This window comes from Meriones unguiculatus, chromosome 2 (assembly GCF_030254825.1).
Source record: "Meriones unguiculatus strain TT.TT164.6M chromosome 2, Bangor_MerUng_6.1, whole genome shotgun sequence".
Lineage (NCBI taxonomy): Eukaryota > Metazoa > Chordata > Mammalia > Rodentia > Muridae > Meriones > Meriones unguiculatus.
This window is the reverse complement of record NC_083350.1, coordinates 44,164,770-44,308,948: the sequence shown is the minus strand read 5'-3', so window position 1 is coordinate 44,308,948 and position 144,179 is coordinate 44,164,770. Positions and strand designations below refer to the sequence as shown.

Here is a 144,179-nt window from a genome sequence, read left to right as displayed (position 1 = left end):
CAAAGCTTGGGGCTAACAATTGACTATAGTATTTGAATGGTAGTATTTTAATGTGTTCCTTCAATGGATTATAGCACAATGCAAGCTTATCCTTCCTTTATCACAGTAACATGCCCATACCATGCTGATGTTTGGGGGTAGTTCATAATGGTTCACATTGACATTAGAGTAAGTCAGAAATATGAATGTCTGTTCCTAAGTGTTTCTATGCTAAGATTCACAATATATGCTCCTCAAGCTCCTTGTAGAAGTAATTTCTTAAGCTGGAAAAGTGATATGTAGGGACATTCAATTGGAAAACTATGTTTCATGTACCTAAAATTCAGGATTTCTAGATGTTTTACATATTAACTAATGTGTTTAATTTACTAACTTGGTTACAAGTATAATTTTCAAGTGCTTTCTGTTTTCTCTAAAGTTACTTCTAACCTGCAGTTCTATTTAAATGCAAAGTTATTATGATCTGAAAGAAAAGTGGAGCTTTTGCTTTTGTGGGTGCTGTAACATCCTTTCAGACTTTTTCTACCTCAATTGTTTCTCGACCATAATAGTGACGTTCACATTTCAATTAGTTTACTATACAACTCCATGTATAGTATAAATGTATGAATGTGCAGGTGGAAGATTTTGAATTCTGCTCTGAAAAGTAGCATACTCGATTGTTTAGTATTTCCTGAATGTGTCTTCTAGGCATTACCATTCTCTGTGGTGACCATTTAACATTTTCTAGACCATTGTTTAACAGGTTTTCCTTTGACATATTTCCTGTAGACTCAGTTACATTACATTTTATTTTCTCATCTTCTCTCTTATTCTTTACCACATTTAGACTGCTGTTTGCAGTTGAAGGTCATGCACAGCCTCTGTTGCATAGTGGGATATATTACATTTCTTCTATAGTTCATCAGCATTTGGATTGTTTCTAGCTTTTTTGATGTCATGAACAATGTACTGTAGACATTTAAAACATGATGCTTAAGTGATCTCATGCACGTATTTGGGATGAGACTGTAACTTGGAATGGGATTATTGGGAAATGGGATCCCTTACAATGGTTTTGACTTCTGCAACTACAAATACATTTCATCTGCTATCACACAATAAAGGGAATCTAAGTCCTTGTCATCTTTTGGGTCTGACTTCTTTCAATTGTAGTATGCTACTGAGATTGATTCAAGTTGCTATAAAAAGTATTAATGCCACAAAGACCTCCCATTCCTGAAGAATGAAATAGAAATGATCTAGCTAGATGAACTGCAAGGCCTTTCTGAGTTCTGGTACGCAGTGAAAATCTCTCTCCATTGTTTTGCAACAATTAAAATGCAGGAATACTGACCTGAATCAGTTGCCATGACACCATAACAATGCCGGGAACGACAGTTTGGATGTGTAAGCCAGTGAGAGCATTGACATTGCATGTCTGGTTGGGGAACATTTTACGCACCTGCATTATGTAAGGTCAGAACCAGTACTCCAGCCTCGCATGCCCTCGCTGACATCTGAGTTATTCCACATCCAGCATTCTTCCTGGGTGACTTGCTAAGTTGGATTACACACATCGCAATTGAAAAAAAAAAAAGATAAACAGGATTAAAATAAAACTATTCAAAACTCCTGCCTACTTTTGTTTGGCAATATGTATCTGTAATGTTTAGGAATAATCTACGGGGACAGGCAGATTGGCATTCAAATTCGGGTTCTTACTTCTTCGCTGTAAGACGATGACCAAGTTAGTGAAATCAACTCTCCATTTCCTCATCTAGAAATGAGATAAGGATAGCCACCTCCCTGGTTATGAATGATTGATAAGGTAATTCTCGTAAAGTGACTGGGGTTCCTGGAACAGGGATCATGCATCGTCCAAGCTGGTCATGAGTACTGTTGTTTCTCATAGAGTCAGCCATCCTATGCTCCTGCAGTTCTCGTTTCTCAAAGACGGTCCATCTCTATCCTAGTCCTGCTTGTTTCACGTTTGGTGGGAAGGGGAAAGGTTGGTGTGAGCACTGAGTAGTGGACAGCCAAACGGTGTTAGACCAATGCTGTGGACCTTGCGCTTGTTTGGAGCTGCTAGCAGGGGAGGGCAGCTACTCGGTAAACCGTTGACGAAAAGCCCTTCCTCCTTTGTTCTGGGAAGGAGGTACTCTTTGACCCACCGAGCGCGCAGCTTCTGCAGGGATGCTCATGCAGCTGGGAGAGGGGAAGAGGATACCCAGCTGCCAGTCAGACCAGCCAGATCATCAATGGGCTGACAGAAGTCGCAGCCAGACCGCCCTCACCTCCAAAACCAATGCTGTGGAGAGGGAACATTCTAGGGAGAATAAAGTGGAGCAATAGCACGCGCAGTATGAACACTGGCCTGGAAACAGAAGCCCTGGATACTTATGAGTTCTCTAGGGATGAGACAGTGCATGGTTTTGAATTTGCCATTAGGAAGAAGCAAAATTAGTTAATACTTTAGAATACAGGTTTTTTTTCTGTTTAACACATATGTTACCACTTAATCTCAATTTTCTCAACAGAAATTTTCTTTCAGGTAGGGCAGTATAGTAAAGAACAAATTAGATTTCAGTGTTTTTTTTGTTATTATTATTATTATTGAGGCAGGGTTTCTTTGTGTAGCCTTGATTGTCCCGGAACACACAGATTTCCACTTCCCTCTGCCCTCCTGAGTACTGGGGTTAAAGGCATGAGCCTACAACACTCGGTTGGGTTCCAGTCTTTTTTTTTAAATAATTTTTATTTTTTTATATTAATCACAGGTTATTTACTTTGTATCCCAGCCGTAGCCCCCTCCTTCATTCCCTCCCAATCCCACCCTCCCTCCCTCATCTCCTCCCTGCCCCTTTCCAAATCCACTGATAGGGGAGGTCCTCCTCCCCTTCCATCTGACCCTAGCTTATCAGGTATCTTCAGGATTGGCTGCAATGTCCTCCTCTGTGGCCTAGCAAGGCCACAGGGAGGGGAAGGGAGGTTAAAGAGCCAGCCATTGAGTTCATGTCAGAAATAGTCCTTGTTCCCCTTATTAGGGCACCCACTTGGATACTGAGCTACCATGGGCTATATTCTAGCAGGGGTCCTAGGTTATATCTATACATGGTCCTTGGTTGGAGAAACAGTCTCATAGAGGACCCCTGTGCCCTGATATATTTGGTCCTTGTGGAGCTCCCATCCTCTCCAGGGTTGCAGTCTTAATGTTGTTGTTAAGAATATGCATGAGAGCTCAGGAAATGTCTTTCTTTTCTTTTCTTTTTTCTTTCCCAACGGACTTCTGAGTTGGTTAACTAAGAACATTTTAAATAGCGTCCGACCCAGAATAATCCATTAACAAGTGCTAAGTAGTATTTGTAGAGTAGACATAATGGTATTTACATCTTCAGGCTGTTGGGAATATTCAGATAAGATGAGATAGCCTAAGCGGCTGGGACAGATCCTCAAGTCACCTCACATGATACTGCTAAACATTGTGACTTATGAAAATAGAGTTTGGAAGATAAAGTTATAAGATAATGTGAGGAAAAGTCAAGTTATCCAGTACTGATCTAAGAGGTCATCATTTCTTAAATGAAAGAATAAGAAAACATAAATGGGAGATGCTGAAATTACAAAATCTACAATGTCAAAGAATGCTATTACTTTCTACTTTGCAACAGAGAAAATCAAATGGAAATTCTCAAATCGGACAATAAAAGTATAAAAATGATTTCCAACATGTACAAGTTTACCCACCAGTAGTGGAGGTGGGTTCCATGGAGGGAACTTTCTGGTACTTTCTCAGAAAATTGGAAATAGTACTACATCAAGACCCAGCTATACCACCTGTGGGCATGTATCTGAAATATGGTCAACCATACAACAAGAATATTTGCTCAACTCTGTTCATAGCGGCTTTATTCTTAATAGCCAGAATGTGGAAAAAACCTAGATGTCCCTCAACTGAAGACTGTTTAAAGAAACTGTGGAACATTACACAACGGAATACTATTCAGCTATTAAAAACAAGGAAGTCATGAAATTTGCAGGCAAATGGATGGAACTAGAAAAGATCATTCTGAGGTAACCCAGAAGGAGAAAGACACACATGGTATGTGCTCACTTATGCATGGATATTAGCCATAGGATAAACATACTAAAATTTACAGACCTAAAGAATCTGAACAACAAGGAGGACTCTAGGGACAATGCTCTTTTCTCATTCAGAAGGTCAAACAGGATAGATACTGGAAGCAGTAGAAGACAAGGAACAGGACAGGAGCCAACTCATAGGTTCCTCTGAAAGATTCTACCCAGCAGGAGAGCAAAGCAATGCAGAGATTCAACAGCTAAGCTTCGGGCAGAGCACAGGGAGTCTTATTAAAGAAGGGGGAGATAGCAATACAAGGAAGGGACAGGAGCTCCACAAGGAGAGGAACAGAACCAAAAGTTCTGGCCTGGGCGTAGGTGACTGTAGAGACTGATACATCAACCAAAGACAGTGCATGGAGGGAACCTAGACCCCTGCTCAGTTGTAGCCCATGGGCAGCTCAGTCTCCACGTGGGATTCCCTCGTAAGGGGAAGAGTGACAGTCTCTGAAGTAAACTTGGCTGCCTTTGATCACCCCCTCCCAGCCACAGAGGAAGAGGATAGAAGTAAACTTATTCATAAAAAAAGACTTAATATGGTGATTGCTCTCCAGAGGTAGGAAGATCACAATGCACTAGAAAATTACTAGGGCTTGGAGATCAAGAAAAGAGAGTCTGATTTAGATTTGTTGTAAATAGAAGTCTCCAATAAACTAACTGACATGTTAAACTATGTATAATGGGATGGAACTAGGCATTCAAAAGAACCCCATGTTTTCTGGGCACCTTACAGAAGATGCTGAAATGGAAACGGCTCTGCATGTTGGAACAGTGTTAATGTCTCTAGACCACAATAAATAAGGCTTTGAGACAGCACAATGTGGTATTGGGAGGATTCATGAGAAGCAGCTATAGTTAGGATCTAATTCCACATGTCAGGTTTAATGGAAAATAAGTAATTAAAAGGCCATAAAGGATGACTGGAATACTCTACAGTATATTTTTTATGATTAGTAATCTCATTCTATTATGTGAAAAATAGCTTGATAACAGTATGTAAATAGAATCGAGGTAACTAAGGAAAAGGCCAGAACATCATGAGTAGGCAAGACGGAAGTATCTTTCTTTGGTGGGTTGGGTAGCAGTGGAAAGTTTCATGGGATTTTGTAGACAAAGAATTTATAGGATTTATTGGAAGAGTAAATGTTAGAAATCAGATAGCAGTTCTAAGATATTGGGCTGGGAAATTGAATTGCAGCTGTAGCCACTTCCTAGGATAGGCTAAAGTGATGGAGGTTGGGATTGGAGAGTTAAGGAGCCCCAGCCTAAACATCCATAGCGCTGTAATTTTATGAGTAATTTTTAATAGCACACCTAAGATAATATTTTATTTGATATAAAATGCTGCAATGGCACTCATTTTTATTTCATTGGTATGAAGAAAAATTATTAGATTGGGATTACCTTATTTAAAATGTCTGCTGAAGTTGAACAGCTGAACAGACATTCTTGAACATCAATGTGCACATGTCCAAGACAGATATGACATAGTTCACAATCTAATTAATCAGAAGAAAATTAAAACCGAGATCACAACAACAAATCATTTTACTCACTTAGAATGCCTATTATCACAAGGATCAAGAAATATTACCTAAAAATGTTAAGACCTTAAATACTGTCATCAGTGCATCAAAGAAAGGGTGGAATTCTCATAAATTAGTGCAATCATTATGGAAAACAGCATGAAATTTCTTCAAAAAATAGAGAAATGTAACTGTTATACAGCAATCAACGTTGTGGTGTACATCCAAGAAAATGAAATTATTATATTGAAAAGACTATTTTATATTTACCAAACCACTATTTTGAAGAAGCAAGACTGTAGAATCAATCTAAATGACCACTGGTAGAAAATTAGACAAAGAAAATGTGCTAAATTCATGTGATGGGATACCATTCAGCCATGAAATAATTCTGTTATTTACAAAAACATGGATAGAACCAGAAGACAGTAGATTAAGAGAACCTTTTTAAATATAAAAAGACACATTTTTTTCACTTGTATGAGAAAACCAAAGTTGATCTCAAAGAAGTACAAAATAGCACAGCGGTTAGCAGAATTTTGGAAAGTGCTGGGAGCGAAGGGATGGTGAAGTGATAGTGGAAATGCTGTAGGAAAGGTTTTGGAAAGCACATAGGAAGGCGAAAATTAGTGGAAGGAAATGTAGTTATATACAGAGTAATTTCTAATGTTTTATAGCACAATAAACTGACTCTAATTGATATCAATTGGTTTAATATTTCAAAAAATAGATGTTCATAATGTTAAACAATGTCTGGCTCCAGGGAGATGGCACCGTGCATAAATTTCTTAGCCTTCCACCTTCCCGATGGTGAGTGCTCTCTGTCACGAACAACTCCACATTTGGCTAAGGCCGAGGATCTGGCTTGCTTCCATGTATGTGGACCTATCTGCATTGCCCACGTGGCACGCCTGGGTTGGCTACCCAGAGGTTATTTAAACTGTGGGCTGGCTTTCCCCAGGGTCCGAGGATTGTTCAATGTTCCTGAATAAACTGCATTGAAAAATAAATAAATAAATAAATTTCTTACTTCAAAATCATAAGGACAGAGAAATTTAAGCATGTGGGAGTTGAATGGAACAAAAGATTCACAATATCTAATACCCACTGAGACCTTAATACAGCAGAAACAGCCATAATGTGTATAGATTAGTCTATTTAATTTTAATTTGTTTAATCATGAGATAGCAGCTTTAAAATTTTATGAGCAATAGAAAATAAGAAGTAATATAACTTGCCTACATTTACAGATGCAGAACTTTGAGGAACTGGGAAATACTTCTCATCCACATGGTCATCATCAACAAGACACATGAGTTTTTCCTGAAAAGAAAAAAAAAAGGAAACAGTATGGGCCTGTATTTGTGGTCCAACCACCTAGCATAGTAGTAGTTATGAGAAAATACATATACTCTATATATTACAATGTCTTGCTCAAGGATGATATGGTTATGACTTGGTTGAAGTCTTTCCCTCTCACAGATGAAACAAGGCTAAGTCAAACTCATAGGATCCCATAAGCATGCAGAGCCAATGACTGGATTTGAAGTTTGCCTGTGCTTAGCTTCAAAATGCCAAGTTTTTTGTTTTTGTTTTTTTTTTTATTTGTTTGTTTGTTTTTTATCAGTGGCAAATAGGGGAGATACACAGCCAGTGTCAAGGTAAAGGTTTGATTTGCATGTATACCAATGATCACATTATATGTATGGGCTTTGAAAAACAGAGAGAGAGAAAAAAAAATCTTGGCTAAGGAAAGTTACTTGAAGATAATCTGAAGGAAAGAAAGGATGTGAGAACTGGTAGACAGACATGAAGGAACGCTGTGAAATGTTTTCCCCTGGACATAACATGGCTGTTGCACAGATGGAATTGTTACCTACACAAGATCATATGTACATGATGAAGCCAGTTTAAGTTTCCTTAGTTTCTTTGGCAGGAGGGAAGAGGGGCTCCCAAAGCCATACTCTAGCTGAGATGCTATTAAAAGTTGATGGTTGCTAAGGAGGGGCAGTCACTTTTCTTTGGGGAGTGGCTGCTGGTAGGTTGTCCATCCTCCCCATGGATGATCCCATATCCATACTCACATAGACATTGTGAATTGGACTCAGTGGGTGGGTGGATTATGAACAAGAATAGGAGATATAATGTTAGGAGGGAGATGTGTTGGAGGAGACAATGAGGAAGTTGGAAGGAAGGGAGGTAAATATGATCAAAATGTAGTATATGTATGTGTATTATGAAAATTTCTATACTTCTTCAAGTATAGAAACAGCACAGTGCTTTTAATTTTAAAATAAAATCACAAAATAAAACATTTAAAAAATAACTAGGAACATATATTATTTGTTGAGTAATACTAATCTTTTTTTTATTATGATTAGTTACCTTTTATTAACTCTGTATCCTAGCTGTATCCTGCTCCCTCATCTCTTCCTTGCCCCTTTCCAAGTCCACTGATAGGGAGGATCTCCTCCCCTTTCATCTGACCCTGTTTTATCAGGTATCTTCGGGACTGGCTGCAAAGTCCTCCTCTGTGGCCTAGCAGGGCTGCTCCTCCCTTGTGGGGTGGGGAGGTCAAAGAGCCTGCCATTGAGTTCCTGTCGAAAATAGTCCTTGTTCTCTTTACGAGGGAAACCCACTTGGTTACTGAGCTACCATGGGATACATCCAAGCAGAGGTTCTAGGTTATATTTATACATGGTTCTTGGTTGGAGAAACAGTCTCATATAAGACCCCTGTGCCCAGATATATTTGGTCCTTGTGGAGTTCCTATCCTCTCCACGTCATACTAACTCTCCCTTCTTTCATATGATTCCCTGCACTCTGCCGAAGGTTTGGTTATGAGTCTTAGTATCTGCTTTGAAACCCTCCTCCATTGCTGGTGGGAATGTAAACTGGTAAAACCACTTTGGAAATCAATCTGGAGCTTTCTCAGATAATTAGCAATAGTGCTTCCTCAAGACCCAGCTATACCACTCCTAGGCATATATCCAAAAGTTGCTCAAGTACACAACAAGGAAATCTGCTCAACCATGTTTGTAGCAGCTTTATTTGTAATATCCAGAACCTGGAAACAACCCAGATGTCCATCAACAGAGGAATGGCTACAGAAATTGTGGTATTTTTACACAATGGAATACTACTCAGCAATCAAAAACGAGGAAATCATGAAATTTGCAGGCAAATGGTGGGATCTAGAAAAGATCATTCTGAGTGAAGTATCCCAGAAGAAGAAAGACAAACAGGGTATATACTCACTTATATAGATCTGTAAGATAGTATAAACATAATAAAATCTATATACCTAAAGAAGATAAACAAGAAAGAAGACCTGGGGTAAGATGATCAATCCTCACTTAGAAAGACAAATGGGATGGGTATTGGACGTAGGAGAAAACAAGTAACAGGATAGGAGCTTACCATAGAGTAATACTAATCTTAAGAATATTCATGTTTTACCTTATGAATACAATTACCCTAAAATCCTGTAATAGTGGAGTTGGTACTTTCATGGCTGATGGATGTTGGCTACAGGATCCAGTCCCTGAGCTGTAGTTTTAAAGCTTTTCCTTTGTTTTAGTGCTTTACTATTACAGGAATGTAGTTTGAAAACACTTGAAATTGAGAATGGCAGAGGTAGGCAGGGCAATGAGTCACCCCCAAGAAAAAAGACTCCAGTCCCAGTTCACAGGAGAGTACGAAGAAATGTGTACTCTTCATAATTGATCTTTTCAGTTTTTTTTCTTTTTAAATTTCACTTTATCTCTTTAAAAATAAGACCACAAATCATTCATTATAAAATTTTCTGTATTTACTAACTTAAACCCATTTGTATGTTTTATATATGTTTATGAGAGTGGTGTTGTGTGGGGTTATGTGAAATGTGGTATATGTTTCTGTGTGTGCATATGTTCTATGTGTGGAAATGGTGTAGAAGTATGATGTGAATATGGCAAATAAATGTGCTTGTTAACTGCTTAGAGATGAAATTATATAAACAGAATTTACAGCTTCAGTCCAGTCTTGAGATATAGAAGAAATTTAAGTGAGATGTGGTAAGAAAATGAATATTGAGGTAAAAGTAATTAACGCTTAGGAAGGCAATGGAATGGAGAATAATTGTTGTTTGGCCTTCACTATAAAATTTCCTGGAGATTTTATCTTGAACTGAACTAACAGCTAAATGCAATGCTTAATGTACTTTAGAGTGTCTGATTTTGACATCAGTAATAAAGATGTTTTTTTCTACATGAGACATAAAATAGACATAATTTTTAACTCATTCTAAGAAAACTAAAATTTCAACTAAAAAACTTTGGAGACATGAAGAATGGGTTTTTTCTTATCATTGGTTATTCATTAGTCATTGTAGCTAGATAAACTTGTAAGATATAGATTACGTGTTGTTTAAAGGTACAACTAGGAAAAGAACTCATTTCACTTCATAACTTCATAACTAAAATTATATGTTAAGGGGATAATCAGAAGTTTCAAGAGAATGTCAGAGTGTGGTCCTTGAAGCCAGATGGACAGAATGGCCTCTTATAACAGACGGACATGTGCTTCCTTTCTGTTTTAAGGCAGTAGGCAAATTGTTTGATTGTTATTGCAATCCTATAATATAACAAAATGATGGGGTAAACTACTGTAACACTCAGATTTTACACCCATAGAATCCAGGGCAAAGAAAGAATAATTGCTAAAATCTAGCTTTTAAAAATAATATAGTCAATGCTTAATTCTAAATGCACTTGTTTCCAGACTGCGTTTTCTCAGCGTCTCTCTGTACCCTTTCTCTATGTCATTGTCTCCTTAGAAAGCTATTAAATGAGTAGACTGTGCCATCTTCACGTAGCTGTTTATATCCGGAGGCTTTGGCTTGAGGTAGCAGCTGTCTGATTTGGTTGCTTGTTTAGAAAAAGCTGTGGTGGAAACAAATGATTAAATGAACTTAAGTACATGTGGGTACTTCTGCATAGAACAGCATCCTCTAACTCTTTAAAGGCAACCTGTAGGAGGAATCATATCTTGCAATCCCCTTAAAATTTTGTCTCAGAGACTTTTGCTGCTAGTAAGGGTAATTTTACTTGGTTTTTAAACTGTATAGGTGGGGTCAGAAGGAAAGGGAAAAAATCTTTTATTAAATATGGATTTGCCAATTTGGAGCCGATTTTCATTTCTCTTTAATTCTCTCTTGGTTTCATGATAACATTTCCATTATTTGTCCTTATTCTAAAATCAAGCACCTGGCTAGAGAAGGTGGCTTTAAAGTGCGGACCCTTCCCGCTGCATTGTAATCTGTGTACAACTTCACATAAGATGAGGTCTGCCTTGTTTCTTACAAAATGGGAACCCTATTGCATTTCTCATCTATTGCATAGAAAGAAAAAAAAATAAAGTGGTGAATTATTGTTAAATTTGCGGGGTAAAAGGGATCCTATTGTTTTCTGTTTGTGATGGATGACCTTGAGTCCTTCGGTTACCTTTCAGGTTGCTTCCTCTGAAGCAGAGAGCGATGAATTCCAGCACTGGCCACCTTTAGAGTGGAGCTTCTTACCTTGATTATTCTAATAGGAACTCCCTTGCAGACATACCCACAAGTTAGTGTTCGAGAGGACTCTAGATCCTGTCAGGTCAAGAGGCAATAGCAAGCTTATAAATTTAAATCTCAGTGCAAGTATGATGACACGGCCTTGTGGTCCATCTCTCTAAGCTTGAGGTCTAACCCACTTTGTGCTTTTATGATTTGGAGTACATTAATTCACTCCTTGGGGTCTAAGTTTCCTTTGTGAGGCAACATGTGGAACTAAGACAAAAGAGCCCAGGGAAGGGTTGATACATTTCACACAACGGAAGAGTATTCAGTCGTCAAAGAAGGAGCTCCTGCTACGACATGACATAAATGAAGTTGGAGAACACTATAGTAAGTGAAATAAACTAATCATGGACAAACACAACTCAACTTCGTTTACATGAAGTCTGTAGAGGAAAACAATGCATAGACAAAAAAAAAAAAAAAAGAAAAGAAAACAGAAAAACAATGTTTCCAGGTCCAAGACAAGGGGAAGTGGAGATTACTGTTTACTTGGGGTAAAGTTCTAGTCCAAAGATGACGTTATAGACTCTCCTATATAAATATGCTTATGAAGAATGTGTGTGTATCTTGGGGTTGACTCCAAGGTTGTATATAAAATAAGTTAGTGCCCTATCTTTGAGCTCCAGAGTCAACTCCTGGTTAAGCAACTCAAAACTTTAAAATTTGATTTTCTTCCAATTTCATTCATATATCTTGGCCCACTGCCAACAAAATTTTTTTTATGTAGTTTCATTTCGATTCCAAGTTTATTTTGTAAACTTTTAGACAACTTTTAATGACATGTCAATATTGACTATATAAAATCAATAACTTTTCATTAATTATGTTTTTTTTAACTTATCCCTTTACATTTCAATTTAGCATCCAAAATGTGGTTGCATTCAACAAATATTCAAAGTAGAAAAGGTAACTAAGATACTTACTTAAATAAAATATATTTAAACATTGAACCTCCGCAGGTCTTTTGTAAAGAAGAGGTTAGATATTGGCAAAGTGGAAGAGACATGACAAAACAGGTCAAGTTCAGAGCAGAATCTAGGTGTGGTGTCATTTTTGGACACAGTACATTTTTGAATTATGTAGCCTTTTTCATCCATCTTTCTAGGATTAAACTAAACCCTGTAATATCACTTTTCCATAAAATATTGCCACCCATTAACTTCACCTACATATTCAGAGAGAAAGCCAAAGGTATTTTATCTTGTAAGGCATTTGCCAAATTTCACTTTTCCCGAACGTCCATTTTTCCTCTCTCAGCTGACTGTGTATATTTGTCTGCGGAATTTTCCACTTGATTTTATCTCCCTGCAGTTACGAACTTGTGTTTGAAGATGACCAGTGCTGGGAATACGGTTTATCTATCTTCTTGCACCACAAGTTTCCCCGAAGACAAGATTCCTGATCCACAGAGCTGTGATTTATTTTCAGTTTGTCTGAACCAATGAATAAATAAGCAGTTTTGTTAGAAATTCAAGATGATGAGAGAGGTCTCTTTTAGACATGAAGGAAGGCAGCACATCGGACAACATGATCCACAGGAAAAGATTCAATTCTCTACTAAATGAAAAATGGGGCAAGTTCAAACATGCTTCAGAGTGCATAAGATCCAGCGACTCCATCGGTGCCCACAGTTGGCACCACTGAGATTTCCACACTAGTTTGATGTTACCTTTCATTCTTTCCATTGATAAGTTATTTCACCAGCAAATAGGGTTACACTTTTTTTATTGATACCATCATGCTTGAAGTTCAGGAACAGACCGTAAAAAATTACTGTTTGGAATATAAGAGGGAGAAAGCATGAGATGGAAGGGGTTAAGAAAGAATAGTGGAAATGTGGGGATAAGAAAAAATACATTATATACATATATACAAATGCAAAAATGAAGCTCTTTACTTCATACGATTAACATAAAAAGAAGAAAACATAGAAAACAGCCTTGGAGGTGCTATTTACAGAGCTGGTGGGAAACAACGGGGAGGGCTAAAAATGACAAGTTAAATCCTCTCTACATATCTTGAAAGCCATCTTTTCTCTAGCTGTAGTGGGTTACTGGCTGCTGGCACCAGTAATGGTGCACCCCACACACAGTAGATTGAAACTGATGTTTCAAGTCATAGTAAGACACTGGACAAAATAATTCATTCCATAATCATTTAGTTTGAAGTAGTCAGCCTGGAAATCATATACAGTATAGCATTATACTGTAACATTTTACAGAGCAGGTTGTAATTATATATTTAGGACCAGTAAATAGAGACTATGAATGAATCTAAGACTGAGCAAGGGGAGTGGGGTACATGGAAACAGTTGGAGAGGAAAGTGGAAAATGATGTAATTATGTTTTAATTTCAAAATTTAAGTAATTAAAACATTAAAAATATATATTAACTCCTCTGGTAAGTATCATACCCCCCTTTGAATATCATAGTAAGGTTTCTTGTAATATAATGATGGTATAGTTTCCAAGACAATTACTGATTCTTTAAAGCTAATTCTGGTTGAAAAGCACACGGCCTGGCTTCTGAGTCCCTCCACTGACCCTTTGAACTGCGTAATTCCTTGCTGAGCATCTGCCTTATTCGCTGTAGAATACTTAGCCTCTCAGGACATTTTCCTTCAGATCCTATAACACTTCCCTAGGCACAACAAACAAAATATCTGCAGACATTGCCAAATGTCTTTTAGAGGCAGAAAGGTCTCCCCATCGGAGCTGCTGGAAACAGTAAAGGCAATAAACACTTACACTTTTAATCCACTAACAACTTTAGTAACCTAGAGCCAAACTTTTCATTAAGTGATATGCACGGGATTATATTCTCTGGAATATGAAATGATGGAATTACAACCAGTCCCTAAACCACCCAGGGCCTGGAGAGTGACTTAGCAAGCATTCGAGGGCCCTGGATGCTCTTTGCAGAGACAGAGGTTCTATTCCCGGCACCCGCAGGGAAACTGAGAACATCTGTAACTCTGGTTTCAAGGTACCTGATGCCCTCTTCTGGCCTCTCAGGTCACCAAGTGCTCATCCACCAGTGTGCAGGGGTGCATTCAGACAGAAACATCCACCCAGGGCAAATGAAAAAAAAAAAAAAAAAAACCTTTAAAGAAAATTAAAAAATAACACACACACTGGATTGGGACCTGGGGAAGCTGGGACCTGTGGCCCCTGCTGGTTTTTATCCATTTGTCCTTGAATCAGCATCTTCCACCTGGCTGTGACTTGGAAAAAGAAAAGGGATTTTCAATATGTTCAAATATACTACCAGTTTTAAGTCCTGTTTATAAAGGTATGGTTCTTTGGGCAATAAACGTTTAGACAATGTATGTTGAAGAGGGTCTAATAATGTTCTTTCTTAGCCAAGTCTAACCTCAATAGCTCTCTCTCTCTCTCTCTCTCTCTCTCTCTCTCCCTCTTTCTCTCTCTCTCTCTCTCTCTCTCTCTCTCTCTCTCTCTCTCTCTCTCTCTCTCTTCTCTCTCTCTCTGATACATAAAGGTCTTCCTGAACCATCCAGACTCCAGACTCATTAATGAGAAATATAGAAAAGGTGTGATCTGGCAAAGGTACTAAAATAATGCTGACATTTCCCCTGGAAAGGAAGGAGGGGTTCGGACTACGCTGGTTCCCTAAAGTTTTTTTTTGTTTTGGGGGGGGGGGGCGGTAAGTTAAGTGAGCGACGGCTCTAGCATGAGGCCCTGTGGGAACTCCAGTCCTCAGACCTCTGCACTTGCTTCTCCTCCCAGAAAACGGATGTCAGAGGACACTCAGCATTTCCGCCATAAATAGGATGTCACTGCGTCATTGCATCAGCACTCTAAAATGAGAGATTACTCTTCCTCCCAAGATTGTTTTCCACACACCAGCTAATTAGGCAACATGACAGCAGGGTGGAGCGATACTGGTCGTCTCCACACCCACAGTGGATTTGGCCTGGTGCCGCTGCAAACCACCCTCAGCTCAGAGCAGGGCCATTTTCTGCAGCCACGCCCAGGCAGCAGCACATTGTATTTTTAAGGGCTCATTTTAATTTAAAAATGTGTATATTAGTTCATCTAGATCCAAAAAAAGAAAGCAACAGTTCTTTCTTGCCTCTAACGAAAACCTCTCATTACCTTTTCCCCTTTTTCTTTTTTCCTTTTTCTTTCTTTCTTTCTTTCTTTCTTTCTTTTTTTCTTTCTTTTTCTCTCTCTTTTCTTTCTCCTTCCTTCCTTCCTTCCTTCCTTCCTTCCTTCCTTCCTTCCTTCCTTCCTTCCTTCCTTCCTTCCTTCCTTTCTTTCTTTCTTTCTTTCTTTCTTTCTTTCTTTCTTTCTCCCTTGTTTTTCAACTTAAACTGGCCTTGCAGAGTATACCAGGTCATAAAAGGAACACATAAAAATCAAACCAAAGTTCAATTTGGACTAATATAGTCCTTGGGATAGTAGGACTTGGGATGGCAGCTAACTTTAAGTCATCCCAAAGAGGACTTTTACTTATATTTTTTTATTAGATAGTAATGACAAAACTGGTATGTAGGTAAGAGAATATTTTAATAAAAAATATGGCTTGAGATCTATAAATAAACATACCTAAAGATCATATGCCACTAGCAGGGACCTGTTTTCATTTCATATCTCTCCTCTCTGTCTCTCTGTCTCTGTCTCTGTCTCTGTCTCTGTCTCTGTCTCTGTCTCTCCTTTTCTTATGTAAAGAAAAGAAGTCGTCAGTTAATTCAATATATAACCAGTACTATTGTGTTCTGGATACTATGCTTCTGAAAGCAGTATGTCCATTATAGTCACTGGTAGTCGCAAAACCAGATTAATTTATCTAACTTCTCTTTGTCTCTTTTTTTCCGTTTCTAAGGTGCCTTACCTCATGAGTAATCCAGGAATTAATTCTGTGCTGACAGACTCACTTCAGCCACTAGGGAAGGCAAGAACACAAAAATCAGACTTCCCAATATCACACCAGTTCGATTTTGACTGCCTCCATGACATTTCTTGTGTCTTAACTGAGAACAACAGGAAAGGATATTTTCCTCCAGCTTGAGAACTCAACATTTTACTTGTTAAACAAGTGGAAATGTTTGAACATTTCAGAGCTTAGAGTGAGCTGTTTTTCACAGACCAAATGACCTGTCAGGCTATTCAGCCATGTGTGACTGTTGTTCATTGAAAGTGACCCAGTTCCCAGCAAAGGTTTCGTCATCTGGAAGGCAATAAGCTGTCCAAGGGAAGGCGCATTGGTGAACAAACGATTCCAGTGCTCTGCCTATGAATTTGCTTGGTTAAAATCAGGTACTATTCTTGGTCCTTCCCATGTTATAGTCTTCAAAGAGACCTAGAAGAAGATTTACCCATTTTGATCTCAATGTAGCATCAGCAAGCAGGCTTCTAATAACACCTAAAGCTGACCATGTCCCATGCTTCCAAATATCACCTAAAGACCTCACATGTCCAAGCTCTCCTAATCCTCGAGACAATCACCATTAACAATTCTCAGTTTAATTATGACAAAACAAACTGACATGGAGACTTTAAGTAAATTATCCAGTGCTCACATGACAAAGAAGTTCATATCTAAACACAGCATTACTCCAGAGCTCAAAGCTTCAGTTATGAATTACAGTTCCTACTGGCTCTCAAGTGGACATAAGCAGTAGCCCGTGCTAATAATGTCAACTGCTATAACTTTTTCATACCATTGTCCCAATGTGCTTAGCAATTTTGCCAGGTGGAAATTATTTAATCATGGTTCACTGAGATAAAGATGTTTGCAAAGCAGCATTTACAAAAGGTCATTCATCTTATATGTATAGGTTGGAGAACCCATCTTTATCAGGCATTGAAGAACATATTAGCAGAAGGTGATTCAGGAAATCTGAAAATGCTCTATTTTGGAAAACTGGAGTGAAATATAGCTGTCGTTATATGTCTCTATCTCCTTCTCTGTCACATCTACAATCATCAATCATCTGTATGCCTACTTAACTATCTACATAATTATCTAGTATAAAATCAAATAATGCTACCTAATTTCTCTGTCTGCAATATCTATGTATGTATTTATATTTATCTATCAATTGCCTGTCGATTGCCTCTATCTCTCATATATTTATAATATTTGCTATCCACATGTAATATCTATCATCTGTCTAGCTTTCTAGCTATATAGCTATCTGTCTATATATCTCTAGCTCTCTCTCTCTGGAGAATCCTGACTAATCCTGAGGAAGGAGAGCTCAATACATTTAAATATCTTATGAAACATCCCAAATATCTGCTTTCTTTAAAAAAAAAAAAAACCTTTCTGGTCTCAAAAATAATATTCATGTCATATAAAAATCTGACTAGACAAAATTAGAAAGAGAAACATGAAATAGAGAAGAAAATACAGCAACCAGAGATAAGAAATCTTAAGATCATTAGAAAGGAAGGAATTCATTTCTATCTACCTTAGTATATAATATGTTAGCTCTTTGAAAACAGTCTAATAGTGAATGTACTTTTTCCCCATGGTCCACATTGTTAAGCAGCTTTTTATGAAAGCAGATTTTGCATTTGGGCTGAGTTGTGGCATAACTGCTTATGTAACCAGCCCTGCAATCCAGATGCACGGTATTTCCATCACTGTGGATATTCCCAAGGGTCTTCCTCCTCTGGCCTCCTGTATGATGATCACTGACCTAATTATTTTCTCTAAATTATCTTCATTTTGAACTGTCACATGAATAGAATCATGCAGCATTTTATGCCTTGCTTCTTACAGAATAATGTTACTGAGGTTCATCCATGTTTGGTAGTTTTGGCATTTCCTCTTTGTTCTTCAGCAGCAATCCATTTCCAGGTTGCATTATTGTTTATCCATTTATCGCTTTACTAAACACTAACATTTCCAGGTTTTCGTGATAATGAATGATGTTATGGTAAGTAGTTTTTATATGTTTTATAAGGGAACATTTACACTCATCTTGGTTAAATATCCTAATAGTTAAGTCCTATTTGTAGTACAATACAATTTGATGCAGCTTATCTGGATACTTGGTGTCATGTCATTTGAGGCATAGATTTATTAAGGATACACACATTGCCAAATTTTCATTAGCTTTAGCATCACATTCTGTCTGTATGGTGTTATCCATCCTCTGTCCATCACATTAACTTCTGAAAACCACTAGCGATTCTATGTCTACAATTTTATGACTTTGAGGATGTTACATAAGTTAAAACACAATATAAGAACATTTAGAGGAAAATCCCTTCTACTTGGAATGAGGCCATTGAGCTATTTATGAGTTGATACACATTCCTATAATATTTAGTGTTAATGGTTATTTCTAACATTTTTGTCCTTGCTAACAACACTAAGTCTTCCTTAGAATTTATTCTTGTAGAAATAAAGTCCCTGTTTTCATTCTCATGTATCTATTTCTGTTGAAACAGACCACACAGTCTTTCATAGCTTTTCTGTGCACATTGTTCTTGGGTCTTTGTGTGAGCTGTTCTTCTGCTTAAACATCATTCATACCATACCCTCGTATGTTCAAGTATTTTTAAGCCTCAAGGCCAATTTCAAAGGCCACATCTGTCAAAATAACCACTGGTCATTGCTTTGTTATAAATTAAACAACCACTGTTCATTGCTTTGTCATAAATTATATATATACATATATATATATATATATAGGTTATGCTTACTTATACTTAATTTATTCATTTACTATGTTCTATTGAATCAGTTATTTTCTGATATAGGTGTTATCTTAATGATATTTTATAGGTTGCTACATTCTCTTGATCAGAACATTTTGTTGCTGTTTATTCTCTCTCTGCCTTCCGTAGGCATTGTGCTACTATTTCTTTTGAACTTGAGTATTCTTACTTGGAGGCAGGGTAGAGACTCATAAGACTCAAGGATCTAATGAAGCACAGAACCTCTAAAAATTAGAAGCTTCTTAAGCCCCAATGTTACAAAAACAGTAAACTTGCTAAAAGACACTGGACCTTCCGCAGTGGAGTTGCCTACAAGATGGGCAGGGAGCTGGAGAGGTACAGACTTTGTGAATCACCACCCCTGCTGAGGTAGGCCTTTCTAGTGGTACAGCTATCTGTGAGTCACACATATTCCTGTAAGAAACCCCTCACTCGGGCTCCTGTAAGTAACTCAGTGAACCCACTGACCCAGCAAGCTAGGCTTGGTTGGAATTGTTTCTTTGGTTTGTCATAGGTTCATCATCTGATGTAAACCCATGTTTGTTCACCTCTCCTGGGGAAAATGCACATGTATGCAAGGCTCTCAGGTTCCGGTTAATGAAATTTAGCACACTGCCTCTACTGCCTATACACTGCCTATGGATATTGACTTACATTTTTGATTAGGATAAATCTTTATAGAGAAGAGGAAAACGTTAAGTCCCAAATATCTACACTGATTGAATTCTTGTTTTTCTTTTGTTTGTTTGTTTGTTTTCCCAAGAAAACAAGACTTTATTGAAGTTTGACTCTAGGAGCTGGGGAGATGGCTCAGTTATTAAGAACACCGGGTACTCTTCCATAGAACCTTGGTTCAATTAATTCTCTGTTCCTACAAGGCAGCTCACAACTCCAGTTCCAGGGAATCTGAGGCTTTTCATCTGGATTCCACAGGCACTGCAAGCACATGCTGCACATGCATACTGACAAGAGGTTTATTTTTATTTTTATTTTTATTTTTTTTATTTTTTAACAGTTACATTTTATTAACTCTGTATCCCAGCCGTGTCCCGATCCCTCATTCCCTCCCAGTCCCTCCCTCCCTCCCTCATCTCCACCATGCCCCTTTCCAAGTCCACTGATAGGGGGGACCTCCTCCCCATTCATCTGATCCTGTTTTATCAGGTATCTTCAGGACTGGCTGCAAAGCCCTCCTCTGTGGCCTAACAGGACTGCTCCTCCCTTCGGGGGTGGGGAGGCCAAAGAGCCAGTCATTGAGTTCCTGTTAGAAATAGTCCTTGTTCCCCTCACTTTGGGAAACCAATTGGTTACTGAGCTACCACAGGCTACATCTGAGCGGAGGTTCTAGGTTATATCCATACATGGTCCTTGGTTGAATGTCAGTCTCAGAAAAGACCCTGTGCCCAGATATATTTGGTCCTTGTGGAGCTCCTATCCTTTCCCCATCAGACTAACTCCCCTTCTTTCTTATGATTCCCTGTACTCTGCCAAAGGTTTGGTCATGAGTCTTTGCTTTGAAAACACTGCTAGTTAGAGTCTTTCAGATGCGCTCAGTAGACTCCTGTCATACGTTCAATGCACATCCCATCTGTCTTTCTAAACGAGGATTGATCATCTTACCCCATGTCCGCTCTATTGATTATCTTTTTTAGGTGTATAAATTTCATTATGTTTATCATATCTTATAGGTCTATATAAGTGAGTATATCCCATGTTTGTCTTTCTCCTTCTGGGATATTTCACTCAGAATGATCTTTTCTAGATCCCACCATTTGCCTGCAAATTTCATGATTTCCTCGTTTTTGATTGTTGAGTAGTATTCCATTGTATAAAAATACCACAGTTTCTGTACCCATTCCTCCGTTGATGGACATCTGGGTTGTTTCCAGGTTCTGGCTATTACAAATAGAGCTGCTATAAACATGGTTGAGCAAGTATCCCTTTTGTGTACTTGAACAAACTTTGGGTATATACCTAGCAGTGGTATAGCTGGGTCTTGAGGAAGCACTATTCCTAATTGTCTTAGAAAGCGCCAGATAGCTTTCCAGAGTGGTTGTACCAGTTTACATTCCCACCAGCAGTGGAGGAGGGTTCCCCTTTCTCCACAACCTCTCCAGCATGTGTTATCGCTTGAGTTTTTCATCTTGGCCATTCTGATGGGTGCAAGGTGATATCTCAGGGTCGTTTTGATTTGCATTTCCCTGATGGCTAATGAGGATGAGCATTTCTTTAAGTGTTTTTCTGCCATTCAATATTCCTCTGTGGAGCCTCTGAAAGCCTCTGCCCTTCAGACTATCAAAGCAGATGCTGAGCCTGATGGGCAACTGTTGGGCAGAGTGAATGGACTTTTAGGTAAGAACTGGGAAATTGTAAGAGCTGGAGAGGACAGGGTCTCCACATGGAGAGCAACAGAACAAGAAAATTTGAACATAGGGAACTTCCCAGAGACTCATACTCCAACCAAGGACTATTCATGGAGATAACCTAGAACCCCCGCACAGATGTAGCCCAGGGCAGTTCAGAGTCCAATTGGGTTACATAGTAATGTGAAGAGGGACTGCCTCTGACATACTCTGATTGGCCTGCTCTTTGATCACCTCCCTCTGGGGGGGGGGGGAGCAGCCTTACCAGGCCACAGTAGAGGACAATACAGCCACTTTTGATGTGAACTGACAGACTAAGATCAGAAAGGAGAGGAGAACCTCCCCTATTAGTGGACTTGGGGAGTGGCATGCAAGCAGAGGGAGGAGGGAGGGTGGGATTGGGATGGGAGGAGGGAGGGGCTTATGGGGGGATGCAGAATGAATAAAGTGTAATTGATGAAAAATTTAAGAAAAAAGGGGAAAAAATAATTTAAGAACCTTAAATGACTTTCAAAATTGGAGGAAAACATGGAGTTAGTCAATTGGCATGGAGCACGTCTCACCCCTGGGGGCAATGGTCTCCTGAACCTACTCAGACCTCGGACACAACCACTGCTAGTTCTAGAACTGACGCAGGATGTTCCAACGAGGGGTTAAGGCTTCTCATAATATTTCCTATAAGCCCACACCTGTTTGTCTATATCCCCCATTTTTATTTATTATTAGCCAGATAGAGCCAAGTAATTGTGGTAATGATACTTGCTTTTTTGCCCAATGCTGGAATGCTAGTAAAGTTAGGTATGCCCTGGTTACTCGCATGCCTCACTGGGTGCCTATGCCCATTGATGCCCCTCACTCTATGACTCTTTTCAGACAGAAAAGGGATCTTGGAACTACAGCACCATTGTTACTACCATCTCATTGACGGCTGTTGGAGCTACCACCAGGGCATTAGCCATGAGTCATACTGGGCAGACTGCTCAGACCCTGAATAATCATTGAGCCAATGTAGCTCATGCCTTAGTTGTACATAAAGGAATTAATGCTCAACTAAAAGGAAGCTTGATGGTGTTCAATCAGAGGATTGACCTCTTGCAGGAGCAAATTGATACCCTATGGCAAATCGCTCAACCTGGCTGTCAATGAAAGTATGCTGGACTTTGTGTCACTAGCATACAACATGAGAATTTTTCCTGCGCTGCAAATCTGTCTAAACAATTGTCGAGCTATATTTTAGGTAATTGGACTGGAGAATTCGATACTACGATGGAGCAGCTGAGAGTGGCCATTGTCACAGTAAATTCTACCGGAGTGGACGCAGGACTAGCCACAGGATTATCAACATGGATTGCTGCAGCCATGAATCATCTGAAGGAATGGGCAGGCATGGGAGTGTTAGCAGGCCTTCTGGTGTTGGTCTCCTTGGTTTGCCTGTGGTATATATGCAAGATTAGAGTCTCACAACAGTGTGATGCAGCCATGATCATTCAGGCCTTTACAGCCATTGAAGCAGGACATTCTCCCCAAGCATGGTTGGATACCATAAAAAGCTAAAATGATACGCTCAGGATGCGAGGCTAAGCACTGCACTCAGGGTCAGCCGCTTTGGACCCAGAGAAGAGCATGTCTGATTGCATGCAGGTTGATGCCCCAGGTCCCGCCTCTGAGAAAAAGGTATTGGACGGGTCTGATGCTCTTTGGGTGGATGACACCTAAATGAACATCTGTACAAAGTCCCAATTTATTTCTAATATCAGAGATCAGACCTCTACTCTTGCCTGATGCGTCTAAAACAAAAAGGGGGAACTGTAGAGAGCTGCGGAATGCCACGCCTTAAAGATGGAGTTGGTTTCTGCCTTCCACCTTCCCGATGGTGAGTGCTCTCTGTCACGAACAACTCCACATTTGGCTAAGGCCGAGGATCTGGCTTGCTTCCATGTATGTGGACCTATCTGCATTGCCCCCGTGGCATGCCTGGGTTGGCTACCCAGAGGCTATTTAAGCTGTGGGCTGGCTTTCCCCGGGGTCCGAGGATTGTTCAATGTTCCTGAATAAACTGCATTGAAAAAAAAAAATATTCCTCTGTGGAGAATTCTCTGTTTAGCTCTGTTCCCCATTTTTTAATTGGATTACTTGGTTTGCTGCTTTTCAGCTTCTTTAGTTCTTTGTATATACTGGATATTAGTCCTCCTGACAAGAGGTTTAACTGTGGTTGGTTGAGACAACTCAAGGGGCATGACAACCCCAGGACTGGTGCCTGGAGAATCTAGACCTTCATTTTGCCCTGCCTGGGCCTTATGCCAGCCACACCTGCAGCTCAAATAGGGCTATTTTGGCTATCTTAGCCTATTGTCTAGACAAAGAGGACTAGGGGAACATGTAATAGAGTGTTTGCTTACCATTGAGGGCTAGTCCATCTTAGAGATCACTGTGGCCTACAGGCATAGTGCTAAAGAAATAGTTAAGCTATCTGCCAATCCACAGGCAGATTGTCTGTGGATCCACAGGCAGATTGTCAATGGCTAGCCACAGAACTCGGAATGGCCAATCCTCGCTATCCATTGCATTATCCCACACACACACGAAGTCCAACTAATGTTTGCACGGTAAACTCAAGCGTGGCCTGTGAGTGGATCTGTGAATGGAGCTCCCAGGCGTGAACATCATTTTTCTTCTGGTAAATTTTTATGCAAATATTTATAGTTTAAATTGACTTATTCTGATAGTGGCTCAGTTAGTGGCTGCTTATTTACATGGTCCACAACTGTGCACTGTTTTTCTGCTGTCTCCAAAGAAAGAAACAGCCTGGCTGAGGTGGACACCTGCTTGTACTTCCAGTCAGAGTTTCCCTAGACATTGGTTTCTTTCAACATTGCCAGGTCCCAGCCTTTCTTCTTCGGGGTAAACATGGAATGAAACCATCATTTTATTCTGCTGGATAATAAGGAATTTCAATTTATTTTTTATTTTAATTGGTAAAATTCTAGATTTAAGTGAATTAGGAACAGATACCATGAAATTTGTTTATATGTTACTTGACAATCATTTTTTTAATTCTTATTTTTATTAATTACACTTTATTCACTTTGTATCCCCCCATAAACCTCTCCCTCCTCCCCTCCCTATCCCATCCTCCCTCCCCCTTCTTCATGCATGCCCTTCCCCAAGTCCACTGAGAGGGGAGGTCCTCCTCTCCTTCCTTTGATCTTAGTCTATCAGATCTCATCAGGAGTGGCTGCATTGTCATCTTCTGTGGCCTGGTAATGCTGCTTCCCCCTCAGGGGGAGGAAATTAAAGAGCAGGCCAATCAGCTCTTGTCAGAGACAGTCCCTGTTCCTATTACAATGGAACCCACTTGGATACTGAACTGCCATGGGCTACATCTGTGCAGGGGTTTTAGGTTATCTCCATGCATAGTCCTTGGTTGGAATAGCAGTCTCAGGAAAGACCCCTGTGCTCAGATTTTTTTTTTGTTCTGTTGCTCTCCTTGTGGAGTTCCTGTCCTCTCCAGATCTTACTATTTCCCACTTCTTACATAAGATTCCATGCACTCTGCCCAACAGTTGGCTATAAGTCTCAACATCTGTTTTGATATTCTGCAGGGCAGAGCCTTTCAGAGGCCCTCTGTGACAGGTTTCTAGCTTGTTTCCTATTTTCTCCTTATTCTGATGTCCATCCTCTTTGCCTTTCAGGATGGGGATTGAGCATTTTAGTCAGGGTCTTCTCTCCTGATTAGTTTCTTTAGATGTCCAGATTTTAGTAGGTTTATCCTACATTACATGTCTATATGCGTGAGTATATACCATGTGTGTCTTTCTGCTTCTGGGACAGCTCACTCAGGATGATCCTTTCCAGGTCCCACCATTTACCTGCAAATTTCATGATTTCCTTATTTTTCATTGCTGAGTGCGACAATCATTTTAATCTCACCAAATAAGCAATAGTAAACAAACTTTTGTCCACATCTCTGTCATTAGGTGCAAGGCCTTTAGATTTCAAATGTTTTCTGTTTGGGTTGATCTTTGTCTTCAGGACAATGTTTTTTTTTTTTTTTTGGTCCTGGTAGTATTATTTGTTTTGAAGTCATTTTGCCTAATGTAAGTATAGCCACCCAAGTTTTATTTTGACTAATGTCAGCATCATGTAACTTGACCTGTTATTCACATTCAACCTGGTTGTATTTTTGTGTTTAGTGTATACTCCCAGCAAGCAGCAAATGGTAATTCCTGCTTTTTAAATGGGATCTGACAATAGCCATAAGTTAATGTATGCTTGCATATGTGACATATTGTTGTATACTACTCTAAATAAATATTTACTCCTAATTTACATATCACCATAAAAATAACTACTTATTATATGGATTGTTGATAATAAGAGACTACCAGTTTATTGTTTACATGTTTTCAATTTGTTCCATCTTTTTTTTTTTTTAATCTCTTTCAAAGATAAAGAAAAGTTCTGCAAAATGCCATCTTCTCAGCACGACACAGCCATTGCAGTCAAGAACTCAGGAGGGTTGGTAATGCCTAAACTGGGTTTGCATAAGAATGGGTCCCTCTGTAGTCAGCTGTGAATGGAGGAAGGGCTCAGGCCTTTCACCCCTCACTGCTGCACTGTTTGCAACTAATAGAGTCAGAGAAGGGGGAGACATTGCTTTCACTTGTGTGCGCACTGATGACCCCTCTTCAAATCTAGCTTACACATGTGGCCCTGCTTAAACTAAATGAGATACAAAACAAACCAAGAGTTATGACTCTAGTAAAGATGACAGGGGTCAGCGTGGGTGTGGGGTGGGGTAGGGGAGTTGATAGGAATGGGAGGAGAGATAATAGAAAGTATGTAGTGAGAGAATAATTGGTAATTGGAATAGTTTATCTCATGTATGAACAACAAAACTAATAAAAATGGCACATCTCATAGACATTGTAAATGCAGCTGTGCTTGATAACACATACATGAGCCAACTAGACATCTTTGTTACTGTCTTAACTGATCATAGAACAGTTATTTTGAAATTCATTAACACATCTTTCCCAAGTTTTAAGTAACAACAGTGTTCTGTTTCATTTTTCTTTCCATTAGATGAATCACAAACTTTAGTGTAGTGTCCTGTCTGTTTGTTTACTGGCTATAAATTGTTATCTCTACTTGTTACTACTACTTTTAAATAGTTAATTCACTAAAAAATACATTAATATAAGAATTTCTTATATTTTACCCATGCAGTTTTCCTTTCTAGCATTTTTCCTCTCCTTTGTGGACATTCATATTTCTATATGGTATACATTTTCTTCTGTCTGGAAACCTCAACATTTCTTTTACTGCAGATTTTCAGCAACTAATATATTCTTTTCACTCCCCTATGTTAACTTTTCCAAATGTTTTTATTTAACCTTCACATTCAGAGACAATCTTTTTCTGGTGGCTTATTCTTGCTACAGGCTAGGCTACTTTTCAGCACGGTCTGTGTAGCTGGCCTTAGGTTTTTCCTCCACACCCTGCAGCTAGAAAATACTCTCAAGCCATATGGCTGGAACAGTATTAGGACACAATTTTGTTTATCCTGTCACTTGGGGATTTCTGATCTTCATTTTAAGAGACTACTATGTGCACTTTTGATAACTGTAGTCTACCTTTTATCCCCTTTGTTTTATCTATTTATTTTTGTTGTTGTTCTTTCTCCTATCTCTTTAATACCTACAGGGAGGGGAGGCAGGGACAAGGTATATAATTCTAAGATGAGACTCATCTTTGGTACTGAACAGGACAAAAATCTGTAGGTGAAGGTATCATGGGCAATAATAATGCTTTTGCTGTCACTTGTCAAAATGCCTTGCAAACATTTTTGTGCCCATAGGTTATTGTGTCTGTTAATGCTGGTCATGGAGAGAAAATTCTTATTTACAGTAGGCGGTGTGCATTACAGAAACTCATAACTAGAAGTTGCTGAGAATAAGCAATTATAATGTGTCAGGGTAGCCTAGTATCTTGCGATAAGATGAAGAAAATGATCATCCCTTAACATCACATTTTTCAAACCCAAGGCAACATGAAGAAATAACAGAGAGAATGTAAGAGCTAGAAAGTAGTGAGTGTGTGGTGTATTCATGTGTTCCAAACTGAAATATTTTCTCTCAGAGGGCAAAGGATGACTTCTGGAGCTCAGGAAGCTCAAAAAACTTAGAGAGTTGAAGACTGGTAAGCCTCTCTCCAAAGTTTCTTCAGCAGCGAACCTTTGTTGCAGTAGAAGGGAATCTTCACTGCAGTTACCTCTGACCCCAGTGATGTATCAGCCGTGAGCTGTGACCCATGCTGAGGCAGGCTCTTCAGCCACCTAGAACTTCTTGGGTCTTCCCCGCTCCTGTAAGAAACCCACGTTCCTCCAAGCAACCAAAATAAACGCATCAGTTCACCAAACAAGACTTGAGCAGAATGATTTCTTCAGTCTGCTGTTGCCTTTAAGGTTTTCTTTTTGTAACTTTTAAAAACTCTCCCTAGAAGGAGTTCTGTAACACCTAGTATCTTTGAATGCATCCGACCGTTCTGTTGAATACGACAGAGCACAAATACATACCAGAATAAGACTTCAAAGCCTTGAGATCTGCGGCAGCTCTACTAGTTATTGCTCACAAGTTGTAGGCCAATCACTCAGTCATACTGATCTTTAACCTTCTTAACCTTGACATGGAAATGGTTACCCTATTATGAGGATGAAATAAACACATAGGACCTGACTTGTAATGGCTTACCTCATGGTTTTTCAACTTTGGAGTAGTTGGAAAATGCAACACATTCAGTAGAAATCAAATTTTGGATTTCAAATATTTATGGTTTTACAGGTCAGCCAGATGTCATAGTAAACTCCTTGGAGATGGTGAGCAACAAGGCACAGCTTCCAACTGAGAGATCATATCAGAAATGCTACCTCACACTGCATTGCTTTGCTAGACTATGGTGTTCAGTATATCACGAGCATTAAATGTGTTTTTGACGTGGTCATTTCAATTTGTTATACTTTATTAAAATATAGCCCTACCCTTTTGAAGAACCTTTATATAAAATATGACTTTCTGCATGTACATATTATATACATACATACATCTGACATTTATATGGTTTAATAAGTCACAAATGTTACAAATTTTAAAATTGTAGAAATACAGGATCTTGTTTTTAAATCCTTTTTGGTTATAGAGGATTATTGAAAAATAGTGTAGGTAGCTACACACTCTAAACAATTTGTTATTCTTTTTCTCAGTAAATGGGAATAAAAAACACAATTATGAGAAAAATTGCACAGTCTTGTATAAAATATTTTATCTTCATTATATAAATGTATGAAATGGTCAAATAATTAAAAAAAATAGAAAATAACTATTTTGTTCAATAAGTTATTCCATGAACACATATTGCTTAATATGTGTTTCTTCTTTGTATCTGTATTTTATGAACACATATTGCTTAATATGTGTTCATAAAATGCACACATACTAGACAAACACAATAAACTGGTGAATGTTATTAATTTTAGTAACTATAAAGACTAATTAAATGATCTACTATACATTTTTATTACTTTTCTTTGGGGAAATACTTTCTGTTTTCCTTGGATAAAAAGGAAAAACATGTATATTTTACATTTTAGACTGGTGCTAGATCTTCCATTCCAAAGCTGTTTAAAGTTGGCAAATACACTGCCTCAATATAGAATGCTTAGGCCAGAAATATTTTAATTACTTTCTAGAAAATGGTTTCTACAGTCATGCTGTTTTACAGTAGAGATTTAATAACGAAAGATAGTAACATCACACAGGAGGAATCATTTCAACTAATCAAACCCAGTTTGTGAAAATAATGTTTGTGTTTAATTATAAATTTTCCTAAGCATTTTAGATAACTAAGTAGTGGTATGATGAGGGACAAGATACAAGTATAAGATTATGTAAACAGAAAAAAAATGAGAGAGATGGGGGAGAGAAAGCATGAAGAGGAGGAGGACAAGGAAATTACAAGTATAAAGCTTTAGCTCCTATTATTATTTAAGAAATAGTTCACTCCTGTCAACCAATATTTTTCAGAAAAAAAAATGTCTACTTTTCAGTGTTCAAGCTCATTTTTGCATCTCCTACACACGGCTCACTCTATCTACAAATGATGGTTTACATGAATTAATCCTCCTAATTCTTAGCATGGCTGAATTTAAGATAACCTATTGGTTCAGGAAGAAAACAATTGTATTGGTAGATTATAGTCTTAAAGAAGGGTTTGAACAAATTAGCAATAGAATTATTCATATAGAATAATCAAAAGAATTTCACAACCATGGCTTCAAGCTATTCTGAGTTTAAATGGTTGAATGCACAGATTGTTTCTATCATAGGTTATATCATCCTCTTCATACTTCTTAGTGATAACTTACACCACACAACACCTCTCTTTAAAATTTTTGCGGTAGCTACTATGAACTTCCTTCATTTTACTTGCAGTGTAATAGTTTCTTCTTTGTATCTGCTTAGAATGCTGATCCTTCCCTTTAGTTGGTTTTCAACGACTCATAGGAGTTTGCTCTTGAAAATATTGAGAATAGTGGGAAGAAGAGGTACCTCTTAGGGGCACCCTTGTTGCTCTTGCAGAGGACTTGGGTGTGGTTCCCAGAACCCATAAGGTAAAATGCAGCACCACCATCTGTAGCTTGTTTACAGAGGATCTGACATTGAGGGCACCGGGTACATATTTGGTGCACATATGCACATTCACGCAAAATGATCACACACGTAAGAGCTGTATATTAAAAAGAATTTAATGTGTACAATTCGATGTGGAATCCCTTCATTTTCACAAGTAAAACTTTTGTACTACACAACAGCATCTCAATAACTTCATAAAAGTTCCCTTGTAGATTCAGTGAGACAATGACTTATTTTCCCGTTTCTTCCACTAACGTATCTGTGATCTCTTAGAAGTCGGGAAGCGCTTTGCATTGTTCTTAAGTTTAACGTTGGGGTTTTGCGGGAGGCCAGGCTAACACAGGCATTTAGTGAATGTTTGTGCTATTCATGAGAAGAATCAAATGCTTCCTGGAACTTAAGGGATAGAATGTCTTGCATGTTTGAGGCCTTGAAGTTCAATCCTTAGTTCTATCAAAACAAATAAATGAAATAATATAAATATATAAAAACATTGTGGAATTGTGTCTGTCTTGAGTCTGCACAAGTCTTATGCAAGTTGTCACAACTACAGAACTCAAATGTGCATTTGTCCTGTTGTGTCTAGAAGACAATGTTTCCTTATAGTCATCCACTGCCTCTGATGAATCTAAGGAAATATACTCTTTCTGCCTCATCTTCTCATAGATCTCCAACCCTTGAAAAGAGGGGGTATCATATTACGTGGATGCTGAGAACTGAAAACAGGGCCTCTGAAAGAGGAGCAAGTACTCTTATTTTCTGAACTGTATCTCCAGCCCTCCTTTAAAAATATTTTATTGTATTTATTATTTATTTATTTATGTTTATTTTATTTTTAAGACTATAATTTAATTGCTCCTTTCCTTTTCCTTCCTCATATATCCTTTTTTGCTCTTTCAAATTGATGACATTTTTTTCATCAATCATATATAAATTTAAAAACTTTATTGTGCATGTGTGGTATGTATGTGTATTGCTGAGTATATAAACACAACCTGCTCAGTCTGTATCATGTCACTCGTGTGCATCAACCAATTCATTTTAAATCACTTAGTTATGTGTCATATCATTTCATGTGTCTATTCATATCATATCCACTGAGTTAGGTTAGGTCTGACCATTAGGTATTTGATAACTAGTAGATATGCTCTTCCCTGGAGCAGACTATTTCTCCTGATTTCAGCATTTCTTAGTTTCCTGTACTTGTTTGTGTAGGAGTGAGGTTTGAGATTTCTCTAATCCACTTTAGCATGTCTATTGGCATCCCTCTTGTTCAGCTCATGTTTGGGTGTTTATATTGATGAGACTTTATGGGTGTCAATTCTGACATTCCTAAGAGACACAACCTCACAGCAAGCACCCTGTTCCTCCGATTATTACAATTTTTCTGTCCCTCTTCCCTGTCATGCTGCTGAGCCTTAGGTACACTAATGAATTAAAGAAGTATAAGTAGGGACTGAGACCCACTTTTTTGGGGTTTCTTACATTTTTGAGGCTCAGGTTTAATCCTCTGCACTGCAAAAAATAACTATAATAGTGAGAAGTCTCCTGGCTGAAATGTGGGTTTTGGTTCAGAGGCAGCATCCATGCCTGATTCCTAGCATCAGGACCAAGGAAGTTCTCAGCCAAGACATGGTATCTTCCACTGTCAACAAATGCCCAGCTCTGTATCTGTGAGGCTGTTCCACAGCTTCATAACAGTACAAAGGACAAGCAGCTGGTGTAAAACTTAACTTCCCACTGTGCACGTGCTTGTAGTTTTGTATACTCTGTGTACACAGGTTTGCTCTTAGCCTTACATCCGAGTTTGTGGTGGTTTGTGGTGTTTTTCCCTCCTCTGTGAATGTCTGTTGTCTGTCATTGGTTCAGCTTTCTTCTTCATGTAAGGGCACCAAGGGCACCATTAAGGTTTTTTTACAGCCTACTCTAAGGGCTTCACTTTAACCTAATTTTAAGACCCTACGGTATAGTGCTTCAACATGTGATTTAAAACTGGGTGAGCAGCTGGTGCTCGCTGGGAGCTCTCCAATCTTCCTAACGTTGTTTGTGACCGTGTTTTCATTCTTGCTGATGACACACACAAAAACCACGGACATAAAATACGCAATTTTCTCTAACTACACTTCACTACATGTATAGTGTTTCAGAATTAATGTGTTACATTTTGTGGTTGTTGTTTGTCTTAAGGAGGATAGCTCCACAAACCTTCGTGTCCGGTTTGTTGAAATAAATTCTAGGAATCATTGGAATTCATGAAATTTTCACATGGTAAACACCGAGTGGATGTCAAACAATAGTAACCACAGGGAGAGGATGGATGTTGTATTTAAGAGCAGCGCCTTGAAAACCGCACGTGTATACTTAATGCATTTAAAAATTAGACGCTAAGTCTCTCCTGTTTTCTTAACCCTAATCTAAGAAAAGCAATAATTACACCTATAAATAGCAGTCTATATATTCACTAAACAAACAACGCAATTCTCTTTCTATTCTTAGATACAAACAGATTCTTATCTCTTTCATCCTTAGTCTTTCCAGGTAAACAGAAAGGAATCTCAAAGAGGGAGTGAAGTGGATTGTTAATTAAGTATTCTGTGATAAGAAGTTCAGCAAAGGCTGTCTTCTAGTTTGTGTCTTTCCCAAAGAAGCATGGAAACATAAAACAGATAGAAAAAACAATAGCATTATAGGATATAGAAATTAAGAAGTAAGAAACCAAGTACTTTATTTTATCTTCTAAGTCCTATGAGGAAATTTTGATACTTCCCAACCAAAAAGTTTTTGAGTCCCAAGAAACCCATAAAAAATTGAGAATACTGTTCTTCAAAAAATGGAACTCATACGAACACTGTCAAGAAAGCCAAGAACCTCTCATGAGATAAGTTGTGGGCCCTAGAAAAGAGCCTACTATTTTTTTTTCTGCTTGATGTATATAGCATTAAAACAATTCCTGATGATTTATAACTATACCCATATGTTAGTGCATTGATCAGCCCTAATTAGAGAACCTTCCCCTCCCCCAAGTGGGCAACAATTAATGAAGAGGGCCACAACTGGACAGTTTGCAAAGAATAAGAGACTTCGAATGTTCACACATAAATAAGATGTCTATATCACACCACACCCTTAATGCTCAGGGATCTATGTAAAAGACAGGGTACAAAGAACAATGTTTTCTAGACACAAAAGGGTAAATAAATGCACATATGAACTCAGAGAGATTGTGACAGCATGCACAAGGCCTGCGCAAATTCAAGCCAGACAGAATCCCAGCTTGGAAGAGGGGAGAGAGATAGCATTCCCACCCCTATCTCAATAACTGTTCGCATTTGGTAGCTGTTGGAAGAAGGAAGGTCAACTTTGATTGGCAGTGAGACAAGAGGTATATGGCCCACACTCCAGGGCAGGCCACATGCCTAGAAGTAATTAGACTAAATGAGTTTCAAAAACAGATAGAGAGATGGGGTGGCAGGGCTGAGGGTAGGTGGGTGATGAGGTGGGTAGGAGGAGGGAGGGAGGAGTTGGGGAAGGAATGAATATAAGCAAAATACATTGTATCAAATTCTCAAAGAATCAATAAAGACATCATTTTTAAAACATGGAAGATAGGAAGTGGGAAAGATTGCATAACGGTGTGCAGGTACCTGTCACCTAACTCACCACTGATAATTGCTAGTAAATTTTGTTATGCATATTTTACCACAAAAATATGCATACCAGACATTATTAGTCTAGCCCATCTTAAATGTGCTCAGAGCTCTTCCATTACAGTACTATGGAAAAACTAATCTGATGACAAGCCTATTTGAAAATGAAGCAGTATCTCCAGTAGTGTATTAAGTAACGTACCAAAAGTAAAAGCCAAATGGTTGCAAGATTATAGTCTGTTTTACAGTTGAAAACTGCAAGTAAAAACTCAAGTTGAGGGACAACCTTTGAACTTGTTTTTTGTTTGTTTGTTTGGCTTGGTTTGGTTTCATTTGGTTTGGTTTGGTTTGTTTGGTTTTTTTTGGCCTACTTGGCAGATGCTTATACTCACATGAAAAAGTACCTTAATTGAGAGAGTGTTGATGAGCAAGTCTCTGGGGCTGTTTTCTTGATTAATGATTCATGGGCACTGTGGACAGTGCCATCCTTTGGCAGGTGGTCCAGGTTTATATATAGAAGCAGGCTGAAGCTTTGGACAGAAAATCAGCAAGCAGCATTCTTTCATGGCATCTGCTTAGTTCCTCCTTCCACATTCCAACCCTGACTTTCCTTCACAGTGCTCAGTGATGGAGCATGGGAGCTGAATAAACTCTTCCTGTCCAAGTTGATTTTGATGTTGCTATGTTTTCTCATAGCAACAGAAAGCAAACCAAGATTGTAATTTTCATCATTATTGTTTATTTTATTATTAAGACATGATATTGTGTGTGTGCATATGTTTTTGTGAAAAGAGAGAGAGAATTATAGAGAATTAATAACAACAACAAAAAAATCTAACCAACCGAGTATTAGATGGAAGACCATTGTGAAAGCTGGGGAGTTTTAAGAGATCATAGCTATTAATTAACCACTAAAACCATCAAGGGGGCCCAACGCATAGAAAAAGAGAAAACTAACTTTGGTGTTTAGAAATATCCTTTTTACTCAGGGCCATTGCTGGTCTATAAAAATGCTGCTTAGTCTGCTCCTTTATCTCTCCTTGTCAGTAGCTGTTGTGTTCAGATTTGAGTCTGGCTGACAAAGGAACAGGATTGGAGAGTTCATAGCTTTTAGGACCCAATCCTTTTCCTTTCTAGAAAGAGGAAATAGTTGTATGTCTTTGATGAGTAAACTGAATGTTCAGAAAACAAGGATGAAATCTGAGGAATATTTTCTGGTAGCCTGGCAGTGATCTCATCCCAGCTTCAGTTTCATCCCTTTCAATTTAATAACTGTGTTTAGAAGAAACCAGGAGTGATTGGCAGAGCATGTGATTAATGACCTCCAGAATTGCAAGGTTCCTGAAGTGAACTGGAGAGAAAGCCCTTTTGGCATGGGCAGCTAATGGGATCTTTCAATATTTGGGGAACAGGGTGTTCTCCCCTCCTGGGAGTGGAGGCTCTGGCTGTCAGTGAGGAGCACTTTGCCAGAAGGGAGGAATCCGCCTCTTCATGTTTCCTCATAGCAGAGATTCCTCAAGGAGACACTCACTGTTGGCTCCTTTGTTCCTCCCCGGCTCTACATCCTCCCCTGGGAATAGTATTCATCTGGTCTGGTGTCGGGATCACCCGAGCATTTTACACAGTCACTGATTCAATTGTACTAACTTGCTTACCAGCAGACACAGAAGGTTTCATGTGGTCTGACTGGGCAGGTACAAGAGAAATTATATTAGTATGTGTCCATCAAGATGTAAAATGATTTGACAGGAACAAGGATGCTTATGAACACAATTATGAAAAGAAAACGAGGCTTTTGATTTTAACTTCCCTTTGGAATGCAGATGCTCAGTTAACTTGTAACTGTTGTTGAGGTCCAGGTTTGAGCGAGTTGACTTTAATAACGTAGGTTCTTGACAACCTACGCTATCTAGTCCAAGTGTGCTGCTAGGAGACCAGCTACCACTGGCTGCAAAGCTCACCGTGTATTCTTGGTATTGTTAAACACAGTTCAGTTCTATGCACACACCACAGTGTGTGCCTATTTACTCGGCTTTGCATGTTAGGAAACAGTCTCAGAGGAACGAAGCCACTTGCCCAAGGCAGCAGAGCATTCGGTGAGTCAAGTTTTGGACTCGGAGAGATCTTGTTCCAAAGCTGGTGCGTTTCCATTACGCCGTAGTCACACCGACAGGAATAGAAACGGGCCGCCTGACTCCCTGCCCTGTTTTCCTGGGTTTTCTAACCCGCGGAGGTTATACGGAGACCTTGCTCCCAGGGTCACTGCTCTTGCTCAACACCGGAAATGTGATAAAACTACTACAAAGTTAGTCGGCAATGGTTGTTTTCTAAGTAATGAATTATTTCATGAGAGAAAAATGGAGAAAAATCTGACTTCAGATTTTGCTGGTGCCGATATTATAAAAAGGTCTTTGATTTCAGGATCCCTTTTTTCTCTATTAGGTATGGACCCTGAGAATTTCTAAAACCAAAATATTTGGTTCTGGCTTCAGTTACTTTTTTAAATGTCTTTTAGCTAGGAGACCTAAGCCCACTGTGAAAGACATACATAATGTACTGCTTGTAGAATACAACAAACAAGCAGACAAAAACATCCTAGAAAAAAATCATATTTCATACATTTTAATCTTTAATAACTTATTATTTTCCTTGCAGAAAGGCCGAGTAATAAAAGAATAAATTTAATTTAGCAGTGTAATTTGGATATTATGGACTATGGAAAGTTCAGTCTTGAATCTCTAATGTTTAGGAGGAGTGTGGCATTTGGTCAGGATAAAACAGTCTTTTGACTGAGAAGTATTTTCGTGGGTCTGGGCAAGGATGCAGTTCAGCATCTCTCAGATGTTAGACTAGTGCTTCAGCACTGGACCACATCTGCAGCCCTAAGGGAAGTCTTTATAGTTAGGTAGAAGACATTTTCACAAAGTTCCTGCTCTCACCCACAAGTGTGCAGTGAAAAGAACGCCAGCTCTGTAGTCACTGTGTGGGAGGGAAATCTTACACTTCAGAATATCTATGGGTGGAATTAGTGGGAACCCCAGGTTCTCTCATCATACACAACGTTTTCCAGAGAAAATCTACTTTTTTTTTTCTGATGGGCAAGACAACCAATTTGTCTACTTTTCCCTTCTCCTCTCACTTCTGAAGGGAGGTCAGTTAGAGAGAGGCAGGTCTAACTAGGAGATAGCATAGCTAGTATTACAGAGGAGCCCACACAGGATAGAAATGATCAATGTGAGGCAGGGTCCTCTCTTCAGCCTTCTGGGGACGCGTATCGCGAAAATAGATCATTGTTTTAGAAGTAGACATTACTGTTTAAACCTGAGCAGTAATCATGGCTGGTCAGGATATCAAAAGATGGAAACTCAATGGTGTCCTCTAAGGAGGCCAGTGTGAGCCTGAACAACTGGTTCTGCCTATGTGTCACCAGCACATATAAAAGTGAGCTGTGCCTCACGAGTTCAGTCTTAAAGCACCAGCTGAGCAATGCTCAGAGCAAACCTGTAACCGACTTACATCATCTTCAGCATGAAGATAGCCACGGTGGTGCCAATGCTTCTGACCCTGGCTCTCTATCTCACACAAGGTGAGCAATCTGCATACAACTCAAGTTTCTTGCCTCACATCTCAGAGCCTGGGGGACTTTTCTCACCCAACTCCACTTAGAAAATGTGTGTGTGTGTGTGTGTGTGTGTGTGTGTGTGTGTATCTTGAACCATCTTTAAAAACAGGAAGGGGTTGGAGAACAATTGAGTTTTTATTTTTAAGAGGCCCTCTTGATAATTTTATACTAATTCTGCAAAGTCAATAGATTAGTCTGTATAGTCCTTCACTAAGCATCCAGTTTTTCCTACTTATAAGATGCTTAAAACTGGCCGGTATTTAATACATGTGTTTTGATAATATATGTACAAATGAATACTAAAATAAATTAATGTAGTATGAAATAAATTATATTAACTGTTTTAAAACAATATTGCCTTATATGTAATTTTATCTTAAAATTCTTAAATGTCTAAAATATCTTAAAAATGAATTTAAAATATTGTTCCTGAAGGATAAAGTACTTTTGTGAGAACTAGAAAATAAATTTTCTAATTTGTGTTTGACTGCTAAGGCCACCTTTCTCTGACAAGTGCATTTTAAAATACAAAACCTCAGATATAAAGCTGTTGAGATCATTATACACAAATGATGTCTAGTTGCCTAAAATAAATATATAGTTAAAAATGTAGGTATTAGAGAGAAATTTAATGAGAGTACAATAGCCTGTGACTTTAATTAATCTTAATTTCAGACAAATCTCTGGTATTTGCATCTGTAATGAGGAAGTAGAATCATCAGAATTCAGAAAATGAAATTATATATATATATATATACATATACATATATAAAATTTCAGCTTCATATTATCTGAGTGTTTTAAGTTATATTCAGTTAGCATGATGTATTTGGCATATGCACTATGCTATCATCTATCAAGGGAGAATGACATGTTTTATTTTGCAATGAGTTTTTGGGGAGGTAGATGGTCTAGTAGGGGTAGAAAACATGTTAGTGTTATTTCACAAAGTAAATTCAACCTCCTAAGTGATTGGGCCTTTGTGACCATCTCCTGGTACACTGCTTTCACTTGATTTGCCACCGTAAATCTTAATACATTCACGATAATTTGTGGTTTTAAAATACATTGTCAGTAAAGCAATAAGTTCCCTTCATGAAGTGAATCATGTCTAATTTATTATATAGTTTACATTCTCGTAACTTTGGTTTTTGCATTTCTATCCCAGATGCCGCCAGTGGGAAAGAAAATCAGGTCAGTTTTGCTTCTTCTCATTGAACTCATTCCAAGTTCCCTAAAGAAAAGTGATTTGTGGCCAACACCTTCGTGTTAATAACACAGAGAGCATACTGACAGGCACTAATAGCTTCTGTTAAAAACAGAGAAGCAAGTCCCTATGGATCAAATATAATTGTTTCTCTCTCTGTCTTTCCCTCTTTTTCTCTCAACATTGCTGAAATAGTGCCTTAAACCACCATAGAGAAATATAAAATCAACTATGCTAATCAAAATTACTATTGTTCCACTAAGCAGCTAAAAGCCAGGATACAACAAAATATTTTCTGGTAATTGTCATACAAAGAAAGATCTGTCTGTAGATAGTCCATAGTCAATGCACACACATGCATACATGTGCATGCACAATTAAATAAACATTTATTTAATAGCAATTATATTTCTAACCTTCTTTTGAAGTGCCAGACTGTTCTAAAGTAAACAAAAGGATATCAACCCGTAGTGCTCTGAAACGTTATTTTTGTAGCAGTAAACAAAGGAATTAGTAGATAAATTTCATAACTATATGGCACATTAATAATAGTGCTAAGAAGAAAAAGAGTAATATGCAGAATATTGCAGGAACTAAAGTTTGTCTCCACTTCTAAATGGGATAAGCACACAGAGTTTTCTCTATGAGAAAGCATGGGAAGAAGGATCAAAAACCAAGAGAGATCTTGACACTTTATAGCAGCTCATGTAGAAGCAACTGTGAGGGCTGAGCCCTAGATGCAGGATGGTATTCAGCTAACTGTGATAGGCCTGGTATTGAGAAAAAAAATCTTCTTGTATAGAAACACATTTTATATCTACTTGGAAGATAATTGAAAAGGCCATGTCTTTGTCATGTACATATTTTATTTTATCCACAAGCACTCTGCATTACACTACTGTATCATTTAAATCAATATTGCATGTGTAGAAAACTTTGATACATTTCTCAAAGGCCATGAACATTAAATAAATGAATAAATGAAGCAGCTTTTTTACACCAAACTTCTTTAAAATATGATTAAAGTATTTTCTTATTGTATCTTACTGTAACTGTTTTTCTAAAGAAATATTGTTATATAAATATTACAAAGTATTTTGCTTGTGGCTTGTATTATTTGACCCAATTTTGGCTAATAAATGAGAATTCAAGAGAATATGGTAGCATCTTAATTTTAGAGAACTGGGCACATGATGAAATCCCAGAGCACAGGCAGTGTTTGAAAATTTTGCACTGATTTTTTTTTCATATCATTAAATTTTATTGTACTTAAAACTTTTTTCTTGAAAAACAGGTTGTGTTTTTGAACTGGAACTTTTAAGGAATTACACATAATCGTGAGATTTAGGAGTTCAACTGTGACGTTATAGAATCTAATCAAAACTGAATTGATGCTGTCCTTTTATGATTTAACTATTAAAACGATTTAGTTTCATTCTACTATTATCATGACTCTTTTTTTTTGTAAACATATTGTCCAATATCTACCTCACAAGAGTTATGTTTTTATTGAAAAAAATCTAGCCTTTCTGTTAGAAGTAAGGCTCTGCCGAAGCATTTACATTAGCCAATCTAGATAGTAAGTTTCTCTATTGGCAAAACCATCTAAGAACCAGACACCAGATCTCCAGGTGGCCAGCTGATAGTTTGTTACCATAAATTGCTACTTCTTCTCTCTGAGAGATCACTGGACAGTGATAATAATCAAAGATGTTTTAGCAGTTCACTCTCAGCAAAATTTCCTGACAATGGCCTGGTCACTGATACCTTTTTTTACTTCTCACTAATCATTCTGTACGTAGTTCCAGCTTCCAGACATATATAAGAAGGTGGATTAAATACAATGATACTCATTGGTCTCTATGAGCTACCCAGACTAGCATCTTTCCACTATTTGGCTAATGGATTATAGTATTAAATTTAACAGATATCTATAAAGAATGATTGTTGACAGGCTGAATTATTACATAGGTTCTTTTTTGTTTTTGTTTTTCCTTTTTTTTTTTTTTTTTTTTGAGAGTCCATACACTCCTATGATCAGTTTTTTGGGGAGAGGTGTGTTTGATAGTTTGAACAAAAGAGATTATTACCTATCAACTGATCTAAGCACCAGAACTAGGATTTTTTTTTTTTTTTTCAAAATCAAAAGAAAGCATCAACCTTGGATTTGGCTGGGCTGATCTAAGGGTCTACTAAGCTTTCTCAGTTGGTAGTGAAGGTAGCATTTTGAATCTCTGCTCACTTCCACAGACATGGACTGTTGCCCTTCAGATATACTTCAGTCCCAAACAAAGGCAGAGTGACACAGAGAGCAAATCTAGAAGATCATAACGTGTTTGAGGATGTTGCACAGACAAAAGTAATACTCGAGACTGTGCCAAACGGTAAACTGGGATTCCAAGTGTCTTGGTCTGTCCTAAGCCTTGGGGAAAAGAACCCTGAATCTTTAGTTCCATTAGTTCTGAAGCAAATCAGCCTCTGATATGAGGCCAATGGTGTGCCAAAGGTTCTGGGATTTGTCTAGAGAATTAATCATTATACAAACTTGTTTTCCTAATATGAAGGAGCACTTTGTAAACATTAATAACTGCTAATATTGCTATGAGAAATGAAATATACATTTCAGAGTACATGGTAGGACCTCTTAGCAGTGTCCAGTGCTCATACACATATCTACCTACTTCCAGTTCTCTAGCAATCCTCTCTCATTCTAGTAGCTGTTACTATTGTTTCACTATGTGCTGGTATTCAATGTATGAGCTTAGTGTATTGTTATTATTTTTGTAGTAGTAGTTGTTACATCCACTGTCACCACAACAATAGTAATAAAGGAAGAGCTTTTACTTATTAAATGTTTATGACGTGTCAAGGATTCTTTGAGGTCACTAGTGTCACCCTGGAAGATCACTAAGGAACATTTGTCTCCATACTCTTTTCTGTTTAATCAACTGTTAGATAAATGATTATCAAGTTGAGCTTACTGTCTCTAACAGTAAAGCTGGAGCCATGATTTTTGTGTTGTTTGAGCTGTTGTTGACTGAATAGTTTCTTTACATGGGCATAGTGCTATTGAACAAAGTTGTTTGAGGAAATGCTTAAATGATACAACTATATCTTTTGCAGGACTCATGCACTGAATTTCGAGCATTGATGAAAAATGGGAAACTTTTGTGTTCCCATGGCAAGAAACATTCTGAAATCCTCAATGACATTGCTTTCCAAAATAAATGCATGTCGTGCAAAATGATACTGTGAGTAAAATACTTTTGCTTCTGCAGGTTCAAATGACCAACTAGTCTCTGAAATAATGAGGGTATGGTGGTCCATTTTAATTTCCTCTTTCAATGCAATTTTTTTAAAACCTAAAAAAGTAAATATACACTGTAGAGAGCTGCGGAATGCTATGCCTTAAAGGTGGAGCTGGTTTCTGCCTTCCACCTTCCCGATGGTGAGTGCTCTCTGTCAATTCCGCATTTGGCTAAGGCTGAGGATCTGGCTTGCTTCCATGTATGTGGACCTATCTGCATTGCCCATGTGGCATGCCTGGGTTGGCTACCCAGAGGCTATTTAAGCTGTGGGCTGGCTTGACCCAGGGTCCGAGGATTGTTCAAGGTTCCTGAATAAACTGCATTGAAAAAAAAAACAATGATATGAAACCGATTGTTATAAACACATGTAACGCAGTTACATTAAATGAAAACGCCTTCTTCAAACTGTTTATAGAAATGTATTATTGTTGTGTGTGAGTGCATGACAGTGTGGGTGCCCATGCCACAGTGGGTGTATAGGTGGCAGAGGAGAACTTTGTGAAGCAGGTTCTCTCCTTCCACCTTTCCATGGGTTCCAGGGGTTCAGGTTATCAGACTTGTAGGGCAGTGCATTTACTCACAGAGCCACCTTGCTGGACACCTCTTAGGACCATAGTTGAAAATGTGCATCTCTTCTAGAAAGAATAAAGGTAAGCAGGGGAAGGTTGTTATGAGGATTTTCGTTAAAACTTTTCTCTCTGTGTTAAGAACTAATCAGCAGAGAGAGGGATGGGAGGGAGGGGATAGAGAGACAGAGAGAGAGAGAGAGAGAGAGAGAGAGAGAGGTCTTTACAAGTAGAAATTTTGAAAGAATGTATTCTGGTTTTCATGTTAAAAAGGTGATTTGAAATTCGTTAGGAAATTCCAGAGAGTCTTGATTGGTTCAGGAAACCCCACAATAAAATTTTTTAATTCTCTGAAAAAAAAAGTAAATATACATGCTGAGCAGGCCATTGTGACACCTTCTATCAGATAAAACTTGATCATTGCCACCAACTTAGATTTTAATGGGATTTCCAATGCCTTTCATGGAGCCTCATGCTAGTATCTTAACCAGCCCTTTTGTCTTGTGGGGGTGTGGTTCCACGTTGCACTTTCTGCTTCTAAGATTAAAACAAAACAAAACAAAACAAAAACTTATGAAAGTTAAATTCCATGGTCCTGTTAAGACTTGACTCAGCTGTAGATGAGAGGCAAAGAAGATTCCCCAAGAAGTAACCAGACTTGCCTGGTGGCTTGCCAGACAGTAGAAAGATTTATGCAGAACGCACTTAGACTCTTGGGGTGCAGGGGGAGAATCTGCTGGGATTACACAAGGGTGCGGTAGACTAGAGATCTGACTGCAGCTTTCACTGCCGTGCTCAGAAAGAATTAGTATACTGGAAATTTACCAGGCTGTTGCTCAATGCTTCAGCAATGATACAATATTCTTAACTTGAGTTCTTTCTCTTCAGTGGCAAGCAGGATGCAGTAGAAGGTTTGATTTATCAGTTTTAAATTCTCAAAACAGAGCATTACAGTTATTTTTCAGGATTCTTTTTGGGTATTTTTCCTAGTGTCAGGGATTGAACCTAGGGCTTCCTGGATACTAGGCAAGGACTGTACCACTGAAACACAACTGTAGACCTCTAATATATTTTTTAACAGGGACCCCTCTTCAATTTCTGAGTATTACCAAGACTCCAGTACTGTTACCACTGTTACCAAATGGCTTACCCACTTAAGACAATTATCCTTTTAATTGGTTTTTCAAAAGTCAAGATGGTATATGTCAAGGTTTTAATGTGACATATTCAATAACATTGATATAACAAAGCATTGTAAGTGTGCTTTACTTCTACTGATGAGACTGAAGAATGAAGAAAATTGGCAGGACAGGACTTAGGGTGAGGGGAGAATATGAGGTGGAGTGATGTTTTCTCATTCACTTGAAATCAGCATGAGAACCAGGTAATGTTTGATTTACAACAAAGATTCATTCTTGGCATATACGTGAAGCCAAAGCTATGAATAGAATAATATTATTGAGAAATAATTTTAAACAGGAGTAAAGGTCTGTAAGACAGAACAAGATAGTTTATTACTAGAGTCTCTTGTTAAATTGTTATTATTTTCTTTTTGTAACTGTGTCATAAAATAGTTGGCTTAGCTGGGAAGAGGGGGATTATAGACTGCTAGATAGTAACTTTCCCACTGATAATGGACTGTCTAATTCAGTGTAAATAGTCTTTTAAATGTTGCAAATGACACAGACAGAGTTTAGATTGGCAAGATAGTCTTCTTGCTGCAGGAAGTATTTGATGTCTGATATGTCTAAACACCAAGTTTCTTGCCTCTTCTAGTCCATATTTGAGAGTTTTTCCCCACATTGTGTGGATAGCTGAACGATCTTGCTCATCAGTAAAGGCTCTATTTTTCACTCTGGCATGTCAAAGTAGGCTCAAGAAAACAAAATGAACTCTACCATGTAAGTTTTTATTCCTAAAAGTTGGCAAGCAGTTCTAACTTCAAATTATATTATTGCTTCCTCTTGCTCAGGGAATTAGAAGCAACGTTCAAGAAGAGGGCAAGGCATTTGTCAAGAGCCACCAGGGCCACTGTCCCAGCAAAGGTGAGACTATCTGGAGTCAACCAATTATGTTTGCTTCGGAGATGATGCTGGACTCTATTTAGAATTATCTGTTTGTTTCCTAATTATGTGTTGTGAAGCCAACCACTTAGAAGGGTGGGAATGTGGCTTAGTCCAGGGGTGGGCTAAGTATCTGGTACAGCATGTCCACAGGCCCAACCCATGACCCATCTCTGAAAACACTGTCAGGTGCCGAGAGGTGGAGCAAGTCAGGTGGGTGAGCTTTCTGGGACTGTTTCTCTCCCCTCCTGTTTGTCCAGTTCCTGTAAGAACATTTCTTGGAAGATAGAGATAATGCCATTTTTCAGAACTCTTACTGTCTATGCAATTTGGGCAATCTGTATCCCTGGGTGTCACTAGCCATGGTGTTTAACCATATATGGGCAGGCATTAGATCATTCTCTTTACTTTATCTTTTTCTGCTTTATTCCTTCTGATTTCTCTTGTATAACACCTGGAATGTTCATGTTGAGATTCAAGTTAACATTTTGCATGAGTTAGGTGTCCAGTGGTTAAAAGAAAAACAACTCATAAAATAATAGGGGGGAAAACAGACAATGAATGGATAAGGAGCATCACACAACCTTTCACTAGATCACTATATTTTATTACTTTAAAAAATCCAAAAATAAAATTTAAAAATATTACAAAATTAAAATAAAAACATTTCCATATAAACGAAAATGTCTGTTACAAAAAAAAAATCTCACAATTGTAGCTGACAGAACTTTGGCTGTTACCACAAACCTGCCGACCACATCACCTCCAGATCCCCTATGCTATGTCCTCTTTAGCTTCTTCGTTCTCTTCCTCCTCCTTTGACCCTGATGTATAATTAAAATGATCAGTCAAGGTAGACACACCCTAATTACTCCTAGCATCCATGGTCTAGCTCTGCTACCATCTATCTTGGCAGTGCAGCCCAGGAATGTCTGAGAACTTCAGCCTCCGCCATAAACATAGTTGACTAAATTCTTCTCCTGGGCTCAGTCAGTCTCACTTTTAAAGCAATACCAGGTCAGCCACTCAACCTGCCAATACCTGCAAATCCTTTGTTCATAATTAAAGGGACTACCGTTTAAGCTAGGAAGACTGGGAGGGTTTGGTTGTTACTTTGAAATCCAAGTTTCTCTTCTGAGACAAGGCCACTCTGCAAGAGCCTTTCTTGTTCCTTTTGTCTCCTTAGTTAAACCTCCAATGTCAATTAACAGTGTTCAAAAATATAAAACACAAGTAAATGAAATATATATATATTCACATATGAGCCACATAGATTTGCATACAAATATAAAAACTACTGCTACCTGTATGTTTACATCTGTAACATGAAATTTGCTAAATTTTAAGTGGTAATCTTAAGATTATAAAATGATGGAATTCTGTCTGCAATGTTAATTCTCTTAGCTTGATGATTAGGCTTGCAAATAACAGCTTCTTGCATTTTCATAGCAGACATATCAGCCACTACAAATCATATAAAGTAAGATTTCAAAATTTAATTCAATTGAAGAAAGAGAAAGAGAAGCAAATATAAACTTTAGGGAATGATAACAACCATTCATCTCTGTAGCACATTGTATACTATGTAGAGTTTTTAAAATATGAATGGTGAAAATGAAGACTATGAGTTTAATGTATAGGGAAAAATAAAATGTTCTTGTGTGTATACTGTTGTTCATTCTGGCTCAAAAATAATTGAAGTAGTTAGTTAAAATTAATTCAAAAATACCTAAACAATCATGTTAAAACTATAAAGGAAATAATAAGAAACAAACTTAATTTCACTACAAATAAATTATTTCTAAAAAAAATCTTTAAAATTTTTTAAAAATAAAGATTTTGGTATTTGGAGAATTAGCTGACAATATAAATAGATTATGAAAGCAAATTAATTCTTGACTTATACAGGAATAAAAATAATGGAAAAAAAGGAGAAAACTGCATCAAAACTTGAAAGACTTAGAGTCTTTCTGGGACAAGAGATGTAAGATAGCAATGCCAGACAAAAACAAAAAAGAAAAGAAAAGAAAAGAAAAGAAAAGAAAAGAAAAGAAAAGAAAAGAAAAGAAAAGAAAAGAAAAGAAAAGAAAAGAAAGAAATATTCTTGGAAGCACTGTGACCTCCAATGTCTCATGAAAAGTCCTCTGACTTTCACATGTATACCTGCGTTTACACACACATACACACACATCATATAACATCTCAGACATACATCACATCTGAAACACAGAAAATTAATAATAATTAAACACACAAATAACATTCAAGCCAGATGTAAGTCAACTAAAGGACTTGAATCAGAAGGGACTCAGAGGGGCTGGAGAGATGGCTCAGTGGTTCTATTCCCCAAACCCAGTGGTTCACAACATTTGTAACTTCATTTCCAGGGGATCCAATATTCTCTTTTGGTTCTGTGGGTACCATTCATCCACATGATGCACAGATAAACATGCAGGCAAAACATTGATTCACATACAATAAAATAAACTACCTTCCAAAAAGTAGAAAGGCAATCAAAGGAAAGTCCAGGCACAGGAGAATCTATGGGGTACTAATAGAAAAAAAATGCCCCAGTCTTCCACAGTCTCTCAGAAAAGAAAGGACCATTTTCCACCTCATTCTACAAGGTCAACATTATTTTTAAAAATATTCAAAAGAAACAATTATTAACAGGAAGCTACTGACATGTTAAATGAAAATCAGGAAATCCTAACAAAATTGCATCAAGTGTAATCCACAAGCTTAGAAAGATTACAACCACCAGCAAGACGAAGCTAGTAAACACTGAAAGTTCACTTTACAGTAACAAAAAACTATTAGCTAGTCTAGCATACCATAGTGATAGGCTATAAGACAAAACCACATAATAGACATTGAAAGAGGGTTAGCAAAATCCAGCAGCTGAGAAAATAACTGTGTAAATAAAGGTTTACCGATGGAGAACAACTATAAAAAATGTTGGCACCATGATAGGGATCAAAGAATAAATACTTTGTCCTTACAATTAAAGAGAGAAAAGAGTGGTTTATTCTTAATATTTTAATCAACATTGAGCTGGAACTTCTAGTCACTGTTAGACAAATTTATTTAAAGAAATACACAGTTGTCAAAGAAAAAAACGTATCTGTAATTGCAGAATTGTGGTATGATAATATATGCATGTAAATTACAAAGTTCCCAAGGGGGAAAAACTGTTAGAACTAGTGAGTGTGTGTAGAATTGAATTGATGTACAGGCTTATTTATAAAACCCAACTCTACTTACATTCATTAGCAATAAATAATTCAAGAAATAAATAAATTAATTTAATTAATTGTAACATAAAATGTGTAAAGAGAAGTGTGTGGCTTATACTACAAAACATTGCAAAAAGAAATGGAAGATTTAAACAGAGTCGTGTATTAGGTGGACTCAGGAACTATGGGGCTCTACAAGACTATAATAAAGCTTAAAACCCTACTGTCTAGGGACCACATAGTCACCCTGGCATTGCAGCTTAGGACTATATTCACATGTTTGTAGTGATACCGAGATAAACAAACTTACTGCACTGCCGGCCATGTAAAGGTGAAATGGATGCAACTGTGCTCACTGCACAATCGTTGCTGAATGTTGCTAGTTTACATATTTAATATGCTTTACTTTTCATATTTATTCCAGAAGCAAGTCTACTTACAAAAGCAGTTTAATATGAAAGAGTGGCATGTGTCACAAGCCACACACTCATACATTTAATTCATTGTGTCTCTTGATTATATCATTTTATTTGCTTGTTTTTTTGCGTGTGTTTTTTCTTTTATTGAATTTTTTACATTTTTTTTTACAGTTTATTCACTTTGTATCCCAGCTATAGCCCCCTCCCTTATTCCCTCCCAACCCCATCCTCCCTCCCTCATCTCCTTCCATGCCCCTCTCCAAGTCCACTGATAGGGGAGATCTTCCTCTTCCATCTGACCCTAGCTTATCAGATCTCATCAGGACTTGATGCATTGTCCTCCTCTGTGACCTAGCAAGGCTGTTCCCCTCTCAGGCAGAGGTGGTCAAAAGAGCCACCAACTGAGTTCACGTCAGAGACAGTCCCTGTTCCCATTACTAGGGAACCCACTTGGATACTGAGCTGCCATGGGCTATATCTGAGCAGAGGTTCTAGGTTATCTCTATGAATGGTCCTTGGTTGGAGTATCAGTCTCAGAAAAGACTTCTGGGCTCAGATTTTTGTTGTTGTTGTTCTGTTACTCTCCTTGTGGAGCTCCTATCCCCTCCAGGTCTTTCTCTCTTCCTCTTCTTTCATAAGATTCCCTGCATTCTGCCCAAAGTTGGTTATGAGTCTCAGCATCTGCTTTGATACACTGCTGGGTAGTCTTTCAGAGGCCTTCTGTGATAGCTTCCTGTCCTGTTCCATTTTCTCCTTCTTCCAATGTCCATCCCATTTGTCTTTCTGAGTGAGGATAGATCAACTTACTTAGGGTCCTCCCTCTTGCTTAGCTTCTTTAGGTGTGCAGATTTTAGTATGTTTATCCTATACTATATATATGTGTGTGTGTATGTTATGGTTTAGCATAGGTGAGTAGTCAGCCATGCTATCTAAGCTTGTGAGATTACACTCTCCAATGATTTTACAATGATAAAATCATCCAAATGATGTATTTCTCAACACATGACCCCATAATTAAATGATACATGGCTATGATCCAATCATATAAAAGGATTAGATCATTTAATACATAAGTTCAAACTGAACTATAAATCTATAGTGTCAAACACCGCAAGATTTGTCAATATCATAGAATGGGACTTTGAATCTATGTCTTTATTATAAAATGATACATTAAACGTAAATTCATGGTTAGGGGGATGGAATGTGCATAGTTAAGAAGGAACATAGGTTTCTCCCTCTCCTTTTGTTAACCCACTTTTTATTTCACGCATACATATACCACAGACCCCTATAAACGTAATCCTTGGAAGCACAAAGTCAGACATGTATGGACATGCATAGAAATATTTTACAATTGCTTTTAATAGTTTAAAATTCAGATCAATTCAAGACATAACTGTCCAGAGGTGAGCTGATAAACAATTAAACTATATGCACGAAGTGGAGTATAAGTTGATAATGATAAACACTGTACAGCAGGCAGTTTTACAACACAAATGAATATAAAAAACAATTTGCAAAGTTAAAGGAGATAGAATCAAACAATAATATTTAAGATTCTGTTTGTAGGGAATTTTCAGAAATGGCAAATTTAGTCAAAAAGTGGTTCTGCTGTTGCCCAAAGTGGGATCCAAGTGACAGGATTATATTACAATATAACCCTAATACATATATAATGGGCCTAGAAATCCTGAGGTAGAAAAATATTTCCAAACTGGATTCTGATGATATTTTACAATTCTGTAGATTTATTTAAAAATTGTGTTATATAGTTGAGTGAATTTTATGACATATAAATAATACCTCAATAAAATTATATATATATATATATTAGAGTAACTTGTAAATTATTGATACACAAAGTTTTATACTACTTGAGAAAACATGATTGTAAAACTATTTAGACTTAGTCATTGTATGGATATTTTCATGGCTTAATGTCAATTAGAAAATATTTATTTATATATTCATGTTTTTATTGCATCATTGTATTTGATATTTGTGTAGTCATACATGTAATTGGTTTTTCATATGTATTAGCATTTAGATTTGATATGCCTTCATTATATTTATATCTGAATTTTTTATAGTTATTGCCTATTATAGTTCAATATTTTTCTCTCTTTTAGCGTTCATGCTAGAAATACCAACTCCTCATTAATGTTCTTTATTGTTTATATCTTTCATGGCATGCATATTTTATCTCTGTTCTTGTTTAATTTAATGTTTTGTTTTCTGACAATTATATCAGTTGTTATTTTCTAAAACTTGTAAGTTACCATATGAAATGATATATTTTCAAACATATATGACATTTTATTTTGTTCTTATCCTTTCCCTAATAGTGGTTCCCATGAAACCTTCACTTGCTTTTTATTCTTTTTTTAATTTAAATTATTTTTTATAATTTATTCACTTTACATCTCCCTTCCTCATCTCCTCCTGGTCCCACTCTCCCTCCCTCTTCCCCCTATTCTCCTCCCCTGTTTATGTCTCAGAAACTGGGGAGTTTTCCCCTACCCTCTCACCCCAGACTATGAAGTCTCATTAGGACTGCTTGTGTCCTCCTCCTCTGTGCTCTGGCAATGATCCCCCGCCAGGGAAAAGTGATCAAAGAGCTGGCAATAGAGTTCATGTCTGAGACAACCCCTGCTCCCCTTACTAGGGAACCCAGGTGAAGACTGAGCTGTGTATTGGCTACATCTGAGCAGAAGGTCTAGGTCCCCGTCAAGCATGGTAGTTGGTTAGTGCATTAGTCTTTGTAGGCCACCATGGGTCCAGATTTGTTGGTTCTGTTGGAGTTCTTCTTTTGGAGTTCTTGACCCTCTTGGCCCTCCTACTCCCCCTACTCTTTCCTATGACTCCCTCGCTCTGCCCAGTGTTTGGCTGGGAGTCTCAGCATCTGCTTCAATGCCCTGCTGGGTGGAGTCTTTAAGAGAATGTGTATGGTAGGCTCCATCCTGTTCCCTCTCTTCAACTGCTTTCATGTCTATTCTATTTGCATCCTCCCTAGGGTCCTCCTTGTTATTTAACCTCATTAGGTTTGTGTATTGTAGTATGTTTATCTTGTATTAAATGGCTAATATCCTCTTAGAACTGAGTGAATTCCATGTGTGTCTTTCTGCAACCTTCACTTTCTATTTTTTATGCCATGTGTACCGTCATCGTATTACATATGAATAATTGTTATACTTTTTGTAGTTTCCTTTTCCATCCTTTATACTGTCTTAATCATTTCCCACATCTACTTTCAGCTTTCATCACACCCAGAGATATACAGATTAAGACAAACACACACAGACAAACACAGATACACACAATATACAGAGACACACACACACAAACACAGACACATATACACAGGCAGACATACACATAGACACACTTATACACACAGAGACACATACAAAAACACACAAAAATGCACACATACATACATGTGCATGGAGAGATATACACAGGCACACACAGACAGAAACACATATAAACACAGAAATATACACAGATATATACATACATAGATACATATATATACATACATACACATGCACACAGACACACACACTCACACACACATAGCACTTAACATAATGGTGCCCAGTTGCATTCTTTTTTTCTGAAAATGTGATTATTTCATTCTTACAGCTTAATAAAATTCCATTGCGCTTACGTTACACATTTCTTTACCCCGTTCATCTGTCGATGAACATCTCGGATGATTCCATTTCTTAACTTTTGTGAATTGTACCACAACAACCATGGCTGCACAAGCACATCCATCGTTTGCCGAGCTGGAGTATTTCAGGCATATGAGCAGGAAGAGTGACAGCCGTGTCTCTGCGGTACCCTACTTTTAGTTTTAAGAGAAACCTGCAGTATGACCTCCATAATAGTTGTATCAATTTACATTCCACAAGGAATGTGAATAAGTTCCTCCGACTCTGCTGGCATCTGTCGACAGACAAGTGTGTATAAAATATCAGTGACTGGCGGTCTCAGGATTCTTGCCTCAGGCATTTCACTTTGCCATTATTAACTAAATAGTCTATAATACCCTCTAGTTAAGTAATATAGTACTTCATTAATTTACTGTTTGTTAACATAGTGCTTCATCATTTACTACTATAGTAATATAGCAGTTCATTATTTTAGCTTCATAAAGTGTTCCTATATTAGGTTTAAACTTTAATGAAATTTGGTTAGAAAACATAGACTGTGTTTAGGAATTCTTGCCACTTCTTCGCAATCTAATGTAGAATTAATTTTGATAATTTCTTATTATGTTACATAAGTTAGCAACATTTGTTTTGTTTCTGATATATTCTGGGGGAGAGATAAACACTTTACTTGCATTGAATATTCATGTTTTGATTATCACTGTTCACAATACCTATGACTTCTCTCTAGTTTGTCACTCCCGCAAATGCCAACTTCTTTTGGCACTGGCTTTTGCCACTGACAAGATCAGTAAAAAACCTATTATTTTGCCTAATGTATCTTTGACACTTAGGCCCTCTAGTTCCTCTTGTAACCTCGGAACATTACACTCTGGCAGACCATTGGAAAGCAAAGAGGCTATGGAGAAAGTTAGGCACATCTGCGAAGACATTGAATATGAAGCAGCACTCACAGAACATTATGGATAAATCTTCCCCAAACTGGATTTTTTTCCCCCACTTATACCATTTCCTGCAGATTTTATGTGGGACGGGGGAATTGAAAACCTGTCTCCATTGGGGCCATTCTTAGACTTTTTGCTTTATTTGACTTCCTCTGACATCTTTTGCCTTACTGATCTTTTGCTTGTTTGTTTTGACTTTTGTTTCTGTGACGTTTCAAAAGTGAAGACTTTTGTTTTCACGTTTTTTCCTGTTTCTTGGAAATGTTTGTTTGTTTGTTTGTTTCTTATTTTTTCTTCCTTTTTTGAAATTGAGATAAAAGAACTTAATGTTGGGTGATTAAGGAAGTGGAAGGAATAGGAAGAAATTAGAAGAGGAGGAAAAATTTCAAAATATATGAAAAATTTTCAATAAAATATCTTACTATGGAGTTTAGAAAAAATTATTCACTTAAGTATTAAATTGTGAAATCATACTTTGGTTAAATTATCTGAAAAATTACAAACTTTTTTCTGGACAAATTTTAATTTGAAATGTTAGTTTTATCTTTGGTCCACATGTAGAGATAACGTTAATTGACTTCTGGACCATACAAAATATGTATATATTCATATCAATGTTAAGGTTGGCTACCTTCTCTCCTGTAACAATTGTTAATAGATAGCAACCTTGTAACAAATTATGTTATGAAATTGGTTTTTGTATTTAATTTTGTATATGTGTACACAGTAAAATCATTAAAGAGGGTTCTATTAACAAAAAAGATACATAGTCTTCTTAAAAAAAACCTACAAGACTAATCATTTTATTTTTCTTAATAAATAGTTCTTAGTCTTTCATAAAGTTTATTGTTCTAGTTATTGCTTTATCTAAAGTTATCACAGATGGTGAATTCTTTGGGAGACTGGGGCTTGTGTTAGATGAGTATGCACACATTTCTCTTCTCCTAATCCTGCTTTATAAATTATCTAATTCATCACTAATAGTACATGCAGACTGCAGCCTACTTTCCAAGTGTGAAGATTGTTGCATCAGCTGGGAACAGTGGTGCATGACTGTAGTCCCAGCACTCCGGGAGGCAGACTCTGTGGATCTCTGTGAGTTCGAGGCCAACCTCGTCTACAAAGGGAGTCCAGGACAGCCTTGTCTCAAAAAAACCTTGTCTCAAAACACAAACTAACAAAAAGATTGTTATATCTATTCTCTGCCTATTCTCCTATTTCCTTGAATTTTTTTCTTACTTTAATTTTAAATATTTGTATACTTTATTTACTTTTATATCTTTATATCTTTTTATTTACCTAATTTTGCAAAAGAAACCGTGAAATTGATTTGTGTGTTTAATTTTATAATAGATCTTCTAATGAAGCAGTCTACCAGAAAAACTCTTTTTAAAATTTTATTTTTTTTATTGAACTCAGTTTATAAATATATATTTGTATAATGCATTTGGGGTCCTTTCACCTCTACCCATAATCACCTCCACTTCCTCACATCCCTGTACTTTTGCTGTTTAGTGACCCACTGAGCTTAGCCATAGTAACCTTGTTTTTAATTTTCCCTGAGATCATTATGTGGTTTGACATTACTTTTAAATGACTCATTCACTGTGTTTCTTACTTTGTGGATTTATTCATTTACCTTCTCTGTTACTTCTGCTACAGTACAACTTGCTTTTGTCATCTTCTTAATTAATATTTTCGGTTTTTAAAATTGTTTTCAAATTAGTTTATTGTTTTCAATTTTCCACTGGAGGTCATATAAATGTAAAATACTCACCTTTGGTGTTATTATCATTGCCCTGAATCTAAAATCCATACATTTGAATATTTACAATGATAGCTAATATTCGTCTCTATTGCTGATCTTCTTTCACATTGTAAATGTTTTTCAGTTTATATTCTGAAAATATGCTATATCCCACAAATTTGAGATTAATAACATTTTATCTTTCTGTTGTTACAGCTGTTTCTTTCATTTTTCATAGAATCTATGAATTTTCCTTACTTATCCAGACATTTGTACTTCTACATCTTTCTCTTATTTTGTGAAATCAGTATTCTTTGTTTTCTTTTTTTAATTTAATTTTTATTTTTATATTAGTTACAGTTTATTAACTTTGTATCCCAGATGTAGCCCCCTCCATCATTCCCTCCCAATCGCATCCTCCCTCCCTCATCTCCTCCCTGCCCCTCTCTAAGTCCACTGATAGAGGAGGTCCTCCTCCCCTTCCATCTGACCCTAGCTTATCAGGTCTCCTCAGGACTGGCTGCAATGTCCTCCTCTGTGGCCTAGCAAGGCAGTTCCTCCCTTGGGAGGGGGAGGAGGGGCAGGGAGGAGAAAGTCAAAGAGACAGCCACTGAGTTCATGTCAGAGACAGTCCCTCCCTCTTCCCTTTACTAGGGTGCCCACTTGGAGACTGAGCTGCCATGGGCTACATATGAGCAGGGGTTCTAGGTTATCTCCATGCATGGTCCTTGGTTGGAGAAACAGTCTCAGAAAAGACCCTTGTGCCCAGATATATTTGGTCCTTGTGGAGCTCCTATCCTCTCCAGGTCATACTAACTCCCCCTTCTTTCATATGATTCCCTGCACTCTGCCCAAGGTTTGGTTATGAATCTCAGCATCTGCTTTGATACACTGCTAGGTAGAGTCTTTCAGAGGCCCTCTGGGGTAGGTTCCTGTCCTGTTACTTGTTTTCTCCTACTTTGCCTGTCCATCCCATTTGTATTTCTAAGTGAGGAATGATCATCTTACTCTGGGTCCTCTTTCTTGTTTATCTTCTTTAGGTGCACATATTTTAGTATGTTTATCCTTTCTTATAGGTCTAAATAAGTGAGTATATACTGTGTGTGTGTCTTTCTACTCCTGAGATATCTCACTCAGGATGATCTTTTCTAGATCCCACCATTTGCCTGAAAATTTCATGATTTCCTTGTTTTTAATTGCTGAGTAGTATTCCATTATGTAAAAGTACCACAATTTCTGTATTTATTCCTTCGTTTATGGACATCTGGGTTGTTTACAGGTTCTGGCTATTATGAATAAAGCTGCTCTAAACATGGTTGAGCAAATGTCCTTGCTGTGTACTTGAACATCTTTTGGTATATGCCTAGGAGTAGTATAGCTGGATCTTGAGGAAGTACTATTCCTAATTGTCTGAGAAAGCTCCAGATTGATTTCCAAAGTGGTTGTACAAGTTTACATTCCCACCACCAATGGAAAATGGTTCTCCCTTCTCCACAACCTCTCCAGCATGTGTTGTCACTTTTGATCTTAGCCATTCTGATGGGTGTAAGGTGAAATCTCAGGGTCATTTTCATTTGCATCTCTCTGATGGCTAAGGACTTTGAGCATTTCTTTAAGTGTTTCTCTGCCGTTCTATATTCTGCTACAGACAATTCTCTATTTAGCTCTGTACCCCATTTTTTTAATTGGATTGCTTGATTTGTTGCTTTTTAACTTCTTTAGTTCTTTATATATTCTGGATATCAGCCCTCTGTTAGATATAGGGTTGGTGAAGCTCCTTTCCCAGTCTGTAGGCTGTCGTTTTGTTCTCACAACAGTGTCTTTTGCTTTACAGAAGCTTTTCAGTTTCATGAGGTCCCATTTATTGATTGTTGACCTTAGAACCTGTGCTGTTGATGGTCTGTTCAGGAAGTTGTCTCCTGTGTCAATGAGTTCTATTCTTTGCTTTCGTTTGGCTTCTATGTTTTAAAGTTTCCCTTGCTATCACCTTTTAAGAGGTTCCTTTTACCTGAACTCCTACTTCAAAATTCATTATGTTTGACATATCTCACTTTTATTCTTTATATTGATCTATTTGTTACTATTTAAATCTTTTCTGAGTGTAAATGTTCTATTATATATTGTTGTTTCTGTATGAATTCTATTATCCTGTTTAATATTTAAAGTATCTTTTATTTTTCAGAAGGATACTCGCACTTTTGAGAAATTATTCTTCTCTTCATCCTGACAGTTTCCACTTCAGTTGATTCATGGTTTTCAGTCGATAGCATTTCTTTGATGTTGTTTTAGTTCTAAGATATGTACATATTTTAAATGTTAAATTCCACAGCAGCCCTGGCTTGTTTTCCTCCTACAAGGAGCTAACTCATGTTCAAGATTAAGCTTCTGGTGAATGGATTGCTTGGACGAGGAATATGGGCAAGAGCTGAACGTTCTGGAACTTAGTCCAGCTTTACTACCTGTTTTCCAGGTCAGGATCCATCTGTGAGCTCTTAATTGTCAGCAGTAGGAAGAGGTGTTTTCTGTAGGTTGTGATTCACCATCCTTGGAGTCTGGAGGGCAAGAAGGTGGAGCAGCAAATGCCTGCACCTGTTCCGTCACCTCCCAGCTGGCCTTTTGATTCACTCTGTCATCCCCCAGCCAACACCTGTGTGACCTAGAATGCTGCCCTTGGTCTTTGAGGTGAAGGCCAATGGCCGCGATTGTTCTCTTTGATCTGCAATTTTTTATGGATGTTTCTGCGCCTTCTAAAAAATGCCATCTTAGAGAAAGACAGCAGCTCCCTGCTCTTCCTTTTTTACAGCCACACTTTCTTTCTCCTGCTGCTTGAAAGCATGATTCAGGTACCACAAATCTTTCAGCTTTTCAGTTCTTTACTAAAGTCTGTGATGGTTGGATACTTCTCACTACTGTCATTTCACCATGACCGTCTTCTATGCAGCAAGATGATTCTGGCATATTGACAGCTTAGTGAAGTGTATTATAAGGGTGTTGCAGCAGTTGGTTTTTTTCTGCTACACTTACCGTGATCTAAGACTTGCTTATGTTGTGGTCTCCCCGTTAGCACCAGGACCCTTTAGAGCAGTATTCTAGTTCTGTTTGCAATGCAATATCATAAAACGTTAGACTACCCAAGTCTTATAAATGTGTAATGAATCTTCAGAAATAAACGAACAAGTAAGCAAACGAAATAACACACACATTACTGCATTCTGTAACTTCAAAAATGCATGGTGCAGTGAATGGGACTGTGGCGTAGTTTTCCTGAGCACTTTAATGTTTTTTTCCCTCTGGGACAGTTCTCCAATTTAATTCTCTGAGTGATAAGTTCACTATGTAGTTACATATGTTCTACATTTTTATGTTTGTGATGCATGTAAGTGATTTTATGTAAGTGATTACTGGCATACATCATATGCTCCATATACACTATTGAAATATTTTAAACACACCACTGAAATATTTGAAAGGCAGCAAAATTTGATTTCCAATGTGATATTGACAGCAGTGGGCTCTTGTTAAATGTGTTTGGTTTTAGATGGAAGTTAAGCTCAAATTACACTATATATTCTTTGTTAGCTTATGTCACAATGGTTATTGCTAAATCGTGTTTCACAATTATTTCTTTGATCCTTACCATGAATGTGGAATGTGGGCTGGGTGTGAATTCCCATTTTTCATGTGAAGAAAGTGAGGTTCAAAGAGGCAAAGTGAGTGGGTAGCAGGTCCAAGGTTGGAGCACGTGTCTTTAGTTCCTGCCAGGTCGTTTTCTCACTACACAAGTTTGTCCTTAGACTTATGTCATACTACATATGACAGCGATGACCTGGACATTACTGCCATAATCCTTGAAAGATATTTAGTTCTCTTGCCCTGGTTGTCAATAGAGAAAACATGATTTTATGTGCACTGATGTTTTGACTGCATGAATACCTGTGTGAACAAGAATCCAACAGACTTAACAGACAGTGGTGATCTGCCGTGTGGATGCTGGGTATTGAACCCAGGTCCCTGAAAGAGCAGCCAGTGCTCTTAACCACAAAGCCATCTCTCCACCTGACAAAGCATTTTATCTCTTTCTTATTAATTAAGTTGTTTGTTCATTTGTTTCAATTTATTCACTTTGTAGTCCAGCAGTAGCCCCCTACCTTGTCTCCTCCCAGTTCCACTCACAGTACCTCTTCTCCCCTCCATGCCCCTTCCCTATCCACTGATAGGGGAGGACCTCCTCCCCTTCTATCTGACCCTAGCCTATCAGGTGGCTGCATCATCTTCCTCTGTGGTCTGACTAGGCTGCACCCCCCAGAGGAAAGTGATCAAAGAGCCAGCCACTGAGTTCATATCAGAGACAGCCCCTGATCCCCTTATTAGGGAACCCACTTGTAAATGGAGCAGCCTATGGGCTTCCTCTGAGCAGCAGGTCTAGTTCCTTTCCATGTATAATCCTTGGTTGGAGTATCAGTCTCTGCAGGCCCCCATCCCCGGGGCCCAGGTTTTTTGGTTCTGTTGTTCTCCTTGTGGAGCTCCTGTCCCCTCCAGGTCTGTCCGTCTCCCTCTTCTTCCATAAGGTTTCCTGCACTCTGCCCAAAGTTTCGCTATGAGACACAAAACATGTTGTGTTCAGACTGTTTTAATTACTACACCTACATTACTAACTTAGATATCCCTGTGGAATCAGCGGTGGGCAAAATTAAAGCCACTCTGTAAGTGAGAACATTTCAGTATAGAGAGGTTAAATTACCCACTCAAATCACAGTGTTAACAGAAAAATTAGGAACCTGGAAATCTGGTTAAGCACTCTCCTAATGAACCATAATGAAACATTTCCTATAGTTCATAATTTACAGAGTGTTTCTATGTCTGTTATCTGCTGGAGCTTATTATCAGTCTATGGTGACTACAGGCAGAATTTGGCTGACATTGTGTGCTTAGTTTCATTAAGGAAAGCTTGGCTTATCTCACCCAGACAGCAGGTGGCTGAACTCATACCAAAATCTTTTCTTTTCAAATCTAACTCCATCTCTGCCTTCAGAACACACTTCATTGTCCTTCATTTGATTTTTATTAGCTCACCAATCCCTACCTTTATTGTTTCTACAGTGAGTTATAATCTGGGTTTGAAATACTAAGCTACTTATTTTTCTTAAGGGGTATTCTGTTTTTTTTTTTTCAACATTCTTGGATTATATCTCTTGCAGTTGAATTGTGAGGCTCTCAAACAAGGAGGAAAAGATGGAGATTCCATCTGTGCCTCCGATGCTTCTGCCGTCTGTGGCACAGATGGGAGAACATACCGCAGCAGATGTGAGCTGTGTGCTGAGAATGAGTGAGTATTCTATAAAGCAGACATGGCGTTTGCACGAGGAAATGATGGGTTTTCCCTCTAGTATTTATAATTCATTTGCTGTGAGTTACAACTGAGTGCACTGCTTCTCTTCCTACTCTTTGGGGGAAATGTACATAGAGTGTCATCATCACGGTCAAAGATGATTTAAGGAAATTAAAATATTATATAATATATATATAATAGTATATAATATGTAAATGTAAATTTGAGTATTGACCCTCTTGGCCAAAGAGATATTACATCTCACTGGCCTCCCCGTACCCTGTGTTTTTCCTCTTCTCTCAGTGCTTGTTCTGGTTATTAACTTTCTTTTTTTTTTTTAATTAATTTTTTTTTAATTTTTCATCAATTACACTTTATTCATTCTGCATCCCCCCATAAGCCCCTCCCTCCTCCCATCCCAATCCCACCCTCCCTCCTCCCTCTGCTTGCATGCCACTCCCCAAGTCCACTAATAGGGGAGGTTCTCCTCTCCTTTCTGATCTTAGTCTGTCAGTTCACATCAAAAGTGGCTGTATTGTCCTCTACTGTGGCCTGGTAAGGCTGCTCCCCCCCCCCAGAGGGAGGTGATCAAAGAGCAGGCCAATCAGATTATGTCAGAGGCAGTCCCTCTTCACATTACTATGTAACCCAATTGGACTCTGAACTGCCCTGGGCTACACCTGTGCAGGGGTTCTGGGTTATCTCCATGAATAGTCCTTGGTTGGAGTATGAGTCTCTGGGAAGTTCCCTATGTTCAAATTTTCTTGTTCTGTTGCTCTCCTTGTGGAGACCCTGTCCTCTCCAGCTCTTACTATTTCCCAGTTCTCACCTAAAATTCCGTTCACTCTGCCCAACAGTTGCCCATCAGGCTCAGCATCTGCTTTGATAGTCTGAAGGGCAGAGGCTTTCAGAGGCCCTCTGTGGTAGGTTCCTAGGTTGTTTCCTGTTTTCTTCTTCTTCTGATGTCCATCCTCTTTGCCTTTCTGGATGGGGATTGGACGTTTTAGTTAGGGTCCTCTCTCTTGCTTAGTTTCTTTAGATGCACAGGTTTTAGTGGGTTTGTCCTATGTTGTATGTCTATATGAGTGAGTATATACCATTAACTTTCTTATAACAACAAGAATCACACCTGCTTTGCAGCCTCTGCTTATGATCTCCAACGTGAATGAACTGCACTTTTGTTTCCAGAAACACAATAGCCAATGTTTGAACTTTTTTTTTAGATTCTTCTCTCATGCAATACATCCCAACTACAGTTTCCTTTCTCTCCACTCCTCGTAACTTTCCCTCCCCCACACCCTGCTTCTCCCTCAGATTCACTACCTGTCCGCTTGCTCTTTAGAAAAGAGCAAGTCTCCAAGAGATGACAGCTAAGCAGGACAAAACAATATACAAGAAGAAAAGACAAACATCCCTCATACAAAGTCAGAACAAGGCAACTCAATAGGAGGGAAAGAGTTTCAAGGGAAGGAAAAAGAGTCAGAGATCTACCAGCCCCCACTGTTAGGAGTTCCACAAAAACACCAAGCTAACAGCCACAACGTATATGTAGAGGACCTGGTGCAGAGCCATGCAGGCCCTGTGCTTTCAGTTTGAGTTTCCATGAGCCCATGTGAGCCCATGCTTAATCGATTTGCTGGGTCTTGTTCTCCTGAAGTGCTTAACCTCCTTTGACTCCTTCAGTATTTCCTTCCCTTCTTCCGCAGGGTTCTCCAATCTCGAAGAGGAAGGATTAGATGGAATCAATTCACATTCTCTCTTTCTCTCTCTCTCTCTCTCTCTCTCTCTCTCTCTCTCTCTGCATAGTGTCTGGCTGTGGGTCTCTGCCCACTTCTCATGTGCTGCCAGTAGAAGCCTTTTTGATGATGACTGGCACTGATCATTTTTGAGTATATCAGAATATTACTAGATGTCATTTCATTAACTTTTTTTTTTAGAACACTCATGATTGGTTCTTAGGTCTCTGAGGTATCCACCTTTTGGATCTTGGCCATTCAGGCAGTGTAGGACCTTGGTGCCCTCTTGTGGAGTGGACCTCAAAGTTAAATCAGACATTGCTTGGCCAGTCCCACAAGTTCTATGCCACCATTGCCCCAGGGCATCTTTCAGTCAGGATAGATTGATAGATTGTAGGTGGAGGGTTTTGTGGCTGGGTTGGTATCTGGGTTTCTCTTTCTGTAGTCTGCAGAGTACCATCTCATGCCAAATAGATTAGAATGTAGGGGTGAAGGTTCCAAGCCCACACCAGCTCGACCTCTCTGTGTTCAATGAGCTGAATGTAAGTTGTCCTCAGTAACGGGTCAGTTTTCAGAGTGTGAACTTCTGCTCTAGCATCAGCCTGGGTTGTTCGGGGGTCTCCACTGGGCCTTGTTTTGTCTGTTCTTCTAATACAGGTCAAACTTTGCAGTTAGCCTTTCTGATCTATTCATGACTGTATTTCAGACTGTTCTCAGCAGAATGAATGAATGAATGAATATAAAAAAAATAGAAAACCCAGGTCCAGTGAGGTAGCCACCAGGCACCCACTTCTTATACCTCAGACTAAGTGAGAAAGAAAGGAAGAAAGAATAATGCAGTAGCATTTTAAAATAGAAAACTAAACAGGCAGAGAAAGAACATCTATAGTTTCTAAGGCATGCATTTTATACTGTTTTAAACACAGTGGGCGCTTAATTCTGTATCATAATTAAGAACTAATAGTTTAAAATTCTAAATCTCCAATTCATGTGATATATTCTCCCAGAATATCATTTGACTATGTGGTTCATTGCTCTGACTTCTAGAAGACTCCACATAATACTCCAGGCTACTTTCTGTCAGCTTATAGATCTTGAAAATCTGTTTCTTCTACTAGTCTTCCATTCTTAGTTTTGTTCTGAGCTTTGTTTTTATTGTTATACACATGCTGAGTTATAAGCTGCTTCTGTACAAAGTAGAAATTGCTTTGCATTCATGTCCTGCTTTGCATTTGACATGTATATTGTGTTCAATATTCTTTAAAGTTCTATCAGATCAAACAAAGTTAATCATAAGAGTTTATGTACTTTTCCTGAACGATAAAATATAATGTTAGCATGGAAGAATATTTTATTGAAAAAAATAGATAAATTAGTGTTGAACATTTTATAAAAATTAACAATTGCAACCTCAAACAACGAAGTTATTGGAAAAGTGCTAAACATCTACTCTACACCTGAAACTTAGCCCTCCAACGTGGCTCCATCTCTTTGTTATTATTTAAAGTTGTAAACAGGGTCTTTCGCCATGCAAGCTGAATAAAGCAATAAGGTAGAACATTGTTTTCAGGTACAGAAACAATTAGAATACAACGAAAAGTTTTTCAGGAAGGAGAATTCTCTCACATTAATTTCTATGTCAATGAACTTTTTGATTTCAGGAAAAGCGAGAACCAAGTTGGCATAAAAAGTGAAGGGGAATGTGACAGCAGCACTCTAGAGAAGGTAAGAGCGGCTGCCAGCGTGGGGAATTCTGCTGGAGTATAAAACAGTCGCTATCCACATTCTTAATGCGGTGGCCCTTTACTACAGTTCCTCACGTTGTGGTGACCTGCAACTGTAAATTTAGTTCATTGCTATAGCTATAGCTAGAATTTTGCTACTGTTATGGATTGTAATGTAAATATCTGATATGCAGGATATCTAAAATGTTTCCCCAAAAGGGATCATGACCCACAGGTTGAGATCCACTGAGTAAAGGCAAACAAAAAGACAAAAATATGTGGTGTTCCTCCTCCTCCTCCTTAAGCTGGAATGCTTGGAAAGAGTAATAATCTGACTTTACTATAATTCTGTATCCTTTCTGATGACATAGAAAAAGCAGCCACGTTCTTAACACCAAATCTGTTTACTTTGATACTAAGACCATTAGGCTCTATTTCTGCTATTAAAAAAACAAAAAACAAAAAACAAAAAACAAAAAAAAACTAAAGAAATTGCTTGAAAAGTGAAAGGGCACTAGAGGTCAATCACTACATCAGAGTTGGAACCTCAGTTTGAGCAAGCACTGTTAGGAAGCCTTGAACAAATCACTTAAGGAAATGAGATTTATACTAAGCTGTTATTTTCTAAGATTCTGTGAGCTGTTGATGTTGGGGAAAGAGAAAGCATCATTCATATCACACTTCATTTTCTAGTTGAACACCATTCCTCATTTTCATGGTTTTTGCGAGCCTCCACCAAAGATTTTAGCACAGGCTGTTTTAAGGATCTCTTTGTCTACATCACCTAAGACATTTTTGAACACACTGAGAGCAAAGGCAGCGATGGATTTGAGTTCTAGCATAATTGTAACTATTTTTTTTGAATACGCACATGAAGAAGTAAACAATTCTATACTTAAACATGAGCTACACAGCCTCTCAAAGCTCCTTCTACACGACCAACACTTTCTCAGAGTGTTGTTGAAAGCATCCAGTCATACTATTGTGGGCCATATTCCCTTCCCTCTTCTTTCTCTCTTCTTCCCCCTGCTTTAGGATGTGTGCAGTGATTTTCGGGCCTATGTGCAAGATGGAAGACTGGGATGTACAAGGGAAAACGATCCAATCCGTGGTCCTGATGGGAGGACCCATGGCAATAGGTGTGCCATGTGTGCTGAGCTCTTGTAAGTAGCATCCCTAGATGGACTTATGACATGATCCTCATTTCCTGCCCCGAGAGCCCTAGAGTTTTACAGTCCTTCTCATGAAGGATGTGAACTTTTGTCGTTGTAATGTGAGATAAGTCTAGTTATGATATGGGCTTTTTCTTCACTTTACTACAATATTTCTATGATAAAAAAAAATTGAACCTGCCTTTAACAATGTACAATGCTTCAAAAAGACATACTGGGCTTTATAATATAATCCTTTAAGACTTGGGGGCATGGGCTGGAGCAGATAGAGGAAGAATTGACTAAAACATACTTTCCTTAAAATTCTGTAATGATATCTAATGCCGTATATGCTAATTAACAAAATAAAGACAGACTTTGGAAGCACGTAAGCACTGGATAGTGAAAACTGGTCGTTTGACATGCAGTGCTTTCATTGGGTGCCTAGGGACCTCCCCCACCCTGAGTAATATCTAATTTTAAATAGTAGCATAAAGTGGTAACAATAATTATGAGGATTAATGAAGATAATGTGGTGTCTGGACCATTCTTACTGTAGAAGTGTCCTTGAAAGGGAGGACTATTGGCTTCATGTCTCCCTGAGTGCTTGGCATGGCACTTTCTTACCAAGGAGGCGTGAGTCTTCAATGTTCAAATGGCCCTGAGCTCTGTGGCTTTTCTGCTGTATTTATTCATTATTTTATGTCCTGGCAGAAGAGGAGAATCTGAATTTTCTATATTTATTTCCTGCAGGATGAGCCTGGCACACAAAGAGGAGGTTACAGTTGGGTCATAGATGAGGTTCAGAAGCTCGGTTCGATTTTATCTTTTAGGAATAACCCTGCTTTGACATGAAGACAAGCCAATATCTCACACAGTCTAAAAGGTTGCAGAGAAGGGTGTGCATGGCAATACCCGAAAGGCTCAGCTGAGTTTCACCCTTGTCATAGCATTGTTTCAAGGCTCTTGGTTCTGCCTGTTAGAGGGATTTTTTTCCTGGCAATCTTCTGTTTGTCACTCAAGGTGGCACACCCACCTGGCTCTGCCGAACAAAGCTTCTAATTGACTGGCGGTGAGTCAGTTTCACACCCTTCCTTATCTTTGGCAATTTTTTGGTCTCTAGCATTCAGGACAGGGAAGTGCTTGTCTATTGTGAGTGAACTGGTCTCAACAGGTTGTGGTAAACGATAGGCGAGTGTCTGGTCCTTAGAACAGGGTAGACACTGTAAATATGACTGAGCCACATGGACTCTGCTTCCTTGACAGTTTAAAAGAAGCTCGAGAAAATGCCACACGAGACAGAGAAAACAGAATTCGGAGAGACGCTGAGAAGGTAGGTGTTTCACTGCCACAGTGTAGGAGTTGGGCCTATAACCATGGACAAAATCACACCTGCACCTTTGAAGGAGCACAATGATGTCATTGTCCCACTCTATACATGGGTTTCATATTAGTTAAACTTCCTCAAATATACTAGTCCTAGTAGTTATCAGCAGGGTCATTTGAACTACCTTTCCCATCTAAGATTTAAAATATACCATTCCTACCCTTGATTTTATTCCCTCACAAAAGAAAGAGGAAAAGAAATTTCATACACCCAGAATTCTGTTGGTCTCTTTTCCTTTTATTCATTTTTTTTCAGGTTAGCATACAAAGAAATGGTTTCATGGTGGTATCTCCATTCATATGTGCAATTATGTTTTGTTTCTGGTCATTCTGCCCATTTCTGTCAGCCTCTCTTTCACATGGAGAAACCAGTTTGCTTTGAATCCATTTTTAAAACTTAAGGCATAGTACAAATTAAACAGGAAAATTTCCAAATAATTCAGGCTCTTAAGTAGTTCAGATTTACTCTAAAATTCTGTTGGTAAAACTGGAGTTATTCACTTTTCCACATAGCTACTTTATTCAGTAAAGTCTATTCTTAATAAAATCCTTGTTTCTTTTTAAGTGAAGTTCTCAAATTTTGAGGCAGTAGCTTAAAATACTCTTAAAATTAAGGTTTGTCTATATTTTATGTTATAAAATTTCAATTAATTGCAAAAATTCTTTCTTGTATTGAAGTAAGCAATGAAGCCTTGGCTTCTTAAAGCACTAGGGTTTTTAAACCTTTCTTTCAATGAGAATGAGAACAGTGATCTAGCTGAATGGCTGTTGTTAGGAAGCAAAGACACCTGGATTTTGGTCTTCATCCTGCCATGCTGTGGGTTTTGAGAGTGAGCAAAACATCTCTCTGGGCCTCAATTTTTCTGTCAGAAAATAAGGACACTATAAAAGACCTCAAAGTTACCTTCTTGTTGTGTTGTTTTCACCTCCAACACTTTTGCACTAATACAGACACACAGATTGTGAACTGTAAGACGACCACTTTCTTATGGGAGAGAAAGATCCACTTTTTGTTAATCAAGAGTTCACTTTCCCCCTTAACAAATCTACATAATGAAGCAAAATTCCCCCACACTAAACTGAGTATTCTGAGCTTAGACATGGAGAAACAAAATACCCAGGACCCTCCATGAGCCATTCAACACCAACCAAGGACGGAAAACAATGCCTCTTGTGGGGTTTGTATATTTCAGCCTGACACTCTGGGCTAGCAAGAGTGTCAGTAAGCCCCAAGCACTCTAACTTCTTCCTCTTGGTGACCAGGGCCATTAGGCACCACTGGATTGAACAGGGCTGCTTCTCAGTAATGGCTCAAAGTGTGCCTTGTAATTAACCTGTCAGTGGGTTGCTCACAAAAGTGCTTCTTCAGAATCTTCTTGGATGAATCATAAGTTATAAACTGAAATTATCACTGTTGCTGTTCTGAAAATCATGGAGCATTGATTTTATGACCATGTTATGATTATCAGGTGTTTGCTTTCTACTTCTCATTCCAAGTGTGTTACCCAGAGAGTGGAGTACATGCCGACTCCTCCTCTGAAAACTAGTATTTGAACTTCAAATACACATCAAAATACTAACCTAGAAAAGTCTCACTGTACAAAAGGTAACAGCAAGGTTCCAAAGGTCCTGTGGCTTTGTGAGGGTCGTCCACTGAGTAGAGCCACAGCGTGGTGGCCACGATCTCCTGACTCCTGCTCCAAAGATTCAGGTCACACAGTTGGTGGTGGTTTTTATAGATTAGGCAGCAGTAAAACAATGTATGCTTGTTCATATAGTGGCTCTCAAGCCTAGTAGTGTATGTGTGTGCGCACGTGTGCGCGTGTGCGTGAAGTTTATTTTTTACCAAGTACTAGAATTCCGAAAGTCCAGAACCAAATTGTCAAGAAATCTGGAACCAAATCTGTTTTGAATATTTTTTGTTCAGAATTTCTAGATAAGTATAGTTGGCATAGGTCAGGGTAAAGGGAGCTACATTCACTCTCCCCGAGGTTCTTCACCTACAGGGTCAGAAATGAATATGGCCAAAGAACAGAGTACATACAATATCCAAATAACAACTTGCTCCTGTCCCTTTGTAAATGAGATTAAACTGATCTATATCAAGTAGCATTAAAACAAATATTTCCATAAGTTCAATATTTTCATTCTGTTGAGATTATGTGGTAATATCACAAAAGACCTTCCCCCCCCCCAGAGTATTTGAAAAATAAGAACTACTTTTGGTTTTAGGAAATGCTTGCTAAGCCTTACTGTTTCCTCAGCTCTTTTCCTTCAACAAATAAAGCACAGAGATGCTAAGAGTACCAAGTAAAGTGTTAAAAGAGACTCATACTCCAACCAAGGACTATTCATGGAGATAACCTAGAATCCCTGCACAGATGTAGCCTAGGGCAGTTCAGAGTCCAATTGGGTTACATAGTAATGTGAAGAGGGACTGCCTCTGACATAATCTGAGTGGCCTGCTCTTTGATCACCTCCCTCTGGGGGGGAGCAGCCTTACCAGGCCATAGTAGAGGACAATGCAGCCACTTTTGATGAGAACTGACAGACTAAGATCAGAAAGGAGAGGAGAACCTCCCCTATTAGTGGACTTGGGGAGTGGCATGCAAGCAGAGGGAGGAGGGTGGGTGGGATTGGGAGGGGAGGAGGGAGGGGCTTATGGGGGGATGCAGAATGAATAAAGTGTAATTGATGAAAAAAAAAAAACAAAAAAAAATAATGAGTGTTTGGCTAATTCTCATTTAGACAGTGTTTATGTTTACCATCACTCCCCAGTTTGTCATTCTGTGATTGTAAATCTATTATGCAAAATGTCAAGATTAAAGGCCAGAAAATGACAAATGCCATTGCTTGGTTCCTTCACCCCCAAAGGAACTTTGCAAGGAATATGAAAACCAAGTGAGGAGTGGAAGGCTCTTTTGTACCCGGGAAAGTGACCCAGTTCGTGGCCCTGATGGCAAGATGCATGGGAACAAGTGTGCCCTGTGTGCTGAGATCTTGTGAGTAAAATTCAGCCACTCGTCAGGTCACTGAGAAGGTGGAGGTGCTCGCTGAGGGCCGGGTGAGGCAGAAGTGAGTGAAGCTTGTGCTGCCGCTGTGACAGATTTGGCCCGATTTGTGTCCTCCTAAAACAGTAAGCCCAGCTAGTAAATGATAAGTGCCTGCATCTGAGCACAGCTAAGCTCTATCCAGTTGGAAAGCAGGCTTATGACTCCTCCTGTAACACTTGTGAGGCCTATCTATGCCTTTGTGACCTTTTAATGAACTAGTCATAGGTCAAAAGGAGGAAAGGCTTTTATCTTCAGTAATTAACTAATTGTGGCAGGGTTGGTAGGGCATGCTAAAGTTTCTTTACATTCTTGTTATCATCTAGCAATATAAGTCACAGAAAAAGGCTGAGCACATGACCCAATCAGAAAGGCCTCACTATCTTGTCAGATGCTTCAAGTTATGGACTTGCTGCTTTTTTTTTTTTTTTTTTTTTTTTTGAGATGAGTCATACTCTGTAGCCCAGGTTAGGCTGTAACTTATTATCTAGCTCAGAATACTTTCAAACTTGTGGCTAACCTCCAGCCTTAGCCTCCAAAATGCTGGACTTAACAGTGTAAGTAATCACATTGAACTGAATTCCACAAACTTTCTTATTCTACTGCAAGCATCTCTGGGTCTCAGTCAGATAATGCTCCCTTTTCTTGTAGATTGTAAGACTTCTTGGATAAAGCCTTCTATGTCCTAGTTAAAAATCAATCTTCACAATCCTTAGTTATGGGCCTTGATTACCGTCATCACAATAGGCAATTATAATTATTTCTATGATCATTAGTTGGCTATTATTGTTGTCTTCAAGGCTATAAATTTTAAGAGAATAGGTTTGTGTTGTTTTGTAATGTCCTACCAGGCTGAGTGCAATGTTGGGCCCCAAAGTGCATACTAACTGAATGGTGAGTGAATGAATAAATTTGTACATTCGGAAGACCCTGCTTTTCTTAAGCTTAAATCTACCAGAGAAGTAACACACATATCTGTGTACGTATACTTACATACTTCAGAACAGAATAAAACTTGAATAGAAAACCTGAATGGAAAAGAAAGTTCAACAATAACAACACTGACAGGTATTAAGCTTTTTTTCTATTTAGAGTCTGGAATGTCTCCTTTAAAAAAGCATGATTTGAAATAAGGAGATTTAAAAGACAGAAAGATGGGAAGATATTTATGCACCTAAGTATATACTTGTGTTATACATAGACAGTGAAGGGGCCTTCGTAGGAATATGAGGTCCCTTAAAAGCATCAGGAAAACATATGTGGTCCATCTGTGCTTAATGAGTACTGTGAAGATTCAAAACACATCTCCTCATTATTTTCTCTCTAGCATGAAACGTTTCACAGAAGAAAAAAGTAAAGCAGAGATAAAGCAGAAAGATGCTGAAGAAAGGGCTAAAGCTAAAATGGAAATTAAGGTGAGGATTGGCTAACCAATCTGTCTATGACTTCCATGCATTGAGATGTGTGTGAGTATTGCACTTCAGAACACATTTTCTTTATTATTATTATTATTATTATTATTATTATTATTATTATTGTCACTTTATTCACTTTGATTCCCAGTTGTAGCCCCCTCCCTCATCTCCTTCTGGTCTCACCCTCCCTTCCTCTTCCTCCCTTATCACTCTTCCCTATTCCACTGACAGGGGGAGTCCTCCTCCTACTGTCTGACCCTAGCCTATCAGGTTTCATCAGAACTGTCTGGATCCTCTTGCTCTGTGGCCTAGTAATTCCATCCCACCAGGGGGAGGTGATCAAAGAGCAGGCAACCAAGTTCATGGCAGTGACTGTCCCTGCTCCCCTTACTAGGGAGCCCACATGAAGACTGGCCTATTTCTGAGCAGGGGGTCTAGGTTCTCTCTATGCGCACATGGTTATGCATGGTCATTGGTTGATACATCAGTCTTTGCAGTCTCCCCTGGGCTCTGCTGTTCTTTGGCTTTGTTGGTCTCCTGTGTGGCTCCTGTCCCTCCAGGTCCTTTTATATCCCTTTTCTTCCAAAAGAACCCCTGCACTCTGTCCAAAGTTTGGCTGTGAGTCTCTATATCTGCTTCTATCCCCTGCTGGGTGGAGGTTTTTTTTTTTTTTTTTTTTTTTTTTTTGAGCTCTATGGTAGGCTCCAGGCCTGTTTCCTCTCTTAAAGAATGCATTTTCAGTATGATTAATATTATCCTCAATGCTGAAAGTTTGATTATACACATAGAACAAAATTATAATGCTAAAATTTCTGAATACGTTAGGAGGAAAGTACTGTCATATTAGTGAATTAATTCCATATTCTTAAATCTATCTGTTCTGGATAGTTTTATGTGAAAGTGACACAACTGAGAGACATCTGGGGAAAGGGAACCTCAACCAAGAAAATGCCCCCACCAAACTGGCTGTGGGAAAGCTTGTGGGGCGTCTTCTGGTTTGATGTGAAGAGGCTCCGCTCTCTGTAGATGGTGCTTCCCTTGGGCTTGTAGTTTTGGGCAGCTCAGAAAGTAGTCTGAGGAAGCTATGAGGTACTACCTAGTAAGCAGTACTCCTCCAGGGCTTTGCTTCAGATCCTGCCTCCAGGTTCCTGCTGAGAACCCCTGCTCTGACTTCCTTCAATGGTGGCATGTGGCCTGGGAGTTGTAAACCGAAATAAATCCTTTACTTCTCAGGTTGCTTTCGGTCACCGTGTATTATCACAAGAGAAATGCTCACTAAGACAGTCGCAATCCTTCTTAATCCAATTTTTGCAATTTTATTCTTTTCTGTGATGCATGTATGAATTGCAGTTCTACAAAGCAACACTAAGATGCCATCCATCTCTGTGTAACTAACGGCTTACCTTAATTTTCACCTTTCATTTCACTTTTTTTTTCTTTGTTCTTATTTTTATTTTTTAGTTGAAAATAGCTTTTTCCATATAATATATTCTTTTTTTATTATTTTTTTAATTTTTCATCAATTACACTTCATTCATTCTGCATCCCCCCATAAGCCCCTCCCTCCTCCCCTCCCAATCCCACCCTCCCTCCTCCCTCTGCATGCATGCCACTCCCCAAGTCTACTAATAGGGGAGGTTCTCCTCTCCTTTCTGATCTTAGTCTATCAGTTCACATCAAAAGTGGCTGCATTGTCCTCTACTATGGCCTGGTAAGGCTGCTCCCCCCCAGGGGGAGGTGATCAAAGAGCAGGCCACTCAGATTATGTCAGAGGCAGTCCCTCTTCACATTACTATGTAACCCAATTGGACTCTGAACTGCCATGGGCTACATCTGTGCAGGGATTCTGGGTTATCTCTATGAATAGTCCTTGGTTATAGAACCTACCACAGAGGGCCTCTGAAAGCCTCTGCCCTACAGACTATCAAAGCAGATGCTGAGCTTGATGGGCAACTGTTGGGCAGAATGAATGGAATTTTAGGTAAGAACTGGGAAATAGTAAGAGCTGGAGAGGACAGGGTCTCCACAAGGAGAGCAACAGAACAAGAAAATTTGAACACAGGGAACTTCCCAGAGACTCATTTCACTCTTAATCCAAGATTACCAAATGCTTCTAACATCCACATTTAAATGACATTCACATTTTAAATCATTTATGATCTCTCCATACAGCCCTCTTTCCTACCCTTACTCCCTCTCTCCTTTATTATAATCTAACTAATTTCATTAAATTTAATCTACATTCATCCAAATCATCCAGTGACCTGGTTGTCAGTGATGAAGATTTGATTCAGTTATTCTTTACTGTAAATATTTATTGTGCTCTCATTTCATAAATATAAAGCTTTAACTCTGCTCACTATTTACATATTGTAACTGGTTTTCAAGGCCACCTTTTCTTAACCACTTTCAAAACCTTTCTATCTTTACCCAACTAATTCTTAAACTGCCAAATTTATTGAAATGTTAGATTATCTCAAAAATATATGCTACTCACTGCCTCTATGGCAGTGACAATGGTAATTTCTTTTGGAGGACTTTATCATTGGATTTTCCTGAATATATCCTCAGAATAGAAATAAATCAAAATTTCTTGGAACTTTTATGAATAATTCCTTTCTTTGTACTAGTATGTATTTAATTCAGACCCAGCTACACTCTTTAAATTTGTATATGACAATTACTTATTCTTCCTACTTGTCTAGGAAAGATAACTAAAACATTTTCATATAGATATCTAGGAATATACTTTTTGAATATGTATAATTATGAATATACTTATTACATATAAATATTACAAAGATAGAATTATAATGTCTTAATAGTTTTAACTCTTTAAAGCATTGTTTTCCCCGTTAATTCATCTTGTCCAGTTTTATTGATAAGCAATGCTAATTGTGACAGATGAAGAACATAGTCTTGAACCTGAAATACCTCACTTTTCTTATTCAGAAACGCTGTAGTGAATTCCAAGATCGTGCAAAGAATGGAACGCTTTTCTGTACCAGAGAAAACGATCCTATTCGTGGTCCAGATGGAAAAACACATGGCAACTTGTGTTCCATGTGCCAAGCTTTCTTGTGAGTATGGAGCTTTGCAGTGTCAGGGAAAGAAGACACTTACACATGACCTAAGAGGACCAGCTTTGCATCATGGCAGAAACTGACTCAAAATGAGCAAAGTGGTTGAATAAGCTACAGGGACAGCATGAATAGTACAGAGCTAGGGTTCGATGCTTTCAACCGCTTGCTTTAAGATGCTCTGTTTTCTATGACTTTCTATTTCTTAAATCTGGTTACAAAACAAACCTGAATAAATATTTGGAGTTCCATGCTTGAAGCATGTAGGCATCTCTAACATAGTTAGGGTCTAGCACTAGGAATGAACTGAGTTAAGTTGCCCACAACCAAACACACTATATTCAACCACAGGCACCTATAAAATTACCTTAAATGGTACTTTAAATGCTATCAGAAAGTTAGAGTTAAGTCCTATCCTTCACAATTTAGAATAATGTAAGTAATATTTTGCTGACCTCAAATTATTTGACTATATTTATAATAGTAAAATATTTAACTTTTTTTATTGATAACCATATATGTTTAAAAAACCATCCATTCACTGTAGATAGAATATACTTTTGTTTAAGCACATGTGTGTTCTTTTAGTGTATCGCTGTATGGAATCATTGGGTTATATTAAATCTGTCTCACTTTCATCTTTTAGCTAAAACAGTCATGCATGAGCACAATATTTAATGTAAATGAAAACGAAAGGTACACGATATAGGAGGTAGGCCAGAAACATGGGCACACATCGGTGCATTCCAGTCTTAGAGCAGAGCTGAGGCACTTCTGCCCCTCATCTTCCCTGGCTATTAAGATGTGTCAGTGTCTTCTGTAATGCTGGATTTGTTTATACTAGCCACAGGATTATCAACATGGATTGCTGCAGCCATGAATCATCTGAAGGAATGGGCAGGCATGGGAGCGTTAGCAGGCCTTCTGGTGTTGGTCTCCTTGGTTTGCCTGTGGTATATATGCAAGATTAGAGTCTCACAACAGTGTGATGCAGCCATGATCATTCAGGCCTTTACAGCCATTGAAGCAGGACATTCTCCCCAAGCATGGTTGGATACCATAAAAAGCTAAAATGTTACGCTCAGGATGCGAGGCTAAGCACTGCACTCAGAGTCATCCGCTTTGGACCCAGAGAAGAGCATGTCTGATTGCATGCAGGTTGATGCCCCAGGTCCCGCCTCTGAGAAAAAGGTATCAGACGGGTCTGATGCTCTTTGGGTGGATGACACCTAAATGAACATCGGTACAAAGTCCCAATTTATTTCTAATATCAGAGATCAGACCTCTACTCTTGCCTGATGCGTCTAAAACAAAAGGGGGGAACTGTAGAGAGCTGCGGAATGCTATGCCTTAAAGATGGAGCTGGTTTCTGCCTTCCACCTTCCTGATGGTGAGTGCTCTCTGTCACGAACAATTCCACATTTGTCTAAGGCTGAGGATCTGGCTTGCTTCCATGTATGTGGACCTATCTGCATTGCCCACGTGGCATGCCTGGGTTGGCTACCCAGAGGCTATTTAAGCTGTGGGCTGGCTTTCCCCAGGGTCCGAGGATTGTTCAAGGTCCCTGAATAAACTGCATTGAAAAAAAGAAAAAAGAAAAAAAAAAGATGTGTCAGTGTATTTTCTTAAGTCTTTTTCAGCCTCTAGGTATGAGGTCACCATGATTCCAGTTTTGAAACTTCATTGGTGAATATTAGTCTTCTTTTTCTCATCACAAACAGAAAGATAATTAATAGAAAACAAGTTTACAGACCTACTACTGTCATCTTTCTTTTGATGGGAGAAACTCTGAAGATATTATAAAACCATAGACTATTAGAAGCAGTTTTCTTATTTCTTGTCATTGCGTAGTGATAAAGGGGCAAATCCTTCATCCTCAGGCTGAGAATGAAGAAGAGATGAGCAATGTGCAGAAATCAGTGGATCCTTTTATTTTTTTTAATTCAGCAAAACAGAAGCCGAAGAAAAGAAGAAGACTCAGGATGGAACCAGAAACAGAAGAGGATCTGAAAAGTCAGAAACATATGCCGTGAGTGAGAGCCACTTTTAACCCTGTTTGCCACTGTAACTGATACATTTGCGAGAGCCTGGCAGACAGTTATGATCCTTCAGTCTGGAATAATATTGAAACAAACACTATATGCAACTGATGCATTCTGTTAAGAGACAAACCATGTAAAACATACAATGGGGGAAGGTGAGCTTTGCTCCTAGTTTTGGCCAAAAGGCTTCAGTCTTTGCAAACCACTTCCCAGGGAATCTCTCCACGTACTCTCTTTGTGATGGATTCTTGAAACTTCACACTGGAGTTGATTAAAAAACAAGATTTCTGCCCAAAGTTTGTCTATGAGTCTCAACCTCTGATTCGATACCTTGATCAGTAGTCTTTCAGAGGTCATCTGTGGTAGGCTCCTGTTCCCTTTCTTCTCCAGTTTCCAATGTCTATCCCATTTGTCCTTCTGAATGAGGATTGAGCATCTTCCCTAGGGTCTTTCTTGTTGTTTAGCTTCATTAGAAGTATAGATTTTGGTATGTTTATCCTATATTATATGGCTAATATCTGCTTATGAGTGAGTATATACCATGAGTGTCTTTCTTTGGGCAGAGTACAGGTAATCTTATGGAAGAAAAGGGAGCTAGAGCTAGAAAGACCTGGAGGGGACAGGAGTTCCAAAGGAGCCAAAAACAAAAACAAAAACAAAAATCAAAAAACAAAAAACATGAGTCCTGGGTGGCCTGCAGGTACTGATACCCCAACCAAGGACAATGCATGGAGAGGACCTAAAACCCTGGCTCTGATGTAGCCCCTATTAGACTCAGTCTCCAAGTGGGTTCCCTAATAAGGGAAGCAGGGGCTTTCTCTGACATGAACTCAGTGACAGACTCTCTGATCACCTCCCCCTGGGGGTGGGGGAGGTGCAGCCTTGCCAGGCCACCAAGAAAGAAAATGCAGCCAGTCCTGATGAGACCTGATAGGCTAGGGTCAGATAGAAGGAGAGGAGGACCTCCCCTATCAGTGGGCTAGGGGAAGGGCATAGGGGAAGAAGAGGGAGGGAAGGAGGGTTTGGGAGGAGGTGAGGGAGAGGGACACAGCTGAGATTTAAATTAAATAAATTGTAATAAATAATAATAATAAAAAATTAAAAAACCAAGATTTCATAAAAGGATGAATTAAAAGAAAGTTTAGCATTTACTTGTGAGTGTGTGTGTGTGTGTGTGTGTGTGTGTGGTACATGCATACATGTGCCTGTGTATGTGTGGGTGCATAGGTACCCAGGAGCACACATGGAGTACATGGAGGGTGGTGGTCAGAGGGCAATGTGGAAGAGTTGGTTCTCATTCTCCCTTGTGGGTTATGGCCATTGAACTCAGGTCATCAGGCTTGGTGACAATTGTTTTACCTACTTAAACTCTCTCAAGTCAAAAAGCGTGATTTGTAAGTCTGAAATATTGTTATACTCATTTCGAGACTTGCATGTCTTATTATCTCCTATTGTTTTGATGATGGAAGTCTCCTACTTTTTTCCTCTAGATTGTTTTTTCCCTCACACTATCATTGAGCTAATGAGGAAACTACCTATGTAATGTTGTCTTCTTAGAACACACAGGCTGGGGCTGGGGAGGTTACTCACAGGAAGAGCTGCGCATGCCAAACTTGGCTCCTTGAGTTCAATCACTGAAACTCACTTTTAAAAAAGGAAAGCTGGATGTGGCCCCTTGCAATCGGAGTGGCATGGGGAGACAGGAGTCTGCCTGGAAGCTCATTTACCAGCTGGCCTAGAGTACATAGTGATGCCACAGCAGGGTAAAAGAACCTTGCCTGAGCAGGGTAGAAGGAAGGCAAGAAACAACTCCTGAGAGTTTCCTCTGACTTCTATGATGTATGCCTTGAGACCTTCACACGCACACACAGACACACAGACACACACACACACACACACACACACACACACACAGAAGGCTCATCAATAACAGGATATATCTAAATATACTCCTCTCCCTACTTAAATACTCTCACTTGTTTTCCAGTTTTATCACTTGCCAATTTTTATACTTTTTTCAAAGTTTGGAACTATTCTAGGTCAAGCCGCTACATATCCTAAAACGAGAGAGACTATTAAGAAATAAACATCCACATTTCAATGACGTTTATGATCTGACCAACCATGTTCATTGCCTCCAACTTTCTTCTCATTGATCATACAGAAGCTATGTGATGGATATCGCAAGGTCAGGAGGAATGGACAACTATATTGCACCAGAGAGAATGACCCTATCAGGGGCCCCGATGGAAAAATCCATGGCAACACATGCTCCATGTGCCAGGCTTTCTTGTGAGTCTAGCAGGGGCCTATGGACTTGTGAAGAGTCTGGGGCTGGGAAACTATCATGGGGAGATTTGGTGTGGGGGAGGGGCTCTCTTTAAGTAGAGATAACAATCTATTTTCTTCTAGGAATCTCTCAGCTTTGAAAGTCACATCTAACTTGTTAAAGACAAACAACAACAAAACAAACTGAGAGCTTTCCGATTATGGTTATCATGCTAGACTGCCCAGGAAACACACGAAAAAGTGATACTAGCATGAGGAATTTACAAAAATCCGAATTGTAGTAAGCAGCGGAACAGTGGTTTTGTCAGTGGCTGGGGTGGTGGAAGGTACAAGGTGTGAATGAGGGGATGCTCGGTGCCCACAGCTGCAGTTGGGCGAGCAAAGCTCCTCTTTCCTACCATGTACTTGAGAGAATGAAGCCATTCTCCTTCATTCACTAAAAAGAAAGCAAATGACAAGCTTGATGCGCAGGGCCTCTGGGTTCCCCGAGAACACTCAAAACATCAGACAACGAGATCATGTGTGTAAAAGATCTTTCCTAAAGGAATAATATTTGTTTCTTCATAGTCTCTCTCTCTCTCACCTTTTCTCATAGTATTCAAGAAGACAAAGCAAGAGCAAAGGTTAAGAGAGAAGCCGCGAAGGTAATTTTCTCAGAGCTACTATTGCAGCGCCCTCTCTGTTTGGCTGCACAATGCATGATGGTCTAGCTGTCTCACTAACATGCGTGTCTGCTGTCTAAACTGCATGCCTGATGGACACTTTTAACGCTGATAGACGTTCTAGCCCAGCTTCTCAGGAGGCTTATTTGAGCCTGGGTGTTAAAGACCAGCCTGAGTAACAAGCAGACCAGTGGCTAGGGGGGGAAGTGGGAGAGAGAAAGAGTATGTGTGTGTGTGGAGAGAGCTTTTAATGCAAAAATGATCATGATTAGATGCCTCCAACTTTATTTCATTATTGTTCACATTTTGAGGCTCATTTAGTGAGAAATCAGAATCCACTCTTTGTAAGGGATTTTTCCGTGCATTTGGCTTTTATTAGGTTTAGTTTGTTAGACAGATTATTAGGCCTTAAGATGTGCTGTTTATAAAATTAATTTACCTCTTCTACACCTTTAAAGCACGTCCAACCGACAGAACAAGATTCCAGTCATTCTAACTTAACAATACTACTGTGTGTTATCATATCTGTCAAGGGAAGCACTAACTTTCTTAATCCAAGTTACCATTATTATTTAATCTTGACTTTCCAATCACTCTTAGTCCATGTCCTTGATTTCTCAATTTCACTAATTTATATATCAGAAAGACAAACATGTCTATATGTAAACAACAGAGTATTTACACTCAGTAACAATTTACAAAATTCACCCAATGTGTATTTTGAACATCCTTGAATGTACAAACTTAGTCATTATTTGGGGGAAAGTCGACATGTTTAGAAGCTTACCTTTAAACTGACTCATTTAAAAAAAAATCACTGTTTTGTTAGGTGGAACCATCTTTTCATTGGTAATTTTGATCTGAGATTGGGCTATAGATTGTATCTGATTAGGCATTGAGCCCCGTCACTCTCACTACACTTTTTGTGCTTCTCTGCGTCACTTCCACGCCCCGACGAGGATCCCCTCCTGAGGATATTTCAAGAGCCCCAGACATCAGCCTTCTTTTCTCCCACTTAGACAAACACTGATTGTTTATTATGTGGATATGTTCTGTCCCTTTCTTTCTCAGGATACTAACCACAAACCATAGCTCAGCAATAACCTCAGCTCCTCTGGGAAGGCTTCTTCCTGAGGCTGACTGAACTTCCTCCCCTGTGACCTTTCATAGGTTTTATGTGCTGCAAACTGCAGTACAACAAAAGCACAGATGTATCTATTGGTTGCAACCTAAATGTTCTGTCTTATTCTGAAACCCAATTATAAAGATCCTCAGTGATGACCCAGGTTTATACTTCTGCTACAAGTGCCATGATCATCCCAAACTCTTTTTCTTATTTAAAACTATGATTTTCTTAATTCTTGAGAATTTCATATAGTATGCAATGAAATGTGATCTTACCCATCCTATTTCTCCCTCTACCATCCTTTTCATGCTGCCTAACACATCCTCCTTGAAGCTTTATGTCTTTCCTTTTGCTTTTCTGATTACCCACTAAATCCGATTAGAGCTGCCAATGTATATGTGAGTATGGGGCCATTCACGGGAACATGGGACTTTGAGTGGCTAGATCATCAAAGAAGAATGATTATTTCTCCTTCGTGAACTAAGCACTACCAGTAACTGCTCCTTAGTAAGGGTGGAGCCTAGAGGAAATCTTGCTCAACTATACTGGAATTCTGGCTTGATGTATCCTATGCAGGCCAACACAGCTGCTATAAGTTCACAGATGATGGTCATAGCAAATCCAGCAGTTTCACAGTAGTCCTTCCTATTCTCCAAGAAGGACTACTTAGGACTACTACTTTCATCTCCTATTTAGTGGTATGCTCCAAGAATTGGCAGGGAGGAAGTTAATTGATGAAGATGTTCTATTTAGGGCTGAACATCAGTCTCTTATTGTAGACACTGACCAATTATGCATGCCTATTGGAAAAAGAAGCTTCTATTACCGAGGCTGAAGTCAGCTTGAGTGTAAAGGTATAACCATAAGTATTTACAGGCCAGTCTGACAACATGGCCATATACTGAAACAACAAAAGCAGTTTCTACCCAGGTCCTGTTATTTCCTTAGCTGTAGGCTTTTGACCAGGATTATAGCACCAGACATAAACGTTTTTCCTGTTGATTAAGCTTCGAGTCCAATCAGAAAGGAGTAAGCTCCTCCTTGACAGTTGCTCCACTGTTGCTTCAATGGGTCTTAGTTTGCCTACCAGGTGGGAATCCTAGCAAATGATTTTAGTGCTCAGTAAGATGACTTATGTTTTTTTTTTCTCCAACAGCTTAGATAGCATCCTCTGACATGCTATCTGATATGGAGGGAAGTTTCCAGGTCACCTTGAGACTCATTTTCTATTTCCTGTAAAGTATACAGTAACTTTTACAAGAATCTTGCCATGTAATTGTGGCAAATAGCCTGTAATGTTTTGGAGACTTCCAGGGCTTTTATAACCAATAACCTACAGAGAGGTATCCCATGCTTTGTACCGTAATTTTTATTTAATAATGGAAAGAACATTTTACTTTATCCATTCAGGTTAATCCTAGTCCAGTTATTTTTTGTAAAATGCTGTGTTTTGAAATTAGCTTAGTGGTTTCCTCTTTTTATTTTTTCTTTAATCAATTTATTTATTTCTTTATTACAATTTATTCACTTGGTATCCCCACTATAGCCCCCTCCCTCCTTTCTTCCTAGTCCTCCTAACCCTTCTTCTTCTCCCCTTATGCCCTTTCCCTAGTCCCCTGAAAGGTTAGCACCTCTTCCCCTCTACCTGACCTTAGCCTATCGAATCTCATCATATGGCTTTTCACACAACTTTCCTTGGATTTATCCCTCCCCCTACTCCCTGGTTTGCTGTATACACTTGCCCTTTCCTTACAAAGCTTTTTCACCATCACTACTTAACCTCTCTCCTTCTGCTTTACCTACAATCCACTGTTTCTTTCCCTCAGTTGTACTCCTGACAAAGGCCCCTTTTGTTTACCTGCTTTCTTTTTTGATCTAACTTAATTATACATGTGAAACAATATGTTTGAAGCTATGAACCGCATATGAAAGATGACATGCAGAATTTGTCTTTCAGGCCCCAAGTTGACCTCATTCAGTATAATTTTTTTTTTTCCATACCATCATTCACCCTCGTGGTTTCACTTTTCTTTACAGCTGAGTAAATAATTGTTCATATGAGCTCTTGATAAGAACTTTGTTCTTCATGATTTATTGCAACATTATCATTTCTCTCTAAAATTCTCTTGAATCACCGAACATTATTTATTTCTCATAGTAAGGAAAGATACACCAACTTAAGATGCATCTTTTTCGTTTTCCAGGAAATGTGCAGTGAGTTCCGGGACCAAGCAAAGAATGGAATGCTCATGTGCACCAGGGAAAATGACCCTGTTGTTGGCCCAGATGGAAAAACACATGCAAATAAGTGTGCCATGTGTGCCAGTGTGTTGTGAGTATGCGCCCTCATGTCTTTGCCTTCCAAGATGCACCGTGGATTGTATGCTAGAAAAATCTTAAAAGTAGATGGACATAATATTAAGCAATATTGAATAACAAGGTGAAGTCATTTTCTGTTCACATATCCTTCTGTCTTCTAATTATGTCATGGTTAGACTCAGCACTACATGTTTATAGTACTGGACTGTCTTAATTTACAACAAAGAGAAAGTACAAGTCTCAGGTTGGATCTGGTGCTTTCTTTTTCCTTGCTCCACCTCTGATAGTCCATGATTCTGTGAATTTATTCAGATACCGTTTATTAAAAAAAAAAATCTGTGTGAGTAACTGTGGGGCCAGTGTACAGGACTGCTAAAATACCTGACCAATTAGTAGACTAGAGAACACTGTATTTTTTCTTTTTAGGATATCCTGACTCTCTGCCAGCAAAAGGCATGCCTTAGTAAGTGGAGAGTGAAGCTCCTAAGAGACAAGCTCATGAACTTCAATGTACAATAACTTTTGTCTGTCAAGCAGTCCAGGCCTTCTAGGACATTGTTTGGCTGAGTGTTGTGGGTGAAGCTGTTGCCAGAGTTCTCTCATGTGGGACAATATAGAAGGTGTCCTGTTCCAGTCGTGATCTCAGCCCATTAAGATTCAGCAGCTTCCTCTTGAGGTTGATCATAAAACTAATCTCTTCCTGAGAGTCACCACACAATAATGTTGAAAGTTTATTTACAAATTAGAACCTAGAATTTTGTACCGCATCCATCTGCTTCCCTTATCTTCAAAGAATATTTATATAAAATACAAAGTTATCAATTATCTCTGTCTTCACAGATTGTTCCATCCTTAACTATATGTTTATAATTCATTTTGAAAAGAAACTTAGAGTAAATAGATCAATAGAATAAATAATGGCCTAAGATTCATGAAATAACCGTGTTGTTTCATTGATGGTGATGATTAGATATGGTGAATGATAACAATTTTCTACTGGTATGTTATATATCATAGAAAATGACAAGAGAAGGGGGTAGGCTTGCTGGTCCACCTTTAATCTTAGAACTTTGGAGGCCAGAGCAGGAAGGTAATAAGTTTAAGGCCAGCCTAGGCTATATGGCAAGACATTTTCTCAAAACAACAACAAAAACAAAAAACAAAGCAAAACCTAGAATATTTGACTTTTGATGGACCTTATAAAACTCACTGTTCAGTCTTATTGGGCTACCATGGCTACTACTAAATATTGAACTGTAATGTAATTAACTCTGTAAAAATATTTGAATTGTTATTTGACAGTGAAGAATTGTTTCTGTTATGGTGAGTCCATCAACTGGCTTAGCATCATTCCTTGTTAGCATCAATAATATCATTGTTACTTGGGAGAAAAGGTTTCATGATTGAGATTTTAAATTAAGATAATCATGGCTTTTTAAAAATTTATTTATTTTTTTTATTAATTACCGTTTATTCACTTTGTATCCCAACTGTAACTCCCTTCCTCAGCCCCTCCCAATTCCACTCTCCCTCCCTCTTCTACACCCATGCCCCTTCCCCAGTCCACTGATAGGGGAGGTCCTCCTCCCCTTCCATCTGATCCTAGTCTATCAGGTCTCATCAGGAGTGGCTGCACTGTCTTCCTCTGTGGCCCGGTAAGGCTGCTCCTCTCTCACGGGGAGATGATCAAAGATCAGTCCACTGAGTTCATGACAGAGACAGTCCTTGTTCCCATTACTAGGGAACCCTCTTGGACTCTGAGCTTCCATGGGCTACATCTGTGCAGGGGCTCTAGGTTATCTCCATGTATGGTCCTTGGTTGGAGTATCAGTCTCAGAAAAGATCCCTGTGCTCAGATTTTTTTGGCCCTCCTTGTGGAACTCCTGTCCCCTCCAGATCTTTTAGTCTCCCACTTCTTTCATAAGATTTCACGCATTCTGCCCAAAGTTTGGCTATGAGTCCCAGCCCCAGCTTTCATACCCTTCACGGTAGAGTCTTTCAGAGTTCCTTTGTGGTAGGCTCCTGTCCTGTTCCCTATTTTCTCCCTCTTCTGATGTCCATTCCATTTGCCTTTCTAAATGAGAATTGATCATCTTATCCAGGGTCTTCCTTCTTGATTAGCTTCTTAAAGGTGTATAGATTGTAGTATGATTATCCTACATTATATGTCTAATATCCACTTATATATGAGTATATACTATGTGTGTCTTTCTGTATCCATTCTTCAACTGAGGGACATCTGGGTTATTTCCAGCTTCTGGCTATTACAAATAAAGCTGCTATGCACATGGCTGAGTAAATGTCCTTGTTGTATACTTGAGCATCTTTTGGATATATGCCTAGGAGTGGTACAGCTGGATCTTTTGGTATCACTATTCCTAATACATTAATGGCTTACAAAAGAAAACATTATGTGCAGAGGGTCTTACACATTAATAAAAATGTGTTCTTTTGTCATTGTTATTACTTTATGAGAAGTGTAATGAAGCCTTTATTTGCATGTTGTCCAAAATAATCACACCTCTTAGGACAAATCCTTTTTGTTCTGAAAAGTTTTAGTATTTATTTTCATCATCCTCATCATTTTTTGTGTGTGTGTGTGCCACCTGCACATATAGAGCCCAAAAGACAACTTTCTGGAGTTACTTCTTTTCTTCCATGATGGGTTCCAGGAATTGAATTCAGGTCATCAGGCTTGCACAAAAAAACACTTTTACATGCTAAGCCATCTCTCTGATCTAATGTCTAGAAGACTTCTGATATTTGGTTTGGGGACATTCTATTTCTTCTGGAAACATATCAGAGTAATTGAAAAACTGAGCTGAGTTTGTGTCTTCTATTGCAGCCTAGTAGAAGAGGAAGAGAAAAAAGCTGACAAAAGAGAGAATGAGATGGTTGAGACTGGAAAGACGAGGAGAGAAGCAATACAGGTATCCGTTCCAGGTCATCGGGCACGCACATGCGCAGTCATCATTCTCTTTAGGCCAAATCACCAGTTTCAGCATCCTTAAGGGCTTTGCCAAGTGGAAACATACGTTTGAATCCTCATGTCTAAAAAAATTGTCTTCCATATTATATTTACTTATCCTTATCTCATTTTCTGATGTTCTACACGTTGGACTTCAAGCTTTCATATACTCCTTTGCTGTAGTTTTTCCTTACTTGAACTATCTCCTTCGTGTGTGTGTGGTGGTGGTGGTGGCAGTAGCTCTCTCTCTCTCTCTGAGTGTGTGTGTTGTGGCATGTATTTGAGTATATAAGTGTATATGTGTGTACAGGTGTGTTCGTGCATGCATGCGTAGCTGGATGCCTCCATATGAGTGTACAGGTGTGCATCTCCTGTAGGGGGAAGTGGAGCCAGAGCAGGAAAGTTATCACTTCCGTACCCACTGTTCTTTGACAGGGTCCTTAACAGTCCCGGAAGCTTTCCCTTTAAGCCAGGTGGGCTAGCCGGACACAAGATCCTGGGGATTGGCCTGTCTCTCTTCCTCCAATGCTGGAGTTACAGGCTTACCCAGACATACCTAGAATTTTATGTGAGAGCTACGGATTAAAAGCAGCCATTATTCTGCGTACTATAAGCTTCTTTACCCATCAAAGACACTATCTTATTATTCCTTTTGTCTCTCGTAGTTACCATGCCAAAATAATGATTAAGTTGAATATTTTCTAATCATTTTAATAGTGGCAATCTTATGTTCCAAATAATGTGTTCCGTAAGCCCGTGAACAGAGTATCGGCTAAAGCTGATATCTGGCATCACTTTGTGCTATTTTGTTGCTCGACATCACAGTTTTCAAAGGGAGTGAGGTGGGGAAGTTTTGCAGTATTTAGTGATCTGGCTCTCAAATCCTCCTTCGTTTGACAGGAACTATGTAGCAAATACCGTCCCCAGGTAAGAAATGGTCGACTTTCCTGCACCAGAAAGAGAGAACCCACTGAGGGCCTGGATGGGAAGATCCATGAAAACACCTGTGCCATGTGTGAGGCCTTCTTGTGAGTACGGCTGCAGCCACTATGGCGAGTGTCAGATGTGGGGTAACATTGTCCTGTTGCTCCACGCCATTGACAATGAAGCCTGCCTTTCTTTGTGCTTAGTTTGGGGATCTCTTACCATGAAGCCACACACTGACAGGCACTCTCTCCCTACTGCTTCAGTGTCATGAAAGATATGTAAATTATTGTCACGTTAGGATTATGTGCTAAAACCAGATCTCCCAGAGTTGATGACAGAAAAGTGCTGTATCTTGATTTCTCTATGTTTATAGGTCACTGCCATTACTAAAGCAAAGTAGATTCATTAGATAATAACAAGTTGAAATTTTGTTAATACTTAATCATTTTTTCTAGTTGCTTTCTGGGAGGAAAGACAAGCCTTTAGGGGTCGAAAAATAGTGGAATATATGTTTGCTGGTTTGTGGTGGCATTTATGTTTTAATTTTTCAAGCAATGCTAAAAGGAAGAACAGCAACATAAACCTATAGAGATGTAGAAGTAATAAGATATTCTATCTGAGATTTATTTTTCTCTTTAAGATGCTATGCATTGGTGCTAGAAATAATTCTTTCCCACCTCTCTCTTGTAGCCAGCAAGAAGCAAAGGAAAATGAAGCTGGTTTCATCGCAAAGGTTAAAAGAGAAGTTAAGGTAGTTATCCTGGGATGCTTAAACCACATGGAAAGATCAAGCTTTGCCATTTTGCTGTAAACATCACACATAGAATAACTGAAGACCCTGGCTGGGAGGAAACTTGGATGTTATATAGTCCAAAGTTTAACAAGACTTTTTTTTTCTAATTGTATATTTAAATTAGCTTACTAAGGAGTAGGTTTCCATTAAGACTTTAATCATACATCCTTAGTTATAATTAGCCATCTTGGCACCAAGTCCTGTTCTTAATAGCCAGAGATTTTATATATATATATATATATATTGTATGTGTGTGTGTGTGAGTGTGTGTGTCCATGGAGCCTCTGCCACTACTACCAACTCTGCAGTCGTGGCTATAAATCAGCCACAAAATTACCAACACATTTGTGTGTCTATATTCTCTTGTATCTTTATTCACAAATATCAGGGTCATGGGCAACAGGTGACCAGATTTTGATCACGGTACACAGCTTCATATGTGCTTCATTCTCAGACTGTGTAATGAAAGTTTAAACCTAGAGAGAAGGGAGAATTTTATTACAAAATTAGTGTTTTATTGGTATTAACATCCATATTCCAAAGCTCTTATAGGGGAAAAATGCAAGGAAAGAAAGAAAGAAAACAGAACAGAATAGAATTAATTTTTTCAATTTTATTTTTTATATTAATTAGTTTATTCGTTTTGTACCCCCAGCTGTATCCCCCTCCCTAATTCCCTCCCAATCCCACCCTTTCTCCTTCAACTCCTCAGAATAGAATTTAAATGTAAAGGTCCTGACCCCCAAACCCAGCATTCCTTCTAAAACTCTCTTTTTCTGATTGTCACCTATGGGAAGACACTTTAAAAATGCAGCATCCCTAAAAAATTATTTTTTGGTGGTTCAGAATGACTAACTCAAGGTAACTGATTACAGTCTATCGTAGTTTCTCTGCACCCATCAAAGGCCATGAGCACTAAAATCAAACCTCTGAAGAACCACTGAGTTGTGAGCCTGTAGGATCACTTGCTGAAGACTGAATTGCAAGCAACCGTGAATCTGAATTTTAAAAAAATACCTTCTTGGGGAAAAAGAAAAAAAAATATTACTTTTGTTTTTCCTTTCTCTATTAAAATGTCCCCTATCCTTTTTGTGATTTACAGGAATTTGTAAATCTTGTAATAGTTTTGTGTTTCAGTTAATAAAAAAAAGTTACTTAAGCATATAAACAAGCAAACAAAAACATTTGTTATGCATAAAACACATTAAGTTTCCAATGTCTTCAAGAGAAAGTCCTTCAGTGTAATGAAGTTTGCTCTTTCATATTGGCTTCAGCAGGCAAGATTTATTGCCTGTATTGTTTCTAATTATGATTAGTCAAGGGATCTGGTAGTGAATAGTGAAAAAGAGAAGAGTTTTATGGGAAATATATTCTCTTATTATTATTGAATTTTAACTTGAGATAAGAATGTTAGGAGAAATACAAAATCACTTGTCATCAGTAATTAACCCTATGATATTAAATGATTTGTTTATACAATTACTTTATATTTTAGAGCTAGCATCTGTTGAACATGATCTAGATGTTAATCACTAAGCATTTACAAATATTGACTGCATATTGACCATTATTTAAATCATGAAGGATATTCTTACATCCATTTTATAGATGAGGAAATTTGACCAAAGAGTGGCAAGAATCCTCATTTAAGCTTTCTTGGTAGAACACTGGAATTCTAACACCATGATGTAGCCATATACAGAGTAGTGCTTGCCAGGCAACACTTGGGCTGCCATTCTACATTCCCCGGGAAAAGAAGAGACTCAAGCGTAACAGATCATGTTGAAATCATGTGACAAACAGAAAGCCTGCAGTGTCTGCGCATACAGGCCCTTGAGAAAGACTATGGAGAGGCATAGGAGATTCAGCTTTCCTAAGATGCAGTTGTGGGTACTTTGGAATTCTGTTCCAGTCTAAGTTTGTCCTGACTTGCCACTGTTTTCTCAGCTAGGAACGTGTCACATCAGTCAAGCGACATCTCTGTAGATGTGGCCTTTAAGGATACCAAAGAGACACTTGTAGAATAGAGGTGGGAATTCGCCGAATTCCAGTTACCTTCTCCAGCCTCAGCAGAAAGTCCCTGCTGACTTGATTAGAGGCTCAAGTAGAACGAACCTGAAAGGTGAAGGCCCAGCTGGCAGGCCCAATGAGACACGGAGAATCACTACAAGGAAACAGCTGACCTGCAGGGTTGAAACATGGAGTCATTTCCAGATGAGAACCTACAGGCGACTCCTTGTCTTATATAGTCCTTCCAAGGTGGTTGAGCAGATAGCAGATTGTGTCTATCCACTGAGCCAGAAGTGGAGGTTACCAAATAAGTTATTTTAGTAAATTCACTTGAACAGTTGTTGAGGTGAAAAGGGAAAGCATTTTTCCAAATATTAGAAGGAATATAATTTAGAAGAAGAAAAATATTCTGACTTTTCTGAAGGACATAAAATACTTTATTTTTGTATACTGGTCTCAATGAACATACTCATATTTTATTAGTTTAGGAAAATAGGCCTTAAATGTAGGAATCTTATAAAATTTGTTAGGTTTTTTTTCTCCCAATACCCCCAAAGTAGCTCTGTAGCTAAGTCGTTGGAACTATCTGGTAGAAATTTCATTTGGGGATGAACCATCTGGAAGTTAATGAAATAGCTTCAGTTCTCACTAGAAATTGTTAAATATTCTTCTTATGTGTTATGTAAAAGGGATGGAGAGAATATGGATGACAGATAAACACTGACATTTTCTTCAAAACACAAAACTGTTTGAGTTTATGATATGCATGCTGTCTTTATTGTGTTATGAAAGAACAGAGATTGTGTCCAGTGCTCAGAAAATGCATTCTAAAGGCAGTGAGATGCTCAGGCAGTAAAAGCGCTTGCCACTAAGCCTGGCTATGAGTCCAGTGTCAAGGATCTACATGGTGGAAAGGGAGAGCTGACTCCTGTAAGGTGCCCTTTAATCTTCACTCATGAGTCATGGTACACGGACGCACACATACTTATAGAGGAAAGAAATACAAGTAAAACATACAAAGGACTATGCAGTTTATTAAGAGAATCTTATCTGCATGTGGATTCAGAGCTCAGTTTCAAAGCCAATAAACCAAAAAGCCTTCTATATGTCCACGGTTCTTGGTAGGAATCGCATGCTAAATTCGCCAGAGGTGGGGAAAATACTTCGATCATTTTTCCTCTCCCAGAAAGTGCTGAATAAGAAGCCAACAAAGTGATATCAAAGAAAATATTTAGAGCCTTGCAATTCTCTTCTTTTAGGTCGACTGCAGTGAGTTCCTGAGCCTTTTAAAAGGTGGAGAACTTTTCTGCACACGAGAAAATGACCCTGTGCGTGGCCCGGATGGCAAGACCCATGGCAACAAATGTGCCATGTGCAAGGCTGTCTTGTGAGTATGAGTCACACGGCGAGCGCAGTTCCCACCTTGAGTCGGCGAACCAGTAGAGCAACCAGCATGCAGACTACACATGAGACACACGTGTGTTGCATTTGCCACTGAGAGTCAGGAGAGTGTGAGAGGCGGCAAGCACGCTGACTGCACAGACGTAACATTGTGAGATACACAAACGCAGCAGCTACTGTGAGAAAAGTGAGACAGGCAAGCAGATATCTTCTACGCTTCATCTTAGACTTCCGATTAGGAAGAAAATGCACGAGCCTTATTGGTCACTGTGTACTGTATTTTTGGAAATATCATATTCCAGGAAATAAACATAAGTAAGGCCTCTCAAAAAAATTCAGGGTTTCTTAACATCTTTGCCACTCACAAACCCTTTTCACTGAGAAAGATTGATTGCACCTCTGGATCTGTAAAGTAAATACACAAATCAAACCTTACAACTATCATAAAGAACTTCAGATAAAATAATTATTTACAATATATTTAATTAGAGAAAATCAAATGAATGGGTGGTGTTGTTCAGTTGTAAATTTAGAATTAAATCTTGGCTGAATATCTTATAGTACAGGACACAAACCATCTTAAAAATGTTTTCAAAGTTGATTAATATTTTGATGTTATAGCATCAATGCTGAAAATGCAGTTTTGCTTAAATATGTACTATTAAATGCTAGAAGTATGGTTGAAGTCATTTCAGGAATTGTTGAACATTCTATTCTAATCTGAAGTCAAATTTTATTTGAAAATTGTTTTATGAAATGTAAGTCAGCAACTCATGGAGTAATTTCTGCACTCAAACATTCTAATATAATGCCATCAAAAGCTGAACTAGTTTGCTCCATCTGTACTGAAGAATGATGGTAGGAGATAATTGAAAGTCTTTAGTTCTCACAGTTAAGTCATTGTGTGCCTGTAGAAACACAAAACTTTCAATGCATGAAGAAACAGAAGCACTTCAGTTCATAACCTATACTAGTTTTGAACCTGAGCTGAGCTACTAGTCAATTTTCTATGGCACTGAGTGGCTGACACCACACACAGTGAAAAGTGTACATATTGTATGTTCAAAACAAATGCTGCACTGAAGTTCCATGATGCAATATGGTCAATTATGGGGACTCACTGTCTGTTTCATTGGGAATTAATTTTTGATCACCACACATTCAGAAACCTTTAATATTGCCAAGTGTTTTTTTTTTTTATAACACCCTCATTCACTCACTTGAGCCCTATGGGGTGCAAATGGTCCACTTGCTGTTGTCTGGATATAAGGTAATGAGATGAAAGGAGGGAGTCTTTGGAAAAGCTGTGCTTGTAACTTGCTGTGGTACATCAGTGAAGGGGCAGCTAATAGAAAACTTTAGGTGGAAATAGACCTGGGTCTTATTATTTGGGTATACAACTGGCAGGGCCATGTGAGAGAAGACCAGAACTGCATGAAGTCTAAATTAAGAAAGCTGTAGTATGTAAGAAACCAACACCTGGAACTTGGGAACTTTACCAACGTTCAGCATCAAACCAAAGTGTTTTGATGTCATTTCTACAGAATGACATCAGATGTCATTTCTTCAGAAATGTTTCAGTTAGGAAAGGAAATGGTAGAAATATGATTTATTGAGGAAAATGCAAACAGCAGTGATCAATAGAAGAAAAAGGGAAGCAGAGAGTCTAGTATTCTGAATGCTACTGGTGTGAGGGCGTTGGTAGGTTGTCAATATTCAGTGAAGGACCGGACTGCTAGAAGAAGAAAGAAGACACAAGTCCAGGTGAAGGCAGGTGATGACAGAGAAATGTTTTTTTAATTCTTTATTAATTACACTTTATTCACTTTGTATCACCCCATAAGCCCTTCCCTCCTCCCCTTCCAATCCTACCCTCCTTCCCCCTTCTTCACACATTGCCCCTCCCCAAGTCTACTGCTAGGGGAGATCTTCTTTTCCTTCCTTCTGATCCTAGTCAATTAGGTCTCATCAGGAGTGGCTGCAGTGTCTTCTTCTGGGGCCTGGTAATTCTGCTTCCCTCTCAGGGGGAGGTAATTAAAGAGCAGGCCAATCAGTTCATGTCAGAGACAGTCCCTATTCCTATTACAATGGAACCCACTTGGATACTGAACAATAAAAAACAAGGAAATCATGAAATTTTCAGGTAAATGGTGGGATCTGGAAAAGATCATCCTGAGTGAGCTATCCCAGAAGCAGAAAGATGCACACGGTATATACTCATTCATATAGACATATAATATAGGATAAACCTACTAAAATCTGTACACCTAAAGAAACTAATCAAGAGGGAGGACACTTGCTAAAATGCTCAATTCCTATCCAGAAAGGCAAAGAGGATGGACATCAGAAGAAGGAGAAAAGAGGGAACAAGTCAGGAGCCTGACAGAGAGGACCTCTGAAAGGCTCTACCCTGCAGACTATCAATGCAGATGCTGAGACTTATGGGCAACCTTTGGGCAGAGTGCAGGGAATCTTATGAAAGAAGTGGGAAACAGTAAAATCTGGAGAGGCCAGGAACTCCACAAGGAGAGCAACAGAACCAAAAAATCTGAGCACAGGGGTCTTTCCTGAGACTGATACTCCAACCAAGGACTATTCATGGAGATAACCTAAGACCCCTGCACAGATGTAGCCCATGACGAGAAATGTTAACGGGCCACAGCTATGCAAACTCGGAGAAGGAATGGAGTTGAAGGTGATGACAGTGTTTTGATTTTGAAAAGCAAAAATTTTAGGAGGAAGATCATGCTTGTTTAAAAAAATGGTTAATTTTGAGTCCTTTTGAACATGGAAAAAATAAATAAATAAAATTCAAGGTCCTGAGCACACATTTTAGGAAACACTGATTAGCTGGTAATTAGGCATATGTTGTTTTTCTCTAAGTATGATGGAAACCTTGCCAAACATAGGACTCCACATGATCCATCTAGGATATTTTCAGAGAAGAGGGTCTATAAGATATGTTAAATAAGCACTAATAAATTCCATTTAGATTCAAATGAGGTATTTGATAAGTTCATAGAAATATGTTCTTCCTCTGGTAAGCTAGTATTCCTTCTGCTTTCTACCTTGTAGTGAGAAAGAAAATGAAGAAAGAAAGAAAAAAGAAGGGGAAAATCAGAGAATCACTTCAGGGCACAGTTCCAGCGGAGGGCGCCAGAAGACTAAGGTGAGAGTTAGCCCTGACTTCCACAGAGTGGGCTGAACTCGCTGCCAGGGCACAAGGTAAAGGGAAACACAGGGAGTGCCGAGACCAAACAAGTCCTTGAAGAACACAGTCTTCCACCTCAGCCTATAGAGTAAGTCATTAGCATTTTTTCCCGCTGCCCTGGGACTCTGGGTTCTTTAGGTGCGGCAATAGTTAAAGATAGTGAACCCAGTCTCCTGACTCTTTGTTAGTATGCTAGTCCTTGGGACAATATTCATTCTCATTGGCATCTTCACTTTCTTTCAGTTTTTTATTATTGTGAATGAGGCTAAATCATTGAATTATCTTCTCTACTCTTCAAGGCAGAATAGTATGAGAAAACAGAACAGACTATGAGGTCTCTACACTCGGGCCCTTACCATATGGACTTGTAAACCTTTGAATGAATCACCTCAGTGCTTTTATCGCAAAGTTTTCTTAAAGAAAGAGAGGAAAATAATTTAGGTATGGTGAGCACATCTGGGACACTTTACAGCCTCAGGATGACACTATTGCATGAGATACAGCACCATTTCACAAGCTTTCTTCCACCCATTCACTTCTTCATGGCCCTGGGGAGATGAAGGTCATCTCTTTGTTCCCAAGGACTTTCACTGAGGCATTACACATCTGAGCAGGCAGAGATGTAGATGTGGTCTTTGGTATACAGTTTTCTGTCCCTCGCACTGTGCTAACAGACTTTAGCCACTTAATAATTTCCCTGGTTATATGTTTAAACAACAACAAAAGCTCTGAGCACTGTCCCTTTGTAATTAGAATATGGATGATTCTAGCCCCTCCCCTTTTCTCTGTGGACAGCAGCTCTAGGTGATATTTGCAAGGGTGAAAGGAAAGAATCTTTCCGATGCTGACCTCTTCATGAACTTGGTAATAATACAATATTAACTATGTGGCTGGCTTTCTTCTCCCTTTTCAGGATGAATGCAGTCAATATTGGGAAAGCATGAAAAAAGGAGAACTCAGCTGTACTCGGGAGAGTGACCCTGTGCGTGGTGCTGACGGGAAACCATACAACAATAAATGTGTCATGTGCAAAGAACTCCTGTAAGTCCTTTTCATAACAAGTGTCTGAAAGACAGCCATGCATTTCCCCTGAATTAATGGCTTTTCTCCTTTTCTGTGGCCCCCTCTATGAAAGTTCTTTTTATTAATCTCAATACTCTTTTTTCCCCCTTCTATTTCCTAAAGAACATAAGTCCAAGGGGAGCATTTAATCAAGTGGCTGATTCTCCTTTGTTTGCTACTGTAATTCTGTCACCTCTAAATGTCATCATGATGGGAAGTTATTTATTGCCTTGACCTATTGAGATTTAATGATGGCTGTTTGGAATAGCTGACCAGTGTTTAAGAGAGCTGGCTCAATGTCAGGTATATGAAACACACTTAACTACAGAAACAGGAGTTGTTGCATCTATTTATTTTCCCTTCTTGAATGGTAGTAGAGTATTTCATGGCAGAGTTCAGCCACTTTGATTCCTCATGTGAGGGACAGTCACACAATTATTGCTAGTCCCATCTATAAACTAAGATAGTCCTAGGTGACCATGAACTTGTATGGATGTTTTTGGTTGTGGCATTCAAGTGTTACATGATTAGGTAATATGAAGTGTCCACCTCCCACCCATAAAGTATAATTCATGTAGTCTTCACTTTTCTGAAGGCTATGTGATGAACTCTTGTTCAATTGTTAACATTCTACAAATGAGAAAAATGAAACTGGCTTTCTTAGAGGTCTCTTGAAGAATGAACTTGAGGGTTCTTCTGTACACAGTTGAGTTCAATCTGTATTATTATCATACCTAACGTGTACTATACATTGTGGGTGGGAGACCTGGAGCTGGCTGGCCAGTGGCCCTCATTAGATGCTCCTGTCTCTACCTCTCCATTGCTGGGATAATAAGCATCTGCTTTTGATACGGACACTGGGTATATGAACTCTGGTCCTCATGTATGTGAGGCAAACAATTAATCAACTGATCTATCTCCCCAGGCAATTACTAGAGGTTTCTGACTGGAGGTATGACTAGCATCAGAATTTCACCATGCTGTAGCATTACAGGCACCCTCTATTTTTAATGATTAACTTGGTTAAAAATATGACTTGAGTTTGTTTGAATTTGCTATTTCTTTATCTTTGCTATTTCTTTATCTACTTGGGGTCCACTTTAAGAAATAATATTATAATCTCAAAATTATGGGCCACCGCTCTAGTAATGTGAACTGAGACTGGAGACGAGGTTGGATACTAATTGTGAAGACTATAGTGAGATGATTTGATAATGCATTTTTCTGGTGACTGGGCTTCTTTTCCTGAAATCTTGGTAATGTGGCTCTCAAAGAGTAGAGACACTCATCATGAAAGAGAACTTTTAGAACACATGCCCCCAGGCCCTCTCATCTTGCATTTGTGCCCACAAGATGACTATCCACCCTTTCTCTCATAGGCAGAGAGAAATGGATGAAAAAAATAAAAATTCCGCCTCAAGATCAAATGGGACTGCATCAGCAAAAAAGGTAAGTTGTTGCTGAGGTTCAGACAGGGCTTTCTGCTTTAAGCCATAGAAAGCTGCCCGTGTGGATATCAGTGTCCTTTTAGGATATCAGAGCTAACACCGGATCTTATATTGCTGCTACTAACTTTCTACAGACACTGGGTCACAGTTATCTCCCTACATTCTTGAAGTTCAGACTTTTTAAATGACCCCACTAAAACCAAGGTATTGGTTTAGTTGTGTTCCTCTGTGGAAGCTCTGGATCGGGTGTTTCTTTGCTGTCTCCAACATCCAGGAACCACCTGCCTTCATTGGTTTGTGGCCACTTTTCATCCAGCATGCTTACTCCAGCCTGACTTTCTGTGCTACTGAAACTAATTCCTCTGCCTGAGCCCAAACCCTTGTGATTACAATGATTCTCTCCAATGCTCCCTAGTAATGGCCCCACTTCAAGTACAACTGATGGGCACTCTTAATTCTGCATTTAGCCATAACTGAAGAGCAATATATTTACCTACCCCAGAACTTAAGACACGAACGTCCTTATGTCACAGTCCTGCCAACCTCAGTAAGGTTAAGTGGCTGTCAGACTTTTGAATGGAAATCTTCTGATTTTCAAACCCTATAAAATACCAGATAAGCACAGCATTTCTGATCATCTTTCCTTATTTATCTTCAGGATGTATGTGATCAGTTTAGAAGCCAAATGAAAAACGGGAAACTCCTGTGCACACGGGAAAGCGACCCTACTCGGGGTCCAGATGGCAAGACTCATGGCAATAAGTGTGCCATGTGCAAGGAAAAGCTGTAAGTGCCTTAGGAAACAGGGGCTCTGCTGGGGGTCCAGATCGTATCATAATCACATAGCAACAGCTTGCACAGAATAACCACTGTTTTAGAAGTGAGTCCTGTAACTAATGAGGTAGATTTTCCATGTTAGTAGAAATGTCTCTTCCGATCCTTTCTCTCAGGGAAAAAGAGGCCGCTGAAAAGAAAAAGAAAGAGGATGAAGACAAGAGAAACGCGGGGACAAACAAGAGCGATAAGGAGGTAATATGTCAGGCGTGTTACTACATGAAGCTGGGGGGGTATGCTCTGGAGAGAAGGGGGATGGCTTGAGAGCTGGCATGAAATTATCTTTCAGAAAATGAGCTTTGTTAAGAGAGATGCACCATGAGAGCCACAGTTAGAGCACAGTGACACAGGACAATATTGAGGGATGATGTGTCGCATCAGAGGTATCAGAACTGTGAGGAGGGAGAACATCATACACCTTCTAGAAAACAATAAGAAAGTTGGCTTAGGAAGAAAAAGCTACATTGGATAGCATGAGAGAGATACCCGACTGAGGGAAGAATCAAGAAAGAGATCACGAGAGCCAGAGAGGTAGAGAGCTCTAGGGGCTGGGGAGCCTGCCTATAGCACAAAGCCAGCTCCAGAAGAGGCTTCCAAGTTTCCAGCTGAATGTGGATAAGAGCACGTGTGTGCAAGTTCTGGTCGTATGCATAGGAGACAGGATGCAGAAATAAAGAAGCACATTTTTTACACATTTATTTTGATTCCACAAGAGATAAAGACTGGAGTAGCCCTGGCAGAAAAGGGAAGGTAGAGAGCAGAGCTAGCAGAGGAGGTGTGGTCTGAATCCTTAAGGTTGGGCTCTCATCTCTTAGACTCTAAGACATAGAGTGATGATTGTTTTAAAGCCACAGTCCCACCCAAAGGCTCATTGTAAAGAGAATTCATTTAACTAATATTTTTGAAATACACATTCTCTCTCAATCATGGGGCTATGAATATAAACAAATATATATCTGTCTCAAGAGCATAGCCTGTCACTCTATACCCCCAAACAACTTTAATGCAACTACAGGACCTGCTGCAGCTATCAAAGTGTTATGACCTATCCACTCAGTGAATTCCATTTGACGTTTCAATCAGCAATTTGGCCCTGGGAAGGGACTGGGCTTGGGAGTGAGGGAGGAAAAGGAAAGCAACAAAAATTACAATCAAGAAAAATTACAATCAAGTAAATTTGGAGCGTGCATGGTAACTTTCCAGACGTTGCTTGACTGCCACCTAGTGTTCAGTTTGGGCTTTATAAATAGTGCTCACCTTTTCCAAAGCCCAGCGCAGGAATGAATATCCACCTAGCACATCTCCACTATCTATGAAACCCAGTTAGAAAGGCAAAATTGTAATTCTCCATGTATATGAAATACTACTTTCGCGTGTGTAGAAAGAGGCCTATAGATTTCTTCATATCTGAAAATCAAAATAAGATTTGAAAACTCATCTAAACAGTTAAAAAAATCTATATTATGATTTTGTCTAGTTTTACAGCTAAGAAAAGCTCAAGAGGCAGAAACTGCACACAGCAATATGTAGATCGGGAAATAAAAATCCTGAAAGCTGTTATTCCTGTGTACACACGCAGTGCTGAGAGCACCCAGGAAAGAACTCTAGCTGCTTCTGAAAATGATGTTTGTGAGACACTTAATACAGTGGTCAGATGGTCAAGTCCAGAGTCAATTTTAAGAATTCAGTGAATAGAAGATTGTCCTTTGTAGGTGAAAATAAGTAGCTCCACTCTAAGTCACTATTAGTATTTTCAAGATACTAAAACCTTGGCTCCAAAGATATCTTTGGAGTTAAAGGAAGCTCAGTATAAAATATGGGATCAGGTTCCATGACCTCATTTTACAGTTGATTTTGACAGAAATATTTCAGCTCAATTTTTCTTATAAATTGGTGTATTTTTCCTCTGTCATGTAAAAGTGAAGAAGTGAAAATTAGAAATTGCTTTCTCAGTAGGGTCCTGGTCCCAAATCCACTATTTACTTTGATTATTTAGTATTTTTTAATTAAAGTTTTATTTTTATATTAATTACAGTTTATTTGCTTTGTATCCCAGCTGTATCCTCCTCCCTCATTCCCTCCCAATCCCATCCTTTCTTCCTCATCTCCTCCCATCCTCCTTCCCATCCGTCTGACCTTAGCTTATCCAGTCTCATCAGGAGTGGCTGCAATGTCCTTCTCTGTGGCCTGGCAATTCTGCTCCCCCCTTGGGGGGTGGTGAAAGAACCAACCACTGAGTTCATGTCAGAGACAGTCCCTGTTCCCCTACTTGGATAATGAGCTGCCATGGGCTACATCTAAGCAGGGTTCTAGGTTATATCCATGAATGGTCTTTGGCTGGAGTATCAGTCTCAGAGAAGGCCGCTGTGCCCAGATATTTTTGTTCTGTGCTCTCCTTGTGGAGCTTCTGTCCTCCCCAGGTCTTACTAACTCCCACTTCTTTTCTGAGCATTGTCCAAAATGTGAAATGAGGATAATGGCTGCACATCATGTGAGCTGACATGTACTGCACATGATAGAAAATATTTTTACGATGAGATAATTAGGGCAGGCTAGCTCAAAAGGTAATGGTATTTGTCCTCACTCCGGAAATTCTGAGTTCAATCCCTGGAATCCGTGTAGTGGAATGAGACAGCCAATTTCATAACAAGTCCTCTGACTCTGCATATGTACCACGATATGTGTGCCCTCATGTGTACACACACACACACACACACACACACACACACACACACACACACAAAACCAATAAAAATAAAACTATCATTGAGGAACAGAGCTGTGAGTTTATCCTTAAATATCTTGCCAGGTGAATATTTTCAGGTCATTCTGTACTTTTGGTTTCATTTGTTTCTTTGCTTGCTTTTTTGTTTTGTTTTGTTTTGTTTTGTTTTGTTTTGTTTTTCAAGACAGGGTTTCTCTGTGTAGTCCTGGCTCTCTTGGAACCCACTGTGTAGACCAGGCTAGCCTTGAATTCACAGAGACCCCCTAGCCCCTGCCCCCTCAGTGCTGGGATTAAAGGCGTGCACCGCCACTGCTCAGCTTCAGTCTGTAATTTTGAACTAGACTTTTTTACATGTGGAATAATGAGTACAGTTAAAGACAGGCAGATTTGGGACACAGTTTTGCAGAAAATTTGTACAAGTGAGATGAGCTGTTTTAGGCAGCAAGAGAATTCCACTGGAGAAGACAGATTGAACAAAGTACATTTAAATCACAGTCCATCTCTGAAATCTCATTTTCTCTATTTTCCTCAAAGTATTATGACTCCGTGTCTAATCACCATGGTGCTGTCAGGTGGTAAATGTGTAAGGCAGGCTGAATGCTTCTTCCTAACTTTCCTGCTGCTTTCTGGTGATAAATGTTGGGCTGTAGTAGTAATACCTGTGTGCCTGTTCTCTTGTCAGGACCAATGCCATGAGTTCCGGAGCATGCAGTTAGATGGAAGGCTGATCTGCACCAGAGAAAATGATCCCATTCGAGGCCCAGATGGCAAGACGCATGTTAACAAGTGTGCCATGTGTCAGACCATTTTGTAAGTGGAGAGGCTTATCGGTGACTTTGATAAATCCTGCTTGTTCTCCAGAAAAGAATTTCTGCCATTTAGAAACATGACATTTGTGTTCATGCGTTATAAATAAATACATCTTCTTTTGTGAAGAGTACAGTTAGTTTTCAAAGCACCCAAATGAGAAATTATCCTTCTCGATGAAAAGAAGCCTAATTGCACCTGAAACTCCTAAGGTGGGAAATAACTGTGATACATTTAGGAGTCAGTATCTTACAAAACAAACAAACAAACAAACAAACAAAAAACCTTAGGCACTGTGTATTTCACAGACCTGGAGTTCATCTTGTATGTGAATGAACTATAACACCATACATACAGTTTTGGTGGAGAGTCGAAGATACAGCATTTTCTAAGCTGTTGGTAAACTTTGAAGTATTATAACTATGTGAAGAACAAACAAAAATCTTAGTTTAAATAGAATGGAGCTGTAAATGTTTAAAAAAAAGAGAGAGAGAGAGAAAGGAAGCTATTGTCCAGATAAGAGAGTAAAATAAGCATATTCTCTTATGAGGCAACCACCCCTTAGAATCCTTTGATTTTGGATAAGAGTAAAACAACAGAATCTGTAAATGTTGAGTAAATTGCCACAACATAATATGAAAATCCAGCCATCTGAGACCACCGAAAAAAAATGTATGTCTAGATGTTTTTAAGGCTTGAGACAGTAATGTTAGATTTATTAATGTTTAATATTAGAAAACTGCTTGGTTAAAGATAATTCCATATAATCTTAGAAATATTACTGTATTGTTTTTTTTAATTCCACAGTGAGAGAGAAGCTAGCGAAAGAAAAATGAGAGATGAAGAAAACTCACATTCCCAGCCTGCAAATGAGGAAAAGGTTGTGTTTTAACAGAGACCAAAATATTGGCCTTACCACTCACCCTCAGAATTTTACCTTTCTGTGTAATCTTTAAATAAGAAAGATACTAACATTTTACTCAAAATTTTTATTTTGACAACAATCTCACTTTCTGTCATACAAGATATATCAACACACACACATATATGTAGCCATATACGTATATATGGCAGAGCTAATCCTTTAAGAGGATTCTGCTATAGTGTATGTCAATTATAGTCTTCCTGTTTTAGCAGAACTGTGGATTGGAAAGCCAGGGGACACAGCTTTCTTTCACCTCAACTGCATGCTTTTCTTTGACACTTTCAATGCAAAAATAGGCTTTAGGTAGCTTGATGATGTTGGCTTTAAATGATTCATCTGACATCTCAAGCCTTCTGGTCAACTTGTCTGTGATGTCTTCTGTTTTCTCCAGATGATTTTTCTCGGCATCTATGAATCAATGGTATGGTATCGATGTATTATAATACTTTTGTCTCTTTGCTTCTCAAGATTAGAAAGAAGTATCTTCATTGGGTCATTTCACAGTGACCGTCACAGTCTTAGCACAGAGTTCTCTGAGATTCCCTTTGGCTTAAAAGTGTGAAAATGAGAGAGGAGGGATGGTGGATGGGTGAAATAGGTGGAGGTGAGGAGTGTCTATCAAGTCATTTCTTATGCTTCCCTACCTTTCACTACTAGTGTGGAGAAGTTCACAAGCCAGCAGAAGATGCAAAGCCCAGGCAGGCCAGGAATTCCTTGCCCTCTGCTGCTGGGGGCAGTGAAGTGAGTACCAGCCCTGAGTCACAAGATGTCTCCTACAGCGGAGTCAGAGAAAAGCGCCCATCCATTGACAAAGGAAAAGCCCATGCTCACCTCCTCTTTCTCATTTTGTAGGATGAGTGCAGTGAGTTTCGAAATCTTATGAGAAACGGCAAGCTTTTCTGTGACCCAGGGCGTGGTGCTGATGAAGTCTTCTACCTGAAGAAGTGCCAGATGTGCAGCGGTTTCCTGTGAGTACACATTGCTGACTGAATAATGTGACATGCTCCTGAGTCCAAGTAAATTTTTAAAAAATATGGCCAAACCAAAGACCACAAGTTAAGACCACTTGATGCAGCAGAAAGAGTGCTTGGGTTCGGAGACAGGAAATGAAGGTATGTGTTCTTACCAGGGTACTCATTCCAAATCCCGGATCCAAAAACTAGGGTGAGAGCCAAAAGCAAAGTCATTAAAAGATAGTAAGCTTTGTACCTTATGATACATTAAACAGGGAACTCAAAGGCTGAATGATTTGACTGATGAGTGAACACATTTTAAGATGAGTGGACATTGCGATAATGAAAAGCACTCATGAAGACAACAATGTGCCTTAGTTTTTCATAGAGAATGTTCTTTGAGGTAGGGAGGGATTATCTGTGTCACTCAATATTAGTCACCTTTGTGTGTTTTTTAAACTTCTCTTTGTGGTCATATCCAGAATGATGTGCAATGTTCTCTCATCTTTTCCTAGGACTGTCTATCTTTCTATGAGAAGTTACAGAGGTTAATAATTGTGAAAATTCTTTTTAAATATTATCTTTTTTTTCTTCTAGTGAAAAAGAAGCTTTGGAAAGGTCAGGGCTTCAAGAAACACCGTCACAAGTTACGTCTATCAAAGAAGAGAATGGTCCAGAGTTTTCTACTGCCTCTCTGGTAAGAAGCTTCTCCCTGGGATTTCTCAGGCTGTTCTTTGTCTTTTAGGGGTTAGGGAGCCTGGCTGTAGCTCAAAGCCAGCCGCAGGGGGAGGCATCAGAGTTGTTTGCTTGGAGTGACACATTGAGAGCATTTGTTTACAAATCTCTGCCATATGCTTAGGAGGGATTGTGGCAGTAATAAAGAAGCACTTTTTTTTTTTTTTTTTACATATTTCTTTTGCTATCAGAGAAGATAAAGAGCAGAGTAGCTCTGGAGGAGGTAGAGACCAGAGCTAGCAGGGAAAGTATGGCCTAATTCTTTCAGACTGGAATCTCATCTCTTAGAGTGATCAGTATCTTACTGTGGCAGGCCCACACAAAAGTTCATTGTGAAGGGAATTCATTCTTTAAAAGTGAATATTGTTTCTAGCATGACTATTACTCCAGAACCCTTCCTAGAACCATGTCCCAGTTTACTAAACCCCCTATTGTTACTCTTCCCTCCTGCTTCATTCTTGGTTTCTTTTTGCATACTAAAACTCTCTGGCTAAAAGAAGCCAATGCAAGAAGTTATGTCCACCTAATATGATGTGAAATAATATGTGCATTTGAAAAATGTATATCACAGCCCTATTTTTAGTCATCAACTCAGATGAGATTAGGAAAACCAAAGGTTCTCCAATCCCATAAGCCCCCTTTAAAGTTCTTAAGCAACTCTGTTCTCTACCTTACCTGTACAGGATGCTGATATGTGCAAACACTACCGAATATTGCCCAGGATGGGTTATCTTTGCCCAAAGAATTTACAGCCTGTCTGTGGAGATGATGGCCGAACATATGCCAACCCTTGTTTGCTCTGTCATGAAAATCTGTGAGTATCCGCACTGCACCATCTTATCCTTCAATGTGGAGATTTCCAGCTGTAATGTTGCCTATAGTCACACACTGAAACTAACTACATCTATTTAAATTATCTATTAATTGCCAGCCCCAAATCCAAAATGTGTGAGTTAATCTCTCTTATGTTTAAAACAAAACTATAGAACAGTGTCCCTTTAATATAATTGTATGTTTCCATTACTTTATACTGTAGAGTAGTAGAAGAAAAGAGTAGTGATGAGACCATAATGATTGAATAATATCTCTATAAGCCTGTGCAGGCTCCAGTAGATTCATGGGAATGTGGCCATCATCTATATGTAAAATAGGAGGATAAAGCAGTTCAGAACCAACAGGCTTATGGTGTCTGTACCACCTACAATGTCACCAATATCTATAATGACTGAAAGACAGTTGTTGGTTTCCTATCCTCTCTAAGCCTTCCTCTTGATGGAACTCATGCTGTACAAAAGAAAATATACTAGGATAAATTGCATATATGATGTCTGTTCTCTTTATTACTGTCTGTATATCTTGGGCAATTATCTCATCCCTTGGAGTCTCAGTGACTTTTATATGAAAGCATTAGTTAAGTACAAAGAGCTATTTAATTTTTTCATTGATTGTTTTGGCTTTATGCAGTTTCTTCTCAAATAGTGATTTTGCAGTAACTTCTTTTTGTCCCTTGTACACATCACTCAGTTTCTCCCAGACTCCCTGTAACAAATTTTCCTTGGAAGTATGGTAGCAATGCTTCATAATTAAAAGTGTGAACTGTTAACTGTGTTCTTACATGCCTTTGAACTTGTAGCTACAGCATGGTGACAAAGTATTTTCCCATTTCATCATCAAGTTTTCATAACTTGATGTAAATTCATGTTATTGTTTTAAGAGATGAGTGATAGATGAGAGGTGGGATCCACCTTTACAACTTTTTTTTAAGTGAAAGGTCATAAAATTTCTCAAATATTATTTCAAGCTCTAGAAATAAACCTGGATTATTGTATTTTATTCTATTATCTATCCCTAAAGTTACATTATAGATACCTGATATAGTCAAACTCTCTGGGATCTAATTTCCCCATCTCCAGAAAAAGTCACGTGGGCTGGTGAGATGGTTCAGCAGGTGAGGAAGTTGGCTTTTCTTGCCTTTCTACCTAAATTCAATCCCCAGAATCCACAGTGAAAGCAGCGAGTTGGTTCCTAAAAGTTGTCCTCTGACATCTACATTTGTGACATGATACATGAGTGCTAGTGTTCATACACACAGTCATGGACACATACACACACACTCACACAGAGACACACACACACACATATGCACACACACTCTCTCTTTCTAAATGAAATTAAAATTTGTGAAAGATTTTTGTATTAAAAGCTAGTGACTCTATCTTAGTTGAAATGTGATGAAATATGCTCAGAGCTACAAGATAATTTCTGAGCAGAACAAAGACTAAGCCTAGATCACACTAACCGGAAAATGGCTCAGTGAATATGCTACACTGTTACACTAATTTCAGTTAGCTTTAGCACTCCGATATTACCCGCATTTGTAATATTTCTCATTGTATCTGAGTATTTTCCCACCATTGAAACATCTCTTCTTTTCTAGGATGCGTCAGACTAATACGCACATACGTAGTCAAGGGGAGTGTGAAGAGAGCAGCAACCCGGAAGCAGTCCCGGCCAGCCCACCCACATCTGTGAGCTCACTGAAACTTTGGGGTTAAAGTGGTAGTTACTACGGGTCCTGTCTCGATTCTCCTGCACTGGGAAATGGAAACTTGTCTGGCCATGAAAGTTCACATTAGTAGGTCATATGACTCCAGAACTGGCCACATTATTACCAGGGTGATTAAGTAGTCATTGAAGCATGTGATAATAAGCATATACCAATTACAAGATGAGATGGAGGCCAGGCCAAAAGAGACAGGTACTAACAGCCGGGTTAAAACAACTTCTTTGTAATACTCAAGTCTTTGCATATTACAAATAAATTTAATTTTCCTCAGTGCTAAAAGGATGGCTTAATATTTAAATACCTAACTAGAGATTTAAACATGCATTATTTTCTTTGGAATTCTCTCTGGTGACTCTATCTGAAGTCCCTATCCCAGGCTAGATGACATAGAAATGATAACATAGAAACTTCTGGATGAAAATAAGTTAAACATGGGTTTGATTTCTAGTTTTTGATGTTTTTCATCTAGGATATTTCCATTCACATACATACTCATTTTTCATTTTTTTAAAATTTTAAAAAATTATTATCATTTATTACAATTTATTCACTTTTTATCCTGGCTGTGTCCCCCTCCCTCATCTCCTCCCAATCCCACCCTCCTTCCCTCTTCTCCCCCATGCCTCTCCCCTAGTCCACTGATAGGTAAGGTCTTCCTCCCCTTCTATTTGACTCTAGCCTATCAGGTCTCATCAGGACTGGCTGCATTCTTTCTCTGTGGCCTGGCAAGGCTGCAACCCCCAGGGGGAGGTGATCAGAGAGCCTCTCATTGAGTTTATGCCAGAGAAAGCCCCTTGCTCCCCTTATTAGGGAACCCACTTGGAGACTGAGTCTATGGGCTACATCTGAGCTGGGGTTTTAGGTCCTCTTCATGCATTGTCCTTGGTTGAAATATCAGCTACTCCAGGGCCCCCAGGGCTCAGTTTTATTGGCTCTGTTGCTTCTTGTGGAGCTCCTGTCCCCTTCAGGTCTTTCTATCTTCCCCTTCTTTCTTAAGATTCCTTGCACTTTGCCCAAAGTTTGGGTATGAGCCTCAGCCTCTGCTTCAAAACCTCAATGAGTAGAGTCTTTCAATGGCCATCTGTGATAGGCTCCTGTCCTGTTCCCTGTCTTCTCCTGCATCCAATGTCTATTGCATTTATCCTTCTGAATGAGGACTGAGCATCTTCCTTAGGGTCTTCATTGTTGTTTTGCTTCTTTAGAAGTATAGATTTTAATATGTCTATACTATATTATGTGGTTAATATTCACTTATGAGTGAGTATATACCATGCATGTCTTTCTGCTTCTGGGTTTCTCATAGTATAGCAATGAAATTTTTTTAGTTTGTTTATTTATTTACTTATTTATTTATACAGTATTCTTCCTGCAAACCAGAAGAGGGCACCAGATCTCATTATAGATGGTTGTGAGCTGCTGGGAATTGAACTCAGGACCTACTCAGGACCTTTGGAAGAACAGACAGTGCTCTTAAACTCTAAGCCATCTCTCCAGGCCCTCCAATGAATTATTAAAAATATTCTGTATATACTGACTTTAGAATATTTGTCATAGTGTCGAAAATTAATGGCATCTCTCATTATTATTAATTATTAATTATTCTTATTTGTATCAAATCAAAGAAAGAATTTAAGAAAACTTCTAAAGTATGAACTTATAAAAAAACAAGCGTGGACACAGTTACTATTTAATTTGAATAATAAATTAGTTTAACTAATTGTATTTTGAGAAAATTATCCACATCTAGTAACTATTATTGGAATACTGATATTTACTAGAAATATTAGTTACTTTACTCCATTATGATGTCACAAAAACTTACACAATAACAAAATTGATAAGCATTCCACTTGATTTACAAATCTTAATCAAGCCTTGTGGCATCGGAAAATACAGTTGGAAGATTTCTGGCGTCAGATCAAGAGTGGTTGGATCAACGTAGTTTGCTAGAGCTGGAACCTTCCATCTCCTTTCCGTGTGAACTTGCAACTAGTTCAGTGACTCTACGCCTATCTACACCCAGAAGAAAAAGGATTTAGGAAATACTAATCCACTACCGTTTGCTATTTTATTGCATACAAGTTGTCAGTGGCTTACTTCTTACTTCTTGGAAGAATACACTCTCCTCCCTCCTCACAATCTCACTTAAATACATATCTGAGGACAAAGCCATCCCAGTAATTTTCTCGAAGCTCAATTTAATAAAAATGAATAGCCTTGGACCACACTTTCCTGTAATCCTCATTCTGTATAGGTGACTTGAAAAAAAAGCTATTTCATGTGAAACTTACCCGTAGTTAAGTTTCCAAACTAGATTTCTTTAAGTCGTGAAGGGGTTGAGTCAGATGCATGACCTAACCTGAGAATTTGGAAAGTCACTAAATTCTGAAACACAATATTCTTATCTGGGAGCTGCTGCTAAGGCCAGTGTTGATTTCCCTGAGGGAACACACAGCCAATAGCAGAGTTAAGCCATGCTGGTTTTGTGTCTGCCTCAATATTTGGTGCACAGCAGGTGCTCTGGTAATAATCATCACGTTGTACAGAACATGAGCATGATTTGATGTTGCTATGTGGTGGCACAGCTAATGCATTGTTTTGTGTTATGACCATATCCTTGTAGTTTCAGTGAGTTCTGGCATTCAATGTTTCCATCTTCTTTTCCAGGAAAAATGATGCAATGATTGGTGAAAGTCACAAGGAAAAAGCTATGCCTCAATTCTGAACCGCCTGCCTTCACCATCTGTGTATATAAAGAATTCTTCAAACTCATCTTTTTACTATAGAAAGTAACGCAGAGCTGTTGGTATTGGACTCACTGGTTTTCAGTCTTTCCATCTCTCTCCTTCTAGGCTCAGTGATCTGAGGGTGTGGAGATCTCCACCCAGTCTACGCTCTGGAAATCTGATCGCAATGTTGTCTGTCCAACTGCCTGTTTAATAAAAGTAGAAACTCAGCAGAACATCCTTTTGGGGATTTGTTTCTCACGCTAGGTGACAGGAGCATCTTTTTAAGTAGGAGCTGAATATATGGTACACTTTGTCTTGCTGCCCTGGTAAGCCAGCTGCTGCCATTGTTAGAGAGGTGGAGCAATATGGGCTCCCAGGCAGCCAATATGTATGTGGAACTACCTGCCACCATATCAGACTCCTTTCCCAGTGCCTGTATTTCCATAAATACTATATCTACATTACATAAATTATATAACTGACACAATCCATTAATTTCTCATATCTAATTACTTACCTCTTGATAATTGCTTTTTTAATTTTTGAAAGTATACCATGGTTTTCTACCTACAGTCTGGAAAAGAGTAAAGAAATGTATCCACAATATATGTAAATATCTAGGGTGACAATCTCCAACAACTAGGTAAAATTAATTTTAATTCTTTTATCCAGCCCAATGTATCACTCACTAATTCAACTAACATAAATGTTTTATGTAATACCTTTGATAATGATGTGTATTTCCCACTATCATTACCTCTAGTTTATACCAATCATGTTTCAAGCGTTCGTTGGCCACATGTGGCTGGAGGTGGCTGTCTTGGCCAATGCAGCTGTGCCATGCAATAACAGACATGGGAAAGTTTGGAAGGAATGCACTATTAATTAGGGATGGCATGAAACAACTTGTGGCTTCAGGCTTTCTGCTGAAACTCTACTATTCTCAGAATCTAGTCCCTGGTGTTCTGTGGTCTTGGTAGGTATCAGATTTGCTCCAAGATTCTAGGCTGAAGAAGACCGAACTGCAGAAAACGCAGACAACCTGCATCTCTCCAGCCACCCTCAGCTACAGGAAAAATATGTCCAGAGCGGGACTGACCTATTTACATCTAGGAAGCTAATTTTGTATTTTCTCTCTGTCTTTTGTTTTTATAAATAAATATCCACATATAGGGTTTTATGATTGTTTTCCTTTGTAACTGAATGAAACAGTCATTTTCCATGGCTGTATTTTGAATGATCAATAACCATTTGTTAAGCATTGTTGGGACCATTTTTCTGGTAATTCTGGTATGAACAAGAGAGATTCAGAGATTATCTGTGGTGTCTCCTCCTTGCTCATATGGAGGAAATCTGGAAATGTTTTCATGAGCTTTTGAGATACATATTTATCATGTCATTTTTAATATTTTGTTGATGGCTAATCAAGAAACCCTTTATATTCTATATTAACTAAAATATGCATGAAAACTCTTTGATTTAACTAACCCTTTATATTCATCATGAAACTTTGTTTCATGTTAAAATTCATTAAGAATCATGTATGAAAATACATTTGGCAGTATCTGAGACACACATGAATTTAGCCTCTAAACTTAAATCTTAACCACCAACATGCCTCATTATGAATGAAAGTGATCCAGATTGCTAAGAGAAAAGAAACAAAGGCACAAATCCAAAACACTCTGTTCCCAAGCTTTAATAAACAAACAAACAAATAAGTAACCTCCAACCTGTATTTACAGCAGTGGAAAGTGAGCTGAGTTCGGGCTGTGGGCCCTGGAATACGCTGATCCACAAGTGGACAAGTACCTCTGCCTTACTCTCTGTTTGCAGCCTCTCCGCCCCTCCATTCCATTTAATATGGAGGAGATCCGAGATTCTTTGTAATCTGTAACAGGAAACAATAGAATACAACACTTACAAATACTTGACATTTGCTTGAAACTGATAGAAGCAGTTGTGAGGCCTTGGATGTGTACCCTGTGGTGGTGAAGTGTTTTGTGAACTCTGCTGGCTCTTTCAGAACCCACAGGCTGAGGCACACACATCTTGAACGGCCAGGCTCTAAAAACCCGATATAGCAAATCCTTATTTTTTGAACTATGTAACAACGATAATTTTTGTTGTTGTTCTTTCTGTTATGAGACCTTCAGTTGCCTTTGACCACGGGAACTCATAACTTACCCGGTTATATTACAAATGTGTCCTCAGGCTCTCAAACTTTTCAAAAGCAAGGAACGCCCTGCCCTTTTCCTCATATCTTGCTGGCACAGAGATGACTTTTTCCTGCCAGTACTGAGATGGAAGTTTTATTCAAATAATATGTGGTTGTAAATAACTCATTAAGCATGACCTGCAAGCAGATTGAGATAGTCAATTGTAGATAGGCATCAGTAGTTATCATGGTAAAGATTTCTATAACTTCCAAGATGAACTCCAAATTCCTCTAGCATGGAAAATTTCTGTTTGCCTCAAGCCTCACTCAACTCTTGCAATACCCTACACTTCCATCTATATTTGCTGGGTCTGCAGTCCAGTGGGCACCTGACATGTGCTTACTATGTCATAGGTGTCACAGGACACCTGCTGGGGGCTGCTTACTCTCCAGTTATGTCTCATGTAAAAGCACAAGATATAGAGTCTAGAAGAATACAGAATGAATGACTTTTCCACTTCTGAGCTGAGCATAAGGGGTGGGGCTGAGGCAATGCTGACTTTCTGTTTCTATCATCCAACAAGAAATTAATATGAAATCCCAGCAATAAAAAAAATGCACCAAAAAAGTCAGCCTAGCAAATGCTGGCACACACCTTTAATACCAGCACTCAGGATACAGAGGAAGACAGATCTCAGAGGCCAGTCTGGTCTACAGAGTGAGTTCTAAGCTAGCCAAGGCTACACAGAGAAACCCTGTCTCAACAAACAAACAAGTAAACAAGCAAAGAGCAAGCAAAACTAAACTAAAATTCCTTCCTTTGAGCTAAAGAGGTAGGTCAGCAGTTAGGAGTACTGGCTGTTCGTCCAGAGGACCAAGTTTTAATTCCTAGCACCTACATGGTGACCCATAGCTGTTTGTAAATCCAGTTCCAGAAGATTCAAACCCTCACCAGACATACACGAAGGCCAAGCACTAATACACATAAAAAATTAAAATTAAAATTAGAAAAAGAAAAGAAATGCACTAAATTTTGGAACTGAAGATCTTAAGTGTTTGCTTTTGACCCACATGCTCTATCTAGCATAAGATTTTTAAGTTTTGTCCAAAAAGATGTTTATTTCACCAAATGACAAATTTTAAAACAAAATTTTTTATTTAATACAACTTTAAAATGTTTTTTTTTTAATTCCAGAGGACAGAATTTCAACTGTGCCTTTTTTTTTTAGAAATTATATGTTCATATTGAATCATACACTTTTTATTTTTATTATTTAAAACTATTAGTGGATCTAAATATATTTTTTATCATACTCTTCCCCTCCCCTGTTGAAGCTATGACTGAGCAGAGAGAGGTAGGTGGAGTTTAGGTTCCCAGGGCCTTGGGTCCAGAGACCATGAGGACAGGGGAGAGGAGCAGAAGAGATGGCAAGAGTAGAGAAAGCCAGAGAGAGAGAGGAGTCACTATGGGGCAAGACGGAAGATGGGCATGTGGCTGTGAGGACAGACTGAGGCGACCAGATTAGCAAACAATTGGCTTTTTATGTGGGTTTTGGGGGATAGTAGTATTGGAATAGATTAGAATCTGCCTAGCATGGTACCTACAGCTTAGTCATAAATCATAGCCTCTCTATGTCTATTATTTTGGAAGCTGGCCAGGTTAAAGAAAACATTTGGTTTATTAATTAGTATTCTACATCCCCCCCACATACTTCCAGATTCTCACCCTTCCCTATACACCGAACTTGAAAGTCTTTCTCAAAAGAGGCAAACAAGTCAAATACAACGCCTCCTCCAAAACCAAGAAAACTAACTAAAACAACACCCAAACCAAAAAAGCGCACTTGCACGCGCATGCACACACACACACACACCAGAAACATGAACAAAAATGCCTCTTGTGGAGTTTGTTGAATGGTGGTCGACAACTCCTAAAAATCAGTTCTGTCCTGGAACAGTTGATATCCTCAGGGTCACTCTATTGGAGAAAACTGATTTTCTACTATCAAATAGTAGATTTGATAGTAGGATTTTCTACTGAGGAGGTGTGTCACTGGGGGTGGGTTTTGTGGTTTCAAAGCAAGGGGATACAGGGAAGAATTAGATGGGAGAGAGTAGAATGGATTTTTTCTAAACACGTACATTTTTATGTTTTAATGTCAAATAAAATATTTTATAAAAAAGCGAGGTCTCTGGATATAAAAGGTTATGTATTAATATAATTACAGAGATCAAAGACTGATGAGAACTTACTGATGATGCCACCTATCCTCTTTGTAATTGCTAATAATCTAATATTCAAAAAAAGGTGATTACAAAAAAAGGAAAAGTAAGGGTCCTAAACCTCAGTAATGGGAAGAAATTAAAGGTAACCAGAAAGTTGGTGGTATTCCCCATGAAAGACTTTGCCCGAGGCTTTCCAGTCTGTAGAGGTAGGGCTTTTTAAGTTTTTATTAATTTATATTTATTATAGTTTATTCAATTTGTAGCCTAGCTGTAACCCCTTCCCACATCTCCTCCAGTCTCACTCTCCCTCCCTTTTCTCCCCCTATGCCCCTCCCCTAGTCTGCTGATAGGGAAGGTCTTCCTCCCCTTCTATTTGACTCTAGCCTCGCAGGTCTCATCAGGACTGTCTGGTTCCTTTTTTTCTGTGGCCTGTCAAGGCTACACCTCTCAGAAGGAGGTGATTAAAGAGCTGGCCATTGAGTTCATGTCAGAGACAGCCCCTACTTCCCTTACTAGGTATCCCACTAAGAGACTGAGCTGCCTATAGGCTGCATATGAGCAGGGCTTCTAGGACCTCTCCATGCCTGGTCATTGGTTGGAGTATCAGTCTCTGCAGGCCCCCCTGGGCCCAGGATTTTTGTCTCTGTTGGTGTCCTTGTGAATACCTGTCACCTCCAGGTCTTTCTATCTCCCCCTTCTTTCATATGATTCCCTGCATTTGGCCCAAAATTTGGCTATGAGACTCAGCATCTGCTTCAATACCCTACTGGATAGTTTTTCAGAGGCCCTCTGTGGTAGGCTCCTGTCCTATTTTTTGTCTTCTCCTGCTTTCGATGAATGAGGATTAAGCATCTTCCCTAGGGCCCTCCTTGTTGTTTAGCTTCTTTAGGACTATAGATTTTAGAATGCTTATCCTATATTATATGTCTAATATCCACTTATAAGTGAGTATATACCATGTGCATCTATCTGCTTCTGGGTTACCTCACTCAAGATGATCTTTTCTAGTTTCATCCATTTGCCTGCAAATTTCATGATTTCCTTGTTTTTAATCGCTGAGTAGTATTTCATTGTATAAATGTGTACCACAATTTCTGTATCCATTCCTCCATTGAGGGACATCTAGGTTGTTTCCAGATTCTGGCTATTAAAAAAAAATCTGCTACAAACATAGTTGAACGAATGTCCTTATTGTATAGTTGAGCATATTTTGGATATATGCCTAGGAGTGGTATGGTTGTATCTTGAGATAGCACTAATCCTAATTTTTTGAGAAAGTGCCAGATTGATTCTCAAAATGGTTGTACAACTTTGCACTCTCACCAGCAGTGGAGGAGGGTTCCCCTTTCTCCACGTCCTCTCCAGCATGTGTTATCACTTGAGTTTTTGTTCTTAGTCATTCTGATCTGGGTAAGAAGGAATCTCATGGCTGTTTTGATTTGCATTTCCCTGATGACTAAGGACATTGAGCATTTCTTTAAGTGTTTCTCTGCCATTCGATATTCCTCTGTTGAGAATTGTCTGCTTAGCTCTGTACCCCATTTTTTAATTGGATTATTTGGTTTGTTGGTATCTAATTACTTGAGTTCTTATAGATTCTGGATATTACTCTTCTATCAGATGTAGGGTTAGTGAAGATCTTTTCTCAGTCTGTAGGTAGTCATTTTGTTCTGTTGTCAGTGTCCTTTACTTTCTTTTCAGTTTCAGGAGGTCCTATTTATTAGTTGTTGATCTTAGAGTCTGAGCTGTTGGTGTTCTGTTCAGGAAGTTGTCTCCTGTGCCAATGAGTTTGAGGCTTTCCCTCATTTTTTCCTCCAACAGATTTAGTATGTCTGGTTTTATGTTGAGATCTTTGATCCATTTGCATTTTAATTTTGTGCAGGGTGATAGATGTGGGTCTATTTGCATTTTTCTACATGTGAACATCCAGTTAGACAAGCACCACTTGTTGAAGATGGTTTTAGCATCTTTGTCAAAAATCAGATGTTTGGAGGTGTGTGGATTTATTTTAGGGTCTTCTATTTTATTCCATTGATCCACAGCTTTATTTGTAACAGCCAGAATCTGGAAACAACCTAGATGTCCCTCATCAGAGAAACTGATACAGAAATATGTCACATTTACACACTGGAATACTGCTCAGCTATTAGAAACAAGGAAATCATGAAATTTTCAGGCAAATGGATGGAACTAGAAAAAAGATCATCCTGAGTGAGGTAACCCAAAACAGAAAGACACGCATAGTATATTCTCACTTATAAGTGGTTATTAGCCAAATAAATATAGGATTAGCATACTAAAAGCTATAGATATAAAGAAGCTAAGCAACAAGGAGGACCCTAGGGAGGATGCTTAAATATTGTTCAGAATTTCAAACAGGATAGCTTCCAGAAGTGGTGGAATAGAGGGAAGAGGATTAGAGCCTACTATAGAGGGTCCTCTAGAGGAGATCGAAGCAGATGCTGAGTCTCACAGCCAAACTTTGGGCAGAGTGCAAGGAGTCTGGAAGAAGGTGGGTTTTAGAAGGACATGGAGGAGACAGGAGCCCCACAAGGAGACCAATAAAGCTAAAATATCTGAGCTCAGGGGGTCCTTCAGAGATTGATGCAACAACCAAACACCATGCATGGGAGAGTATCTAGACCCCTTGCTCAGATGTAGCCCATAGACAGCTTAGTCTCCTGAGTAAGGGGAGCAGGGGCTTCCTCTGTCATGAACATGGTTGCCTGATCTTTGATCACTTGCCTCTGCTGAGGTGGTCTTGCTGGGCCACAGAGGAAGAGGATCCAGGCAGTCCTGATGAGACTTGATAAGCTAGGAGAAGATGGCAGAGGAGAAGAACCCCTGTTTCAGTTGGCTAAGAGAAGAGGACAGGGGAAAGAGGGAGTGAGGGTGGGACTGGGAGGAGCTGAGGGAGGGGGCTTCAATCGAGGTATATAATGAATAAAGCATAAAAAATAAAAGTATCAGAAAAGAGATAAAGAAAAAGAACACTCAAATACAGAGCACATTTTAATGAAAGATCTTATTAGTCTCTTTTATAATAATTGTCATGTGCAATTGCTATCTGATGCATTAAATTGCAGAACTCTCCAGTAGGAGACAAGAGATATAATTTGCATATGGGACAAGGTTTCATGGCTATGGGATCACAGAGTATTGTACACCTTGGCTGAGTCCAAGTGTAACTGAGATCAGCAAAGCTCAGATTTTGTCTCACAAACTTCAGGTTTTGCTTGTTAATAAACAATATTTTCAAAACTGTGGCTTAATTAGTTCTTCACATTTTCACACACGTTGAAGAGAAATTTATTATGAAAAGCCTTAAATAAATCCACAAGAGAAGAAAATGAAACAGCAGACACTCATGTGTCTTTCAACAAATCTTGACAAACTCATGATCTGAGTAAGCCCTCAGCAGTGAAAATACAGAGATTTCTCCTATGCCTAAAGCATTGTATCATTTAGGAGCAATTGTAAAACAAGGCTAACTTATGGAAATAAATGGAAGTTAAAAAAATACCTCTTACCAGAACATGGAGATGTCCATTTATTGTTTATATAGAACCATCACCCTTACATTCCAACATGTTTGGTACAGGACAATACTCTGCCTCTGCATGCTATCACAAGAGAAACAAACATCAAGCCACCCACAAACCCTTTGATCTACAATAGAGTTCTGCCTGCAGTATAGTCTAGGGCAATGGCGGCACAATGCTTGTGGGCACGGCCAGCCAAGAACCGATTTGACTGAAGGCCCATTTTATGAGATGGAAGCCATATCTAACACTGCTTGAGTGACCAAGGACCTGAGACTAGACAGCCCAGGTAAAATCAAATATTGTTGGCCTAAAAGTGAAAAGAAAATGCAGAGATAACATGACTCCCAATTTTGTGGGTCCCTGCAAGCTTTACTTCTGTCAGAGAAGCAAACCATGGGTGGCTAGGCGTGAAGCTGATTCAGCACAACTGAATCAGCCCATCTGGTTCAAACTTCTGGAGTCTTAGCCCCAAGCGGTTTATTTTTTGCATATTTTTAACAACTTTTGAAAAAGTTTCATCATGACAATTGTCACAACGAAACTTGGGATGTGACTACGTGCAAACGCCCTTGAAAAGCAAAAAACGTGTATCCTTTGCAATGTATCTATGACCACTTCCACAGGAATGAGTTCAAAGTGACTGAGAAGCAGTGTTCAGGATAAGGGCCTAGGGTGGAAGGGTTTGTAATAAGCTTGAGGATGGGTACTATTGACTGAGAAGAATCTGCTCAGGAAAAGAGGGACTCAGTGAAGGCTGGCTCTATAGTGTGGCAAAGATCACCACAGAAAAACTTCCATTCCCAGGGTTCTGGGTGGAAAACAGCTATGCACATTCCTTCTCCTGAAGAGGAAAGCATCTGTGTTTAAGTTCTGGTTTTCCTATTGCTATCTGTAGGTATGTGGACCTCATGCCTCCTTACCTAATAATATTTGGCTAGACTCATAAATTAGTGACTTGTTCATCTATCATGGTTCCTCCTGCAGAAGGTGGAAACAAATATGGAGACCCGCAAGCAGATATTACACAGATAGTGAGAGACCTTAGAACACGCAGCCCTAAATGGGATGTCTCCATCAAATCCCTCTCCTCAGAGCTCAGGAACCCCACAGAAGAGGAAGTGGAAAGACCTAGGAGCCAGAGGGATGGAGGACACCAATAACACAAACCCCTCTAAACCAACAAGAAAAAAGCTCATACAAACCCCAGGAGACTGAAGCAGCTGCACAGGGCTTGCATGGCTCTGAATCAGGTCCTCTGAGCTTATACTTTGGCTTTCAGTTTAGTGTTTTTGGGGGATTTCTGAGCATGTGAACAACTAAATTGAATTATTTCATAGCTAAGAATCGGATCATGCTGTCTCTTTAAAATTAGTTCATTGTTGCAATAAATGAGAAAAAGCATAGATTGGGGTGCCCTAAGACAGGTCTGATCATTAATCAGTATCTATTCTTTTCTCTCAATATTAATTTCTACTAAGATTTGAAAGGGTCTGAAAATGCTAAAGATATTTTTTCTTCCATGCAGGATTTGTTTTTTTTTCCTAAGGTCTTGGGGTTTAAATACTGTTTACAGACTACTGTTACTGTTTACAGAAGCTGTGTGGCCAAAATATAAAATCATATTTATCTTACAAAGTCGGTACTCTGCTTTAGCTGACCCATTGTATCTGAGGGTTTTATTGTTTTATTTCTCAATGCTGTTGTGAGAAATACGGTGTTATCACTAATACTCTAATGCCCTAAGACTCAAGTATTGAAAGTTATATGTCGGAAAACTCAAGTATTGAAAGTTGAGCCTGCATAATTATTTACTTCGTGATTTTGTCTGGCTGTGGCATTGGCTACTTTAGAGAAAGAGATAGGCTATGTGTTTTCACCCTGTGTTTCCAGAATCCCTTACTGGTGCTGATGGCTCGAGGGCCTTTTGTGTTTTCATTAGTATGTAAACTATTCTGGCCTGGAGATTAGCTCATTTGAAAAGCATCCTCTTGCAAGTTGAAGAACCTTGCCATCAATCCTGATCACTACAAATAAATAAACAAACTTTCCTGAACATCTTGACTTGTGTCTTGGCTCTGTGTCTCATATTTTGGCAGTACAGCAGATTGAATATTTGAAGCATAGGTCAAAAACAAAGAGCAGATCAGCTGGCTAACATTATCAATGGTGGCCTTATTTATTTAAACATCTAGGGCTTCCTTAGATCAAATTCTTCTTTATTTCTGTGGCATTTAAAAAATGCCACATTGGGTGATGCGTAGGGAGTCTTTTGGAAAAGTGGGAGGGAAGAGAAAAGGACTTGGAGGTCACAGGAGCTCCACAAGAAGACCAACAGAGCCAACTAACCTGGGCCCAGAGGGGTGTTCTGAGACCAACCAAGGACCATGCACAAATTGGATCTAGACCTGCTATAAAGATGTAGCAGATGGGCAGCTTAGGCTTCATGTGGGTTCTCTAGTAAGGGTGGTTGGTACTGCATTAGAAAAGAACTCCCTTGCAACAAAGTATTGCCTTTAGAAAAATTTGTAACAGCATCAAAGAAAAAAATAAAATAAAATCAAAAGGCCTTCATGGAAAGGAGGTATTCTGCCTTCCTAGCATGCCAACTCCCATTACTTCAAGTTCGTGGTACAGGAACACTGAGAACACTGGGGTGTTGGAAGGGATTTTTTCCAAATACCACTGATCTTATCTCACATTCATGAATCTGTTTTTGTAAAAGTATTAATCTCACATTAATGTCACATGGTGATTTTTTTTTTATCTTGCGCAGGCCCTATTAGAAACCTGTGTAAGATCTGAATTCTGTTGTTTTTCTATGTGTGTACTTCTCTGTTCCACAGGTGGCAATACGAAATATATTGATCCTTTTCAATGTCTCCTTCCTGTCACCTCTGTGACATCAGTTCAGGATTATAACATGTCAGCTACTCTTTCCTATTCCTAGAACCTCCCATAATGTGAATGCTGAGGTCAACCATGCAGAGAACTTGACACTCAAAACCAATACCCTTCACTGTCTTGTGTTGCAGAGTTCAATATTTTGTTTTTAGATGCTACATTATAGTTTTTCTGTAAACACATTGTCAAAGAGGAAAGAAAATTTTATTATGTCACTGTACTTATTTTTTTCTAGACCCTTCTACAGTTTGTACTATAATATAATGTTTTTATTTTTCTTAATAATTCCAAAGGACTTCCCTCCTTTCAGTCCAGCCCAGTGTGCAATGGTGTCTGTATGCCCCAAGGGCAAAATGAAAATGTGTTGGCTATCCAACACAAAAGGCAGTTTTCACAATATTGAAAATACCACGGCCCACTTTTGAAGTTGAGGCTAACAGCAACAGAACTTCATCTGCCCTTCTGGGATCGTTTCCGTTTCTGTGTTTATTGTCCTCAGAGTAGTGAGCATGCTCCCTCTCTTTTATGTCAAAATAGAGCAATATGCTTGAAGTATCATTTCCTTTCAAAAAGCTTTATATCTGTTGGCAAAATGTGGGTTTGTGTCTCTCTGGCCTGTACTCTTTGCCCCTGTGAACGAAAGCTCCTGAACAGAAAGCACCTGCCATTAAACCTTCTGCAAGACTGAACAGCTAATTAGAACTTCAGTGACTGTGGAAGGGTTAGGATGTTGCAGGTCCAGAGTCCAATTATAATTTGTTTTGGGCTGTTGATGGCCTCTGTATTAGCCATTCCTTGGCCACCTCTGATTCTAACTTAATACACCTATGACTACCAAATAAAAATTTAAAATGTATTACCAGACCACCACCAGCACCTGCCAAACAAAAGCCCAAGATGTTACCAGTAGCATCTGAGGCCTGTGACTAAGATGCCCCCAATATTCTGTTACCCACCTGCCTAATGTGTTGAGCATGAATTTAAGCCCCAGACAAATGCCTTTGAAAGGTATCTTTATTTACTCTTTTCTTCGTTGTGTTGCTGTACAAGCTTCATTAAGTTATCACGCCATTGAAACATGGAGTTTGGAATAACCAAGTCTGTTCTGGTCCACAGTCACTCACATTGGCTCCAAAAACACACCATTTTACTGGCTTTGAAGTGAGAACTGTGTTTACACACAATCATCTCGTTTCTCTTCAGATGACTCTCCTTTGAAGGGTCTTCCTTAGAATTAGGGAAAACATGTTTTTCTCTTGAAGACTCCCAAAGGCAAGCCAAGGAAATAAAGTTTCTATTGTATCCTAGGGACCATGGATGCATTCAGATACATATTGTTATCCCAAGTCTTGCCGACCCAAAGACCAAGGAGCTGATTCCAATGCAAACACAGTAGGGTCTTTATTACACGCTCAAGCTCAAGCCCACACCCTCACCAACAGAGCAGTTCTCCAGTGTAGAGCCCTGAGCTCAGGGAGCAGGGGTTTTTATTTAGGGTTACATCCAGGTTCAGGAAATTCCAGCTAGGCAGTTCTAGGACTGATTGACATTTAGCAAATATCAGGTGTCTGGAGGCGATTGTCTGCCCAGAGGGCCAAACCATAATTGTTTTACTCATCTTATTGTAAAGAACACCTGGGTAAGCTTCAGGTATTCACTGATTAGCCATTGCTTGGGGTGATGGCCAACTATTACCAGAAGTGAGTGGTTGAAGCACATTTTTTTTTTCGCACGTGGATTTTTCTCCCTTTTGAAACTGGAGTTTATGCCTAGGTCATTTGCCCTTAAGAGAGAGTTTCTTTTTCAGAAATGAGGTTACACAGGCCTCACAGTATTATCACTTAACTTTCCTACCAATTCTTTGAGGAAGGATACAACTGGCCCTGGGTGGGCTAAGCTCAGGCTGTCTCTAGATGACTGATTGGCCAGCAAGCAGGCAACTCTGGCCAGACCACACTTTGGGCGGGCTGCACCCAGACACCGGCTGCTGGAGGCCTCAGTTACCATCACAGTCTCATCTGTAGTCTCACAGATCTACATTTATTTTTCTCTTTTGAATTTTTAACTAAGATTAGTTGTCTGCTGCTCTATTCGTGTTGTGAACTCAAGGGAGGGTTTGTCTGCCTAGCCTCTAGCATTCCTTGTAGGGGAAGACATAGAGCCACAAAGAATAAAAGTAAGAGGGAGACTGAGAAAGCTTCAGCTAAGGAGGCTTTTGTCCAAGGTCCAGGACCTAACACTGTCTCACTGAAGTCACCAGGAAGTATACACCAAACACAAACTGTGCCCTTATTTTGTCCTTCTGGAGGTATTAATGCTTTCGTTTTCATTTCACTACAGTAAAAGAAGAAAACTAGCTGGGCTATACCTAGCACACACCTTTAATCTCAGCACTCTGAAGACAGAGCAGGCTCTGTCTTGAACTCTGTGAGTTCAAGGGCAACCTGTTCTACCTAGTGAGGTCCATGGCAGCCAGAGTTACACAACATTTCATATAAACAAAATAAGAATACAGATGATTTTAATGAACAGCAACACATTTATATAAAATATGCCACACACAACTGGTAAAAGGCTTTGAAGATTTTTTTTATTTGTTTTGTTTTTTGGTAACTTGATTGTAGACATTTCTAAGGGGGGGGGAAGAGATCAGCATTCATCTAAAAGTGATACTGTCTTCTACTGTGACTCGTAAAGATAATCTCTCTACATCTCTCACCACTGCAGCATGCAAAGTGATCCCTGTCTTAAGAATTAACTCCGCTACTCACTCCCTCTGCCTTTTCTTCCCTCCCACATTCACTCCTTCCTTGTCTTTTTCCACTTGTCCTCTTCTTAGCCCCCTCTCTTTCTCCTCCTGCTCCTTTGTCTCTCACATTCTTTCTTGTCCCTCATCTGATGCTAAGATGATAATTTTCTCCTTTGGTACCATTTTGAAATCTTTAAATATATCACTTCTCAATCTTTTGGCTGAGATCAAATGTTTAATTATTGAAATAAAACTTTTTTTTGTTTGTTTGTTTTCTGAGACAGGTTTCAGGTTTTCTCTGTGTAGCCCTGGTTGTCCTTGACCTCCCTCTGTGGACCAGGCTGACCTATAACTCAGAGATCTACGTGGCAGAGATCTGCCTGTCTCTGCTTCCCTGAGTGCTGGGATTAAAAGGCATGTGTCACTTCCAGACCTTTCCCATTCTAATCTTACCCAAGCAGCACCTCTGACTGATAGTATTCCTACCATCTTTGTACCTTAAATATCTCCACCATTAGACCTCACCATCATCCAAACAGCAGATACTACATGTCTTAAATTCTTTGAAATATGGGTTTTTTAAATCATTTCATACAAGTCATTTTTCTTTTAAATTTGATCCTGCATGTTTTCATACAATAGAAGTTAATTTAATAATTCTAAGCCCTTAATACTAAAACTAAACTTCCTTACATAACTTTTACATATTCTTACATCATCATAGGTATGAACTATATTATACTGTATTTATTTAATCCAAGCCATTATTTTAATATTCTTCTTAGTTATATATTTAAATCAGCCTCCATCTTATTCTTCAAACCATCATTCCTTTAACATTGTGTGAGCAGTTAAGTATGACCTGTTCAAATCACTACCCATCGTGGATTACAACAGAAATTAACATCGCAGCCTAACATATAAGATACTTTGCTCTGCTGTGGTAACTTTCAAGATCTTCAACTGTAATAAACCCTTAAGAACTTGTATTTTTAATTTTTATTTTTTAATATTAGTTACAGTTTCTTAACTTTGTATCCCTGCTGTATCCCGCTCCCTCTTTCCCTCCCAACCCCACCTTCCCTCCCTCATCTCTTCCCTGCCCCTTTCCAAGTCCACTGATAAGGGAAAACCTCCTCCCCTTACATCTGATACTGGTTTATCAGATGTCTTCAGGACTGCTTGCAAAGTCCTCCTCTGTGGCCTAGCAAGGCTGTTCCTCCCTGGGGTGGGGGTTGGGAGGGAGAGGTCAAAGACCCCACCATCCAGTTCATGTCAGAAACAGTCCCTGTTCTCCTTATTAGGGTACCCACATAGATACTGAGCTACCAAGGGCTACGTCTGAGCAGGGGCTTTAGGTTGCATCCATACATGATCCTTGTTTGGAGAAACAGTCTCTTAAAAGACCCCTGTGACCAGATATATTTGGTGTTTGTGGAACATAAATAGCTTATATGACGTGTGATAGACATTAAATTATTTTATATAATGTGTCATGAAACACTCCTTAAATGAGGGATTTTGACGACTCCAGCTTTGCTCTTCTTTAATAAGATTGTGTTTATATGTTATGTATTTGCTGATTCCATACGAATGTTAAAAGTGCTTTGATATTTCTAAAGTTATACCTTTGAAAAACTTTGAAGAGACTTAAATCAGTCAATTACTTTGGGTAATTTATCAATCCATTAATGTTCGTCTTTTCATTTATTTTTCCTTTGATTTCTTTCATCAATATTTATAACTTTCAGTGTACAAGTATTTACCTTTCTGGTTAAATTAAATCCTACATCTTCTCAAAAAAAAAAAAAAAGGACTTGTAACAACCTTCGACCACCAGGTGGCAGTGTAGACCAACACCTTAAAGGAAATCTGTTTAACTCAGCTTACACAGTTGTACACACTCCATAAGCTTCAGACTTCTCATCACTCCAGAGGACGATTTCTCACAGGAAGGTGAAAGTGTCTGATATACATTCGGCTTAGCTTTCATTAAGGTCTCACAATGGACATGGGGTGCTGGGGAAATATTGGTAGCAGAATATTCTAACACATGAATGTTCTAACAAATGGCATGTGCGCAAGTAATTTTAATAGCACCCATCCAGTTCTACGATGTTCCTTTTAGTTTTAGGTTCTTGTTAGAAAGAAGTTTAGCAAGTTAATTCCAAGATACAGACCTCATGCAATTTCCAAACATTCAGGAGTGATGGGGCCTGGGCTTATTTAAACAAATAACATCTGTTACTAAATTAATATAAAAGCAATAAGAGAGATAAATTTACCTCAGTGGTTAATTTTCTTTAACTCAAAATTCACTCATGTAATGTTTTGATAGTTAATAATTGTGCACACTTACAGGGTGATGTTTTGAGAACTGTATTTTTTCGTGAGATATTTGGAGTGTGTCCTTCAATGTTTCAAAGTAATTGAAATTATGCTGCTGTACAACTGATCTCAGAAACTTACTATTTTCCTGTGGAGCGAAAAATTAGCGTCTCCTAACTAATTGATGCTCCCTCTAAACTCCAGTGTAAACATTCTTATGTCCTTCTGTGAATCTGACCTGCTTAAACCCCACATGCCAGTGAGGTCTGGGAGCTTTTGTTTCTATTTCTCTACCTAATATCACTGATTTTTATAGCTTTCTTCATGCTTATTATGCTTAGTGCTTATTTACACACCAGTGAATAGGCTCTAAGGGTGATCTCTTCTCTGTCCCCTTTGGCTAACGATACAACAACAGGACTGCTTATGTCTCCTTAAACAGTTATCATCATTATTAATTCATAGAAACTACTTATTCAGTGTACCTGCACATCTGTACAAGTAAGTATTGTTCCTCTTTTCTTGTCGCCATGTTATATCTGGAGACCTCAAGGTCTGCCCTTCTCATTTGGCTTTGTCACCTGTGTTTTCCCATTCAGAATATCATGGCCCAGGTCCATAGAAGGAGCTTTGTCCTGTGAATTTGTGTGTGTGGGGGGGGGGGAGGCGTGTGCTTACAGGTTCTCATGAGTAACTGTTTTATATCTCTTCATATGAGCAGGAGAATGTTTTCTCTCTCTTTAACGTTCCTTCTTTGACCAGCCTCTTTGCCTTCCGATAAACCGCTATTCTACTCTCAACTTCCATGAAATCAACAATTTTAGTACGTTCCTTCTACACGTGCAAGATACCAATCAGCATTTATTTCTATGCCTGAATTACTACAGCTAATGTAAGGCATTCTAGGTGAACTGGTATATTGAATGATGACATCTTGCCTTTGTGGCTGAGTAGCATACTGTGTATGTGTATCACATTTTGTCTCCTTTAGCTCATATTTGAGAATTCCATACGTATATACTATGCATTGCAGCTATAACCTTCCCCCTCAAACCCTTCCAAGACCGAGCCACTACTGCCCCAGCGGAGGTATCTCGCCGGAACTGTTGTGGTCACTCATAGTGCTCACAGCTGGGTAAGACATTGATGAGTTTCCTGCCTTTAGTAGCAAACGATAGCACCTGCTGGCAGCATGAGTGCTGGCCAGTAGAAAGGGGGTGTCCAGATAAATGTCAGCTAGATTCCCCATGTCTATGGACACAGTGTGTGGTGTGTTCAGCAATAGGCCTTACAGTATCTGCTGTTCTGATCTAATCTCCTTACCTCCTCCACCCACCCCTTCCCACTGTAACAAGAATATTGTTTCTCTGGCTCTAATTTTTGAAATTTCCTCTTTAAAATCACTTATATGCCAGACTGTGAAATATTATCCTTGTGTTTCTGGCTCCTGTCACTTGGCATACTTTTCTTCCTAGCTTATTCATGCTGTAGTGAACTGTGACATCCATTTTATTTCACATAGTTTATTTATCCACCTGCCATTTGCTAAACACTTAGACTGTTTTTGTAACTTGTTTTGTTTCTTTCTTTTTAATTACAATAAGCTTGGGAGTGTGTATCTTGAAATGTTGGTGATTTTATGGTCTTTGAACGCATGCCCTAAAGCATATCATGAGACAGACAAACAAACAAACAAACAAACAAAAACACAAATCAAAACCAAGTAGACCAAACTCAGAGTGACTTATTATTTTTGTGTGGAAAGAATACTTAAAATCCATCCATTTGACAAAAATTTAAAAATCAATGAAACTCACAGAAAAAAAAAAACAATCTGTCAATATGGAACTATGAAGGCCTATGAAAGCAAGAGTTAAATTAAGAATTAAGTTTCCTTAAAGAAAAAGACAATTTTGAATCGGAAGTCTACCAAATATTTAAAAATATTTACTTCTTATATTCCTCTCCCCAAATAGAACTTAGAAGAGTTATTTCTAACTACATTATAAAAGACTAGTATAGTAAAGTAACAATAAAGCCAGACAAAAATATAACATAAGAAACAGAAATGAGAAAGGTCATGAGAAAGGCTTGGGTAGAACAAACAACTAAAATTTAGATAAATTTAGATAAAATTTAGATAATACTGTCAAACAACAACAACAACAAAAACACAAGAAAAAGTTCAAAGACTCTAATAAACAGAAAGATACACCATATTTATGGATCACAGAATTAAGTTAAAATACCTACTTAAACAAATGCAAAGATTCAATACATTTAAATAATTCCTACAACATTCTCCACAGGAAGATAGGAAAATAAAACTGAAATGAAACCTGCAGGACTCTAAGGAGTTAAAGAATTTTTAAGAAGAATAGAGCAACTTATTGACTTTAAGTTATATTATGTTTTTATATCAAACAGTATTCTAGTGGCACGAAAACCATGAGATCCAAGGAGGAGATATAGAGCCCACAACCAAAAGGACACAATAAGAAATTAGAGCCTTTTCTCTAAGCTGCCAAAACTGGCTTTAGTTAAGCAAAAGGGTAAAATGGAAATTTATCTTATACTCCATGCAAACATCCATTAAAAAATGATATATTTTAAATTTTACATTAAAATATAGACCTGTTAAATAAACATCTCATTATGATCATCAGAGTTTGTTAAAAAAATCTTAAAATTATTGTTCCTTATCTAAGATATTTCTAAGAAAGACTATGACTTAGCAATGGTTGTTAAAAATAGAACTGATAGGCTAGGGTCAGATAGAAAGAGAGGAGGTCCCCCTCTATCAGGGGACTAAGGAAAGGACATAGGGAGAGAAGAGGGAGCGTGGGTGGGACTAGGACAAGTGAGGGAGGGGGCTCCAGCGGGGATGCATAGAGAATAAATTTTAATTAATTAATTTCTTAATTAGAAAATAGATATCAATTTAATATAACCCAGAGATAAAGAGCGTCGCTCTATAAAGACATTATTTTGGCTCCTTTTGTTTTTGTGAGGGTGTGAATATTTTTGTATGCTCTATGTACATGTGTTTGTTTGGGCTGTGGTACATGGACCAGCAAGCAAGTGTGGGGAACAGTGGTGGTTGGTGTCAGGTTTCTCTTGAACCTGGGGCTCATGAATTGGATAGATAGCAACTCTCCAGGATTCTCCTGTCTTTCTCTACCAGTATTGGGATTACTGGTGCTTGCTGCCACACCTTGGCTTTTTACTTGGGTATTGGCTCTCTGAACTCAGGTCCTCATGCATGTGCACCAAACACTTAGCAGACTATGTCATATCCCAAATACCATCTTCATCGTCATCGTATCAGCATCATCATTAAATAAATAGATAGATAGATAGATGGATGGACAAGGAGCCACTACAACTATCAAATGGAAAGTGTATATATGTGCACATGTTTAAGTCAGAACTGTCACCTTCTCTGCTCGGTTTTCTCAGCTGGATGAACATGTTTTAGCAAAAAGTATGAGATATGGTCCATGCTGGTGGATCAGTAGGATTAGCATAGTGAAAATGGGCATCTTATCAAAGGCAATCTACAGATTTAATGCAATCCCCATCAAAATATCAACACAATTCTTTATAGATCTTGAAAGAACAATTCTAAACTTCATATAGAAAAACAAAAAACCCAGAAGAGCTAAAAAATAATCCTACGCAATAAAAGAACTTCTGGAGGTATTTCCATCCCTGACTTCAAGTTGAACTAGAGTAATAGTAATAAAAACTACATTGTACCGGCATAGAAACAGAGTGATTGATCAATGGAATCGAATTGGAGACCCAGATATAAACCCATATACCTATGGTCACTTGAGTTTTGACAAAGGAGCCAAAACTAAAGGATGGAAAAAAAAACCAGCATCTTCAACAAATGGTGCTGCTCTAACATGTAGAAAAAAATGCAAATAGATCTATATGTATCACCCTGCACAAAACTCAAATCCAAGTGGCTCAAATACCTCAATACAACACTAGGTGTAATAAATCTAGTAGAAGAGAAAGTGGGTAAGAGACTTGAACTCATTGGCACAGGAGACAACTTCCTGAACAGAACACCAACAGCTCAGGGTCTAATAAATAAATCCTTGAAACTAAACTGCTTCTGTAAGGTAAAACACAATGTCAATAGAACGAAAAGACAGTCTACAGATTGGGAAAAGATCTTCACTAATCCTACATCCCACAGAAGGCTAATATCCAAAATATATAATGAATTCAAGAAATAGAACACCAATAAACAAATAATCCAATTTAAAAAATGGGACACAGAACGAAACAGAGAATTCTTAACAGAGGAATCTTGAAGAAATTCCTTAATGAAATGTTCAGTGTCCTTAGTCATCAGGGAAATGCAAATCAAAATGACTCTGAAATTCCATCTCATGCCAGTCAGAATGGCTAAGATCAAAATCTCAAGCCACAGTACATGCTGTAGAGACTGTGGAGAAAGGAGAACACTCCTCCATTGCTGTTGGGAGTGTAAACTTGTACAAACACTTTAGAAATCAATCTGGCCCTTTCTTAGAAAACTGGGAATAACTTTACCTCAAGACCCAGCTATACCTCTCCTGGCATATACCCAAAAGAAGCTCTGCCATACAAAAAAGGCACTTGCTCAACTATGTTCATAGCAGATTTATTCATATAGCTAGATCTAGAAACAATCTAGTTGTCCTTCAACCGAAGAATGGATAAAGAAACTATGGCACATTCACACAATGGAATACTACTCAGCTATTAAAAACAAAGAAATCATGAAATTTGCAGGCAGACGGATGGAACTAGAAAAGATTATCCTGAGCAAGACAACCCAGACCCAGAAAGACACAAATGGTATGTATCCACTTATAAGTAGATTTTAGCCATAAAGTACAAGATAAACATACTGAGAGGCACAGACCCAAAAAAGGTAAGTAGTAACAACTTATGCTTCCAAGTGAGGAAACATAAATCTCATTTAGAAGGGGAGATAGAACAGACAGACGTAGTGGCTGAAGAGAGGGAACAAGATAGGAGAGGGACACAGAGAGTTAAGAGGATGGAGATCAGACCTGAAGAGAGCAAGGGCAAAAGGACAGAAGGCCTGTAGAAAAAGAAACTGAGGTTGGTGTCATCTCTATGACAAGCTGGAAATCTAGGTCAGGGTGGGTTGTTGGGGGTATATGAGGAGGATTCCAGCAGACACTCCTAGTTGCAGAGACCATAGAGACTGAAGAGGACATCTTCTAACTAAACTAGCTTCTAGTAAAGGGCAGGGAACACCAACCCACCCACAAAAACTTTGACCCAAAATTTACCCTGCCAAATAAATGTGTAGGGATAAAGATAGAGCCAAGACTGAAGGAATGCCCAACTGATGCCTGGCCCAAACAAAGCCCCCCTTTATGGGAGAATACCAACCCTTGACACTGTGAATGATACTCTGTTCTGACAGAGTTGTCCTCTGAGAGGCTCTACCTAGTAGCACCTCAAAACAGATGCTGAGACTCACAGCCAAACATTGGGCGATGGGTATGGAGTCTTGGGAAGAGTGGGAGGAAAGAAAAAAGGACACAGAAGTAAGAAGAGCTCCACAAGAAAAACAACAGAGGCAACTAACCATAGCCCAGATGGGTTTGCTGTGACTGAAGCATCAACCAAGGACCATACATGAACTGGACCTGGGATCCCAACAAAGATGTAGTAGCTGGGCAGCTTAGGCTTGATGTGGGTCCTCTAGTAAGGGAAGTGGGGACTGCATGTGACAGGGACTCGCTTGCTTTTAGATCACTTCCCTCTGGAGGGACTGTGTTGCCAGGCCACAGGGGAAGAGGGCAGGTTCAGTCCTGGGCAACTTGATGAGCTGGGGTGGGGAGTAAAGGGAGCTCCCCTTTTCTGAGGAAAAGAGGGGAGAGAGAAAAGACAAAGAGAGTGGGGCTGTGAGGGAAAGAGGGAAGGAGCTACAAGGATGTAAAGTGAATAAAATAAATAAATGAGGGGGAAAAAAGGATGGGATATGGAAAGCTACTTAAGGAAAGATTACTATGTCAAAGGTAGGCTGTTATTGTGTATTACAATAATAGCTGCTATGAATACACGCTTACTCAACATTCTCACATCAATGTTTCAATGGAAATTAGGGCATGCTATCATCATGACTAAGTTTTAGGAAAAGAAATGCCCACATTGCAGAATATCATCTGAACTGTGAAGCAAAACCTTTTGCTCTTTTTCAGTCAAATCCCCATAGACCTCACTGTTATGAAAGGGCTCCTGACTAAGAGCAGAAATCTCTGCGTAGGACTCTGAGAAAACTTGGTACTCCACCTCCCCAACACATCTGAAACTATTTGGTTAGGTAACTAATTCTTCGTCGTCCACATAGGAGTGTAAATTTCTTGCTTGCTGATCTTGTGTCATCTTGGTGGCCTTTGGACTGATTCTAGTCAGTGTTTTATATGTATTTATTAAGGACTTTATAAGCTTGAGAACCAAATAGTGTATGACACAAAATCAGAATCTTGTTCCATCTCTTTAAATCCACTGCTGCACAGCTGATAATTCGTCTTCCTGGCCATCAGTTTTCTCACATGTGAAATGAAATGCTACTTAATAAACGCTTCACTTAACTTTCAAGAAACATCACACCAAATGCAGTTTTCAAAGAACACGTTCATGTAAAGAGGTGGGAGCCGGCTTACAAAGAGACAAGAATTCTTCCCCTTCCCACTGGTGTTCCACAGGATGATCGAGGACTGAGATGAAACTCTCCTTTCAAACATTAAATACAAAGCTTTATTCTATCACTGTATAGTAAATCTGCTGTTTAAAAGAAATCACCAAAGAAAAAGACTATGACCTCAAACAATAAACATTATAATAAATAGCATTATAATCTCTCTTGGTACAAGAAAATGAGAACTACTAAAAAGCTATTATAAATTTTTATGCTCAGTTTCCAAGTGGGTTTCCTAGTAAGGGGAGTGAGGTCTTTCTCTAACATGAACTCAGTGGCCTGTTCTTTGATCACCTCCCTCTGGGGGGAAAGGGGCTGCAGCCTTGCCAGGCCACAGAGGAAGATGATACAGCCAGCCCTGATGAGACCTGATAGGCTAGGGTCAAATAGAAGGGGAGGAGGACCTCCCTATCAGTGGAGTAGGGAAGGGGCATAGGTGGAGAAGAAGGAGGGTGGGTGTGACTGAAAGGAGACAAGAGAGGGGGCTACAGCTGGGATACAAAATGAATAAATTGAACTAAGTAAATAGTATTAAATAATGAAAGATAAATAAGATATAAAACAATACACGTCAATGAACAAGGGAAATAAAGTGAAGATCTTCAGCATTACTTACAGAGCTGGATTCAAGTCAAAGAACATTTAGAGCCCTCATTCTCAAACACATTTGTTATTTAAAACAGACTAACAGGAAGGGGGCAGGAGCTCCACAAAGAGACCAACAAAGCTAAAAATTCTGACCCCAGGGGTTCATGCATGGAGAGGATCTAGACCCCTGCTCAGATGTAACTCATAGGCAGCCCAATCTCCTACTGCTTACCCAGTAAGGGAAGCAGGGGTTGCCTCTGTCATGAACTCGGTTGCCTGCTCTTTGATCACCTTCCCCTGGTGATATGGTCTTGCCAGGCCACTGAGGAAGAGGCAGTCAGGCAGTCCTGATGAGACTTGACAAGCCAGGGGCAGATGGCAGAGGAGAAGAACTCCCCCTTTCAGTGGACTAGGAGAAGGGGATGGAGAAAAAGGGAGGAAGGGTGGGACAGGGAGGAGGTGAGGGAGGGGGGCTTCAATAGAGATACAAAATGAATAAATTGTAAAAAATTAAAATTATATATATATAAATAAATAATAAAAGAGACATGAGAATCAATTATAAAAGATCAGTAATAGGCTCCCACCACTGTATCTAGTTATGTGCTATTACTATGGAGAATCTTTCTGTCTTTCTACTAAAAATACTTTTTTTTTTCTTTTTTGTTAATAGGAAGAAGGTCCATTGGCTTTGCTTGGTGGATTATACCCTCATTTGGGAGTCAAAGGCAGGACGACTACCCTAACTTCAAAGTCAGTTTAGGCTTCATAATGAGTGCCAGGCCACCCTGAGCTACACACAGGAATGAGACTATCTAAAAGCAATACAACAAAATGCCACCAGGCATTATGGAACTTACCTATCCCAGGGGCAGAGACAGGAGAATTAGGAGTTCAGGGCCTACCTCTGAAAGTTAGAGGCCATTTTGGAATATGCAATTCTCTGCCTGATTAAAAAAAAAAATCCTAAATAAATTATAGAGTAAAAAGAAAGAAAAATCTCAAACCATAAATTTCCTTTTAAGAAACTGGAAAGGAAAGAGGAAATGCAGCCAAAATAAGCATAGGAAAGAAAATAAATATAAAAAAAACAAACAAAATAAACCAATAAATCACTAGAAAAAAAGTGAAGCTAAAAATGAAGTGAAAAAAGTTACTTAATATTAGAAAACTGACAAACCTCTAGTCTCAACAATCAGAAATAAGACAAAGATATAAAATACTAATAAGAATGACTAAAGCAGTAAACTGAGTACTTTGTACATCTTTTAATTCATTACTGAACTGAAAGTTCTAGACAGAGCAGGAAGACAAGATGAAAAAAAAAATAGAAAACATGTCTTAGAATAAAAAGAACAATAAAAAGAAAAATGGGTAGTAATTCTATCTGAAGGTAGTTCTATGTATGAAATATGATGGAATTTATTTTTAAAAAGAAACACAGTAATTGAATTTAACAAGGTTGACAGACACAATAACAAGTGCAAAATAAGGTGTATTTGTATTAATTTTTTCTATTTTAGTTATCAAATAATGCATATAGATTTTCGAGAAGAAACACATGCCTGTTTACAATGATGTAGAATTATTATTATTATTTTATTTTTTGGTGATTTTTACTGTTCTTTTTCTTTTTATTATTATCATTTATTACAATTTATTCAATTTGTATCCCAGCTGTGGCCCCTCCCTCATCTCCTCCCAATCCTGCCCTCCCTCCCTCTTCTCCCCCTATACCCCTACCCTAGTCCACTGATAGGGGAGATCTTCCTCCCTTCCTATCTGACCCTAGCCTATCAGGTCTCATCAGGACTGTTTGCATTGTCTTCCTCTGTGGCTTGGCAAGGCTGCACCCCACAGAGGGAGGTGATCAGAGAGCTTGCCACTGAGTTCCTGCCAGAGAAAGCCCCTGCTCCCCTTATTAGGGAACCCACTTGGAGACTGAGTTTATGGGCTACTTCTGAGCCGGATTTTAGATTCTCTCCACGTATTGTCCTTAGTTGGGCCCCAGGGCTCAGTTTTTTGTTTTTGTTTGTTTGTTTGTTTGTTTGTTTTTGGCTCTGTTGTTCTCTTTTTGGAGCTCCTGCCCCCACCAGGTCTTTCTATCTTCCCCTTCTTTCATAAGATTCCCTGCACTCTGCCCAAAGTTTGGCTATGAGTCTCAGCCTCTGCTTCAATACCTCCATCAGTAGAGTCTTTCAGAGGCCCTCTGTGGGGGGCTCCTGTCCTGTTCCCTGTCTTTTCCATCTTCCAGTGTCTATCTCATTTGTCCTTCTGAATGAGGATTAAGTATTTTCCCTAGGGTCTTACTTGTGTAGCTTCTTTAGGAGTATAGGTTTTAATATGGTTATCCTATATTATTTGGTTGTATAGCTGTAGAATTATTAACTTAATGAGCTGATCTAGGTCCTCACATAGTTTTTTAAACATGACTTTTTAAAAATCAGTTGCTTTTTCAAGATTACATCCCTGATATTGTCAATTTTATAAAGACTCCATTCCACTCTTTTTCGGGTCTTTGTTGAGCAGCTTGCATGAATTTTTATCTCTTTTTAAAGAATGAAATGAAAGCAGGTACCATGGTATAAAATTTCCAGTATTTCAGATAGAAAGTGATTTTATGGCATAATCAGAATGCTTAGATGGTTTTCTGTCTAGTCCTTGAGGGAGCATATTAAATCTGTCTAAAGTTGGTAGTTCTGTGCATAGATTTCTCCTTTCTTTGATACATTTTCTGGGAGCAACCTAGTTTTTGGTTTGGGTCTTACCAAGATTGTGTGGTGATTGTATTTTCAGCTCCAGAAAATACAGGTTCCGCCACACTTTCCTGTAGAGTAGCGGTTCCCAACCAACGGATTGTGACCCATTCAGTGGCCAAGTCTGAGTTCTACTCCATATCAGATATTTACATTATGAGTCAGAACAGTAGCAAAAGTACAGTTGTGAAGGAACAATGATATACATTTATGGTTTGGTGTCACCAAACTGTATTAAAGGGTCACAACATTAAGAAGGTTTGAACCACTGCTCTGGAATCTGAGAACTATACCTTCTAATGAAATCAGAGATTACTTTCAACATTTGACAAAGAAATGTCACCACCAAGATCTACCACTACTCTGGATACAAATGTTATGATTTTCCAAATCATTGAAGAAGCTCAATGATGTTAAATCCATGAATTTGAAAAAGCAGCCCTTTCCTAATGTCGTATTTTAATTAAATTGTATTTAATTTTTCATCAATAATTGTATCAAATTGTCAGGCTTTCTACTAAAGATTTTTCTCAAAACCTTCTTAGCCCTGACCACAATTTAATTTTATTTGCTAATACTACCTTGAAAGACAACTCTGAATTATTTTTTATATATTTTCATTTAATATTTTGTTTCTTGACAATTTCACACATGAATATTGTGTTTACATCATTTCAACTCCTTCCTCTCTCCTTTCTAATTCATCCCATACCTTCCAATCCCTCTCAAATTGATGATCTTTACATTTTTTATTTACATATTATTATATTATATTTTATTATTTGCGTATTCATTAAAACCTGAGTTTCCACACACACATGCACATTCATATACATAAACATATATATGTAAAACCTACTGAGTCCATTTAATGTTGCTCATATATACATACATTTAAGGCTGACCACTTGGAATTGGATAACCTATTAGGAAATTCATTCCTGATTCTCTCTCTCTGCAGCCATTGATTGCCTGTAGCTGTTAATCTAACAGTTCCCATCTGCTGTGAAATGTAACATGTTTTAAGTCCAAAAGTTGTTGATCCTTCCCTTGGATAACCATAGGACTCATTTTAGAATATGCATTGCTTTAGAGTACACAGGAAATGGAGTCAGAATCTGGTGGTTAGACATTATAAAATGTACTTTAGATGAACTAAAATATTAAATGGGCAAAAGTTCACGAAGAGAAAAATCCAGGTTACTCAGGATTCTCTTTATTGGAGCCTCTGTGTTTGGAGGGAAATGTGAGTTGAGGTTGGGTTCAACATGTGCAGGGTCAGAGGAAATCCTGGATTCTCAAGCCGAAACTCATTTAGTGTCACTCTGCTCTGCTAAACCATAAGGAGGCACTCCTACTAACTGTCCCCTGGGTTTGCTTGGCTGCCCCGGCATTGATAATGCTTAGGAGAATGTTTGCAAGAAGACATAATGGGATTTTTAAAAATCTTACATATAAAAATTCTTACAGCATTTTAAATTTTTTTTCTGAAGAAAGCACAAGCCTCATTCATGAGTTGTTTGAATTGAATCACCAGACAGGGGAAGTACTGCTTTAAGTAGACTTAAAAAACCTTGGCAAACTTTTCCCTCACGTTGTGTCTTAGCAAGCATTTAAGAGGCTTCCTCTGATAGTTATAATTAAGCTTCAAAGGGACTGAGCATAGCCAGCCACTTAGATGGGCTGTTGCCTTTTCCCCTCATTGTTACCTGGGATCCATTTACTCTTGTTCATCCTCATCACACTTTCCAAGGCTGGCTCTGTGTTCTAGCTCAGGATGGTAGGTTAGAGTGCCAGCAAGAGTCGCTCAATAACAAGGGCCCTCTCATTTTACTGTCAGCCAAGATTTCAGTCTGGTTATGACATGGCATGCTAAATCTATTTGGTTCTGGCTGGTTTCAGCTTATTTTCCAATCACTGTTGCCGGATAATCTATGTTCCCGTCTACTGAAGTACTTGGTGCTTGTGAAACCACGGATCTTCCCACATCTGAACGCCTCCTCGTGGTTCTAGCTTAGTCTTACCGCTTGCATGCTTACCCTCCCCTCCGTGTCACCCACCTCCACCACTTAGCCTAGTCTCATTTTGCCACAGAACTCATATCTTTCAAGAATGGCAATTGTGTAACTGTGTCTTTTCTTTATTTCCTAATGGAACTGTCTCTAGACACTTTTTTTTTTATAAAAACGCTTAAGCTCTTTATGTTTGCATAGAACCTTTAAAACTTTTTTTTCTGAACTGTATCCCTTCATATTGGCATATATTCTCTCTATCAGATTTGCTAATGTATGAGATTCTTGAGAACACGATAACTCAATGTGTTAAGTAGAACAACAATGATAGGTGCAAACGGGTGTGAGGACGCTGAAGAAAGAACCCAGACCAATTTTTAAAACCACTCAGAATTAGAGAGTGGTTTAGGTATATTCATCAAAAGATTAACAAATCAATACATATTAAATGACTGCATGTCTGCTTCAACGACAATGATGGCCATAAACTTATCTTGGTAAATTGGTAGAATTTAAAAGGAAAATAATATAGAATCATAGTTTACTGTCAAGATCATTAGATTCTTATTTTGTGAATAAAGCCACCATGCATGAGGTGGTCAGTAAATAGCATCAGAGTTATTCAGTCCTTGCCTTCGTAAATCCCAGGGATGAACGTTCTAGAAACGTGACCGGTCACGACAATGAAACCAGTCACATCCTTTACCTCTACCTCGCAAAATGGAAACTGTACAAAAATATTTGTAACATGTAACATACCATCTTAACCATTTTAAGTCTATAGTTTAAGAGTTCATTGTCATTACAGATATTTGTAGTGTGGGTAGCCATTGCCATGACCTGTCTTCGGTAAACAACCATATTCCACAGTTGAAATTCTACACCCAACAAACAGTAAGCCACATTATTCTTTCTTCAAGGCCTGCAAATTACTCTTATATTTTCTGTGAAAATGCTTTTTGAGTATAAGTGAAATTATATTGTATCTTTTCGTGTCCTTTGTGGGTATGTGGGGGGGTGGAGAAAGGTATATGCAATACATCTTGCATACCTATTCAACCACTGAGGGACTCTTGGGTTCCTAGGCTTTAGCTATTGTGACTAAATCTGTCATGAGCATGGTTGTGTAAATATATATGTGAGATCCTCTTTTCAAATCTCTTGTGTGCACTTCCAGAAATCCACCTAGACTATTTTTATACCTTTGTGGGTGCCAATGCCTTTACTTTCTTCAATAACTTCACTGATAAACTTCCAAAGTAGGGTTTTATGTCAAGTCCAAACAGCCGATGTATACTTAGTCTGCCCAAAAGGAAGGAAAAAAAAAACTTACTTAAAATCTAAGCATGTAAGTCAATAAAATAGGCTATAAAAGGAGAAAAGATAGAGAGAAGTCCTTAAATTTTAAAGCCTGCTTTCTTTCTTCATTAAGGTATATTATAAAATATTTGCCTGCCTCGGAACTTTGTTCTTTGGGTTTAATCCATTATTTCAGTAATGAATAGAGAATTCACCCAGTGTTTCTAGCAGTTACCATAGTTACCTACTTTTATTCATTCACAATTATATCGTGGGAATCCTTCCCTAACTCCTTGCACAGAGTCAAGCCCATTATGGAACTATTATGTTATACAGGTCTACCAGCATAGTTAGCTCACTTAAAAAAATTTACTTTGTACTGTTTTGTTTTTAAATATATGTAAGGGTCATGAAATCATGAAATCCTTTGTTCATGTTCCTAGGCCCATACTAACAAAACATTTTTATATATTGTGAGTTAATACCAAAATGAAATGTTTGAATTCAAAAATAAAAAAAATTAAGGATTCTTTGCTATAGAACAACATATATAAAATTAAACTTCTAAAACTAAATTTGTAGCTCAGAAGTAGGGTGTCTGGATAGCATGTGCAAGTCCTGGCTTCAAAAGCTAACATGTCAAAAGAAGTAAGTAAGTCAGTAAATGCTGTGAGGTTAAGTATGGAGGTAGAGCATATGTTTAGCGTGCTCAAGCCATGGATTCAATCCACAGTAAAGCAAAATGATAATAGTTAACAATGAAGCAAAATATAAATTCTAAACAGGTGGAAGATGCAGTTCAGGGTTAAAAGTGCTTGCCTGATGTACACAAGATGCTAGTTTTCATTCCTAACACCACAACAGAAATAAATAGAGAAAATAAAATAAAGCCTAGTTAGATGGTATGAGCCTAAATTGAAACTGTCTCAATTATGTAAATAAATAAATTCAAAGAACAAATAGAAAAACATAAAAAATAAAATTAAAACATAAAACAATTTGAAACAAAGAGATGGTTGTATGACGTAATTTTTTTCCTTATAATATACTGAGTTTCAAGTTGTTGGGTACTTTTTAGAAGTTCTACATAAAAACTGCATGATTTCTACTGAGGTTAAAGTAAGATCATGACATCTATGCTACTATGATCTTGGGAAATAGGACAGAAGGAAATATAGAGGAAGAAAGGGAATGAATGCTATGAGTTATATGAATCAGACGGAAAGAGAATTGTCATTGTTTTGACTTTGGTTGCCTACATATTCACATATGAGAAACAGTGAAACTTGAGGAGGGGGTGTCACTTTCGGAACAAGACAAGCATATGGAAAAAAGGCAGATTTAGGTGAGGCAGCTTCCTCTCTAATCTAGCTGACTCCGCTATTGCAGTTAAAGACCCCAATACTTTCAGGAATGCTTATGTTTTATTTCTAGCTTTTTAAATTGATTTTTTAAAGTTATGGTCTATAATTTTTAAAACAGGTCTTATTCTGTAGCCTTGGCTGTCTTAGAACATGGTATGTAAAGCAATTTGGCCTCAGACTCCCAGAGATCTGCTTGCTTCTGCCTCCTAAGTGCTGAGTTTAAGAGCATTCACCACCACTATTTTGAAACCATTTAAAACAATTTTGTATGCAAAATAATTTATATTGAGGAGATGTACGGTTTCATGATACCATCTTAGAATATTTGCCTTTGGAAATAGATGTTCTAAGAAAAGTAATGTAATACGGACTTCTGTTCATTTAGTATGTAGAGTTTAGGCACATACTGATTAAAATAAAGAATATTATAGGCAATTGGTTTAATACTAGACATACGATCCCTGAAACACTGGTATCTTGGCCCCTATAATGGTGCCAGGTCTGGGTTCTGTCTTGTGAAGAGGGTCTGTGTTTAATTCTCTTGACGTTCATGCCACTGTTGCGTCAGGGGGTGGATCTTGCCAACAGTCATTATTGCCTTGCTAGGGCAGCTCTCGGGATAAGAGTGATGATTACTTTTCTCCTCTGTGAGTGTGACAAGCACTTCTGGCCCTGTGAAAGCTAGCGAGGAACAATGAAACCACGTTCAGTGACTCATGTGATATGTTCAGCATTAGGGCCTTACCATCAGTTCTGGAGAGTAACCAAGAACAATGGCAACAGCCAACGATATCTGGGGATCTGTGGGACCTCACTGGCCAATCACTCCAATAGACATTACTGTAATTGAGCTTTCTAATCTGTGAGCCTGGGGTGTTTACTTGTACGTTTCTCTTTCTTAGAGGAACTCCAGATTGATTTCTTTTATATATGTGTTGGGTTTATAGCTTAGGAAGTTTCTGCATAGAACTTTTTTCATATGACTTTTTCAGAAGGTTTTTAGTGTCAGTTATCCTTCTCTGTTTTCTCTCCAGCACTTTGCTCTCCCGTCTCCCACCCACTTAACACTTCCTGTTCCATTATGCCCCCTTACCACTTTATATCACTGTTTTCTATCTTCCTTCCTTTGAATATTGCCAGTATGGCCTCTTACTAGTTTCCTAACCTCTGTGGGTATTCCAAATGAAACATAAATATCTAAATATTCAAGGCTAACATCCACAAATGAGAGAAAACATACACATGTGTGTCTGAGTTGGAGTTATCTCATTCAGAATGCCTCTTTCCAGCTCTATCCATTTACCTGTAAATTTCATGATTTTGTTTTCCTTAACAGCTGACTAATATTCTATTATGTAAATGTACAAAACTTTTATTATCTACTCATCTTTTCACGGGCATCTAAGCTGTTTTTATTTTCTGGTTATTTTAAATAGAACAACATAGAATCTTTGGGGTATACGCTGAGGAATGGTGGCACACACCTGTAATCCTAGTACTCGGAAGAGAGAGGCAGGCAGGTATCTGTGAGTTTGAGGTCAGCCTGTTCTACAAAGTGGGTCCAGGACAGCCAAAGCTACACAGAGAAACATTGGCAAAAAAAAAAAAAGGGGGAAATTAGCCATTTATTTTGGGAAAGGTACACAGTCTAAGACATAGGATAATATGCTTGGGAAGTATGATCACAGTGACTTAGGTAATCCATTAAAAACACGTTCATGCCAAACATGCTTCATTCTATTTCTCAAAGGTGAGAATCTTATTTCTATGCCAGAAAAAAAAAGTGAATACTAATATCAATAATGGAATTTTGAAGATAAGTTCATGAAACGTGCATTTTAAAATATTTTGGAAGTGACATTGATGATAAACAAGATGTTATATTTGTAGATAATTCATGCAAAGCCAGGAAATATCACTTCTATTGATCAAGTCTAAAGAAATTGAGAGACTAAATGAGAAATAGAGAAAAACAAAAACTCTTACAAGCATTTATGATGGAAGTCAATTAAGAAGCCTAAGACACGTAAATGTGACTCAGAAACCCACTATTATTGAGAGTATGGATATGTGTTATTATGCACACTTTGGTTCCTAGCACTCTGCAGGGTGAGGCAGGTAGGTCCTGATTTTGAGACTTGTCTTTTATACACCAACATAGTTCTTCAAAGAAATATGGAGACTCAGAAAATTTAATGAATCCTTCTCAAATCATATAGTAGATGGCAGAAGAAGAAGGCACATTGCAGGCCAATCTAGAAGCAAAGCTTATGCTTACATTTCATATCCTAGAGTTATAATCTAGAGGCAAAGCTTATGTTTACATTTCATATCCTAGAGTTATAAGCATAAAATCACTGTGTAGTTATGTTGAGTGGAAAACTGAGAAAATAAAATTTACAATAATCTGGCCACACATGGTCTTTAATCCTAACACTCGAGAGGCAGAGGCAGCTGGACTTCTATGAGTTTGGGGCCAGCATAGTCTACACAGTGAATTCCAGGCCAGCCAGTACTACACAGTGAGACCCTAACTCAAAAATAAGAATAATTCATCTTTCTTTCATTTTTGATGAAACACTAATAGATTAACTTAGGTCAAAATTTATATAAAGTAACGTTCATGTGCCAATATTAGTTATTCCATCCTAATTGTTTTTCTCTTATAATTTTCAAAAAGCTATGAAAATAGTTTTGTCACAATTGTGACTCCTTTTGATCAAAATGATGACATTCTGATTTTCAAATTGAATAGAGCCCATCAATCACTTTGAAAGACATAAATTCATCCTAATTCTTGAAGTAAATCAAGTTAACATTTCAAGTGATTTCCAAAAGGAATTCAAATGTATTGAGATAAATGAGATGTATAGTATATACACTTTTAAATGACAGACTAGAAAATTATTTGTCATATAACATGACTTACTTATGACATGATTGCACTAATTCCTTATGTTTCGACAGGGCACATTTTACACAATTTTCCTATATTTTAACTTTCTATAGTTTACTTCAGTATATTTTAAGTAGTACATTATGCTTCAAGGTAGAGTTTCCTGCTCTGACTATTTGTTAACTTTCTCTTTGTTCTTATTTCTGTTCTCTGTAAAAAGTTGTGAAACCTTACCCTTTGATGTGTCTTGCTTTCAAGGGGCCCATGATACTTACTAGGTTCATTTAACTTAAACAAAGATACAGTCCCAGATTTGAAACTTAGAATATCTAGTATAACTTTGTTTTTTAGCTTGTAGAATTAAGAAAACATTCAACATCCTATATTTCAAATTTCCAATTCAGTAACTTTTCATTTTTTAAAAGAAAATAATAATAATAATAATAATAATAATAATAATAATGCATTGGCTTATTTTTAGTTTAAAAGTTAGGATTCACTGTCATTTGACTGCAATAGTGATTTTTAAATGAGGGAATGTATTTCTGCCCTGAGATGTTCATTCTGATGAAGTTCTGGTGGCAATGAAGAATACCTGCCCCCTCAGGTACATCTTGACTCCTTGGAAAATTCAAGTCACACCCAGGAATTCTATTTTCCTGTGCTTACTCATCTGGCCACAGCCACATAAATCCTGTCTAAGAGATACACTGGGAAGTGGAACTCCAGTGGTGACTCATCTTTTTAATGCAGTGGCGCCTTAGAGGGAAAAAGCAGGGGTGCATTGGTTGCTAGGAAAATGCAGGTTACTAGAAGAAAATAACATCCTCTATTAATAAGATCTAAGGTGCGACTCACATAATTGTTTTCATTCTTAAGATTGATGGGGCACATGAGGCATTTCTTTAAGCTGGTGACATCCTCATAAATGCCCAAAGTGTATAGGACTGCATATGGTTTTAGAAGGAAACATTTATAAAGAAGGTGGGGATCCCAACTCGCTTCATGCTGTCTCTCTCTATATATATGTGTGCACATATGAGTGTGTATTCTTGGGCTTCTGGGAAGTGTCTTGACAGAGAACCTAAGCTGAGCAAAGCAGCCTTGACCTGAGTGAGCTAACTGGCACCATGAAAATAGCAGGTGTCTTTCTGCTCCTCTCTCTCGCTCTTCTCTGCTTTTTCTCAGGTGAGTTTTTCCTTACAATTAGTATCCCATAGTTACATCAAACCTAAAAGAAGAAGAATGGATCTTCCTCACATTTCAAAATTCAAATGATTTTTTGTGTGAACAAGCAGTGAGGAAAGAACATACTAATGGTGGTGACGGTAACGGTATTGGTAATGTTGGTGATGATGAAAGCAATGCTGGTAAGGATGATGAGAATGTCACTCACCGAGCATGTGCTCTGCTCTAGGCTTGGACCAAGAGCTGCTACAGATCATTGCTGATTCTTTGTAAGGGGTTTGTAGCCCTGTTCTTCATATAGGAAACTGCCATACAAGAGAAGGAAATTACTAACTTACTCATAATAAGTCGATGGAATTTAAAATTTGTATTGAGGTCTTAAAGACATCATGAGTGGTGCTTAGTTGTAAGAACAGGTGTAGAAGACAAATAATTGGCCATAAAACTAATCTTGGCTTTTCAGGGGGGGGGAAAAACTTTCCCGTCCTTTTTTATTATTTCAGAGAGACTCAAGTAATTGAAATTGAAACAGAAAGGGGAATAGAAACTCAATGTGGAGCTTTGAAAAGAAGGTAAAGAGCCTTAGAACGAAGAAACATATGAAGCAAGACAAGTAAATTGTTCTTCAAATGGGCAATATCTTGGACCACTTGCTCTAAATGAACAATAGACATGCATTTTGTCAACTGAGGTGGTTCAGAGTCACATTGTAAGGAAATATTTATCTGGAGATGAAAAGATTCCATTTCCAGGCCAAAGGCACAGTTGATGGGCACAGCCTTTTTTTTTTTTTTTTTTTTTTTTTTTTTTTTCATTTATTGTCTCATTTTTGGTCTATTGTTAGTGGACAGAGTGTCCTTTGTGGAAAATAGACCCATGGCAAGTTCCCAATGAAATCCTGCATCAACTAAAGAAATTTCTCAGTCTTTTTAGATACCTTTTCCTGTGTATATGAAAATAAGCTTTGGGATATGAGGGTGCTTCAGTGGCTAATGTATCCTTTTCTGGGACAGTAGATGACAAACTTTGTTTTCAGGGTTTTTAAGTCATGGAAGACTTTGAAAAAAAAAAAAACTCTGTGAGGTTAGGTAGAAGCTCACTGTACTTAGTCATATTTACCGAAAAAAGTACTTGTAAAATACATATTAAAATTAGATGAAAGATTCCTGTAATATTATCAAGTAAGTTTGACGGTTAAAACTGAACTATTCTAAACATTCTCCTGAGATAGCAGAAAGTTAGACCTATGTTAAGACTCAGTCCCTGAAGTCAGTTGTTACCCTTTGTAGCTTTTCCTGGTAAAGTTGGATTTACTCTAACAAGATCTGGTTGACTGAGCTCTCCAGAGCAGGGATGCTTCATTAACACATCAGCCTTCATTCATGGTAATAACATGCTCAAGGAAGTCAATGCTAAAACTGAGAAAATGAATTTAAGTCTTAGCCTTGCCATTATTCAACTCTGTGATCTTTCCGAATTTTCTTTTCCTTGTGTTAAGTCAAAATAGAGAATAAGCACTCCTATATGGGGAATTAGGTGAGAAAATGCATATAAACAGCTCAACATAGTAGACAGGTCACAATAAATGTTCAATAAATGT

At 38.6% G+C, this 144,179-nt stretch overlaps 2 protein-coding genes across 3 annotated transcripts in view; both read left to right on the top strand.

The window, feature by feature from the left end:
* The first annotated feature begins 37,117 nt into the window (after window positions 1-37,117).
* On the top strand, window positions 37,118-108,991 carry Spink5 (serine peptidase inhibitor Kazal type 5). Its single transcript, XM_021664017.2, has 32 exons — window positions 37,118-37,221; window positions 38,426-38,451; window positions 41,588-41,715; window positions 44,311-44,383; window positions 59,626-59,753; window positions 63,154-63,217; window positions 64,252-64,379; window positions 65,634-65,700; window positions 68,628-68,755; window positions 70,131-70,218; window positions 73,171-73,298; window positions 75,246-75,327; window positions 77,505-77,632; window positions 78,225-78,273; window positions 81,622-81,749; window positions 84,582-84,666; window positions 85,605-85,732; window positions 86,322-86,382; window positions 89,694-89,821; window positions 92,911-93,004; window positions 93,960-94,087; window positions 95,488-95,557; window positions 96,215-96,342; window positions 96,507-96,585; window positions 99,798-99,925; window positions 100,730-100,802; window positions 101,505-101,588; window positions 101,700-101,815; window positions 102,398-102,497; window positions 103,219-103,349; window positions 104,973-105,063; window positions 107,769-108,991. The coding sequence occupies exons 1-32, from the start codon at window positions 37,164-37,166 to the stop codon at window positions 107,775-107,777; spliced, it is 3,036 nt and encodes a 1,011-aa protein (XP_021519692.1). The 5' UTR covers window positions 37,118-37,163; the 3' UTR covers window positions 107,778-108,991.
* A 33,454-nt stretch (window positions 108,992-142,445) lies between these two features.
* Window positions 142,446-144,179, top strand: part of LOC110566196 (serine peptidase inhibitor Kazal type 6) — a 12,699-nt gene continuing 10,965 nt past the window's right edge. For both annotated transcript variants that reach the window (XM_021664015.2, XM_021664014.2), the window contains exon 1: window positions 142,446-142,579. In XM_021664015.2, coding sequence (XP_021519690.2) covers window positions 142,522-142,579 — 58 coding nt within the window. In that variant the 5' untranslated portion in view covers window positions 142,446-142,521. The remainder of the gene's footprint in view (window positions 142,580-144,179) is intronic.

Bases quoted from the DNA above. Each gene is read 5' to 3' on its own strand.
- Spink5 (XM_021664017.2), top strand. From the start codon at position 37,164: ATGAAGATAGCCACGGTGGTGCCAATGCTTCTGACCCTGGCTCTCTAT. The intron at 38,452-41,587 runs GTCAGTTTTGCT...TATCTTTTGCAG, and splicing joins CCAGTGGGAAAGAAAATCAG to GACTCATGCACTGAATTTCG. The intron at 63,218-64,251 runs GTAAGAGCGGCT...CCCCTGCTTTAG, and splicing joins ACAGCAGCACTCTAGAGAAG to GATGTGTGCAGTGATTTTCG.